This window comes from Thamnophis elegans, chromosome 1 (genome assembly GCF_009769535.1).
Source record: "Thamnophis elegans isolate rThaEle1 chromosome 1, rThaEle1.pri, whole genome shotgun sequence".
NCBI lineage: Eukaryota > Metazoa > Chordata > Lepidosauria > Squamata > Colubridae > Thamnophis > Thamnophis elegans.
In genome coordinates, this window is record NC_045541.1 from 151,642,632 (window position 1) to 151,786,810 (window position 144,179).

The window sequence follows — 144,179 nt, forward strand, 5'->3', positions numbered from 1 at the left end:
TCATGCATAAGAATAAAACTATATTGTTCAGACATGAACCAAGGATTTTACCACCTTAAGCCAATTAAATTGTACTTGTCTCTCCCCACACCTATTCCCTGAGGTGTGATTTAGTAAGTAGCATTCAGAAAACAGGACTAAGAATTGGTTTCCAATATGCTTAAAACCAGCTGCCTATGTGCTGCTGGGCCCTTTTCTAATAATGAATGTGATGATTTGGAATAAGGCCAAAATTAATGGAAGGCCAATGATAACATTCCTAGAGTAATGTAAACTTAATCAGTCTGCATAACAGGATACTATTTGTATTGGTTCCAGAGACGGGACATCAGCAACAATAGATGTATATAAAATCCTGTTTGCATGGACTTTTGCTGATTGGCACAAAATGCATTCTCTTATCCATTCTCTTGAGATTATGCATCTCTCAATATTTCAACTGTTCCCATTCAATTTTTATGATTTCCCAGCTCCTGACTGAAATTTCTATACCTGTGCCAAACTAGAATCATTGCAACTGTTATTGTGGGGGTTCTTTTAAATTATAGAAGCTATTTGGGAATATTTTTTAAACTTCCTTTGACTTCAAGTGGGAATAAATTTATGGGAAATTTATGACTAGGTATGCTTTATTGGGAAGAGGATTATGTTTCACTCCTGATATGAACCATATAAATAGGGTATAACTTTTTGCAAACTCTGCAAATGCATGGAACATTAGTGTCATTGAAAAACATAACAAACAAAGCACTATGGGCTTTCTATCAAGATTTTGTGGCTTGTTGGTGAAGTTCTGGAAAGCAACACCTCACTTTCTGGGGGGAATTAGAGCAACACCCCATGTGTTTTTAGCTTTTTGTTCGGCTCCAAGCTGAAACAGAAGGGGACGCATCAAAGCACTGTGAAGCAAAGAAACCATGCATCATGCAATCCAGGGCATTATAATATGACAATGGCATGTGTTCATATTAAAGCAAGTGGTAAATCACATTCACTTTTAAATTCAGAAATTACAATTCCTGCAAGTACCATACTGAATTGCAATACCTGATTCTATTATAAATTCAGTGGATGTTAATGCATGCCCAAGAAACATACAAATCGATGCCTCAGAAATACCCCCTCCTCCAACACACACACACACAATATAGATCATGTAGATGCTGCCTATATTTGGTGATAGGAATATGATCCTGCACATTACTGTGGGCTTTAATTCGGTACTGAGTAAAGCCAATCGTCTATCGCTATCAGCCACAGAATACCAGTGGAGCAGGGACAGCCTCAACTGACAGCATTACTGAAGAATGTCTGTCTCTTGTACAGCACATCTCTGGAGATAAGTTGCTTTGGAACATGCATTTTAAATCACCCTCCTGACACAGATAGCATTGCTATGGTAATTAATGCTAATGCAGTGAGTGAACAGCACATTTGAGATCAGGAGAAGCTTTCCTTTCCTTTCATTTGCAGATAATTTAGATTTCTTCTGCTTTGAAGGATGGCTGTTCTATTCAGGGCCTACAGTCGTGGCACATTTCACAGCATTACTGAAAGTTGCAGTTCTAAAGTTAAAGCATAATTTTAGCTGTCAGCTGAATGATCCCTGTGTCTTAATTTGGAAACGAGGGGGGGGGGGGACATTTTATTTATGAGAATAATGAACATGCCATACTATATATCCCTATTTTGAATGCTTATAATATCCAACGTTTCAATTTGATCAAGTTTTTAAAGAGGTTTAAAATTAAAATGATGGAATGACTAAAACATCAAATCAAGACATTGAATTTAAAAAAAAACATGATCAAGCTTAATTAAAATGGTAAACATTAATTCTAAAAATAAAATAAACTTTAGATAGTATCTAGAACATGAGGCAAATGTCAAAACAATAGAAGATGCTATCCATAATACCCACTGATATTACCCATTGGTGAATACCCATTGGTGAATCTTCTTTTCAAAATTCAGAGGACCAAGAGAAACTATTAGAAGATGTCACACATTCAGAAGAATGCTTGAACTATTAATGTACATCCGTTAAACAGGAAGTATATATCTATATAAAGTATATAATAAAGTATATAAAGTATATAATAAAACTAGCTGATACAGGAGAGGTATTGTTTTATTTTAATTTATTTCTACATTGCTAGACAGCCCATCTCCCTCACAGATTTATAGTACCTTGAGAAACCACTTCAATCACTTTCCTCTCTTGTAACAGTTACCCAAGCAGCCTATAGTCAACTTTAATATCAAAAATGATAAGCAATGTCAATCCTGGTTAATGAATGAGATTATTAAGAGGAGCCTTCCGTGAAATAACAGAGGAAGAAAATCCAGTGGAGTTTAGACTAGCCTATAGGGTCAGCAGTATAATTTAGAATAGAGCAGGTAGGGGGTCATACATCACTGACAAGGGTATCTATTATTTTTTCAACTAGTATCCTCAATGAATAAGCCATTAGAATAAGCTCATTGCTCTGAAAGCAATCACCCCAGCAGCCTAGACTCCTCCTCCTAAAATAGGCTCTAAGAACCCTAGACATTTACAATAATTACAATAACTGATTTTATCCCAGAAAAAAGCTTGAGCAAATCTCAGGTACAGGTACCAAGCCCATATCTCTTTTTCTTTGATATAAGGATCACCTCATGGTGCTGTGTGCCATTTGTGGGGCTTAGGAACATAACCCGGGACATTTGACAAACTACTTCTGCAGAGTTTTCTCTGGAGCAGGACAGCATTTGCCATCTGATGGGAAATTTCATCTTTCCCCATCTCTTGAGATTCCCCTGTTCCCCTACAGAGGGGAACCTTCTGTTGTAACCTTACCTCATCCTCAATATAGTCTGATGAAGGGAGTATATTATAACTATATTGGAATGAAAATTTATATTGCTAAGCAACATGATCATCAAGCAAAATGTCATGTGACTGTATTGCTTGGTGACTGTAATCCCAGCACTCCTGTTAACTGTTGTAACTCCAGGTGTGTGTGTTGTTAATTAGGCTATGGAAGTTGGCATGCCACAGAAGGGTGGGCAGACCCTGGGAGGCCTAGTGTAGACCACGTGTGAGTTAGGGGGATGCTATAGTTCAGCACAAGTACAGGAAGGTCAGGAAAAAAAAATATATGCTGCAGTTCTGGGGCTTCTTGGTATGCTGCAGCTCTGTTTCATGCAAAAAGTCCATAAAGAGTTTCCAGTCAGCAATAAACATAGACATTATCTTTCCTCTGATGAAAAAGTCAATTTAGCAATCTCAGCAAATTCCAGCAACTTTACCAATATTCTTCCATTGTGAATAATGCCAACACTTTCCATAAATTTTAGTTCACTCATATTTTTTTCACGTTTTTCTTTTTTCAAATTTCAGTAGAAGTTTATATTATCTTATATGTGCATGGGCAGAGTAAGCTACTATACATAAATAGAGCAAACCCCAGACTCACAAACATTATTGATGTTACCTACTTGGGTAATAAAATATCTGCAAGCAAACAACCAAAGTCAGAGAGCACCAAGAACTCCACAGGTCAACCCGGAGCTACAGAAATTCTATTATACATTTTAGTAATTTCATGTTCATCATTGTACACAATTCTATTTCAAACTCAGTCTTACAATGTTCAGGACCACACATTCTTTTGTCTACTTTAAATCTTTTTAATAATTGAAAATAAAGTAATCACTAACAAATGTAATCCTTTGCCAATTCTTCTCTTGATTTTACATTTTGTTTGCCAAAATTCTATTATCTCATGATAAATTATCCATTTGTGTTTGCCTATTGTAGTTCTTGTCAGAAAATTATGTTTCCGACTGGGCAACTTTCATGTATTGCAAATGTCTTTTCCTCAGATTCTTTCTATGGAAGATAAAATATGGGATGAAAAACACATTTAAACTTGAGTTAATGATCTTCCAGTGTTAGCATATGAATTTTATGAACCTTTACTATAGCAAACTTAAGAACTAGACAGTCCTGAAAGATTGCTTCCAATATGGTCCCATGTTTCTGCTTAATTTCTCCAGTGCATTATTTTTCTAGCAGTTGTGGTGCTATGTTGGACTGGAACCACATGAAACTGAAGATAACTCCCATAGTTTTAGGGAAAGTTTCATCAAATGCAAATTTCATGGAATCTTGCAGAGGTATTTCCACAACTTCAATCAGTTCGCCTTCCTCCGGCTGGCCACCTCCTTCACTAGATTTCATGTCATCAGTTACCTGCGCATAAAATAATGTCTGCTTTGATCCTGTCACACCAACTCCAGATCTTGTGGGATGAAAAAGAAATAACAAAGAATGTAAGAGTAAGTAAATCTTAAATTTACATATACTATTTGCTTTCCAGAAACCTTGATGAATAAGTTAGAACAAGAAATTAAAAGCAGAGGAAAACATTCTAACTATATCCACTTCATTATCAATTCAGTCGGTTCATACCTTTCTATTATTGCAAATCTTCCTTACTTGCATCACTAACACACATGTCATTCACACACAAACACATTTTATATCATGGATGTTTTAATATATTTATTGTAAACATTCTATCCAGAATTATGTTATGTACCACCAAGATTCTTTTGACTGTGGCAGAATAAAAATCCATGCCCTGCTTTGCCCTTTGTTCTTTAAACTTCTCAATTCTCACTTTGGAAGATCTGATAAACAGCATGCAATCACAAATCCTCTTGATGCAGTAACTCTACTTTCATATATATGTTTTGCAATTTGATCCTTGATCATTCTCTCTATATGAGAAAACCACTTTAACATATTGCTTTTGTAACATACTGCCGTTCACTTTTGTATTATATCTATATTCATTCATCAAGTATTCATGCTTGTTTTACTACTAACGCTCTTTAAGTACCCTGTTTTTCTTGCATTCAAATTACTTTGACATTGCAAGTTTAATGAATGCAATGCTTGTGAGGCCCCCATGCACTTCCGTTTAACAAAGTGGGTAGGCATATACTACATAGTCACTTTCACTTCTTTTAGCAAGTATTCATTCCTTGCAATAGACCATATACACTACTAGCTACTATTTTTCTACCATCATGTGCACGTTTTAATTTTTCCCATTCATTTTCTATGGTTAGTAAATATTCTTCCGGGGTACACAAATTCATCTTTGCAATCCTACATTTCATTTTCTCACATACAACTATACTGATTTGTAATACATTTATTTTCAGGTTCTTACCCCATTACACCATACCATCCAATTTCATTACAAACAATCTGGGGTCTCAGCCAACAACGTTGTTTTGATTCCATACAAAAGTATGTCTACATTAATGTTCTCAACCAACACCTCTGTTATCACTGCAAATATCCTTTATACATTTAGTAATAAACACCTTAAACAAACAAGTGGATATCACCAGTGACGTGCGGTGAGGTTTATGGCTGGTGAGGTATAAGATGCACCTTTTTTCCTCAAAAGAGGCTGAAAATCTGGGTGCGTCTTATACATCGAAAATAGCATTTTTTTGCCTCCCGAAGCCGAAGCCACGCCCCTTCACAAAAATGGCTATGCATACCCTTATGGAGGCTTTCAGAGAGTTCCTGGAGGCTGGGGAGGGCAGAAATGAGTAAAACTGGGCTGTTTTTTGCACCCCAGCAGCACTCTATAAGCCTCCATGAGGCTATGCATGCAATTTTTTTGACAAAAAATGGGCCTGTTTTCAGGAAAAACGGGGCGTTTTTGCTTGTTTTTACCCCCCCTGCTCCCCCAGAGCACTCTGCAACCCCCCCCCAAGGCTATTCATGCCTTTTATTTGGAAAAAAACCCACCCTGTTTTTGCGAAAAACAGGCCATTTTTGGGAGGTTTGCAGAGAACAAAAACTTTTTTCCCCCCTTTTGGAAAGGTCTTTAGTTAGAGTGATTGATGAGAATTACATTGATCAAGTGCTATGCCAGCAGAAACAAGTCTCAGGTGCTGCAGATTGTCAGTGATTTCCTTCTCCAGCACATGGATAAATATACCTGGAAACATCTACCTACCTACCTACTCTCTCTCCCCTACTTACCTACTGTATTTCTCTCTCTCTGTCTCTCTCTCTCCATCTACCTACCTACCTACTCTCTCTCACTACCTACCTACTGTATTTCTCTCTCTCTCTCCCTCTATCTACCTACCTACCTACCTACTTTCTCTCTCCCTTCCAACCTATTTCTCTCTCTCTTCTCTCTCTCTCTCTCACTCCCTTTATCTACCTAACTACTCTCTCTCCCTACCTATCTACTGTATTTCTCTCTCTTTCTCTCTCTCTCTATCCCTCTACCTACCTACTTTTTAAAAAAAATTGCCTCTTCAAAACCTTGATGTGTCTTATGCTCCGGTGTGTCTTATACTCCGAAAAATACGGTATACAGTCCATTATTAATAACAATAACTAATATGAGTGATAATACTAATAATACTAATACTATTAATAGTAAATTGTTTACTTATATATATAATCATGATCTTTCATTATTTACTTGTATCTAGTAGTAATCTTTCATGTTAAAATATTTTTCAAGGGCTTTTTGAAGAGCAAACATCTGTCTTTCACATCCTTTGTCTGCTATAAAACCAGACTATATTTTGAATTTTTAAATTACTTACATTTATCCTACACTTTTTCAATCAGAATTCAGCCAAATAATTGGCAGGACATTTAATTTAGATTCTGGATAGCTTATAAAATCCAGAAAACAATAAAAACAATTAAACACACATAAACAGGCATCCTGAACTAAAAAAAACACCAATAAATCATATAACAGGGGGTCCATAAATACATCAATAAACATTAATTTCTCATTAATTTTACAGATTAATCTCCCTATACTTTTTGCATTAATTTTTATAGTTCATTCAGGATGGTTACAAGCACAAGTGACAACTGATCCAAATTAGTTGGCCACTTGGGAGTTTGGGTTTTCAAGGAATGAGTCAATGTTATTTTTATCTCTTGTCCTCTAGCCCAGGGCTGTCAAACTTGCTACCTTGCTGCCCGCGGGCTGGATGCGTCACACACTGGCCACATCTATGGCCAGGGGAAAAAAGTCATGAAACCATAATGCGACAATGCCCTGACAATGTGAATTTGACATCCGTGTTCTAGCCCCTTTGTGGACTGTTAGGCTGGTTAAAAGCTTGCTTTAAGATGCCTAGATGATATAATGATGTAGGCATCTTAAATCAAACTTTTATAATCTTTTTCAGAGCCATCAGTATAGATAAATGGAGATATTTAAAAATGATAAACAAAGGGAAAGGCTGCACATCATTGCTTTCCAAGTTGTGCAAAACGTTTCATTTCACTTTTCATGAAAAGAAAAATGCTATTCTTCCAAACATCAGGCACAGATGCAATCTTAACACATGGAAACTCCAAAGCAAGCTCAATCCCATGTAATATTTCTTCAGTTATACTTGCTACATCTGCAACCTTATTGGGGGCTTTAAAATACATTTCAAAATGTATTATTCCCTATTATTTTTCCTTGCACACTAACATCATTTATTTTAATTCCATTTTTCAATCATCCCCATACAAATCCTCCTTCCAGGATTAACTACAAACCCAAATAACTTAATCACTTTCATTCTTAATTCTATTTACTATATTGAAAGTTTGTTATTTTACCCACTTTCAATTCAATTCAAAACTCCCCCAAACCACTCTGTATTCTGCCTTTTTAATCTTAATCATTCTTTGCTCTCTAATTATATTATTAACAATGACTTTTTTATTTCGCTAATGAAATGACATTTCTCATATACTTTTAATCAATGACATTAATGTTTCTCAGACCCAACCTCTTTCACTTAATCATTCTACAAAACATATTTTTTTATACTTTTCATTAGTAAACTCCACTCATTTATGTGTGACATTTTGTAACATAATTTAATTTACTCCATCTCAAGTAACTTCCTTACCCTTTTTCCTTATGCCTTTCTATTACTTCTAAAGTGAGAATCAATGTTCTAACACTTTTTCATATTAGACCTTTTCCTTTTTCCTTCAATCAACTGTAGGCAGCTCTAAGCATAACAACAGAACAAGGCAGATAATTTCCTACTGAATTCTACTGAATTTCCATATTCATACTTAAAAATGAATTTCATTAATTTTACTATAAAGTGCCATGCTTAAGTAAAAATTTAACTTTCATTCCTTGACAGAATGTAATTTAGGAGAATCTATAATCTAGATTATAAAAACCATTTCATACAACATTTATGTAGATGCCTAATGTTCTTTGTATTATATTCCAAATCCAGGAACAGACAATCAGTGAGTAATAAAGGTAATTTCCCTAGGTAATTTCTTAGACCTTCACACAATTCTAAGGCTATATAAGTAGCAGGTGCAGGAAAACAGTGCCCACAGAATAGCAGCAATTGACACAAAATGATATACTCTAATAATCTGTAGAGGCAGGTGTACTAGCAGGTGATTCCACTAAATTATACTACGGTCATTAACCACAGTATAGTGAGGTTAAAATTGCCTTCGCGTATAGATTACAATACGACATGTAGCACTGCACAAAAATAACTACATTATATGTGATTATACGCCATTTACTATATTTTATTTTTTGTAAAACATCAAAGAAAATTAATTTAGAAAGCTAAAAATGAAATGAGGTTCTGGTATTGTATCCAATATACTTTTGAAATGCAACCACAGTTTAAGGATGCAGGATGTCTACTTTTCCTTGCCATCTAACTGACAAAGAAAAAGTTGCCTAACTTCAAAAATGGGACTATATGAAGGGAAACAAATTAAATCCAGAAAATAAATAGTGCTGTTTGTCAGTAAGAAACCAGGCTCTTGGGGCTGCATTCCCCCTGAGAAAGATGGTCTATAGACTGGAAGGGAACTTTAAATACAGCTTCACCCGATTTCTAGGTGGCCTGGAATAATAAGGAATCTCTTTGCATAGTGTAACGTCTAATGTGTTAATTGCAACCACTTCTGAACTGCTGAGATCTAGCAACATCTAGCTTATGTCCTGATCTGATGATTGCAATTTATTTTTTATGCCATTTACTCTCCGGATTCTAGCCAATTTATAATCAAAAAATATATTCCCTAAGTCAATAGCAAATCATATTATGTAATTCTCCCCCTTCCCTCATCTCAGTCTTAGCAGTGTATCCTACTCATCTCATCTGCAGATGCCCTTTTTCTTACCAATTCTGTTCTTCTATGACAGAAGGTAGCTATTCATTCCCAGATAGGTTGACAATGTATATGTAGTCCTTACATGTTGGTTGACCAACAGTGCTTAATTAATCAGATATTAAAGATAAGGGTAAAGTTTCCCCTCGCACATACATGCTAGTCGTTCCCGACTCTAGGGGCGGTGCTCACTTCTGTTTTTAAGCCGAAGAGTCAGCATGGTCCAAATACATCTCCATAGTCATGTGGCCGGTATGACTAAATGCTGAAGGCGCACAGAACACTGTTACCTTCTCACCAAGGTGGTCCCTATTTTTCTACTTGCACTTTTACATGCTTTTGAATGGCTAGATGTTACAATACAGCAAAGGTCAAGCAGACTAGGTGACTCATTGGCATACAGGCAAAAAAGATGGTTTGTAGAGGAATGCTCACATAATTGAAAAAGTGAGAGACATGAATCAACCCTGACATTTCTCATTACGAAGTTCCAAAAGGCAGAAAGAACCTGGCATTCTAGACTAATCACTAGAGCAAACAAAACTGCTGTTAGATGGGCCAATGTTTAGCCCAGAATAATTTTACAATGAATATTGTTTGCTTTTTCTGGACTACTTTTGTGACCTAAAATAATTCACAGTTCAGAACAATACATACACCTTTCCAACTAACCCAGGTATGGATTCATTTGTAGGGAAACTGGAACGTAAGAACTATAAAAGAGAAAATGCTGAGATGCAAAATATCTTAGAAGAGGGATTAGAATGGTGGTAAAGAAGAATTTACTCCATCAAAGCTTTTCTGGAGGGTTGACTTCTAAATTACAGATAAAAAAAATGGTAATGATATATTGTGTACAACAGAATTCCAAGATGCAACTTTTAAGGTGTGATTATCCATTTTTCCTCAAAAGTATTGAACTGAGTATAATGAGGTTGATTCCCAACAAACCATGGCTAGGACTGCAGGCTTTACAGTATTCCATACTAAAGAAAGCACCTTTTCACCTATAAAATTAGTCCTCTAATGTGGCTCCAAGGAGTAGCAAAAGTCTTCTCTGTTCAGTGTCCTCTCTCTTTAAGCAAACAGCTTGTTAATCCAACAGGAAACAACATTTGCCAGGATTGGCAGCTGAGGATTTATACTTAATTCCCCCCTTTCCCCCTTCCTCTACCTTCATTTTTTAAAGGTTACTGTCCACTTTAACACAGTTGTCAAGAGGAAAAGCAAAGTTTTGCTTCCTTTTAAAGTCACCACTTTTCCATACATTTTGACGTGCATTTCCAAGTATAAGAACAGATGCTTTTTTTCAGAAGACTGCAATCTGGGGAGGCAGAAGGTTATGAGCACATTTTCATTTTGGAGTATTTAATTCCTGACATTTCTTTAATTCCAAATACTCTACACACACACACACACACAGAATTGGCTTCTCCTCTCATTTCTGACTGAATTTAAATGAAACAGAAACAATATTAAATCCCTTATAAAAATGGTGTTGTCCTTACAACAGTAACTTTGGAATTAAAAAAAAATAGATCCCACAATATAATTAATAACTGAAATAATCCTTCAATTATCCCAGGGCCAGAAAATGGTCCACCTCAACAGTCTTGAAACAGTGTGTTTGGATACAAGTGTTTGCTGTAGGCAACAAATGCATTTAAAAAGGCAGAACATCTGAGAGCTCTAAATACCTACATCTGCAGGAAGTCAAGGGCTAATACTGTTTACTGTTCTGGCATTGCCTTCTTTAATCAGTTTTGGCAGTAAATAGTTGATTTAGCCATGTGTCTAGACTGACTGTGACTGGAGTGGTCTTGAGCTTTTAATTTTAAGAATCAGCAAACAAAAGTAAATAGAAAGGGACTTTTTCAAGGTGATGCTGGTGATAACAGCAGACCCAACTCAAGTTTCACTAGTTGCTTGTTATACAATTACATCCAGTTATATGTTTCCCTACCTCTGGCTCAATTCAATGGCTCTTTACTGGCAAGAAAAATGTGCAATGTGATGAGATCCCAACTTGGGTAAAAAAGTAAGGATGCAAGACACATAGAGCTACCACTTTTGGTGATAAAATCATGTTAAACTACCTTGGTAGCAGAAGGTTTTGATGGGGGCAGGCCTGGAATGTAAGAGAATATTGATGGAGGTTCTATGAAAATTAAATGTAGCAAAAGGTATTATCAACTCTGTGCAAAGAAGAAAACAAAGCAAAGTGCTTATCAATTATATAACACAACAGGTAAAAGATTTTTCTTCTGGAGTTCCTGTGCAGGCTATGATAAAAATGATTAGATTTATGGTGATATTTACTGACCAGAGACCACCAGTAGGTTACTAATAAAACAAAACTTAACATGTAGAACATTTTGAGCTCAGTCCTTGAATTTTTCCTTCCTTCCTTCCTTCCTTCCTTCCTTCCTTCCTTCCTTCCTTCCTTCCTTCCTTCCTTCCTCTTTCTTTCCTTTCTTTTTTGTATGTTTTAATTAAATAGCACAACTGAGAAACTACTGGATCCTTTGAGAGTCACTAGATGATTATTATATGAAAATTAGCATAGATTCATATATACAGGATTCTGTTTTCCTCTCTCTATTATATGTGGCTTTGAAAAAATGAATTACTGTATATTTAAAAATACCTTCAAACTGTGTATGTATGTGGCTTTGAAAAAATGAATTATAGCTTAGTAAAAATGTGTCCTTAGATTATATAAATATTGTATGTTTTAAGGAGTTCTCTATATTGCATAAAACCAAGTGGAAGACAAGATATTGGCTTTTATTATGCCTTTATTACATTCTGTCTTCCTTTGCATTTTAGTCTGGAAGGGTTGACATTCCCCCTAAAGAAGCAAGTCCGTAACTTAAAGCTACTGCTCAACTATGGTCCGTCAGTCTTTACTTAGCTCTATTAATAGCAGGAGAACATTTATTTCTTTACTTATTCATTTGATTTATTCTAGTCACTCGCGTCATAAAACTCTCAGCAATGACAAATCATGTCCTTCTCTATGTTAGAGTTTAAATTATTATAACGTAATACACATGACCCGATGGTTAATGGATCAGAATTGTTACAGCAATACATCAGATCTGCAGGTTTTGTACTAGTTTACCAATAGGTTTTCACTTATAATTCGACATACTGATTTTATTCTTGAAAGCTTAAATGATTTAGTTCCCATTTATCTTCAGGACCACTTTCTGTAAATCGACTCTTCCTGTTCCTTATGTTCATTCAGTGAAAGGATGCTTAAGGGCTCCCTGCCCTGCTTTTGAGAAGCTGGTAGGGATCCTTAGAGGGAAGTGTTGCTCTTTCACCTTGATGTTCTTAGAAAGATTGTAAAAATGATGGTGTTGCAGAGAGCTTTTTATTTGGGATTGCCAGAATGGGATCAGACTAATATATTTCAGTATTATCACAGTTCAATTGATATTATTTGACCTTTTTCAGGTCACTGTGTCTTGTTTTTATATCACAAATCATTCTCGAATATGGCAATATAGTAATATTATAATTAATTTATAAGTGCTTTACAAGAGATTTATTACCCTGAAGCCTTAGATATGAAGTTCAAAGAGGAACAATTCTCTTTCTTCTTGCCTTCGTCTTTCCAGATCTTATAGCAGATGTCACTACCACCAATTCCCAGATGCTCAAAGATAAAGGCCAGTCATTCTAACTATTTGTGACTGCAGCCTAATTGCAATGATCTACTAAGGCCTGAAGAATCTGTTACTTTTACTGGGAACTTGGGACGGGGAAAAAACAAACCAAGGAAACACACAAACCCAATGGAAAAAAGAATCTGTCAAAATATCTAGCAGATTGCAACATATGTTTCAAAACCTTGATTAGTCTTTGAAAATCATTGCTCCACCAACCTGTATGAAGTGATTCTTTTTAGACTGGTTAGAGGAACTTCATAGCCACATTCTTCTAAAATTTCCTTGCAAGCAATTTCTTCCAAAGAGAGCTCTGGCTGGTCTATAATACCAGCACAGAGTTCATATGTTATTCCTTTTGAAGCAGGCAAAAAATCAGACAGAGGGCACCAGCTCTCTGCAGTTTTATTCTCAAAGCACTGAGGACGTTGTTCTTCCATTTCGCACATATAGACAGCTGGAAAAAATTGGAAAAAGTAAAATCAATCACTTGTCATTTTTTTGACCATGCATGATCAGGTTACATTTCTCTGAAAAACAGAAATAGGAGGATTCAGGTAGATGCCAACCCAACCTTCCAAGCATTAAAAAAATGGAAGAGCATCCCAATTCTCATCACGGGAGAGGTAGCTTTAGTACTACTTTGAAACAGCCATTTCCCTCAAAATGTTGCCAGTAATATAGATACTGTGAGCTCAATTTCATGGCTTTCTTTATTACTCTTAAGCAAATATAGGAAGAGCAATTCTTTTAATTACATAATTAGGCTTTATTCAGGTTATGTGGCTTTGGCTCATTTCTTTCAAATCAGGGAGAAGATAGAAAATGGAAAATATGACTATTAGGTTAATAATACCGTATTAACTAAAACATGTCTTGCCTCCCTTTTCTGGATTGCCACAGCAGACTTGAAGGGCAGAATTAAAGCAAATCTGCTTTAATAGCAATTAATCTTGTGTTTGTGTGTGTGTGTGTGCACTTGTATCATATCATATAATCATATGTGTGTGTGTATGTATGTGCAGTGTGTGTGTGTGTGTGTGTGTATGTCAAATCAGTTGCTGTATAACTGGAGTTATAACATGTATGATTGCTTGAAAAGCCTTTTCTGAATGCACATTAGTCCTTTGCAGAGATTGCCAAGTAGAATTTGTAACAGAGTTTTTGCATTGATCTAGAAACAACTGTTGTGATACAATGCATGTAAAGGAAACATTAAGAGAAATATAACTCTATCAAAGACAATTAAAAACAGCAAGGTTTTATCTACCTGATTCAATTTATGCTACTGTGTTGACTGCTGTTATAGGGTATAGGGAACCTTGGTTATGCAGGGTGCAGCCTTTATGAAATAGCAATAGCAGTAGACTTATATACCGCTTCATAGGCCTTTCAGGCCTCTCTAAGCGGTTTACAGAGAGTCAGCATATTGCCCCCAACAATCTGGGTCCTCATTTTACCCACCTCGGAAGGATGGAAGGCTGAGTCAACCCTGAGCCGGTGAGATTTGAACCGCTGAACTGCTGATCTAGCAGTAGCCTGCAGTGCTGCATTTAACCACTGCGCCACCTTGGCTCTTATAGGATTAAATAGGATTATTTGTCCTGCAGTTTGACACTAAAACTCAGTATAATGGCTTTAATTTTGATGTAGGTAAAAAGGTAAAGCCCAAATTACTTAATTCCTAGTGAGTACATAAGACAAACACATTCAATTTTTTGGTAACAATATAGAAGTAATTTACCACTGTCTTTTTTCCCCAGTCCTGTAGCCTTTCCCCCATTTTCCTAGCTTGTGAGCACAGTTAGGCTGGATCATATCAAGTGATAAAGAAAGGTTACCTTCCTAATTGTCTAAGACTGACTAGAACTGTTTAAGGCACAGGACTGGGCTTAATGAAAAAGGTGGCATCCAAACATGGGGGGGAGCACTGGGCAATAGAAATTCTTGGGGGATTTCTTATCATGGCCCCTATCTAATGGTGAGTTATATTCAGTTTAGCACATCATTGGGATGGACTATTTTGTCATAAAGACTAGACAACTGGTAAGTCAGTACACACAAGTCTGTTTCTCTCATACAACTCTGATTACTAATTGAAAGAAGCAAATGGGTGGGTGCTGGACAAATGAGATTCTTATTCTTTTCAATGGAAATTAGTTTGAAACTACTGTAAATCCTATTTTTCTGAAATTCCATGTTTTTAAATCAATTCATTTTGCATTAGCATTTTGTTTATTTTTATTTACCTCTTCTACAACTACATGTTATTTTTTTTTATTAAACTTATAGATATCTATAGATATTAGGAAGGATGGTAAGGTGACCACTCTTCTATTGTCAGAAAAAGAGTACAAGATAGGCCATGTGTACTTACTCATTTGTATATATAGCTATTGATTTATAAATAATTGCTCCGGTAGTAACAGAAATTATCTCATTATAATAAAGAAGGCTGTGATCAGGAGTCTCACAAATGGACAGGTGTTCACTCGATGTGAAATTTAGTCTGTGCTTCACCTGTTTTAGAAATCTTTAAACTAGGTTTGTATAGACAATCCTTCAGATATATATCTATAACAACAATTGGCTATCCATTAAATGATGCTGGGTTAGTGAGTTATAGCCAATTGTCATGACTCTGTCTCCCTTGCCTTGGAGAAACAGCAGGAGATAGAAGTGATAGATTTTCCCTTTAGCGGAAAACATCTTTCACCTTAATTGAGAGGTATAAACTTACAGTGAAATTGAAAGATCTCAGGACGGTAACATCCTATCAGGAAGCTCAGCGTACAGTAATTTACCAGAAGGTCGACTGCAGCTTCCTCTCGCTACAAAACAAATTATTATGCTGCAACTATAGAGGCCCACCTGCTTTTTACCATTAAATCCATGAGCTTTGCTTTGCTAGAAAATAAAAGCTAAAGTAAGGAAGAGAATTACCTGGACGGAACTGCTTCACCACAACAAAGCATTGCCGAGAAATATTGAAGATAAGAATGGACACACTAACAATAGGAAAGAAAAAAACCACAAGATCACAAGTTAATGAAATAATGTACCATACATTACCATGAAATTTCATTGGTTCAGAGCTAGATTTTAAAAGGTAAGTATATGAGTTAACAGGCATCACTTTTAAATGATAGTTGCAAAAGTGAAGAAGCTACAGTATTTTTCATTAAAAGAGATGTCTAAGAGCACCTGAGTTTGAAGACAATATCTCTGGGATAATATAATGAGTCGGCTCCATTGGATTCTTGTCCCTTGTGCAATGAAAAATGCTTTTCTGTATGATTACATATCCAGGGTCTTAAACAGGCACTGCTCAATTTAAGCTTGTGCTGGAATATATGTATATTGAATTTGCTATCCACATTTGCCAAAGTTTGGGATTTCCTCAAGAATATAGATACATTCATGGTTGGCTAACTGCTGCTAGAACTGTCAATATCATTTTAGACATACTTGTTAAGATCTGCAGCCCATTTTACTTACATTTTTGCTATGTATCTGTTAAACATATAAAATGCTAATTATTTTATACCATGTCATCATTTAAACAGTCTCTTCAGCCCACTATTAAACAGCTTTTGGGAAATGTTCTACTGATATTGATGAAATTTACTCCTAAATAAGGAGATTTTTCAGTTGTTATTAAGACCCATTTTGTGGCAATAAGGGCAGATAAATGCTGACCTTTACTGTATCTATGGCTATCCACCCCACCACCTTGTTTAAGGTGATACAAGCCCTCCTGGGGAAGGGGGAACTCTGAAGTTTACCTACAGGGTCATGTGGAGGCTCAAATCATATATTGGACAAAATCACTCAAATTCATTCACAGTTGAACATCAACTTTAATACAGATCCAATGGAGATGCCTGGGATACAGTCTTGCCTGGTTATCTGGGAATGGTTTTAACCTGTTGGGGCTGAGGAAGTGGACAGAGTCCTTAGAACTGTGAACTCAGACACCTGCTCCTTAGATCCATGCCCTCTTAACTAAGGCTGACTGGGGGCGGGTGTTGTGAGGTTGGGTTTTACCAGTGGTTATTGCTCTCTGAGAGAGGGGATCATTCTGCTGCCCCTTAAGGGGGAAATTAGTTGCCTCTTCCTCAAGAAGCCATTGTTAGATGCGACCATACTGGACAATTTTCATTCAGTGTCTAACTTTGCATTTTTAGGGAAGGTTGTGAAGTTGGTTGTGAAACAGCTTTAGCAAGCCCTAGATGAAGTGGATTATTTGGATCTTTTCCAATCATTCAGGAGGGCCTTTGCACAGCTTTGTGTTGTGCACCAATTGTACCTTTTCCTGGACCATGAGACTTTCTCAATTACTCAGTTCTTGGTCACTTCCATAGTAGATTACTGCAACATACTTTATATTGGGCTGCCCTTCAAGAGCATCTGGCAGCTTCAATTGAAAGAGAATGCAGCTGTGCAGACATTTATGTGTGCCCCTAGGATGTGCTTCATGAGTTGCACTGCTTCCAGTCTACTTCTGTGTGCAATTCAAGGTGCTGGTTTTGACTTTAAACCTCTACACGGCATGGAACCAGATTAAAGACTGCCTCATTATGATTACATCTGCCAATTCCAATGATGGAGTAAGGGTGCTGCAGGCCCTGTCTGCTAGGGCAGTGTTTCTCAACCTGAGCAATTGTAAGAAGGGTGGACTTCAATTCCCAGAATTCTCTAGATATCTTGCAGAACACAGAAGATGTACCTTTTCTGTTGTGGCTTCTGTTGTGGATCTGGAACATTATTCCCCTTTAAGTGAGATTGACTATATCCTGTTAGCTTTCTAGAAAACATTTAAAGTGTGTTTTTTCCCCAGCAACTTTGGGAATCCCAAGGTGGTTTTATGATATTAGGTGACTGTTATTCTCCTGTTACTTTGATTTCTTCATGTTTTCATTTTGATTAATGGTCAGTGTTTTAAGATTGATTATGTTGTTTTGTTGCTGTGGTTCCCTTCCACCCAGAGTACATCATGTGCGATTGGAGGCTAAATACTGGATAAATAAATAAATGAGTGTACTGAAATTGTAATTTTAAATAATCATAATAGTTAAATAACCAAATCTAATTGAACTATCATTTGAAATAGAAATTAGGTAAAGGTAAAGGTTCCCCGCGCACATATGTGCTAGTCGTTCCCGACTTTAGGGGGCGGTGCTCATCTTAGTTTCAAAGCCGAAGATCCAGCGCTGTCTGAAGACGTCTCCGTGGTCATGTGGCTAGCATGACTAAATGCCGAAGATGCATGGAACACTGTTGCCTTCCCACCAAAGGTGATTCCTATTTTTCTACTTGCATTTTTACATGCTTTCGAACAGCTAAGTTGGCAGAAGCTGGGACAAGTAACGGGAGCTCACTCTGTTACTCAGCACTAGCGATTTGAACCTCTGAACTGCCAACCTTTCTGATCAACAAGCTCAGCATCTCTGCCACCGAGCCACCATGTCCCAGAAATAGAAATTAAAGATAGCAATATTGATTTGGGCTCTGTTTTACTGGGGGGGGGGGTTGGTAGTTAAAGAATGGGAGTAGTTGCCTCTTCTAGGCAGGTTTTCCTCACCCCATCTTTAAATTTAGTTAAAGATCATGCCTAATGATTGTGATTTTGGGCTATTTTCAAGTATTGGGGATATTTTAATGGTGGACTGAAGTAGCTTGGCTTTCAGAGATCTCTCACTCCCAATTTTCACCATTAAAATATTATTTAAAAATAGACATCCAGGAACATTATTATATCATTGGATGGCTTTCAACAGCATAGTATAAGTTGGAAAGCTGAATTATACATTCTAATCTTTCCAATGCTGTCTATTCCTGCAATAGATAAAACAACCATATAATACAGAAGTGGAAAAGGGGGACAAATGCTATTTCTTTTTCTAAAAATACTATATTAGTGAGCAGTGGTCTGAACAACAGCAGCCAGAGCACAGATGGAACAAAATTATTGATTCTGGAAACTCTCCACTTATGCATATTGCCTTGGTACAATAAATTATTTTCTAAATTATTTGATAAGTTGGATATATGAAACACAAGAAAACAAAATATATTTCCCACATTTTTATAGAAAAACAATTTTTGTATTACTTTACAGACAGCTTTATTGCCAACTTCTTGACAAAAAACATTTTTAATTGATGTACATGCTAGGTTTCCATGATAGCTTGTTAACTATCTAATATTAATTTTGATTGATAACTTGCCCTATTCCAAATGTCCTGGAATCTGTACAGATGGCTGAAGAGGTATATTTGAAAATCAGTGTGGATAGAAAACATAAAAATGGAAAGTGACATTTAATCATTGATTTGCTGGGTATTCTAACACAAACTAGTTGCAAAATTTATAACTAGTAAACATACTTAATGGATTTACTGGAACTGTGTACCTGCTAAAACCCAAAATTTTGAGGTAGGAATGTTTGAAGGACTGTTGTACTCTTCATTGATCTTCGGTGTATTTTTCTCCAAGCAGTGGCTGAGATGTTATTAAATATTATATTGGATGTTTGCTTGGAAAAGGTTTATCTATTTGATTCTACTACACTGTAGTGTGTGTGTGTGTGTATATGTATGTGTGTGTATATATATATATATGTTTTTTTATTTGTGCTGATAAATAAATAAAGGGAGACTAGTATAGATCTATTTCAAGCTATTTAGCTCTCATCAGCTAGCCATACCCTTACTGGGATTTGAACCTGGGCTATATTGCACACTAGGCATACTAGGCAGAGATCTTAGCCATTAGGCCACAGGCTCTTATCCGTTTATCAGCGAAGCCAGGGTGAAAGGTATCTATTAGATTTTTTTAAAATTATTATTATTATTATTATTATTATTATTATTATTATTATTATTATTTTATATACACACACACACACACGCACACACAATATATATATATATATTGGATGTTTGCTTGGAAAAGGTTTATCTATTTGATTCTACTACACTGTAGTGTGTGTGTGTGTGTGTGTGTGTGTGTGTGTATGTATGTATGTATATATATATATATATATATATATATATATATATATATATATATATATATATATATATATATATATATATATATATATATATATATATAAAAGATTTTTACAACCCCTGGTAAGCCCCAATTATGGGAGGAAGCTAACTGCTTCCATCATCTGTCTATCGGCTCGTCACAAGAGTCCATCACGACAGAAACCCAATATTTTTACTGTTGCCACAGTAAAATTAAAAAAAAAACACACACATACATATACATACATATACATATATATACATATACATATACATATACATACATACATACATACATACATACATACATACATATATATATGGTTTTTTATTTCAAATCCCAGTAAGGGTATGGCTAGCTGATGAGAGCTAAATAGCTTGAAATAGATCTATACTAGTCTCCCTTTATTTATTTATCAGCACAAATAAAAAACCACAAATATAACAAAGGCAACAGTAAAAATATTGGGTTTCTGTCGTGATGGACTCTTGTGACGAGCCGATAGACAGATGATGGAAGCAGTTAGCTTCCTCCCATAATTGGGGCTTACCAGGGGTTGTAAAAAAATCTAATAGATACCTTTCACCCTGGCTTCGCTGATAACGGATAAAGAGCCTGTGGCCTAATGGCTAAGAAGTTTGCCTAGGATGTAATATAGCCCAGGTTCAAATCCCAGTAAAGGTATGGCTAGCTGATGAGAGCTAAATAGCTTGAAATAGATCTATACTAGTCTCCCTTTATTTATTTATCAGCACAAATAAAAAACCACAAATATATATATATCCTTATTTTTTATGAACAGTTGTCAGTTGCTGTCAGTTGAACAGAACACACAAACAAACAAAAAACTATTTTCATCCATTATGATGCTTTAACTCTTCAGCATCCATACCTGTCCTTACAAAACTGAAGACTTTTTTGCCTATTCATTTTTAATGATGTATCCATTTTCATAAAAAAATTGTAAATGGCAATTAACAGGAAAAAGGGAATTTTATTCATTTTCTCCTGCATTCTAAACTAGAAAACTCAAGATGCAGCTTTAGGATCTTCCATACATATTCCACCCCTTTCTTATGTCTACGTGGAGTTACAATGCACATACAAAAAAGGGCAGCTCTTGTGTTGCAAATGCTTTTGTTATTTGACCTTCTTGTCTCCTCCACGCCTCTGGAGGGCTCTGCTTCCTTAAATGCAATGTATTACTTATTCTGAAATTTTCCAGGTTAGGTAGTTAAATATATCTCTATGATGCATAATATAATCATAACAACTGTCCAAAAAAGCAATATTGGCTCATTCTGTTTTGAACTCTCAAACCTGTATTGTATAATCCTGCCCCACATTTTAATATAAAATGTGGCAGGACTGAGAAGAGATAAGTTAGTCTGAAAATTCCATCCAATCTACTCTCTGCAATGTTTTTTTTAAACATTTTTAATAATTTCTTTTATTCTGTTGCTACCCTTTACAATAGACAAGAGATAAGAAGAAATAAACTTAGATCTAAGATATGCAGACACCCAGAATCAGAGTGAAATTAATTCAGTCTATTTCATTATGGAGAAATGAAGATCTGCTCCAAATTTTTGCTGATGATCAGAGTTCAACTGAATCAGGTGTATTTATGTAAATGTTTTTTAAGATATTGGTTCAATGTTATTAATGATTCAATACTATTTCTGGTTTTTTCCATACTTTTGAAGATAAACAACTTAAGCAACAGGATTTGATACTGTAATTTCTTCTTCAAACTATTGCAAAATTAAGAATATTTTCATCTAGGAGTGGCTCTGTCAATATTATGGAAGGAAACATGTTTCCAGAAATTGAGGGGAAAGACATTCTCATCCAACTCTCATCCAATTATATCAGTCAAATTGACAAGAAAAGCTATTCTTAAAATGAAAAGAATATTCTATATCTTTCTACCATGTAATTGTTAAACATGAGTTAATTTTTAAAAATTTAATTAGTAAAAACGGTTTGAAGAAAAAGATAGCAACTCCAATTCAGCATATACAGATAGGTTTGAATTTCTAAAAACTCAAAGGCAGATTTTATAAACTTTCAAAGCTTGGTGTTCTTTTCTTTTAGTTAAGTTAATTCTGTTCAACTTTTATAGACATTTGAGAATTTTGTAAAATTATTCTTTACAAATGAAGAAAAAGAAATTTTCACCTAATTTTTAAAAGCCTCATGAAATTAGAGTTCATATTTCAACAAAGAAACAGAGGGAGACTGGATAATGATTTCTTGAAAATGAGGTAACATGTGCCAACTCACTGAAGAATGGGTTATTTTTCCCCTTGAGATTTAGTCACTTAAAGACATGTACATAACAGATGGAACAATCAGAACCAAGCTGTCAAAGTTAAAGAACAAGATCAAATTAAACTTGAATGAAATTGTGCTTTCATCACAACTGTCTTGTTTCTTTGCCATCTTGAGACAACAGGGAATATTCTAGCATTAAGGATTTATAAATTTATTTTTAACAAAAGAATTAATTGTTAATTTTACTAATTAAACCTTTGTGAAAGTGATTTTTCTTGATCTGGTTGAGAAATAGATATTTACTTACTTTATATTCAATATTATTTAATAACATTATTAAACAATATTTACTTATTAATGTTAACAGAAATAATGTTAAATTAATATTAAATAGAACAAAAGTAATTGTTCTTCAAATATTTTTACTTTTTAAGACAAATTGGATGACCTAAATAGCCCCTTTAGCTTTGATTTGATAAGAACAGTTTGCAGATAATTATTTTCCATTATATCCATTAAATTTCATTAGACTGGAAGTGTCTAGAAGCTAATATAAATGCAGATGTAAAGATCAGGGAAGACATCTTAAATGAAAAGTTGAATCGCAAAACAGGCACACATACATCTCCATCTGATTGTCCTGAAAGTTATTTTAGTTGTTGATTTTTCTTTTAACTTTTTGAACAATCATAAAGAATTGCACAAGTATTTCCAGTAACAAATACAATTCAAGGAAACCAGACACCAGGAAAATTCAAGTCCATTTTTTTTCCAGCGAAAAAGAAGTTGTATTTAGATAGAACATGTTGGGCAAGGATGAGTTTTTATCACATAAGATAGAACTTGTAATGCTTCCCCATCATTGGGGAGTACAAGTACAAGGTCTGGGGTTGTTCCTTTGATATGTAAGGAATTTTTTTCTGAGTTTGTTTGCGGTATCTGGTTTTATTTTGTTTTGTTATTATCGCTGGTTTGGTTTCTAGAATGGACAAGGAGAGGGATTGGGAGAATTCCTTTTCAGGGGAGGGAAATTACTAGGTATTAGAGGGACCTTCATTTTAATTGGCTATATCTCCTTTCTTGATATTATGTAGCATCAGCACAAAGCAAGTTGTACTACACCTCACTACCTTAAGGTAGTGTCAGACTTTTTAAACAGAAGATTCATTTGAAGCTGTCCATATGAAGCTATATGGCTCAAAATATGCCTGCCATGCTATTATTGTGTTGTGGTGGAAAATTTACCCAATAAATTCCAACAATTGAAGAGGAACCCTCAAAAACAAGAGCCACAAAGTTACACAGCTCTGTTGATGTTGAATTAAAGACAGTATGAACGTGATAATGTCTGCCAGAAATTTGTAAGCTGTATTATTTGTATCATGATTCATGTATTGTTATTCCCCCCCACCCCAATTGAATGAGACGTATTTTTGGAATGTCAAACAACCTTATATATCAACTTTTCCATAATCCTTATTTAAATCAGGCTAACTAATTTTGGGGTGTGAGAGAGAGTTCTTAAAAAAAAAAAGCTGAGGAAGGGATTCCATCATCAAATTTTTCTTGTTCTCTTTCTTATTTTGTACAGAAAGACTGAACTTGCTGCTTTCCCCGTATTGTACCGGGAATGAATCTGGCAACATAATACACAAAAGATTATATCTGATCAAGTATTATGTTATCAGAATGCCAAAACAGAACACAAGAACAGGAAAAGAGTAGGCTTTCCTTGAAAAGTCATGAGACCTATACAAGAATTTAATCTGAAATTGACATCAAAAGCTCCTGAACAATACGTCTCATGTGCAAACATGCCAGAAATGCATACAATTTGTTTTTATTCTTACTCCATCCCTGGAGAATACAGTCAACAAAACTTTGTTTCAGGTGCAGCGGGATGATGAGAAATGCATGAATCATTCTTTGGTGTCCAGGGTAGACAAGGGTATCAGAAAAATCTTGGAATGGCTGCTCTCATTTCCATATATTGCTCAAATCAAAGGGATATTTTTAAACTCATCATGTTAGCTTAGAGTTGCCCCACTGAATCCTGTAAACTCAGGAGATCTGTGTAAGCACTGAACCATCTCCAGAGGTGTTTAATACTTAAGTTACTATTCCTCTGTCACAATGTCAGGTTCTACTTTATTCAGCAAGAAAATTCATAGATAGAACTGTCACTATGTATCTTTCGTTCTACTGGTAGATGCTAACAATTTATACTTCTGAATCAGCATGCAGTTTGCATTTCTCTTAAGCAACAAAATGCAAAGCCTTCTAAAGCATGTTATTTTTTATTGGTGTACCTATTTCCCAGCAATGCTGCTCAAGATTAATTTCTTTGTTCAATTCTCACTTTTGCCAATTTAATAAAATTCCTTGATAGCTAATCTCAACAAATCTTTACTATTACTTCTTATATAGTTTTTTACGGAGCCAGAATTTATTTCACCCCCCCTCCCGCACAGTTGTTTAAGCAATGCTTATGTGATCTAAGACTCTAACAAAGCAGTAATTATCTCCTAGTTTGATTTGGATCTCAATTCAAATATATTCTTTTGATAGGTTTCCTTACATATTTATCTCATTTATAGGATGTCATTTAAGAAAAAAAAAAGGAAAAACCAAATTTTGCTTTGACCAATAATAATTGATAAAATAATTATTCAACTGCTGTTAAAGAATTACACAGATTCTTTTTCCAAGTGGCTGTAATTTCTTTTTAAAAACTTCAATCCTATAAATAATTTTTGAATATTAAAACTAATAGCACTTGAATAACAGGCACTTTTAATGAGGTCAGGAAAGGCAGCAGGAGAAGCACATTCCCCTTCTCAAATCAATGTTGAATTTTTGAGGTCAGTTACTAGGAGTGCTATCTCTTGATATATTGGCGAAGATATACATCTTATCCAGAAGCCTCAGAATGCCCTTGTGACACCCCTGCTTTGTGAGTTGCATTGGTTATGCTTCCAGGTATAATTTAAGATGTTGGTTATCATTATAAACTTCTACATGATATAGGGACCACTCATTTGAGAGAGCACCTATCTTCTGAGGTTTTTGCCTGGGCAGCAGCAGATGACAGAGAAAACACAATGTCATCTTTTGGGAGCCAAGAATGATGCCCTTTCTGTTACGATGCATGCCCTCTGGAACGAGGTTGGTCTCAAACTATGAATGGTTCCCACGCTGATGGTATTCAGGAAGGCCTTAAACTGGGCCTAAACATGGCTGTTCACCTAAGCGTTTTGGTAGGATGGATGGATCTTCCCTTTTTAGAGATGATTGAGGATTGATTTTTTTGTTTTTGTTTTGGGTTGATATTTTCTCCAGACTGACATTCTTTCATTTATCTTTTTGTATTTTCTTAATTTATGTTATTATATTTAAAGTTTGTTTTATACTGTATTGCTCTGGAATCATATGATGCCAAATTCAAATCAAATAAAATTATGCAATTAGATAAAGACAGTAGTATTACCCTCTTTTACCAGACAGGTCCACAGAATAATTTCTGCTGGAGAGACCACACCTGCTCAATTCCGGGACAATATTTTAACACTATGTCTTTTAATTATCACACTTTTTTTACTTTCTCCTAATTGTGACCATACAGTAATAAAGGAACACTGAAGGTTAAATGTGTGCACACTTGCATAATATTTACTAGCTGATCCTCAGTCCCTCAAAGCATCATGCATTTCCCATCAACAGGCAGCATCTTTCTAAGGGGCTATTTAAGCTGCTGTGTATTACAAAAGAAAACCCACACAAAAACATTAAGCCTTTCACACTAATAAATCCACTTTATTTTGGGAAAAAAGGGGGGGCACAAAAAACAGGGAAATAATTACACTGATCTTATGACTGCTTCTTTGCACTGCTCCCAGTAAAAAGAAAATTCAAAGTGTGATTTCGTATTTAAAACCTGGCATTGAAAATACAAAGATGAATATATTTTAACTCATGTGCACGTTTTTGTGTGTGTGTGTGTGTGTGTGCGCGTGATTAAAAACATGTTATTGTTGGAGGTTACAGTGTTGTTACACACCAATTCCCTATGATTCTTATTTAATATACATTCAAGAACTCTTGATGGTTATCTTTTGCTCACAATTTCATTATCACTATTTTTAATTTAAACTACCTATATCTTGAACATACCATATTTTCTTGCCTCTAAATACACTTCAACACTCTGTGTGTGTGTGCATATATGTCTGTTTGCGTGTGACACTGTATGCCTTTGCTAAAGCGTGATAAAGCAATGTTCTTTTCCATAGAAAGATACATATGAACATTGGTTAGACTTAGAGGAAATATGTTGAATATTTATACTCCTTTAGGGTCAGTTAAAACTCCAACTATGCAAGATTTTTTTTATCAATCCTCTTTTTAATACAAGAGCCTGCAGCATTTTTTTTAAATGTTACCAGCAGTAAGACCTGCTGTTTTTGTAATCCAGCTCATAAAAGAATAAGAAATATTACTATTAACCATTGCATGCACATCCATTATATGTGGATATAAATTACAACCATATATTATCACAATAGCTTATACTGTTAGTAGAGTTATTTAGTCAACATATAAAAATGAGATACTGGAAAAAAATTAAAAAAGCAGTTTTCCAAAAGTTATATTAAAGAATAAAATATAGATTGTAAACAATCATCACTAACAAGAATAGGAAATTGGCTGTATTACCAACTTTCCTCATAGAGAGTGCATTAGTTTGAACATTCTAAATTACAGTGTACTTTGTGTACAATGAAAATTAAAGGAGTTCTAAACTTTCTTGTATTAGATCAAATTGTTTATTTATGTGGCCCTATATTTTATACTCTGACTGGAATTACAGAAGGCATTCAACATGTCAGACAAAAAAGGATCATTCCAATCAGCAGACCTTTGATCTTTTACACTGTAAATTGAATACATAATGAAAAGGAACCATGGTTTAATCGCACAAAGCATCTTTTGCATGCAGAAGATCTCATATTCGTTAACTGGCTTACCCAGTTAAACAAGTAAAGAAGAATTCTGCTTTCTTCCATTCAGTTGCTACAGGGCTTGCATGCAGTAGATTAGGACTGCTGGATCATTCAATGATAAGCTATGGAAGAATTTTATATGCCTATTCAAACTAAGCAATCTTAGAATGGAGAAATATGCTTCATGATTTAAAACACATAGAGAGACACACAATTTATAATATAATATGATGCATTTAATCATGAAAGCAAATATAATAGAGAAGGTTGCATATTAAGGTGTATTTTTTCTAAATAAGTATATTCTACAATATGATTTCAAATCTAATTTCTGTTGAACACAGTGAAATATAACTCATATTAAAATGTAAGATCATAATAATGACACTCCTGGAAAGAAAGAGGGCATCAGAAGGAAGCCCAAATAACCAAATAAGGAAGCTTAATTCTCTTTGGGCAGCGAGACATTCTAGCAACCTTTCAAGATTCTGTTATTATACCCTGCAGAAATAAAGAGCCACAATTCATGCTACCTTGAACGGGTGGCAAAATTCTAATAATGAAAGCCAAGGAGCATAGTAAAAAAAAATGGGAATGCAACTAAATATCAAGAAGACTAAATGCCAACAGCAATCAGTGTTGGAATTCACAATGAAGATACTGAAGATATGGATTGCTTCTGCCTTTCAGGATTGCAAACTAGGACATGGTATAGCAGCAATGAAGGCTTTGGGAAAGATACTCAGATCTTATGACATGTCTATTCCCACAAATTTTATGATACTCTATGAAAGTGAAAGCAGGAAAAGAAAGAGTATTGGCACTTTTGCCTTTGGCATTAAAGAAGGGCCTTGAGAATATCATGTAGAGCCAAAAAAAAAAAAAACCCCTTCCCAAACAAACTAATAAAATAAATAAATCCAGATTTGTTTTTGATTATGGGGATATGTTTGGTTTTCCAGAAGAGTAAGTTAAATGTCTCTGGACACATGAGAAGACCTTGCTCTTTTGAGAAGTCTATAATACTGGGAAAAGTGAAGGAATGGAAACAGGATGACCAGTACACGTGGCTAATCAAACACTACAATTTTCATTCATGCCTTGAACAGAATACTTAAAAAAACTGTAATAAGCTTATTTAGTCCTCTTTAAGACAAGTGTATTTATGCAAAATTAGCTGCATAATGTTGCCTTGTGCCTTATTCTAAATAATGTTTAGTAATTTGTACTGCTATATGGATCTGCAATTGACAGTACAATTTCAATGTTCTTATTGGTTATTGAAATTTAGAATGGCATGGTTTTATTCAAAATAATGTAATCTTAATGTATCATTGCTAAAACAGGAAGCTTTCTTTTAACATATACCCAGAATTTATCATACACTATGTTACAATTGAGACCACAAAAACAGAAACAGCCACTAAATAAATCCTTTTCAACAACCTATCTATAATGTTGATAGAGTGATGGTGCAGTAAATAACACACACTGCAAACATATAGTGCAAGTGCTACAAGTACTAAAATCTAATATATTACTGATAAGAACTGATGTAACTGAGCTGACACAACCCAATCCATCATTAGTATCTTTTGAATGAACCAGAATTGCCAATCGTGTGTAGCTTTCATTTGCTAAGAGATCTGATTCATGGTTCCACAGAATATAGGGAAGCTGTCCTATATGCCAGAATAATATACTCCTTTCCCTAGCAAGCTGATTCAATGCTTTCTTTTAATGGAGTATTATTTTAATAGAGGTTATATCCCACAACCCACTGTAGCATTTAAAAATGCTTCTTCCCCAATTTCATGCATGTGGTACAATACCTTGCTGAACATAGGTAATATTCTGGGAACAAAGGATATAGTGAATCTTTAATCTTGAATTTGGGAAACTGTCTCACAAAATTAATGTTCTGCTGTAGCAAGAGCAGAGAAATTGACTCCATGTCACATTATCACAATAGTAGAGAGAAGGGAAACGTTTTCAAGAAATGACTTCCATAGATGAAGTAAGCCTTACAGCCATTATCTTATAATAAAACATTAACTGAATGCTAGCAGGCCAAAGAAGAGAGATTCCTAAAATGAGAGTTGCACTTTCACTATATTCAGTTTGTTTATGTATAATTGGGTGATTCTGGGCTTAAATCTAATTTCTTAGCTTTGTATTTTAAGGCTAAGATAAATGAGCCCAATTAGCTGAATCTCAGAGGGAAAGAAAAAGTCCACTATAATGAAAGAAAATAATACAAGAGGCTTTCAAAGCAGGAAATATTATACTGGGTTTTGTCCTGAAATAATATTATAATCTAATAGGAACAATTGCTGATTACATATTTTGGAGTAGGCAGTGGGGATAAAGAAGCACATCCTATTTCTAGAAAAAAAGGAATTCTGCAGTGTGGAGTAAAATGGTTCATTGAAATACTGTGCCCTGTAGTCACTAAAAAAGTTAACAGCATGACAGCTGCTGTACATGGGAAGGAAACAAATGCTGTGTGACCAGAGATGACTGGCATGACATGTGCATCTTATGCAATCATGTTCACAACTAACTTAAAAAAATTCTGTGGAAAAGTTTTTTTTAAATTAAAAGGATACCAAAACCATCAAACTAGCCCATAAAACATTATACTAGCACAGAAATAATATTACTTACTGAAGAAACAATCTACAAAATGGTTATATCCCAAAATAGTAAAACATTGTGAGGTACTTTCAGCAACCCAATGATTTATTATAATCCTCCAGAGATAACCCCTAGAAAATGTCTTTTTCTTTCTTAGGTGATGTTTTTGAACTGGCTTTCCTTGCTTCAGAGCTCTCTTCCCGTGGAGGCAATGAGGGTAGCATAATTAAGAGCCAATTACATTTATCTTGACATAATGCCTTTGACAAGCTGGTTTAGTAGGGAGTTAACTAGGCTGCTATTCAGATCCTTTATTTTTCTGAATGGCTGGACAGAAGAATTAAGCAAATGAATTAAGTGCCAAAGTCTAAGCTACTCTTCACATTTGCATCTAGCTTTTGCGCTATATACCCTAAGGAATATTTTTCTGTTTTTAGCTCTACTTGAGCTCTACATTCTGCTAGAACATTCTAAATTTGTGTTCCAATAAAATATGAATGCCAGGCATAAACTTTTTGGGAGCTTGGGACAAATATGCTCACTCCCCCCCAACATCTTGGCTAAATAAATAGTTTTTTAAAAAACCCATTGCTTCAATTGTTTCCAATAGGGATTTTAACTTTTTAATTTTTTAAAAAATACACCCTTTTGTTTACATAGACTACTTCCCAGATAGCAGTTAATATAAACCAAAAGTGTCAAACTCAAGGCTCGGGGGCCAGATTGCAGGGTGCTTAGATCTGGCCCTTGGGACTGCCCTGAAAACAGCAAAGGGTTAGGCTGCAGTGCCTCTGCCAGCAAAAACGGAGCTTGGAAGGGCCACAGGCAGCCCTCCTCGTGACCCGTCAAAACCGCGGTCCACAAAAGCGCGCTCGACGAAACCGCGCATTTGACGTCATCACAGCGCGACGAAAAAAATTAAAAATTGAAATAAAAATAAAATTAAAGCAAGCCGATTCACATAAAGGTAAGGGTTAGGTTTAGGGTTAGGGTTAGGGTTAGGTTAAGGGTTAGGGTTAGATTTAGAGCGTTAGGGTTATGTTTAGCGTTAGGTTAAGGGTTAGCGTTAGGTTTAGCGTTAGGTTAAGGGTTAGGTTTAGCGTTAGGTTAAGGGTTAGGTTTAGGGTTAGGTTTGGGGGGGTTAGGGTAAGGTTTTCGCTTTATTTTTACATTTATCGATCACAGCGCGATGTTTTCGTCGTGCTGTGATGACGTCACGTACGCGCTTTCATCGAGCGTGATTTTGTCGTCCGCGGTTTTGTGGTGGAACCGCCCTCCTGAGCTCCGTGTTTGCTGGCAGAGGGTTGCAGGAAGCTGTTGCAGCTGAAAATGGAGCTCAGGAGCCAGTTTTCACTGGCAGGGCACTCGGGCTGACATAATGACATCAAGCTGGCAATGCCCACCCTGGCCACGCCCATCCTCATCCCCCAAAGTCAAACACAACTCTGATGCGGCCCTCAAATTGAGTTTGACTATTACCCTATCACATTCAAGCAACCTGTGTTTTCCAATCCATCTGCTTTATACAAATAAGCTGAACAAAAAGTTCTTTGCTAGATGTGTATGCCTATTTATGTTTTTGGAGAAAAAAACCTCCTTCTTAATTCTTGTATCAATAACAACATTAACATTATAAAACCTAAGTAAAATAAATGTATATATTTGCAGCTGTAGTAGTAAATGCATTTATCATATGTATATAACTGGGCAAAATATAGGCATATCATAAAAATAGAAATTAAAACACTTTATGATGGATTCAAAGTCCAGACATCACAGAGGGTTCATTCCAAAATGTCTCCCCTCCCTTTGGAGGGCTTATTCTTTTTATACAGTTTTTGCAAGCAAAGCAATGAGCATATAGCAACAGAATTATAATTGGCTTATTCTCCTTGTCGATCTCTAAGAACATCCCAGCCAGGGCAGAATCTCACATAACTCAATAGTTCCTCGTAGTGCCTGTTGTTGTTAATTAGGTGAGCTCATAGGTTAAGAGGTAACCAGCCACTGAGATCATGGCAGTGTGCTGCGCATGTCTTTATGTAACCTTTCCTCTATTCCTACAACTTTACTATAAAAAAATAGTAAAACGACAGAGCCTATAGACTAAAAGGCCCATACTATATAAACAAATCAACATAAATCAGTAAAAATGTACCACTGTTCCACCAATGAACAAAACCATTTGCAACCTATCAGCAGCATGTAATTAAGGGCTATCCCCATTCTAGCCAAAGGCCTGGGACAAAAGGCAGGTCTTCAAGGCCCTCTGAAATGGCAGCAGCGTGAGAGCTTATATCTTTGTATAGTTTTTATTTTTGTATGATTGTAAGCTGACCAGAGTTACTCGGTGATAAGATGTGTGGCCAATAAATAATTTATTTTATAAATAAATACATCAATCAATCAATCTCAGGGGGAACCTCATTCCAGAGGACAGGTGCTGCTCCAGAGAATGTTTCTGGAGTCTCAATAGATAATATTATATAATTATTCAATCGGATCTAAAGCAATAGCAGCGTGGACATTCCTGCTGTTATATTAGTTAGCATATACTTAAAACAAACATCATAACAATTTTTGCACAAGATGTAGCTTCAGGACCAAACATAAAGATAGTCCTTCATAAGGAGTCTCTCACAGGTAGTATTACCGTTATTTAAATTTGAAATTATATGAACCCCTCTAGTTTGTTCCCAACCATAATAGCCCACCTGAAGCTAGTAATACTGTAGGGACTATTCATGGAAGTCATTGAGAAGGTATAATCCCATTTAGTGTATGTAATTCCATCTATCAGCTTTGCTTCTCAAGATTCAGTTGCTGTTTATGGGCCCTTATCCACTATATATTACAGTATTACAGTATTCAGACACTGATCCAAGATATATATATATTTTGATTAAATGATATGGAAAAGTACACTTAACTTTAAAGATCCTGAAGACCTTCCACAATGATTGTATACATATGTAAGTAATAGTGGGGCTAAAGCAGTGGCTTATAGTATTCCACAATTCATTGCCAGGGTGTACAAACATGGCCACCAAATCACACTCTCAAGTGATTACACCCACAGGTAAAAAACAAATTCATAATCTGCTCCTAACTTTGTTGAATTATTTTATATGCATACAATAATAAAGGTTCACTTTATAAGAGTTGGCAACACAAATATGTATGTATGAAGTCGCAAAATGATAAATATAATTTTGTAAAACAGAGAGAATGAGAGAATGAATTATTTAAAAAAATATACAGTAGCATGTTGCCTGACAGTTGCATTCTTTGAAATTTACCTGTCATGTGTCCTCATGAAATCCCAAAGTTTTGAAATACCATTCTGAAAAAAAGGTATAATAAGTAATATGTTATATTAATGTTCAATCTGTTCCCATGCAAATCAGTCAACTTTCAAGTACATGTTTAGTTATAAATGCCAGCTATTTTGGAAGCCTCTCTAAATTTCCTAGTTCTGATGGAAAAGTTGCATATATGCTAACTAGCTGATGTGAAAAAGCCAGGCTTTATGGGTGTTTCTATATATTTTTCTTGGCAATAAGGTGGAAGTGGTTTTCCTATTTTCTTCTTGGAATATTTTTTTTCAACAGTTCAATCTGGAATGCAGTTCTGAGATTTCCTGACGGCTTCCCATCATTATACTATATCTAACCTTTCTCTAGTTTAGCCATGAGCAACTATGCACTGCTACTGAGTTAAGTCTAAATATGGTAGCAATTGCTGTTATATTAGATGCCTATTTAAAGTCTTTCCTAAAAAGTCGGCACAGGACGTATGCTTTGACATACAACTGACTCTGGCCTTCTAATAATCAAAGAATTCATATTGGCCAAGATAATTTAGTTCTTTCCATGCCAGTGGACAGATAGGAACTTTGGTAGTTCATCTTAACATTGTTATTAGGCTTGAAACAAGAAAACAATTATACAGATGGACCTCAAGACAGTAACATATTGATAAGGAAGAGCTTAAATATCAAAACCAACTCTTTCCAACCACTTGTGCTAATGTTGAGTTCAAATCTGTTCCTCCTCATCCAGCCCCCTACAGTTTCCAGACACCAAGAAAAAATATCAACTTGATTTGGACAGAGATTTATAAGTAACACCAGCATACGGTATTGAGAATGCTTCACCCCTTACTGACCCATTGGTTTCATGCGGATGTGAAACAGGAGTGGGGAGAGCACTGAGTGCTGAGAAACTCTACACTGGCCCCTATTAACAGCAAGTGGAACTGACCCTGGGAGAAGGAAGAAAACCATTGAATTACTTTGGCTCCCCCACATAATTTTTTGAACTGATCCAGAAAAATATCACAATCAATCATACTGAAAGCCACCAACAGATCAAAAAGAACAAGGATGGATGCAATAGCGCCCACCCTATTCACGCCATAAATTATCCACAAAAATGATCAATTGCTATCTCAGTCTGATACCTAAACATGAAACTTGACTGAAAGGGGTACAGATAATCTCCAATTTGGAAAGAGACCGAAAACTGCCCATTTTTCAGGGATTCTTTATAGTTAGTAAACAGTTGTGGGTTACTTCCTTTTGAAAAACAATTAATCGGTATAATGTTGTCCAGTTTAATAGCTTTCTCTATTTTACTTTATGTTGTTGTGGATTGAAATAAAAAATAATCTTTTTCTTTGCTACTAGTGTAATGCAATTCAGATCAGCTTTGTGCAGTTAAGTTTCTATTGTGCCAAATACCGACTTCACGCTGACAGTCCAGTATGAAGGCTGCTAATAATTAATAGCAAGCAAACAGTTACCAATGGTTATATGGCTCTGTGTACTTTACAGCACATTAAATCTAACGTACTTATAGTGATTTTATCAGGTAATACACAAAATGACAATGATTTATCTTCTATTCAACACACTCATATGTTTATAAAATAATGAAGATCTAACAAATGGGGAATCAACTTGGTCTTTCAAGGTTTCTCTTCATTGCCCCAGAGCAGTAACCATTAAAATGTTTACCATGCAGACATTTGCAATAGTAAAGTGGGGGCTCCGCTACCACCTCTATTGCTATTCTTGTCAAAAGACTGAGGAATATTTTTCTACTGTCTCATGTATATAGATAAAGTTAGTAGTAAAAACAAACAATATTAACTCTGCAGTGCTAGCTCTACACAAAAATGTTTCCCTATTAGAAATTACTTGAATGCTGACATTTGTCAAGTAAAAGAAAGAAATTCACAGAGAAAATGTATGTATGTTTTAAATATTCAGTCACTAAACAGATGTAGGCATTCCTGACAAGGACATGGAAGTTTGTGTTCTCAATACAGGTAATCCTTGACTTACAAACATTCATTTAGTGACCATTTGAAGTTACAACGACATTGAAAAAAGTGACTTATAACGTTTTTGCTTGACCCTTGCAGCATTCCCATGGTTACGTGATCAAAACTTGGATGCTTGGCAACTGGTATGTATTTACAGTAATAGTATTCCGGGGTCATGTGAATACTCTTTGCAAACCTCTGACAAGCAAAGTCAAGGGGGAGGCCAAATTCACTTAACATCTGGGTTACTGACTCAACAAATACAGTGATTCACTTAACAACTATGGCAAAAAGGTCATAAAAGAGGGGGGGAAACTCACTTAATAGCACTCTTGCCCAGCAACAAAATTTTTGTGTTTTATAAGTTGAGGTCTATCTGTAGTCACTCCCATACTTTGGAATTCCCAGTTGAAATTTAACCTCTTTCCTCTAGTCTTTAGGATTATTTTGAAGACACATCTGCTCTGCCTTGCATGGGGTGGTGGTGTTGTCCTATCATTTAAAAGTGGAGCTGCCTATGTATGACATTTATATTGATGAAAAATATATATTTTAAATTACCTCTACAGATATTAGGGTTTTCTGGATATATTTTTACGCATTTATATTGCTAGCTACCTATACTCTGTGGAAATAGACAGCATCCAAGAAAAATAAATAACCAAGGTTATTGCATATTAACCACTTGCAAACTAACCAAAACAACAAAATAAATATCTTTTCAATCCTAAACTGTCTCCATGGCTCTATATGAATAAATATAAGAGTACCTCAGAGGTGGGTCCCTACAGGTTCGGATCGTTTCGGACGAGTAGGTAGTAACTTGGCCAGCCATGCCCCCGAACCAGTTCAATTGGCGGCACCATAGGCGCCACCATCTTGTTTTTTGCTTCTGCACATGCACAGAAGCAATTTTTTTACTATTGTGCATGTGTGCATGGTGCGCATCAAGCGTGTGTGTGCGCATCAAGCTTGCATGCACAAAGTGTGTCCCTGAGAAAACCGGCAGTAACAGAAGCTGGAACCCAACTCTGGGTTACTTGCATTTAAAAGCTGAACATATCTAGACTGGTGGTGTTGGATCTTATGGAGGTGTTCTGCAAGTGAATAAGGGAGCCCTTGCTCCCATTGTAGGAAGAAAGGACTAGCTGTTGATTGGATTCTTAAAAACAAGATGCTTATATGAGACAAACTACCCCCTTTATGCCATTCAGGCTTTATACTTGAAACTAAAATTGCTGAGTTTGTGCAAGGTACTAAATCTTGAATATGGATTAATAAAACAATTAATAGCATATCATAACATAGCATACCATGGTCAAGCAAATACATCTTATTATAGATTGCAGCTTGTTTTAAATTGGTTCCTACCACACCAGAAACTGCCTAATCTCTTTTTAGCCATAGTGTGTGAATCTAGTATCAAGCCTCTCTGTAACTTATCCTGCTTCAGAAATATTGCCTTATTTTCCAGGCAGCTGCTCTATAATGCAGGTACAGTATGTTATATATGATATGATATATAAGAAAGCAAGGATGTAAAATACACATACCACCTACTGTATCTGGATATCATTTTCCTTAGTTATGAGTATTAAGCAAGAAAATGATCCTTAACATCCCCTGAACGTACTCCAAGCCTGCCAACTCACCCCTAGGAACAGCTTTATGGCAAGAAAAAACATTTTGAGGGTATACAGAAAAAAGAAAAGAAAAAAAAAAAGGATGGCAATGGGACAACAGGTATAAACATAAACCTGGGAAGAAAAGAGAAAGAAAGAACAATATTTAATGGAGATGAGGCAATCAGAGGAGAATTGAATAAAGAAAGAGGGGGAAAAACCTTAGGAAAGTTTTCATAAAAGGATTAAATACCACAGATAAATGTTTTTAAGCAAGACCTAATTTTTAAGCTAATCTTAAAAGATAAGTATGTTTTTCATCAGGGAGGTCATGTTAACTTCTTTTTTTATGGATCCTATTTTTACCAGCAATATAAAAGAATTCCCTATTCCTAATATAGAGCAATTATTTGGGGCGGGATGGAGAAATAACTTTCCTACTAGTTATGGACATTTGCATCTCAGGCAATATAGTTAGGAAGGAACTGATATGCTGAAGAGCTGCCTTTAGTTAGCCAAATAAACTAAGGATATGACTCCATGCAAGGCAGTTTCAAATGTTATCATGAAAATGATAGAGATCCTCCCTCTCTATACTGTCCTGCATAATAATTGAATTGTTGAGCACAAACAACAAAAACACATTGAGGAATAGATTATGTGCCTAAGGGTAGAATGAAATACTTAATACTTTCTTAAATCTTGCACTATCCTGGTTTTATTAGCTAAACCATTATTTTGTTTGTTTTCTATTTTAGCTAATGAAAACTAATTTTAGATTCAATGTAGTTTGCAAAGCAGGACTAACTTGAATGTTCTAATTTGATTGAGGCTTTTTCTTTTTTTGCCAGCTGCACTATTGATGCCAGTTTCTGTCATGTACCATCAATAGCTAACACAACGAGTGACTATGGCAATGCCCCTGAATGCTTTGTACTTCTAGGTCAATGTGAACTTGATGGAGTTCATTTGTGCACATTTCCCCTTGCATGCTTTCCCCTCTGCATTGTTTAATTACATAAGCTTGGGAGGAATTTTCAGATCTTTCAGCTGTTTTCTTGTAAATAAAATAATGAGAAAGAGAAAAAACCTCCAAAGTTTCACCTTCACTGCTACCACTTAAAACATCGTTATTTAAAGAGTAATATAAAGCCAAATCTCCATATGGTATTGTGATATCAGAATTATCAATATAAATTATGCATCACAAGACAGGAAGAACATTTGGACTTCTATAAATTTATTTGTAAAAACAGCTCTTTTCTATCCAACATACAAAAAGCATAATCTTCCAATGCTTCCTGATGTGGAAGACAAAATCGTTGTCAATTCAAAAGTTATTTCTCATACCCTTAATAGTCAAGGTACTACAGTGAGTATAGTACTGGAGATAGATCAGTGGTGGGTTTCAAAAAAATTTGGAACCTCTTCTGTAGGTGTGGCCTGCTTTCCGGGTCCACTGGTGGAACCTCTTCTAACTGGTTCGGTAGATTTGATGAACCGGTTCTACCGAATAGGTGCGAACTGGTAGGAACCCACCTCTGAGATGGATCCAAATTTATATTTGTATTGCAGATAACATACCTGCCACAAGAAACAATCAAATTGTTGATTTTCTCAGCCATCTACTGCAAACTTCTCATGCAAATAACAAAATTAATCCACATGTAAAATAGGATAGTGCGCATTCAAACTCTTTTAATTTCTTGGAGGAAGGTTGGTAGATTCCAGTGGCAAAGCAGATACTTTTCATGCAGAAGGTTCCAGATTCAATTACAGCAATTTTCAGATGAAAGATAACATTATATGGAGCAGGGGCCCCCAACCTTTTGAACACCAGGGCCTGGTTCCATAGAGATAGATTTTTCCAAGGACAAGAGGGAGCGTGGTTTCATGTGCTGGCTGCATCACACAGATGGGGCTTCACTTGTTTGAGTGGTTTTGTTGCTGGCATGTCTGGACTGGTGCTGGTCCATGGAGGTTGGAGACCCCTGATCTGGAGGATCTTGATTATTTAGCATAGACAGTACACACTGAACTGAATGGATTAAGAGTAGGGTATATAATGGTAATAGTTATAAAGAGGTTTTGGGGATTACTGTGTTATATGAGCCCAATGGCTTTTGTTTATTCAGCAAACTGTAATTAAAGCAAACTTAATTTAGTGCACCATATAAACCCAGTCAGCATGACATCTTTCCATGTTTCCAAATATAACAAACAAATAATTACACTAAGTAAAAATTTTCAAGTGAGTTTGACTCCTTGACCCCATTCCCATGATAGGTTTACTCTCTTTTTGAAACAGAGCCAGTTTGATGGACTAGAAATCAGGAAGCATGAGTTCTAATTCTCCTTTAGGCATGAGAGTTAGCTAGTGACTTTGGGCCACTCATTCTCTCTCACCCCAACCCACATTACAGAATTGTTCTCGTGAGGAGTATAGAAGATAGGAACATGAGTTGTAAAAATAAAGGTGGAATATTAATCTAAAGATTAGTAAACAATATAGCAAGGTTAAACACCTACAGTAGCCACATAACAAAAAATAAATGAGCAAGGTATGCATATTTGCATAACAGATTGAACATATATTGATATTTGTATCTATATGACACATGCAATGAATAATCTGAATAAGAAAAATTGAAAATAATTATTACACTAGTAATAAATCTCATCATAGTGACTAAATTATTTATGATCCCACTGTTCAGGCAAATTCAAAGTGTCTCTGTGGTTTTGATCTCTGAATTACACACTAACTGCATCTAATCTTTAGTTTTTTAAAAGAGTTTCTATTAATGATTTAGTATCATTTTTACTACTCTAATGTGGTTTACTTAAATTTCTGATTCAGGGCCCAAGTCAGAAATGGAAATAAAACTTTATTTTTATAATGGTAAAAATTGTGAAACAAAACCAAAACACTATCATTGAACCCTTTTCTAGAAAGTTCCAGAAAAATAATCTCAGTGTCTCAGCAGTTACCTAGTTTCCATATTCAAAGCCTGCTATAAATAAGTGTAACAATGGACTCAGACTTCAATCTGCATCCAAACCAATCTAAACAAAATATAATAAACCATAAATTTGGGAATAACAATTTCTTCCCATGCAATCATCTGAAAGGTGTACACTTCCAAGTCATTTATAATTTTAACTGACAATATCCATTCACTCTTTATATTAATTTTAGTAAGTTTTATATTTTGACAAGCAACGATAAAGAAAATACATCCGTAAGGTTATAGTTATATAGCTTATTCTGCGAAGGTATTTTTTTCCACCATTAGGAGGTAAAACAAACATTTCTGAACATGTTTTCTTTGCTCATTCATCTGTTAATGTGATACCACAAATACCATAGCTAAGGCCACTGTGTTCATTCAGCTATGAAACTTACTAAATGGCTTTAGACCAGTCAGTATCTCTTAGTCTAACTCTCTCTTATAGTATTCAGCATGCAAAAAGAATAGCTCCATCAAGAATGCACTGAGCAAGGAAATGAGGGACATAAAAAGGAAGTACTGTATTTTAGTAAACATATTACTGTAAACAAGCATTGTGATGGAAAGCAAGGCCCCTGAGACTCCAGTTTCTGCATCTGCTGCAACATCCAGCTGGTTATTCTCAGTGTTGTCCTTATACTGTTTGTAGATCCTCTCAGCAGCGGGTACCCCGTAGCTTCAAAAGTGGGTCTTTTGTATATCATGTAGTGTCTGCAGGAGAGTGCTCCAAATGCACCCAATCCTTAGCACACAGATCCCATGCGCCATCCCAAAACCCAAAAATGAAACCGACAAATACCATAAACAGACAGCTCTACAGACAACAAGAAAAAAAGACAAAACTCTCTCTCTCTCTCACGCACACACACACACACACACCACTGTAACATTACAAGCTTCTCCAACCCCAAATGTAGTTCAGGGTGCTATGCAATCAGTTCTGAGGCAACTGAAAATTGACTTCCTAAGGCATATTTTATCTTCAGCACATACTGTTATTTGAAAGAAAGAGGATCAGTAGACATGTTGCTGACATAAGAAAACATAAGTGAATTCTTTTGAATTGCCATTATTTCTGTATAAAAATTAACTAAAAGGTGATTTTTATATTTGTTAGGGAAAATGATCTAAAGCTACATATTTGTGTGGCAAAAGTAAACTTTCGCTTTCAGTAACGGCTGTGCCCCCCTTGGTTATCAGTAATTGCAACTAAACGTTTCCAATAACTGTTGACCAGTTCTGCACATCAGCTTGGAGGAATTTGAGCACATTCTTCCTTATAGAACAGCTTCAGCTCCGTGACCCGTCAAAACCACACTCGACTAAGCCGCGCCCAATTAAACCGCGTTGCTGATGTCATCAACAAGGCGACAACAGCCAGCGTGGAGAAAGAACGGCGCTTTAAATAGCGCTTTGAAAGCAAGCCGATTCAACTTAAGGTAAGGGTTAGGTTTAGGGTTAGCTTTAGGGTTAGGGTTAGGTTAAGGGTTAGGGTTAGGTTTAGGGTTAGGTTAAGGGCTAGGATTAGGTTTAGGGTTAGGTTAAGGGTTAGGTTTAGGGTTAGGTTAAGGGTTAGGTTTAGGGTTAGGGTTAGGTTTAGGGTTAGGTTTAGGGGGGTTAGGTTTAGGGGTTAATTTTAGGTTTAGGGTTTACAGCGTGCTTCTGTCTCCGCGCTGTTGTCGCCCTGTTGATGACGTCAGCTACGCGGTTTAGTCGGACGCGGTTTAGTCGGACGCGGTTTTGTGGTGGAACCCTTCAACTCAGGGCTCACATCAACTGCTCACTTTGGGTCCTTCCACACCATTTATATAGGCTTAAGGTCAGAACTTGGTCATTCCAAAACATTAACATTCATATGCTTTAACCATTTAGTCATACAATTGTTTCTTTTGTCCTTCACCAAATATAACACTTTTCATTCAAGCTAAAAAGTTGTACCTTGGTCTCCTCCATCTACTGAACATTCTTCCGATAGCCTTCTGACTTGTCCATGCAGCCTTTGCAAATGTAGAGGGGCATCAATGTTCTTTTTGGACAGTAGCAGCTTTCTCCTTTCAACCTTGCCATGTACACCACTGTTGTTCAGTGTTTCCTGAATGGTGGCCACATGAATGCTGACATTTGGCAATTCAAGAGAGGCCTTAGGTTCCTTAGATTTATCTTGGGATTCTCTGTGAACATTACACACCTTATTCTTAATATGATCTTAATTGGTCAATCATTCTCAAGAAAGGTAACAATGGTGCCAGACAATGGTGAATTGTTCCAATATCTACATATATTGCATGATAATGGACCAGTGAAATCCAATCTCTTTGGAAATAGTTTTGTAACATTTTCCAGCCTGATGAGTATAAACAACTGTTTTCAGAGGTCCTCAGAATTTTTTTGTTCTTGTTTCACATACCTATGTTGTGAAGATCAGAGTTTGATAGTGAATACTGTTATTTAAATAGGGCAATAACTTCCACACTCATATACATACATACATACATACATACATACATACATACATACATACGAAAAAATATTGAAAATTCAAAGCTTCAGAAACATTTAAGTACCACTATACAAATAGGAGATTAACATTACTACAATATTTCCCTTGCTAACTAGATTATGAGGTAATTATTAAGTAAATTATTATTATAACTGGGATGCAACAATTGACATAAGTGCAAAGTGATTCCAGAAAAAGAAAGTGAAATTTTAATATTTGGATTTAAATATGAAAATACTAAAGGTAGACTTTATATTACTTAGCATGATGAGCAACTTCTAAATAATGTTTAAAATTACTTATACTTAGTTTGACACCAGTCGAGTGTCTGATGTAGACCAGATTAAGATAAATTAATGTACATTCATACAACAATGACAGATATTGCATCTACTGAATAAACATTATAGAAATATAATCATGAAAAAATATTGCAATGCTTTCTGCCAAAGCATTCCGTATTGTTTACATGGAGATAATAGCTAAGATAATGGCCATTTAGAAAAACCAAATAAGGTTTAAGTGCACTAATGAAGGCACATAATAGAATATAAGCCACATTGCTAAAGAGGCAAAAAGCCAAACAGGACCAGTTGACTGAGAGATTTTTGCCATCTTTGTTTTCTCCAAGAAATTAGCAGGTAAACAAGCAAATGTTTTTAGCGAGCTAGGTTGTGATGCCTAATTAACTCCGACTCTTTTAGGTTGCTAAGTAAGCTTAGTCCTGATTACTACATGGTTGGCACTATTTGGCAAGTTCAGGACTTCAGGCTAGCTTGGGGAAAAAAACATTATGCAAGAAGACAGTGGCAATCCATGCCTATATTGTGAGAAGAAAATGGATATGTTTGTAAAAGTCACCAGATGTTGAACTCTATATGAAAGCAACTTAGTATTACTTTTAAGTCACTTTTGAAAGACCCTAGAACAGACATGTCCAAAGTCCGGCCCGGGGGCCAATTGTGGCCCGTTTTCAAATTTCGAGCGGCCTGCAGCTTTTTCTCCCTGCCGGAGATCTTTGCTTAGTCTTTCATAAAATAGTTCATTTGCATTTAATGTTAATGGTTCAAAGAATGTCAGGCTGAATGGCTGGCCCCACACATTTTCACTTCACCAAATCTGGCCCTTCTTGCAAAAAGTTTGGACACCCCTGCCCTAGAAGAATGACACTTTTATTAGAGTTTTTTATCCCTTATCCCTTTATTATTTTTTTATAAATAATTCAAGGTGGTGAACATACCTAATACTCTTTCCTTCCATTATTTTCCTAGTCCTCCGTTGTCACTCTAAAACACTTGAAAAGTGTTGAAAAACAAATAGTGCCCAAGGGAAGAGAAATCAGATATATGACATTGGACAGCAGTAAGTACATAAAGTGTTTCATAACATGAGAAGAGAATATTATTCAGGCTAACAACATCTTTTACCTCTCTTTTTTTTAAAGAGGGCATATGGAAAAAAATATTGGAGAAGAACTGAAAGAATTATTTTAACTTTGGTAGTTTTATCTAATGTGCTTTCCATCTTTAAAATTAGAATCACAAAAGCTTTTTAACAAGCCATCCTCCCACTGATAAAAAGCAAAGGCAGTTTGCATCTCAGCCTCCAAAGTTCCACAGAAGCCATTTTCCGCTCACTTACTTCAAAAGCCATTAAAAAAACTTGTTGAAGGACAGCTGTAGGGGGTTAATGGAAAGCAAGGCTTAGAAACAATCATTAGATTTTTTTTCTAAAGAGTTTCTCACAGATCCTTCCAACAAAAATGACAAAGATCTTCACAATTCTTACCAATCTACCAAAATCAATGGAAAACAGAATAAATACTAGCACCTTCAGATTTTTAAAAATATGCTTTTTGAAAAAACATAGAACATACAAAAAAGAAAATATCTATATCATATGCATCTCTGTTTCCTCCATTATTTCAGTTTAATTTTAAAAATATATCCAGCAGAATGTGTCTAGTTTTTTGACAAAGCAACAAATTACATAAAAGAGAAGAAAAATACATTCTTTAAAATTTCTATAAAATATCTTTGACCAGCGAGGACTTTATCACATTTATAATGATCTTGGACAAAGAAGTGAAACTGCACATTTTATTTTAATTAATAAAAAAGGGACTGAAATTCATACTTGGTCATAACTTGTTTTGAAATTTTGAACTGTTTAATATTAAGGATTTTGGTCCAGCAAAGCCATCAGTACCGATTTCAATTTTTATGATTGGGTATCTAAAATAACAATTAATGATCTGTATTATTTGAGGCTTGTCATGTTTTTGTAAAATAAGACTATGTAAGGTAGGTAAGTTGAAACTTTCAGATTTTAAGCTTTCTTTCTTCCAACTTTGAGTACTTCTACTTACTTCTTGAAGTAAGTTTTATTTTCCTGGGCTCCAAGAACACCGCAGATGGGAACTGCAGCCAAGAAATTAAGACACTTGCTCCTGGGGAGGAAAGCTATGGCAAACCTAGAGAGCATACTAAAAAGCAGAGACATCACCCTGCCAACAAAAGTGCACATAGTCAAGACTATGGTTTTCCTAGTTGCAATGTATGGCTATGAAAGTTAGACCATAAGGAAGGCTGAGTGCCGAAGAATTGAGGCCTTTGAACTATGGTGCTGGAGAAGACTCCTGCAAATCCCTTGAATTGCAAGGCAATCAAACCTGTCAGTTCGACTGCTCTTTAGAAGGCCAGATCCTGAAGATGAAACTTAAATACTTTGGCCACCTAATGAGAAGGAAGGACTCACTGGAGAAGAGCCTAATACTGGGAAAGATTGAGGGCAAAATAAGAATGGGATGATAGAGAATGAGGTGGCTGGATGGAGTCACTGAAGCAGTCGATGTGAGATTAAATGGACTCCGGGGGATGGTAGAGGACAGGAAGGCCTGGGGGAACATTGTCAATGGGGTCGCGATGGGTCGGACACAACTTAGTGACTAATAACAACTTCTGTGGAAAAAGTAAGTACATTGCCTTGGCTCTAATATTTCTAATAATAGAATTGCCCATTATCAGAAACAACCTCAAATAGGGATTTCTTCTACCAGTCTCAACATTGACTGGGAGGAATCTTTTACCACTCCTCCCTGCAGAAGTTTTTCAGCTTTGTGATGTTTGAGGGTTTTTTTTTTGCATATATAGCCTATTTCAAATTACTTCATAGCATTTTGATGTGATTTAGACCTAAGCTTTGACTTTGCTATTTCAGAACTCTTTATCTTTTTTCAGCTAAACCTTGGTGGATTTACTGGAATGTTTAGAGTCACTGTCAAGTTGCAAGGTCCATTTTTGGTTGGGGTTCAGTCTTCAAGAGATGCTCTCACATTATCCTATAGCATCCTCTGGTACAATGAAGAATTTATAATGGATTCTATGTCATGAGCTTCCAAAGCCTTGATGCAGCAAAGCAGTTCCAAACCATATCATTTCCACCACCATGCTTTATAGTTGGTTCTTCTGGTTCAATGCAGTCTTTGGTTTACACCAAACCTATATTTGGATACTGTGCCAAATAACCGAGGTGGCGCAGTGGTTAAATGCAGCACTGCAGGCTACTTCAGCTACTTCAGCTGACTGCAGTTCGGCTGTTCAAATCTCACCGGCTCAGGGTTGACTCAGCCTTCCATTCTTCCGAGGTGGGTAAAATGAGGACCCGGATTGTTGTTGGGGGCAATATGCTGACTCTGTAAACCACTTAGAGAGGGCTGAAAGCCCTATGAAGCGGTATATAAGTCTAACTGCTATTGCTATTGCTAACTATTCTTTTGCCTTGCCTGTACAGAACTAAAATGGTATGTGGGAATGACCTTGAGAGGCAAGGGAAAGGGATTCCAGACTCATAGTCATCTATAACCTTTTTAATGAAGGCCTCTGAGAGCTCTTTTGACTAGGCATGGTGATAGCACACACTAGAATAAACCAAACTAAATGTCTGAGATTTAAATAAAATAAGTTCTTCCCTTCTAAAATGTTTTAATCATTTTTATCTGATCTGGTACACCTGATTTTAATTGTAGATATTTGAAGTATTGCTAAATGTAGAGGTAAAATTTTCAAAATATGAAAGTGACATTTGTGGTTATTTAAATGTTATTTATTTGTAAAGTTTATTAGGTATACATCTTATCACATGGTAACTCTGAGAGGCTTACAATATTAAAATTGCACAATGTACGTGTAACTTGTATATGATATTTGTTATATTATATCCCGTTTATCTATCAATATTGTTGAAAAGAAGCTCAGATATTGTATGTTGGAATATGATGAAGAAATTAAATAATTCAATGGGGTGTATTTACTTTTTCACACGACTGTATATATAGTAAACAAATGCTGGTACTTGGATTCTGGGAGAGATAAACTACTTTAAAATGTTTAATTACAGAGATAATTACAAGGGAGAATTGCAAATATAATTTTGTGTTGCAGATGTCATAGGATAAGCACATTCCTAAAACTGCCTTTTAAAACAAATAAACAGAGCAAAACACAAAATGATAGAAACATTATTTAGTAATATTATTCAACAACTTCCTCTAAAGCTGAGCTTTGCAAATCTTCCTGAATGCAGGCCAAGAGCGTGCTGTGGCAGACTTTCCTGGTAGACTATTCCATAACCATAGGGCAATGACAGAGAACTGAGAGTGTCATTACCTCCCACAATGATGGCAAATAAAGCAATGGATAACCTAATTGGAGAGCAAAAACCCCTTATGGGATGGAATGTAATGTAAATGTAATGTCAAATGTAATGTCCTTATAAATTCTGCAGAGTACTTAAAACAGCAACCTAAATTGAAAAGTTATTTAGATGCTATGCTTGTTCATTTTATCAAACGCAATCCAGCATATAGAAATTCAGTCTTTCCTTCTTGCACTATTCTGCCTGGCTTCAGCGTCATAAACTTTTTAACCTCAGAGACCATCTAAGGATCTGATCTATGAATAATCATATATTTTTTAAAATACCTAGATGATACTTAATGAAGGATTTAAAAATATTTGAGTGAGAAGTGAACTCTAATAAATAAACCTGGTGTTCACACTCTTTTTAAAAAAAAGTAATTTAAATAATTGAGGTGAGTACTATGGAAATCTATAATTAATTTTTTAAAGCATTTATAGGTACTGATATTAGGTTTGTGAACTCCCAAGAGCTCACAAACCTAATGTGTATTTTTAAGATAAAATCAGGGGAATTTTAATTGCCAAACCCATTAGGCCCCAGAATCCTCTCTGAATGTATCACTACATTTCAGTGACCACAATTTCTGAAATCGCCTTATGCTTTATGTTATCCTGAAGTCCGATATTATGAATGGCAGTACCATACATTTAAAATACCCATGTCAGAAAATGCCCATTTCAGAAAATGGGCAAAGAAACAGTGCCAATTTCACTAACATTCAAGAGACTGGTATTTATTTAATTTATTGCATGACCATACTTTCAAAAATGTTTATAATATGAAATATATTAATAAAATAGCAACAAAGCATTTTAACTCAGAATTGTTTTAAGAATAAAAAATCCTCCTAGCATATTTTTAAAATTGCTTCCAATATGAATATGATAAAATTTGTTTGTTTGAATTTAAGTTAAAGCTGCAGAATCCAAAGGATTTATTTGTTTGTTTGTATCCCGCCTTTATAATTTTATTATAACTCAAGATAGTGGACATATGCAATGCATCTTATTCCTTCTTTTTTCCCATAACAACCATCTTGTGAGGTGGGTTAAATTGAGAAAGAGTCCCAAAGTCAGCAAGCTGGCTTTCATGGTTAAGGCGGTACTTGAACTCATGGTTTGCTGTTTTCTAGCCTGGTGCCTCAACCACTAAATCAAATTGGCTGTCTCTTACTACCACCCATAAGAATTTTGCCTGCAAAACATAGCTATAGCAATAGCAGTAGACTTAGCTATGTTTTGAAATTCTGTATCTTAATGAATTAAATAGGTTGCATAATACATGCAGTAGCTAAAAGCAGAGGATTGACAAGACAGCTTATTATACCGAGGTGAGGTAAGATGCTTTCACTCACTTTTCCTTTTGACATAACTTTTGTATACTTGCAAAGCCCATTCCATGTTTATTTTGTAAATAAAATAAAAAATCCATATACCCAATCTGACAAAAAAGAGAACTCTGTAAGGGCAGCACTTTTGCAATTTTGGTTTCAGAGCTAACTCTCAGAAAAATGAGCAATGAACATAGAACTGAAAGCATGATATTTGGTAAGAAATCTTTATGTAAGCACTGCTTACAATAAAAAATAAATTGCCCCTATTTTTTATTCTCTTATCTGATAAAATACTCTTTAACATGTTTTTAAAATATAATTTCTTAACTCAGTGAGTATTTCTTACTTTATATGTGTATCACAAACAGTGCCTTCTGTAAGGCAAAGACATTCCCATAATTATATTGAGCAGTTTAATGAAAGAACACTCACCTTGAAAAGTTTTGCCTTTAATGTATTCATCATCCCTCATCACATCTGTCCCTGCAAATCCCATTTCCTATTCTATTCATGAGGTGCAGCAACCTGGAGCTTTAGTGATTACTGCCACACTTTTCCCATGGCCTTCTCACCTCTCATCTAACCCTTAAGTACCCCATTCCCATTGTTTATCATCTGTTCTCTTCTCCTGGAAACTGCTGTTAGAAGTTCACTTATCCCTAATCTTGCCTGCTGCCTTTGATATTCTTTCTAATCCAACAATCTGTCAACTGGGGCATCAACCCATGTCCAGGCCAGCTGCTCTCTCCCAGGCTTCATACAAAATGTTCAGAGGATTCTGATCCAGCAAGAAAAACTTGAAGCAAATAATTAATGTTGATTTGATCAGAGCTCATGACTTTAGTGTGCTATTAAGTAGACGACTGAAGAAAACTAAACTTTTAAAGTTTGTTTAAACTTGGCTGTTAATACATTAATGAAATTCTGGTCAATGTGTAAAGGGACACGATTAAAGAAAGTAAATGCATTAGAAAAGAAAGAGGAAGCCTTTTTAACTAAAAAAAGGCAAAGAAAACTATGTTCACATGCATATCTCCTTATACGTAGCATGTTCTTTCTCATATGCAGTTTTAAAATGAAGTTTATTAGCAAGCTTCTTCAAGAAAGCATAAGGTGAGAATAATAAACATAAATAAGCAGCTAAGTTTACTATAACTATATATCAGAAAGACAGGAGAGTATACAGTGGATATTTGCTCTATAATTTAGAGGTAACATTTATTGATCTTCTGTATCTTAGCAACACTATGACAAACAGATGGTCCCCAGATAATGGCCAATGCATGTGTTCAAGGTAACCTGGTATTTAGTGAGAAGGAAGGATTCACATATTCAGGCCTGCTGTGAGGACTATCATGACATTTATTGGATAAAATTCTTCAGATCCACTCAAAATTAGATTCAGACAGGATACATTTATATGGATTTTGTCCTGTATCTGCCAAATGGTTGATCCTGTAGTTCCCAAGGAAGTGGATAGGATCCTTGGGACTCCTGACTCAGCTACCTGCTTCTTAGATCCATACCCCTCTTGATTAGTTAGGACTTCCTGGAAGGTGAAGTGTGGTTTGGCCTGTGAGGTGGCAAAAAAGGGAACATTTTTGCCTATCTCGAAGAAGACAGTTGTACACCTCCTTCCCAAACAGCCATTTCTGGACCCAGCGTTGGCAACATCATTAATAATGGTTTTCAATTATCTTTGATGGTGCTGGAATGGTATTGGTACAATCAGATGGTTCAATTTCTCATTCTTTATTTTTCAGGAACTTTATCATCAATCATGGTAACCTCCTGGCCAGACTACAGGGATTAGAACTGGAGATACAATGTTTCAGTGGTTTTCCTCTTTTCTCTGTGACTGGTTCCAGTTGGTTTGTGTATGACTTACATGATGCCTCAAGGCTCAACTGTCCCAGTCTTCCTGATCAACATTTACATGAAGCTGCTTGGTGAGTAATCTGTTGATCAAGTATTATCAATATGCTGATGATATCCTACTATATGAGAACCAATTTGATGTCATGATTAGGCAATAGGCTAGAAACTAAGAGACTGTGAGTTCCAGGCATGCTTAGGCATGGAGCCAACTAGGTGACTTCAGACCAGTCATCTTCTCTCAGACATAAGAAGAGGACAGTGGGAAATCACCTCCAAAAATCTTGCCAAAATTACAGGAACTAGTCCAGACAGTCATAGGGAATTAAAACTGACTTGAAGGCACATTCATACACACATACATTCTTGCTTTCTACCTCAACTCCAAGTCAAGAAAGTGATGCTATCAAGGTCCTTTCCCAGGTATATCTGGTCAGGAAAGAGTAAACTTAAAAAGAAAACTGAGTAGCTGTGTATTCCTGATTCTTCTGGCACCTTGTTTTTCCATCTTTATTGCTGAATAAGAGTCTTCTCTCTTATACAAAACTAAAGTATGATTTGGAGAGCCTCGTCCTTGATTACTGATGTGCAATTAAACAGAATTCCAACTATTATGAATTTTATCATTCTCTGTATAAGAACTCAAACTTTCTGCTCTTTTTATATTCTTAACAGCATATATTTATTTTGATTTTTTTTTTTTGATTTTATTAACATTTGTAGGCCGCCCTTTTCCCTGAGGGGACTCAGGGCGGCTCACATAAAATCAGGGAGGGGAAGTACAAACAGTGACATAGACACATATAATAAAAGTAATAAGCAACATACATTCATCATTCGGGAGGGGCAACTATCCTTGTCCCCAGGCCTGACGGGCTAGCCAGTTCTTGAGGGCTGTGCGGAAGGCCTGGACGGTGGTGAGGGTACGAATCTCCACGGGGAGTTCGTTCCAAAGGGTCGGGGCTACTACTGAGAAGGCCCTCCTCCTTGTAGTTGCCAGCCGGCACTGGCTGGCCGATGGAATACGGAGGAGGCCCAATCTGTGTGATCTAATTGGTCGCAGGGAGGTGATTGGCAGGAGGCGGTCTCTCAAGTATCCAGATCCACTACCATGCAGGGCTTTATGAGTGACTAATAGCACCTTGAAGCGCACCCGGAGATCGACAGGTAGCCAGCGCAGCTCGCGGAGGATAGGTGTTATGTGGGTGAACCGCGGTGCACCCACAATCACTCGCGCGGCCGCGTTCTGTACCAGCTGAAGTCGCCGGATGCTCTTCAAGGGCAGCCCCATGTAGAGCACATTGCAGTATTCCAGCCTAGAGGTCACAAGGGCCCGAGTGACTGTTGTGAGTGCCTCCCGATTCAGGTAGGGTCGCAACTGGCGCACCAGGCGAACCTGGGCGAATGCCCCCCTAGTCACAGCCGTCAGGTGGTGATCAAACGATAGCTGTGGATTTATGCAAGAAACTACTGAAGTCTGCATTTAGAATTATTCATCTAAGATATTTAGCAATACTCCTAGCTGTAATCATAATAAAAGTACACAAATACCATTTCATTCTCAATATTTGATTTCACTAATAAGCAAAGATGTTATGAAAATCTATCAAGAAATATTAAATGTACCCAGAATATTTTCCAGAATTACAGATATTTCAATATATAATAGTATATATGTTATATATAGTAATATATAATTAGTATGATAAGGCAGAATTTATCCAGGTGAAACTATTCATGTAAAAAAAAGTTACTATATGCTTCTAAAAGAAATTATTCCATTTAGAGTCCTGGTAGAATTGTTTATTTCCTTTCTCAAGGAATCTTTCAATGGGGATATACATATGCATTGTATTTATAACAGAATCAATACGTTCATAAAGGTAATAAATATTTGATATTTTCAAAAAGCACAATATTGAATTTTATATATTTAAAAGATTCAAATATTAATTCAGAGTATCATTATCTATAAAGGAGCTTTAAACTATTTATCTATTCAAATTGTTTTCTTGTAATAATAATTTGACAGATCGAACAGAATCTTTCCTAGCCTTGCTATTTAAAGGGAGGCTAAGAATTAATCTTACAACTTAAAAGTTGAGCATGTGGAGAGGGTTTGTACATTGCACTAATTCATGCTTGGTTCAATAGTAACATATTAAGTTAACTACAATCAGATAATTTGACAAACATAATTAACCAAAACCAAATAATTTTTAATATAAGGCTTGAGCCATCTCGTTGTTCATAAAGCAATGTTGGTTATATTTAAATTGACTTAGCGTGATCTATTAATTGAGTCAAAAACTGTCTGTGTTATAAATGGTTTGCTGAGTTAACTAAAATTGGTTGGGTTCAGAAAACACACTAAGCCATAACTCAATGTTCTATGAAATCAACTTTTTTATAAAATATTATTCACAACTTAATGTACTACGTGATTCTAGTCAATTGCATATTTTACTATCCTATTATTCACTGAGAACCTTGTCCCCTATTTGATAAAGCATTGCTAATTTTTCATTCTTTCAATATGTTTATATAACTGTCAACTCGGGTCTTAAAATGGTAGCCATTTTGCAACTCTGCTGTCATTATAACCATACCAAGCTGTTTTATATGTACCATTATTATTAACCTAGCAGGATTATTCAGGACAGTATGAAAATGGGGAATAGGTGAGTTTTAACCATTTTAATATGATCTTGAAATTAATCTTCACTAATGCAGAGAATTCCAGTCAGAATTCTATTGTCCCAATCAGCATTGTATTTTTTGAAACAATTGTTGGAAAAGTATATCAGAAGATAGGGAGATAAATTCTGGTTCATACTCCCCATACATACATACACTATATTGCCAAAAGTATTCGTTCACAACTGAATCTGATTATGTGGATGGGTGAGCGACTACTTTTGGCAATGTGTATATGCTAGTTGTATTGCCCAATGCAGAGACTAGGAGCATGTGGGTATAAATTCTGCAGTAGATAAAATAGAATTCTATATTGGCCAAGTGTGATTGGACACACAAGGAATTTGTCTTTGGTGGATATGCTCTCAGTGTACATAAAGAAAAATAAAATAGAACACATCCATCAAGAATCATAAGATACAACACTTAGTGATAGCCATAGGTTACTAATACGCAATCGAATTATACTAAGAAATAAATAAAACAAAATTTAAAGATTCAAGCAACATGGTTATAGAGTCATAAGTGGGAAGAGATAAGTACTAGGAAGAGAATAATAATAGTAACACAGTCTTGGTAATATGACAGTGTGGTGGGAGATAAATACATTATATTTATTATATAATAAATATTATATTTATATATAAAGTGCAGAAACAGCTAAATTTGTAGAGTGGAGCAGTAGAAAAGTCCCTACTCTCTTTCTGATCTCAAGCCATCCCTCAAACATCTAGAGGACCAGAAGTTATTTCCTTATTCCTGAATTTGCACATTTTAAACATTAAAAAAACCTGAAGCATGCTCAAGCGAAAGGACACGCAGCAAACCGACTAAGGCCAGAAAAAAAAAGCGGTGGTGGTGTTCCCGTGCCTGTGTTCAAGGGCAGTCATTGCAAAAAAAAAAAAAAGTAATAATACACTTTTCTTCTTGTGGGAGGGACTAAAAATTCTGCCTACATTTGGAAACGCTCGATCCTAGATATCAGGAGTTTTCCTACCTGGGGAATAAAGGGCAACCCTATGAAGAAACAGCTGCTTCTGGCTCGGTATCTACAAGCTACTCTACCGGCCTGGCGGGTCCCTTCCTGGGCCCTAAATCCCCGCCGATCCTCCCCCGCCCGCCCACCCCCAATCCAGTAACAGCGACTCTTCCGAGGATAGGAAATCCTCCTTTAACCCTCCCACCGCCTCCCTAAGTGCCCTGCGGGAGAGCCGGGAGTAGGCCTTTCCCAGCAGCGGCTTTGCGTAGAGAGCGTAGCCTAAGCGCTTCGGCGAAAGTGGCTTAAGATGGGCGTTCCTGAAGAGAAGGCAGCGGCTCCTCCCGCGGCCTTCTCACCTATCCTGCTTACCTGGCGGTATCGGAGGCGGAAAGGCCGCAAATATTGGGAGGCCACGCAAGGTCCGACAGCCAGTTCGTCGATCGATTCCATGCCGGGTGCCGCTACTTCAGGCTCGGATGGAGGCGCAGGGTTAACCTTGCAGGGAAACCGAGAAGGAAGGAGCGGAAAAGAAAGAAGGGAAGCGCGGGCAAGAGAGTCAAATCGGTGGGAAATGCATGCGGAAACTAGAGAAGAGCGCGCACTGCGCGAGGGCTTTTCCAGCAGTTTCCCTTTTTCCTCATCTTTTCCCCGTGTGGATGAGTGGAGTTGAAGGGCAATGGATGCAGGACAATGCTCTCCTATGGGAAAATACTTTGAATTCAAGGTGGAGGACAAGAGTATCATTAAAATCCTTTGAGAGAGAAAAGCTTGAGGGAGACCTTATGAAGTAGTTTGCATTACACTCTTTACCCCCACTTTTCATTGCAAGAGAGATAGGGCTGTAAATGGCATATATAGAAAACGTGTGTGTGTGTGTGTGTGTGTGTGTGTGTGTGTGTGTGTGTGTGTGTATTTGTTATATTTATGCTGATAAATAAATAAAGGGAGACTAGTATAGATCTATTTCAAGCTATTTAGCTCTCATCAGCTAGCCACACCCTTGTTGGGAATCGAACCTGTGCTCTATTGCCTGTTATATTTATGCTGATAAATAAATAAAGGGAGACTAGTATAGATCTATTTCAAGCTATTTAGCTCTCATCAGCTAGCCACACCCTTGTTGGGAATCGAACCTGTGCTCTATTGCCTGTTATATTTATGCTGATAAATAAATAAAGGGAGACTAGTATAGATCTATTTCAAGCTATATATAAATAAATATATATTTATTTAAAGTCACAACCCCTGGTATGCCCAAATATGGGAGGAAGGTCACACTTCCATTCTCTGTCCTTCGGCTCGTCACAAGAGACCATCCAGACAGAAACCCAATATTTTTTAGTGTTGCCTTTTTGTTACATTTGTTATATTTATGCTGATAAATAAATAAAGGGTTAAAGGTTAACACATCTGCCTAAGAGGCAATAGAGCACAGGTTCGATTCCCAGCAAGGGTATGGCTAGCTGATGAGAGCTAAATAGCTTGAAATAGATCTATACTAGTCTCCCTTTATTTATTTATCAGCATAAATATAACAAATGTAACAAAAAGGCAACAGTAAAAAATATTGGGTTTCTGTCTGGATGGTCTCTTGTGACGAGCCGAAGGACAGAGAATGGAAGTGTGACCTTCCTCCCATATTTGGGCATACCAGGGGTTGTGACTTTAAATATATACCTTTCACCCTGGCCTGGCTGATAAGGAGTCGAGCCCTGTACTCAATGGTTAACACATCTGCCTAAGAGGCAATAGAGCACAGGTTCGATTCCCAGCAAGGGTATGGCTAGCTGATGAGAGCTAAATAGCTTGAAATACATCTATACTAGTCTCCCTTTATTTATTTATCAGCATAAATATAACATATATATGTGTGTGTGTGTGTGTGTGTGTGTGTGTGTGTGTGTATGTATGTGTGTATGTGTATGTGTATGTATATATATATATATATCAGCTCTCTGAGCTGTTTTCTTGCAAACGGTTCATTACCCAAACTAGGTAACATCTTCAGTGCTAGATTTAGAACAGGAGTCACCAACCTTTTGGACCTCAGGGACCACTAAATTTATAATTTTAAATCCTGCGGACCACTAACATGATTTTTAAAAAAAGATAAATAGTATTTAGTGCAATATAAAAAATGCAAACAAATTTTCTGCGGACCACCAAAATTTTCTCATGGACCACCAGTTGGTGACTGCTGTTTTACAGGACAGAGAAACTGATTGCTAATTGAATGATTGGGTGATTATAACCAAAGAAAAGTTCTGAGTGCCTTTTCTGGACTAGATAACAACAGAATAACAAGAGTTGGAAAGGACCTCTTCTAGTCTAAACCCCTGCTCAAGCAGGAGAACCTATACTATTTCAGACAAATGGTTGTCCAATCTCTTCTTTAAAATTTCTAGTATTGGAGCACCCACAATTTCTGAAGGCAAGCTGTCCCAAGTCCACCCCAATTACATTAAGCTAAAAAAAAATATTTTTGGCACAGAAAGCATGGCCATTATGATTTACACGCTATGTTTTATGATTTGATATGTGCCATCCAGCCAGTTGTGGTTTGTTCAGTATGTTACACTTAAGAAACTATGTCTTACCAGGCCATGATAATTCTACATCATCATTACTTCATCCTTGCAAAATTGACAAGTATTATTTCCAAATTATGAAGTAAGGGGAAAGAGACAGGCAGAGAAATTACTAAAAAAGTTATTAAAAAGCAACTGAACAATTATCCTTATCAATATCCAGTAAAGAATTCACCAGGCAGTTTTATGGTAATAAAGTTGCTTTTTATTCTATTTTGAGGCTTCAGAGGAAATAATTTTGCGTATATAATCAACTTCTAAAAATTAATGCACCCAAAATGACTTGGTTTTGAAGTTGTTACAAATTACTGTATATACTCGAGTATAAGCCTAGTTTTTCAGCCCACTTTTTGGGCTGAAAAAAGCCGCCTCGGCTTATACTCGAGTCAGTGAAAAATTTGCCCGGAATGGAGGAGAAAAAGGGGCGGGGCCATGCCGCTGGGTGACACTCGTGAATGGCCCAGTGCCCCTGTGAGTTTCCCCTCCCTCTGTGTCAGTTTGCCGCGCGCACCGCACCATCCCCCCTCCTCACGTTCTAATGTAATGCAGGGCTGTCTTACGATTCCCCTTCCTCCCCCTCCTGCCGCTCTGCAACGATGTCCCACCTCCTCCTTGTTATGGCAAGCAGCCACATAGCGATGTCCCACCTCCTCTGGTACAGTGATCCAATGATAGGAATCACTGTGCCATGTGTCATAGGAGGCGGGACATCGCTCCCGCGGCTGCACGGGACATCATCATCACAGCGGGACATCAGCATCATGAGGTGAGTGAAGTATTTCATTGAATACACCGCTAGTTTACTGTTTTTCTTTGAAATAAATATTCAAAAACATTATTGGTATCTATTTTTATTTTTGAAATTTACCGGTAGCTGCTGCATTTCCCACCCTAGGCTTATACTCGAGTCAATAACTTTTCCAGTTTTTTGTGGTAAAATTAGGTGCCTCGGCTTATATTCGGGTCGGCCTATACTCGAGTATATACGGTAACCAAATTGAACAACCCTGCATAAATCCTTTTATTTGGGGGAATGTTTTAACATTTGGTGTATTCTGCATTTCCGCTTGTTTTAGTTAAGCTAGTAATTGCAAGGAGCTCTCCTAGGCATTAGCATCCTTTACTAGCCAAATCTTTAGATGTGTTTATTCTCCATCTTATGGAATATATTTAGCCCTATTTATGTCAGTGCAGAATTCTTTTAAACACTATTATTGAATAAGACATGTAAACCTTTCTGAATATTGGCCACTCATTTTGGACCAAATCAGATAATTGAGTGATCTACATGTCTGGTTCATTTTGATATTATGGTTGAGGAGAAACTATTTTAAAGCTATGTAACTTTGAGAGAAAAGGAGAAACAAATATTGCTCTCCTGTGTGCTATAAAGCTCTGTGCTCTGTTTTTATAAAGAATAGACCACTTATGAAAATGTAACAATATATGTTTACTATGCTTAAGGTAAGTCCTCAGCATATGACTACCATTGAGCCCCAAATTCTGTTGGTGAATGAGACAGCTGTTAAATGAATTTTGCCCCATTTTACAACCTTTCCTGTCATAGATATTATGTGAATCATTGCAGTTGTTAAGTCAGTAACATGGTTGTTAAGTAAATCTGCCTTCCTCATTGACTTTGCTTGTCAGAAGGTTGCAAAAGTGATCACGTGATCCTGGGACCCAGCAACTGTCATAAATATAAATCAGTTGCCAAGCGTCTAAATTTGAATCATATAGCCCTGGGGATGCTACAGTGGTCATAAGTTTGAAAAACAGTCATAAGTCATTCTTTTCAATTTCATTGTAACTTTCGTCACTAAATAAATTGTTGTAAGTCAAGGATTACCCGTATACTTTTCAGAGATGTATGGAGAGTTTTACGTTCAGTGATGGGATGAGCTTTTCTCAATACTGATGGTGATTTTGGGATTCTTCCAATCCTGTGAGTTGTAGCATGAATAAGCTGGAGAATCTCAGAGCATCCTTCACCAAGAATAAATCAAAGGATAGTAGAAAAATGTAACAATATAAATATTGCTTCTTCTCTATAGACGGTAACTACTATATGAAAAAAATGTTAATGTATTTCCTTGTAATCACAATGTTGATTCTTATAACTAAGATTTGAAATACCTATTAGAGAGAATTACCATCAGATTAACTGACTCCGCAAATAGCATTTCAGAAGAAAAATATTTTTGTATAACGATTTGAAAGTTGTTTTCAAGATTGTGCCCCAAGTAACAGAATGGATGCAGTTTGGACCGTCTGTGGATCTGTAGTGCTAGTGTTAAAAAGAACCCTTTATTTTTTCATAATTAGCCTCTGGAAAATCTAGCACTGTGCTGAGTGTGCACAGTTAGTATGCACAAGGATAAGATGACCCTCATACCAATATACAACATTTATTGGAGAATCCAGTAGAGTGGAGTCAGAAATAGTCCCCTACAGTTTATAATAAAGCAAACATACACTTTATTTATTCAAACCTCTCTTATTTAGCTCACTTATCAGGATCCTGAATCTTTTCTTAGATTTATAGAGTAATGCTCTGGGATTCCCCAGCAAGGTATATAACCTTTTGAGTCCATGCTAAGCACATAATCTTGAAATTGCTGCTCTTCTAAAAAATCCAATAATTTACCTTACAGCCAACTTCTAAGTTTCAGCATCCAATCTTTTTGTTGTTGTTTATTTAAGAAGGATACTTTTTCAGGGGCTGGAAGCATTGAAAATAAAGGTTAGGTTAAGGCTGGTTAGGTGCAGCAGGTGAGCGTTTTATTTTAGTTTTAAATTAAAAGGAAGTTAAATGATGAGGTGTCAAGGGATGTGTTAATGGATGCTGGCACCTGGTGGCACATTACTAGGACATAGTTTTATGCTTCAAGATATAGCTCTGAAGGTGAATTGCTTCTTATAGATAAAAATAATAGAAAAAATTAGTTAACAAGTTTTGGTTCAAGAAAAACAAGCCAAAGTTTTCAAATTCCTCTCTGTTGTGCTAGTAGAAAAAGAAGACAAATTGGGATACTGGAATCAAAGTTCATTAGCACTTAGCAATAGATTTATATATCATTCCATAGTGCGTTGTAGCAGTCTCTGGGCAGTATACAAAGTATATTGCTTCCTCATTGGGTCCTCATTTTACTGATCTTGGAAGGCTGAGTCAACCTCAAGTCTATCAGGATCAAACTCCAGACCATGGGCAGAGTTTGTGTGCAATACTGCATTCTAACCACAGAATCACCATGGCTCCTAGTTCATTGAGGCTCATTGTAGCATTTACATTATTTTGCCAAAGGGTCTGATTGACCCTTCACAATGATTACATTTTACAAATTTAAAATAACAATTCTTGAAGTAGCTTTGAAAGGCACATGTTCAAAATACAAAAATCAGCAATAGTCCAGTTGTAGAATAGCACATTTAAGCCTTGAAATAGAATTTCATTTTTATTCATTATGTGCTATTCTCTTCATGAATAGGCCAAGCAAGTCACAATGACAAAGGAATTAGATTACTTATTTAATTATTTGTTTGAAGTGCTTGCATCTTGGAATTGAGAGCCTCTTGTCAGACAACAATCAGGAATAATGTAAGGAACCAATAACCCAAACAAGCACCTGATGTTTTGTCAATCGGACATAACATTCAAATGTTCCAAAATACCTTCTTGAAAAGTTAGATTTCCTTAGCTCACTAATCAAGAGGTAGCTGGCCAGTTATCTGGAAGTAGTTTATTCCAAAAATCATAAATGAGAAAAATTGAGGATGGGCTCCTCCAAAATCTAGTATCCTTAGCAAGTCTCCCCAATTAGAAGACATCAATTAGAGGGGACAGAGAAGGAAATTCCAGAGATAGCCATGCCCTGAACCATATAGGGTTTTATAACCAGCACCTAAAAGCTACTGGTAGACAGTGCAGCTCCTGCAGTAGTAATGTTTCTAATAGGTTAACCTAGATGTACCCAACATTACATAGACTGTTGGATCAGCCAAAGGCTCTGCATAGTCTTCAAGAGTAGCTTCAGGGGTGGGCTGCTGGGTGTTCGCAGGGGTTTGGGAGAACCTTTAGCTAAGAGTCTGTGCAGTTTGGAGAACCCCCAAATCCCACTCCTGGCTGGCTCCGCCCACCATGCTCCTCCCCTCCCAGGAGTCATTTTGGATGCAGGTAAGTTCAGGGCATGTACGGAGGCTCAGGGAGGACTACCGAAAGTTTAACAAGGCCAGAAATGGGCCTGTTTCCAGTCTCCAGCGGTCCTCTGTAGCCTGGGGAAGCTGTTTTCGCCCTCCTGGAGGCTCAAGAAAAACCTCCGGAGCCCTGGGAGGGCAAAAACGCCCCCACCCACCATGGTACAGGAGATCAACTAGGCTACACCCATGGCCATGCCTATTCAGCAACTGGGCAGAGAACCCCTTGCTAAAATTTTTGAAGCCTACCCTGGATAGCTGGTATGGATTCCTTTCCCTTATGCAGTGACTTTCACGTCTAATGATGTTCTAGAAATGGCACAGGTCAGCCAAGAATTTAGCACAACTGCTTGTCAAGAGTTTCAGAAAACTCTTAATCTGCTTTTTTGAAACCAGTAAGACCCATTCAATGCCTATGGTATCAAATAGGTTCCTCCTTTCATCAGAGATTGGTGATGTCAGTTATTAGTAAACAGAAAGTGATCCCCAGAATTCCAACACTAGACTAATCCAGTAACATGCTCAAGAAGCTTGTATAGGGATGAACCCTAGCTTATCCCTAAAACCAACATCATAAACCATGTTTTAAATACAATTTATAAGAAACAATGCTTCTAATCAACTGCAAAGTAAATCTTTTCAAATTGCTTTGCACAGTGAGATAGATGGCATATACATTTAATAAATAAATAAACCCAATGAGAACTTATTTAAAGGAAGGCTGGATTCACTCATGGTTTGTTTTTATCAGACTTAGAATAAGCATAGTGGTTTGATTCATGGCTTCAAGGCCAGAAATTATTGAAACCTAGTTTGTATGTTTTATTTCATGTCGATGGAAGTGTTAACTATAAACATAGTTTATAAATTGTAATGGCTGGCTTCACACATCAAGTGTCCTTTTGCTTGGTCATACAATGTTAGGATGGAAATCCTAACGTAAATCCATGTTAGAATGGATTTTAAAACTAATGCAAATGGCAAACCTTTCTCCCAACGAAGTTAAATGAAGGGTTAATATTTTGCTTGCTGCTGGCTAAGGATACAGTATATGCCCATTTCTCAAGTTCTACTGGTGTATAAAATAGGCCTCTGTATCTCATAGTTATCTGGTCTCTTACAGTAAAAAGCAATCACACCAAAAAGGATCAGCAACTTTCATAGAGGTTCATACAACATCAGTAACTCAATCCCTGTAGGAAGAGCCAACTGTTTAATAAGCTCCCCAAGGTCAGCATGTTCAGAGCTATATAGATTTCGGAGGAGACGCTATTCCAATTATCAGCTGCAGATACAAAGAAGGCACACCTCCTGGTCCCATAGAATGACATTGCTTTATTGATGGGATCTTGGCATGGCAACCCTGTTCAATTTTATAGGTCAGCCAGAAACAATTAGAGAAGGGCAATCTCACAAATACAGAAACCCCCTTAAGGTTTGTATATCTTCACTAAACTAACTAATCAGCTCTTTCAGACTGAAAATTCTACTTTTGTAGTTGTAAGAAACGGAAACATTAGCCCGCATGATGGACCAGTGGGTGAGGCCGCATTTGGAATGCTGGGCTCCAGATCTGCCTTTATACACTATTTTTTTTTTCTATCTGAATCTGGAGGATATTATTGTCACTATATGGGACACGAGTTCCCCTTGTGGGGTCATTTCCTCGTTTCTACTGATGCTAGATTGTGCACCATTTTTCCTTGAAATTGACCTCTTGAATCTTTTAAGAGCTACATGAAAAACACTGGGGACCTCCTTTTCTAACTTATGTTCCTTTTGTTTCTTTGGCTGTGTGCTGCTGTTTCCTGTTCAAGCAAAACCGGCTTGCACTATTGTTATTATTGCTGTTGTTCTGTTACCATATTAGTTTTAGTTTCTGTTGATTTTGTGGATTGCTGTTTGACAGGGCTTTCCTGCGCATGCCTGATGCTGCATTCCTGTGCCCTGTTCTTGCCTCTGGCAGCTGCTGAAAGCTGAGCACACCCACCCAACCTGCACCTGTGTGAGCATGCGGAGCAAGTGAGTCAGATCATCCTTTGCTGCCTGTTCTGGCCCAGCCCCGCCTAACTGCTCAGGCAGCAGACTAGTGTTTACCTTGGACATAGAGGAATGTCCCTTGCAGCGCGGCTCCCTTCTTGTTGCAGCTTTTAACTGGAGCATCTGAGTTGGCTGATTCATTCCTAGTTAATAGTTAAGTTGCTTTTTTTAAAAAAAGTTCTCTTATTACTTATTGTTTAACTAGAAGTCACAGAGGGTCAGCATAAACTGTAGCTGTGCTTTGCAGAGCAAGACCCCGTCTATACCTCTGCGGCGTTTGTTCAGATCAGCAGTCAGGATATAGGAGTCTTGCTCGTAGCCAAATTCATGCAGAGATTTGTCTTTTCAGTCAATTTCAGTAATAATAATAGTAGTAGCCCTAGGGTTTGAGACACGAACTCTGCGAAAAAATTGGCACCCTTGTTAGATGTCTGTATAATGTTGAAATCCAATATAATTGAGAGTAAGATGACTGAGCAAACAAATAGGAAACATGTTGCAAATGTACAGTTTATAGGGAAGTAGTTTTAGGAAAAAGTACTGAATAAGTTAAACTGCCTTTACTTGCTTAGATTACAGTTTTAAAATTCTTACATATAAACTCATTGGTTATAAATAATCCCACTTGCATGATTATTTTTTTAAAAAACCCCAAACCTATAGTAACAATTTCTTTGTGTATTCTATTCCGTTTTATCAAAAGACTACAAGCTAATTATTTAGGAAATAATGACTTGCATATTATTTCCAAACTATCATTCTGGTTACTTCCCAATTTTGTATTTATCAGGTTGAAAGTGACAGCTATTGTCCAAAAGAGAGATTGGCAATTGTTCACTGGTGTCAACTCAGCCACCTCACTATAGATAACATCGGTAGGACACTCAAAATATTTCTTTCAAAAATGTAAAACATTCTGGAAAACTGAAATGATTGTATTGCTTTTTCTGTCCAATAAATGAGATGCCATGATATTGGCAGGGCAGTTGTTCCAGCTGTCAAAGATTATTAATCAAGCACATACAGGTAGCTCTAGTAATATCTACTTATCATTTAGGCTCTTTTTAACTTATTACCTATAACAGTGTTTCCCACTTTGACATTATCCAGATGGCCAGGACTATAACATTACTGAATACCAAAACAGTTATAATCCCATATATCTGGAAAATATTGGGATGGGGAAGACTGGAGTTTAAAAGAATTAAATGCCTATTTCTTCAACTAATACTTCAGAATGAGATAGAGATAGATAGACAGATAGTCAGTCAGAGAGTTGAAATCTGCACAGGATCTTAGCTGTTCCTAGCCCTGCACTCTTTTGTACAGAGAGCTCTGATGTTGTTGCTGGGATCAGTTAGATTCATTCTCCCAGTTTAGGGGTCACAGCCCCAAGTGCTCCTACCACCACTGGTAGCACCTTGGTATTTATTTCTACATTCTCTCCATTTCCTTTTTCAGGTCCTCTTACTCAAGCTTGTCATATTCCTTCTTCCTGATGTTACTGTCACTTGGCACTGGTACACCTGTCATCACTGCTGTCTTTTGGTCCTTGACTGCTACCACAGCATCTGATTGATTGGCTAGTATCTGCCTGTCTTTCTGGATCTGGAAGTCCCACAGAATGTTAGCTTTCTTATTCTTCTTATCTTTGGTGGGATCTCCCATCTGGACTTAGTATGGTCTCACACATATTCTCTGCAGATGTTCCTAAATACAATGCCATGTAAACATGGACATGAACGAAAGAAATGAATACAAATAAATGGGGACGGTAGGACAGGGAGGGTGCGCTTATGCATGCCCCCTTTACGGACCTCTTAGGAATAGGGTGAGGTCCACGGTAGACAGTTTAAGGTTGAAGCTCTGAGGGTACACAGGTAGAGCATTCCAGGCAATGACCACTCTGTTGCTGAAGTCATATTCTCTGCAATCGAGTTTGAAACAGTTTACTTAGAGTTTGTATCAATTGTTTGCCCATGTATTATTGAGGTTGAAGCTGAAGAAGTCATTGACAGGTAAGATGTTGTAACTGACAATTTTGTGTACTGTGCTTAGATAATACCACACGTGGCGCAGTTCCAGATTGTCCAACCCCAAAATTTCAAGCCTGGTGGTATAGAAAATTATATTGTGAGTAGAGGAGTGGAGTACTCTTCTTGTGAAGTACCTCTGGACCTGCTCAATTGTAATAATGTCTGATATACAGTGTGGATTCCAGGCAGACGAGCTGTATTCAAGAATTGGTCCAGCAAAGATTTTGTATGCCCTAGTTAGCAATACAGTGTTACAGGAGTTTCACAAAATTAGGTTAACATCTCTAAATGCCTTTTTGGCAATGCTGTTACAGTGGGCTTTGGGGCTTAGATTGTTTGAGATGAGTACTCCTAGGTCCTTGAAAGAGTGAGGGTTGTCTATGAGGTAGTTTCCACCCAGCTTGTATTTGGTGTTCTGATTTTTATTGCCAATGTGTAGGAAAGAGCATTTTATTAGTCTCACTGCTTGATCTTCCTTTTATGTTTGCTGTTGCCTCAGGCATTCTCTCAGCAGCTCATCTTTAGGTGCCTGATATATTCTTAGATACTCTGATTTTCATCAAGGATAGCTACTTTGACACTCACCAGTCCTTGACCGCCTTCCAGTTACTGTACAGTCTTTGAGTGTTGGACTTGAGGTGGAAACTTCTATACATTGTGAGCAGTGGTGGGTTCCGGATCCTGTTCCAACTGGTACGGTTGGAACGGGCCCGGCGTCATCCACATGGACGCGTGCAGCGTGTGCGCATACATGCACAGTGCACGCATGCGTCTTACAGCTTCCATGAGCCTCTGCGACGCTCCAGCTATTCAGCATAGCGTAGCACAGGCACTGTATGCACCGTGCATGGAAGCGCCGAAGACCTAAAAGACCGGTGAGCTCGGGCGGGTGGTTGGGCCCTCTGGTGCACTGTACCAGAACGGTATCCAGTGCTAAGTGGCAGGCTCTGGTACGCCCGTATCGAGACGTACCGCCTGCAACCCACCACTGATTGTGAGCTTCCAGGTCTTCACATCAGCAGCTTCCATGTCTTTCTTTGGCCAGCTCACTATGCCTCTACATATGTATGACTGGCAGGGTGTATGTTGATGGCATGGATCTTGTTCTTCCAATTGAGCTGGCTCTTTAGAACTTGCCTGATCCTTTGGTGATACATGGATGTTGTTATCTTACTTGTCTCTTCATTGTAGTTCCCATGTGACTGTGATACCAAGATACTTTTAACTGGTAAGCATGTCTGCTATGTGACCCTCTGGTGATTCCATCCCATAAGCCTTAATTACTTTGGCGTATGCTACACTTGATAGCCACTTGTGTGAGCTGTTTTGAGTTGACTCCCAGTATTGTCTTCTACTGTCACACTGAGTTTTTGAGGAAGATTCTTAGTATCCTGTTGACTTTGTATAGCCCCAGACATTTATAGAGCCATCTGTATGGCACTGAGTCATAGACTTTCCTGTAGTCTATCCAGGCTGTGTTTAGACCTTGGCTCTTGGCCAACTGCTGTATCTATGCAAGTAGCGTTTTGAGCCTCTGATGCTGTTCGCAATGCTCTTCTGAGCTGTGATAATATACTGGCCCATATAGTCCTGTAATGCCTGATAGGACTTCCATGTTCTGGAGGCAAATTATTTGCTCTTATTGCTCTTGTCTTTCATAAGCAACATTGTCCTTCCTTGTGTTAGCCAGTCTAGGCGGAAACCTGCTGCTAGCAGCTGATTAATCTGCACTGGTGGTTTTACGCACTTCTGTTAGTTTCTTTAGCCAGTAGGTGTTAGTCACATCCAGACCAGTTGTCCAGCTCTTCCTGTTCTTGACTTGCTGCTGGATGTCTGCTGCTGTGATAGTGACTGATTCCTGTCCTGGGAGATTACTCTCAAATCCTGCCGCCACTTTGCACTGGTATTCCGCGTCTTCTCTTTTTCCCATATGTTCTTCCAACACTATTCACTTTCTACTATGGGGGCTTTGTTGTTACTGTTGGGAATGTACCTTAGGTGGTTCTTGGAGGACAGGGAATTTATCTTCTTGGCCTCTGCTTCTCTAGCGTATCTCCTTATCCTGGTAACCAGTGCCGTGAGCCTTTGTTCATAGCTACAATGGACTTGTATTTCTTTTTCAGTAGCCAAGTCTTATCTCTAATCATCACACCTTTTTGTAATTCACCATTTGATTAACCTCCTTTTGAGTTGCCTTGATCTTAGCCTCTAATCTTATTTTCCAGGGAGTGGGGGTTATGTACTGCTGTTCTTCTTGATCATATAGCCAAGCATATCCCAGATTATAGTGGCTGTAATGTGTACCAGTTCATTGGTTTGAGTTATCATGGTAGTAGGGACTGTTATGAGGACTCTACTGGCATCTTCTAGCATACCAACTGAAGGTTCATCTCTACTGAGCCTACTTATCAGATTGTCCTGATTCTTCGACAACAGATATGGACCTTGTTAATTGAGGCAATGTCTGAACTGGCACGACTCTCCTAGTTCATGTCATTCTCATATTTTTGACGTAGGCAGGTGAAGCATTAGGCATTCTTTGTTCTAAGGACCCCTACTGGTAAGGTGGGTACCAGCAAGATTTGAACTGGTCTCCCACATCAAAGGTAGTGTCCTACCATTAAGTTACATAGCCAGATTATATGGAGATATGAGTAACATATTAATATTTACAGGTTTTCCTGGCTTATCTTCTATAAACTTTATAAATAATATTTTCTCCAGCAGTTGATGTTTCCAGACCTTATGGGAAATTCAGCATAGCACATACTGCAAGAATTTAATCATGATATGACTAAACTCATGTTTCACTGGGGCAAGTTCATTTTAAGGTTCATTTGTCAGACCAAAGGGAATATGGCAAAAATCACACTTTATCTGGCTATTAGTAACACCTGCATCTCCATAGATAAAAGTCAGTCAAGGAATAATTCCCCAACTCATGCCTGGACCTGTAGGAGAGGTCCAGCCGAATCACACACCAATTCCACATAGAAATACAAACTGCATTGCTTGGAAAATTTTTATTTATTCAGGTTATAATTACCTCCAGGTAGGTTGTTACATTTTTCAACACTTTTTCAAGATTAGAAGATGGAAAAGAAAGGTAAAACTCTGTGTCAACCATGTGAGTAAGTTCAGCTTTTCATGTGGCTATTGAGCAGCATAGCAAGTGTAATAATAATAAAAAAGTGAACACAAGCATCTCAATGCCTTCCCAATGCAGTGCCAGGCTCCTACTACTATGCATTCAAGAAAGATGATCCAGGGCATAATAAAATTTACTCTGATTGTATTACTCCCTCCTTCTATTTATTTGTTTTTAATGTAACGTATACATCAAGACTATATTTGTTCAGCCGAGACGTCAGAGTGGATTGGATGTAAGGTCCATCCTGCCTGAAAAACCTCGTCCCAAGAATGGCCAAACAGAGGCTAGATATACATTTTCAAAGACATGTATGGATTCCTTCAAAAGTGATTTTGTCAATGCTTCCTCCAAAATTATCAGGCTTTGAACGAATATCAGGCTTTGAAAGAATTGATGTTGGATTAGCTTTGTTATTGTATCCATTATAAAAATCATTACAAACAACATCAATCTGCTGTAACTAGATGCAACATTATATCTTTTAACTTACATTTCCAAAAACGACTTCAATGCTTAGAGCAATGATGTTAAACAGTTTATCAAAAAATGATGTTAAATAGTTTACTTATACATTGGAATATCAGTAATAAAATTTGCTTTGATCTTGGTACTTACAAAATAATTAAAGTATTGAATTACATGTTAGACTTCAGTCACTGGCACATGTACAGATTTTCAAAAGGGTGCCGAAGAATCACTCAAAGGCAATCTGGAAGACAATTTAAATGTAAATGCCCAGAAACTGAATTCTTTTCAAATAATTCCTAAGTAAACAGTGCTCAAAACGAATTGTTGCATTTAATACAAGAAAATATCCTCTAGATAGGCCTTGCAAATCCCTCACAGTTTAATAAAAATAAATGGAATAAATCCCAGTGGAAGATAGAGAAAAGGACATGTAAGCAGGAAAAAAATAATTTCCGAATAAGCCCATTTTGCTACTTTGCTGTGCTTGGTTTCGACCCAGATCATGCTTGACCAACAGGCACAGAATATTGTCTGGAGTTACAAGGGCAATAATTTTCTGTTAAAGCCCAAAAAAGTGTTTTGTCATTTAAAAGTAATGCAAAAGCACTTTTTTCTCCATTTCCTTACAATTATATCCTAGACTTCACCTTTGGGCTTTCTGGTGAGTCCCAAAGTACTACAAACATGAAATAATGATTGGGTTCATGTATATACTAAACCAGGGGTGTCAAATTCATGTCATCATGGTGGCATCATGTGACTTTTCGTGACTTTCCCTCCATCGCTGCGTGTGGCCAGCGTGTGATGCATCCAGGCCACAGGCTGCGGGTTTGACAGCCCTGTATTAAACCATAAACCATGCTTGGCAAACTACAAGGCAGTCAAAAACCCAGAGCCAGAAACTGATGTGTGAATCAGATTGATCTGTATTCTATATTCCTAAAAACATCTTAGCAGGAAACATGCCCTGCTGAAATTAGCAGGGCTGGGAATTAATTATCTTATTCATTTTGCTGTTCCCTTAACGATAACAGTAGTTTTGCTGGATCTGTCCAGCAGCATCTTGCTTCAATCCAGTTTAATAGCAAATATAGTTTAATGAAATGTATAAGTCCTGAAACAGTTTAGCCATCAGATTAAGGGATAAAAATCTATAAAGGGAATTCTATATGCACCACCTTGAGAATCATCAGGATATAAAACTTGAATAAATGAATGAGTGAATACTTTTGATGAACTTCAACAAATCCATTTGACTTTTTGAACCATCTTGACGAAAAGTGCATCACTCCCCAAAGAAACTTTATGATAAAAAAGTATGGATCTGCATAGAATTTATAAAGGCTGATGGAAATGTACAGATACGGATATGGAAATATCACAATTTAAATGAGCAGATTGAGACTCAGCAGATGGAAACACTTAGCACCCTAGCACTTCCTGGATCTTGGAAGCAAAGCAGTCAAAATGGTTAGTACTTGCGTGGGTAATCAATTGATTATTCATTTCCCAGCAAGCTATTTGCTTGATTGGGAAATTGAACATATCTGAAAGGAAGGCAATGGCAAACTGGGAACCCTGCCAAAAGACCAGCCTGGTCATCAAGAGTCCCCATAGTCACTGTGACCTTGTGACATATATGCCTGTCACAAGTGATTAACGTCAAGGCTCTGTTCTTTCTGATATTTTTTGATTTTTGAATTTAATTTGGTTTGGATTGCCCTTCAAACAGCGAGCACTTCAAACAGGATTATTCTCTGCAAGATAGGATGCATTGCCAACCCAAACAAAAGAGATCACATAAGGTTTTGTGATGAAGTTCAGGGCTGATAATTTTATTCTGAAAGGTTAAAAAAAGGCTATTTTTCTTGTATCATGTTATTTTATTCTCATTTTTAAAGATGTTAGATTTGGGATTCACCATTTCCCTACAATGCCCCAATATAGGAAAGCATAGCAGGGAAAAAATGAATGGTACCCTCACCCATGAATTCTGCTCCTACTGATGAGTATTTATTGCTAGAAGACTTAAATGACTCACAATAGGATGCCAGCTGATGCCAGTCTGGCTCATCAAAAGAGAGTTATCACCTCAGAGAGTGTTTAGGCCAGTGGTGAAATTCATTTTTTTTACTAGCAGTTCTGTGGTGTGGTTTGGTGGGTGTGGTAGGGGAAGGATACTGCAAAATCCCCATTCCCTCCCCATTCCTGGGGAAAGGATCTTGCAAAATCTCCATTCCCACCCCACTCTGGGGCCAGCCAGAGGTGGTATCTGCTGCTTCTCCAAACTACTCAAAATTCCCACTAACGGTTCTCCAGAACCTGTCAGAACCTGCTGAATTTCCCTCTTGGTTTAGGCCACTTCTGGTGCTGAGACCTGGAAGCAAAGTTGAGGTTTTGCACAAGTAAAACCTTTTGTCAGGAAATTATTAGTATTGCCAGTTCTTTATAGACTTTGAAGGCATTTACTGTTTATAAAGTATTTTAAGGGTTTTATTACATTTCCATTCTTAAATTATTAACTTATTAAAATTTGTGGTTGTTAGCTGCGAAGTCATGTCCGACCCATTGTAACCCCAAGGACAACATTCCTCCAGGCCTTCCTGTCCTCTACCATCCTCTGGAGTCCATTTAAGCTCATGCCTCCTGCTTCGGTGACTCTATCCAGCCACCTCATTCTCTGACGCCCTCTTCTTCTTTTGCCCTCAATCTTTGCCAGCATTAGGTTCTTCTCCAGTGAATCCTTCCTTCTCATTAGGTGGCCAAAGTATTTGAGTTTCATCTTCAGGATCTGGCCTTCTAAAGAACAGTCAGGGTTGATCTCCTCTAGGACTGATCAGTTTAGTCACCTTGCAGTCCAAGGGACTTGCAGGAGTCTTCTCCAGCACCATAGTACAAAGGCCTCAATTCTTTGACGCTCAGCCTTTCTTATGGTCCAAATTTCACAGCCCTACATTGCAACTGGGAAAACTTAAAAAATTAGTTAAACCTTTTTCATTATATGCTTGTTTGATCCTACCTTAATTATTTCTCTGATGTCGGCTATATGCAGTATATGAAAAAAATCACTTACATTTATGTTTCCTGGAAACAGCAAGAAAGAACTATATACCATGGTTGAATGTCTCTCATGGGGCCAAAACAAGCAGTGACTGAGTCTTAAAAAGAGAAACTTCCATGTGAAGCTTTAAATGTTGCTTCAGTTAATACTGACATTTAAAATGGATTCTGAATATCAGTTTTTCTCCACCTTAATCCCTTATTTAGTAAAGAGGGTTTTTTTTTGCCTCTTCCTGTTTTTGTGAGGTAAGGTTTTAAAGACATCTTCCTTTAGGGCTTACATTAAATTTTTCCAAACCTCTGAATAGCAAAAACAAAAACATGACTTACCTTCTGCAATCTTTTCCAAAGGGATTCAGAGGTCATTAGTAGCCTTGGGACTTTCAGCTGCCCATCCTTGCCCTCATTAGGTCTTGTCCCCAAATCTTGAATAAGAACAGGGGTAGATTGCTGACGTCATTACTGCCGGTTCGCAACCCATGCGCAACGTGCATGTATGTCACCAAAATCCAAAATGGCAGTGGCCAAGCGGTAGTGTGGGAACCGGTTTGGGGGCATGACAGGCATGGGTCGCTGCTAGTTCTGCGACGACCCAGGCCTGAATTCCACTACCTGTTCGGCCGAACCGGGCCAAACTGGCAGCAACCCACCTCTAATTAAGATCCTTCTGATAGCTTTAGAAAGTTACATCTTGAATTCTGTACTGCATCCTTGATATTTTTTCTGACTGCTATGCACTGAACCATAGCTTTTGTTTATGTATTTATTAAACATATTTCCATACTGCTGAGAGTTTTTTGATTGCAGATTCACACAAAATAAACACATAAATATTGTGTCCTAGTTACTGTAACTTTTATGTGAATTCATCGTTTTAGTTTTTATGTATCTTCGACAGCTTATCTTCTCTCTTTAAAAAAAAGATTAAAAAAAAAACACAAGAAAGATCTTACTACTTTCAGAATGACAGATGTTTCTTTTTGTCCTTGAGGGAAATAGAGGAAATGTGAGATTGCTTTGTAGTTATTCATTTGCTCCTGAATGACAAGGTTGACTACTAGTCATGTCCTTTTTTTATTATTCTTTTGTTTGAACAGGAGTTGCACCTGAGTGCAACTGAAAGCACTGGATAATGAAACATTTTTTCCTTTTTAATTTTAGCAGTAGCATAATTAAAAACGGAAAGCTGTCTCCTCTTCCTCCAATAGATAGATGAATAGATATATTTGGCAACTTTTAAAAATTAGATCATCAAAAATTAGATTATAGATCATAATGGATGATTATACCATATGCAACATAACAGGGAAGGATCTAGATTTTCTGGTAGGGAATGGAGGAGGTGTTATTTCCTCCACCAGTGACACAATTCCCCATTAAATTCTGTGAATGAAACTTGCAACTATTTATATAATTTGTGTGAGGTTTTCTGCAAATAGAAATTTTATTAGGGAAGTCTAACATATGGGGGGAAAAAGTTGTACTTAAAGGTTGGGGCATGTTTGGTGGAGAAATTGTCACCTTTGGTAAGTGGGCAACTATATACATTTGATAAATAAGTAAGCCAGAAAGTGGACATGAAAGAGGAGGAAAGAATAAAGCAAGACATAGGTAAGGAATACTGATAAACTGCTACCTGGAGGAAAATTCAGCAGGATGTAAAAATACAGAATAATATGCATCTCAGACATCCAATTCTCATGTGACAGAGCTAATTGAGAGGCAGCTGACATAATTCTGGCGATATTTGATCAATATACCCCTTGCAAGATTTAGTACTTATTGCCGATTGAACTGGCGTATTGGACTGGAAACAGGCAGTGAAGTCCAAACTGAACATTTAGTAGAAACATCCTTGCCTGAATACAATAGAATAACAGAGTTGGAAGGGACCTTGGAGGTCTTCTAGTCCAATCCCCTGCTTAGGTGGGTAACCCTACATAACTTCAGACAAATGGTTATCCAACATCATAAAGACTTCCAGTGTTGGAGCATTCACAACTTCTGGAGGCAAGTTGTCCCATTGATTAATTGAATATTCATAGCTGATTTGATCCTTCAGATTGGAGTCAAAAATATAAACTGGGTTTGGCATAATTTGATAGGCTGGTGGGAGTCAAAATTGGTGCGATGTGGTTTGGGAATCATAATCCAAGCCCTGTTCTTATTATATCCACGTCATATGCAGAGGTGAGGCTTGGATTGTGATGCTACAACCTTCTTGTCTGTTTGGACTTCCATCTTATGGATGGTAGTGTCTTGATCAGGGGGAAACTAATACTGCAGGGCAAAATTACACAGCAATGAATTGAAGCAATAGCAATAGCTACATTTAGTTTTCTAGGGATGATAGGTTTGGGCAGATTCAAAGAGGGATGAGCACATAGTGGGTCTGCTGCTCTAATGGCCCTGCTGAGAAGGAAGATCCAGTTATTAGTTTTGATCTAGCAATCTGTGACCTCCATTTTACACTAGCTTACTGCTAGCAACAGATGTCTACTTCCAAGCTCTCACCCTCCTGTCTTTTTAGATACTAGCTCTGCTTTAGCACTTTTGCTTAGCACTTATTCAACTGCCAACTGCTAACTTATTTTGACCAGCAAACTCAGCATGTGGAGTGCTGTAGAGTGTTTTGCATGCTGTGTGTGCCATTTGTCTTCAAGGGGCATTCGACAAGGGATCAAAAAAGTGATGATGGCAGTCACGATTTCAAGGTTGTGACAGCCATCTTGACTTTTTAAAAACTCCCCTCTGTAGACACCCTTGGCCTTTCCCATTCTGTCAATGGCTTCACCCCTTGTTTACCCATTTTAACATAAAGATAAATATTTGATTGACAAGAAAGAAGTAACATCTTCACATTCCTTATTTGTATACAAAATCCATTATCATAGATTATTATGACTGATATGTTGTTTTTAAAGAGAAGATGCTTGAATCCATAGAGGACAGATCCTTTCATTTAACTGGCCAGTTCTTACATAAATATACATAATTTTGTTTTCCTGTAATTTAAAGATTGGCAGTTGAATGTATGAATTGACAGATGCTGCATTTGTTGGCAGCAATATGCTGACTCTGTAAAGTGCTTAAGGAGGGCTGTAAAGCACTGTTAAGTGATATATAAACCCACCAATATGTACATTCTCTTGAGGTCTGATGGTGCCTTCCCAAGTGCAAGAGGTAAGAGGATGGGAGTTCAAAGGCACTTATTTCTCTGTTGAATCTCCCAGACTGTGGATGGCCTCCCTGTGAAGCATGCTCACTGCTGAACTGGTACAAAATTCCTTAAAGACTGGGATGGGCCCAAGCTTTTCAAGAGGTAACTGGACTTTCTTTGTTTTTTTTCCTTGAAGAAGTGACTGCAAGGAATATAAACCCTTTCATACCCCACCATTCAGTCAGAACTGAAGATGTTACTTGAATGAGAAATGAAACATCTTCAAGGAAGAAAATAAAGGAAGTCCAGTTTCACTTTGAAAAGCTCCATAGACACTTAAGACTGAGAAATCTTGGGAAGGCGTTTGGGGAATGATGTGGTCAGTGTTATGAAGGATTTTCCACCTGGAATCTGCCTTCATGTTATTTAAATCCTTCTATCCATGTCTTCTGGAAAAAGAAATGAGAGGTCTTGACATCCTTGGAGACATTTGAAAAGTGTGATCATATTCCCCTCTCAGCATCCTTTCTGAAATCAAAACATAGTCTGTTCCTTCAACATCTCTTCGTGGAACACAGTTCCTAGTCCATTGTTCATCCTTGTTGGCTCTCTTTGAATTTGTTCCAGTTTTTCTGAATCCTGGTGTGTGCTACCATGGGTTGGATGCAACACATAAGGTGCAATCACACCAATGCAGACAAATGTAGAAGAATTTGTTCCTGTGACTTGGAACTATATTTCTGTCAATATAGACTAACAGGTGGCTCAGTGGCTAAGACGCTGAACTTGTCGATCAGAAGGGTTGGCAGTTTGGTGGTTTGAATCCCTAGTGCCACGTAATGGAGTGAACTCCTGTTACTTATCCCAGCTTCTGCCAACCTAGCAGTTCGAAAGCATGTAAAAATGCAAGTAGAAAAAATAGGAACCACCTTTGGTGGGAAGGTAACAGCGTTCCGTGCGCCTTTGGCATTTAGTCATGGTCACAGAGATCTCTTTGGACAGTGCTGGCTCTTTGGCATTAAAATGGAGATGAGCACCATCCCCTAGACTTGGGAACTACTAGCACAAATATGTGAGGGGAACCTTTATCTTTTTAACTGCTCACTTTAGACTTGTCTAATATCTTAACATGCATTGTGCTTTGCTTTCCATAAGAAAGCCCCAATAGTCTTTGGTTATATTAACTGGCTAGGGATTCTGTAACTTGAAATGCAACACAACTTGCACCAAGTTGTGCAAAAGGCAGACTGTGAAACTGTTGGTTTGACTCAGCAAGTAAGAGGAGTGATAAGAAAGAATACTTTCCAAATTTTATGAAAAACCTTGATATTGTTTAGTCAAATAGCACATTTTAAATAGCTACATATTTGTTTTTAAAGATCTTAAAGTAGCTCTAAAGCACATTCCTTGAATGTTTTATTCTTCTTTTAACTGTCAGGAGTTTCCTGAAAAAATATATATATATATATATCTGAAAAACAGCCATAGCCAGGCTGTCTTTTATTTAAACCACTCAGGAAATATGAAAAGGAAACAGTTCTAAAAGCTGGCATGGAAAAAGCAGGTATTCATGTTGCACATTTCCTTGGATTTTATATCATGATTGCTGAGGAGAATAAAGACAACTAAAAACATACATACTGTGATTATTTCTTTGTTTTATCATATTGGTCAGGTTATCAGTAGAGGAGCCATTAAGGCATCATAACATCCACATAAAAATGATACAGATTTGCATAAATGTGCATGTGCCAATTGATATATGTATATATGTATATGTGTGTGTGTGTGTGTGTGTATATATATATATATATATATATATATATATATATATATATATATATATATATATATATATATATATATATATTTAAAGTCACAACCCCTGGTATGCCCAAATATGGGAGGAAGGTCACACTTCCACTCTCTGTCTTCGGCTCGTCACAAGAGACCATCCAGACAGAAACCCAATATATCTGGATGGTCTCTTGTGACGAGCCGAAGACAGAGAGTGGAAGTGTGACCTTCCTCCCATATTTGGGCATACCAGGGGTTGTGACTTTAAATATATACCTCTCACCCTGGCTGGCTGATAAGGAGTCGAGCCTTGTAGCTCAATGGTTAACACATCTGCCTGAGAGGCAATAGAGCACAGGTTCGATTCCCAACATAGTGTATGGCTAGCTGATGAGAGCTAAATAGCTTGAAATAGATCTATACTAGTCTCCCTTTATTTATTTATCAGCATAAATATAACATATATACATATTTTTTTTATTTATATATATATATATATATATATATATATATATATATATATATATATATATATATATATATATATATATATATATTAAAAAAATTAAAATTGCATTAATTTCCAAAGAAATGCAGGATCTTTTATGCCAGATAAGAGGATTTATCTGATTCTGACCATGTAACACCTCCTTTTCCATGTAAAGTGTGCTCTCTTAATGGGAACTTTGAACCTGCTTCTGCTCCTCCTGTTATGTTCCTTTTCTTGAAACCAGATGAAAAATCTATCTTGTTCTCTCCTAACTACTACATGTGGCCCTCTTAGTTTCCAGCAGAAAGCAATTCAGTTTATAGAATGTGCTTTAACCAGTGTGATGTAATAGTTGGATCAAGACTGAAAGACTCGGGTTCAGGTCTGTATTTAATGATGGAAAGTCTCTGAGGTTTTAGCTCTTGCATTACCTCTTCGTCCATCTCTCATATTGTTATTATGGAGATGGGGGAAGGAAATACTATGTTTGCACCTTGAGCTTCTGGGGAAACAGGCAGGATGGCAGTGTAATGCATAAATAAATAGCATGAAATAGATCATCATGAAATAGTTTATGAATTTAGTCAGTCCATGTCCTGCTTTTCTATTCAACTGAATACTCAAGATGCTTAGTTGAATGTTCAGAAGGTTATTTGTGTGTTTGGCTATATTTATTTTTGGAAGTTATGAGCAGATGTTTTGGAAAAAGCAGTGCAGGACTTCAGAACAAAGTTCATAACAAGATTAGTCTTTTTAATTTAAGTGTGCAAAATTCTGCTTTCTTAATTCCCCTTATCTTCTTATATTTTGGCGTTTTGGAGCTCACAAAATAATCTTCAAAAACTGCATGCACATAAGATGCCAAAGTCTGACCTGCCAGCTATTGATGCCACAATGGCTCATAACTCTATGCAAAGAGCTCTCCCCCGTCCTACCTGTTAAGGCCATATTATCTTCTAGGTCCCAGGTTTAACAAAGACAATCTGTTGCCTTCCTGTCTTTGTCCACCTTCTCCACAGCAGTAACTCTGCCACACCAGCAGCATGGCTCAAATTTTAATCAACATTTTAATCTGCAGCATATCCAGGAAGACGGACAGAAAGGATATGAAGGAGCCTATTACTGCTTGCATCTTGAATAAAAATCAGTTTGCTATTGGTAAGAAGACTATATGCAACCAAAAAAACAGTGAATGTGACACATTTCTAATTTCATACTAAGCTGAGAATCAAACAATCATTACAATAAAGGCTACCTTTATAAGTCAATTTTAGGTTGGAGAAAATGTGGCTGTCCTACTCAGGCTGAAGTCAAACTTTGGAGTGAATTTTGAGAATGGCGTATCTTGGCATTTCAGCCTGTTCTAAATGGCTTCCTGTCACCAAACACTATTAGGTATCAGCAGGAAATTACACATTTATGAGTGATTTACTTCTAAACAAACACGGCTACCCAAACAATACGTTATTGAATTGGCCTGTGAGCTTTTTAAAGTATTCCAATGAAAGATTGTAACAGCTGCCTCGGCTGATAACTACCGTTTAGGATAAGAATATTGTTGACTGAATTGTTTGCCAATTGTTTCAATAAAATCTAGTTGCATCTTGTAGATGTGGGAGGGGGAAATAAAAGAAAGCCCTATAGAGTTTTATATATTGACCTCTTTAAAACAATATATTTTCCTAGTTGCACAGTTAGTTCATTGGGTGGGAACTTTATTGGCCACAGTTGTTGTGGAGGTTATATCAAGATTTCCTTTTGAAATGCAGTTTCACCAAGGGCTGGGTGGGAGCAGCAGGCACCAGGGAGCCTGGTGTGTAGACCTTCCCTTCCCCACCAAGTCTAAACTAGTTTGCACAAAGAACAATGCTGTTTAAGAGCAGCAGAGAAAGATACAAGATAAAGAATAATCAGAGGTAATTCTGCCCTCAAATTGTAGACTTGGTATTTGAGGGTTTTGAACTTTAAAAATAAGGGCCAGCTGTGGCAGCTAAATGGCTATTGAAGTCTGTTATCAGATGGCACAAGATGGCACCTTGTGAATTGCAATGGGTGTTAGCATGAAGGGATTGTTTGCATCCAAACAGCCTCAGTAGAGAAAGCTGACTTGAAGAAATATATTGTGTGTTTATCCACACTCATAAAAGTTCAACAGCATAATAACCCTCCCCCCAAACAGTAAAATAATCCATCAGATTGAAATATTATTATTAAAATGCTCTCCTCTTAATAATGTTCATTTGAGGGCAGTTGTAAACTTTGAAATTATAAAACTAAGTTTATTTTTAAAAAATCTTGAATTTTCTTCCATTTTACTGAAGTTCTGATCCGCTTCTCCTTATAACAACCATAAAGTAGAGATATACAATGTTTATATCTGTAAATTAAATCCAGGTTATCTTCTGATAATTCTATCATTGTTTACAATTACAAACAATTTAATGAGAACAGTAAAATGTAGTTTTATCTGGTCTGGACTGCAAAAATCCAGGCGAGTACAGATAAAAGAAAATACAATAAAACTAATGCTTTGTTGCAATCTCATGAGCATCTGGATCCTCTGGGAGTTGAAGTCCACAAATCTTAAAGTTGCCAAGATTGAGAAACATTGCTGAACTTCTTTGATGGGCAGAAAGGTATATCAACATAAGTTACCAAAATCAAAAAGGCATGCAGATGGGGCTATACTTAACTGCTTTAATGTAGGACAGGGCAATGTTTGGTGGATTCTCTATCCCATTGACCTTTCAACTGGGATATTTTTAGACACTTAAAATTTAATTTAGTATTGATCTTTAGGGTGCTTGCGGGCACATTGACAGTGTCCCCTACCAATTCATCCTGTGTCCTGCTTACGCTCCACTGTCTTGTCAGATTAGGTAAATATATTTTCTTGACATGGGAATTTATTTATTTGTTGTATTTGAGAGAATGATGTTCTCTCAAATACAATGCCAGTGGATGCCAGTGCCATGAAAGAAAAGGGTCTCCCCCCTCTGGGTCCTGCCAGATGACACTTCCTGACAAACTAGATCTGGAATATGCCTTTCCTGTTGGATACAACCAGATGAATAAATACCACTAGGAGAGATGGTCCTGTAAGTAACCTGGCCCCAAGTCACGAAGGGCATTGAAAGTAGCCACCAGCATCTTGATTTGAATCCAGAAGCATACTGGTAACCAGTGCAGTGCAATGGTGTTACATGTGCTGAACAACAAGCATCCATATCTGCTGCATTTTGTACCAGCTCAACCTTGAATACTTTTACATGGAATGCTGGTCTTGCAGAAAAAAATATAACCCTATGTTCAGGAAAAACCTAAGGGCAAAGAGATAGGAGACGAAAGTCTTATCAAAATCATGCCACTATATGATTGAATAATCAGATAGAGCAAAACCTGAATTTGGCAAGGGGTTGGGAAAACAAGTACAGAAAGAGAACCATGAGAGAATAAGACCCAATAAGGAAGAGAGACAGCAATAGCACTTAGATGTATGTACTACCCCATAGTGATTTACAGCACACTCTGGGCGGTTTACAGCATATTGCCTCCAACAATCTGGGTCCTCATTTTACCAATCTCCAAATGAAGAAGGTTGAGTCAACCTTGAGCCCCATCAGGATTGAACTCCAGGTTGTGGTAGAGTTTGCCTACAATACTGTACTCTAACCACTGTGCCACCAGGGTTCCCTTTTTGCCGATTAGATTGGTTGACTGATTGATAACTGTTGTCAATATACAAGAGCAAACAATTTGGCAAGGGAGGTCTGTAAGACAGGAGTGTTTTCCCCTTCTTTTTCATTTTTTTCCACCTCCTTTTAGTCCAGGCTAGTCCTCATCCTGAGAGCAACCTTCTGTGAGTTTTAAGCAGAACAATCATTCAGGGAGCAAACAGAATAAATTAGGTAGAAGAGTTGCCAGGCAAGAATCCAGTAACATGGACAGCAAAGGAAGCATCATTAGGATCTGCAAATTATGTGCAATATTTTGTCTTCCTTCCTGATCGGGGCCAAAACGTCACCTGCTGCAAGAGCAAGCCTGTTTCCTTGTTGGAGGAGATGTGAGAAGACTGAGAGCAGTTACAAAAACTGGGAAGGAAACATTTAATATGCACCTCACTAGTCTTCTTTAGAGGATATTAAATTAGAATAAAAGGTAGAGGATAGTAAAAGCACAGATCCGAATATGAAGTCAAAGACAGGGACCATAAACATGTGAGAGTTTAAGGGGTCTTTTTGGGCAGGAAGAGAATACAGATGAGGTTTTCTTGTATCAAGCTATTGCCTATCTTTTCCCCCCGCCTTCTGTTCTGTTGTATCTGGTTCTTTGCGACTGTCTTGACAAGTCACTGCAGTTTTCTTGGCAAGTTTTTTTCAGAAGTAGTTGGCCATTCTCTACTTCTTAGAGATGAGAGACAGTGACTAGCCCAAGGGCACCAAGATGTGCCAAAGACAGGACTAGAACTCAAAAGTCCTGGTAATTGCTACAACACTATAACAATAACAGAGTTGGAAGAGACCTTGAAGATCTTCTAGTCCATCCCCCTGTGCAAGCAGGAGAATCTTTGCCAGTTGAGACAAATGGCTGTCCAATCTCTTCTTCAAAACCTCCATTGATGGAGCACCCGCAACTTCTAAACTGATTCTCATTGCCCATTTTACTTTCCTTGTCTTAAATATTACCTTGGATCTATTGAAGCAGTGGACTATATATATTTCCGAACTTTAGTCTGGTCCAGAAAGAGCTGATAAACCTTTTGTTCAAGCATAGCCTCCTCATCTTGTTCAGTTCAGCTTTTTCTTTCATTTGTAATAGTGTAACATGTACACTCTGATCTTCCTCCATGCCTACTATTTCAACCTCTTTCCCCTCCATCCATTTCCCCTTTTTGTAATGCTGGATTTAGTTTGAGTATGGGCAGTCTAGGAATACTTGCCCTTGAGATAGGAAGAGGATCTGCCAACTCCCTTCTGCCCTTCCTGCTACTGCTGTCCCTTGCTACTTATTCTCTCCTCTTGCATGGTCTTTCCTGGACTCACATGCCTTAGTAGAAACAGCACCAGAGCTCACCTGAGCACTGATTCTGAGAGGTCTTACATAGTGGTCACAGAGGCAGTGACTCATCTAGGAAAGCAAGGTGGAATAGACACTTTAGTAATTGTTCCTGGCAATTACTCCACTATTTGAAATATCTGCTTTATTGTACCCAAATATTAAGGATGGTTCTGAATGGAATGTCACAATCAAATCTAACCCTTTAAGTAATTTTAATAAGATTTTAACTGAAAGAATATCAATTAAACAATTAAACAGACTTAAGCATGTTAAAAATACCAGGTGGGTAAATGTTTATTACGTGGAGTCTGAATCATCTCAGAATTCACATTAAATCTCAAAATAAAGGCCACCGGATGTCAGAGGCTTTGTTTTCTGAGTTACACCATTTCCCCTTTTCATCCATCATAGTTTTTTGTAACAGGAAACCTTGATTTTTATGAAGCTCTTTTATTACATGGAGTGCTGTCATCAGTTTTCCTTCTCCTAAATAAGGTCGTTTTTTTCAAAACATTCAGAATTGATCACAATACAAATATAATCACAACAACCTGTGGTATGATCAAGATTTTAAAAAATGCAACCTTGGCAAGCAGTTTTGGAACAACAGTTTATTTACAACTTGGTTCACATTTCAATGTTCTTATTCTAATTTTGTTCCTGGGAAGGGAAAAAACCCTCAGATTTGTTTGTCCTAAATATGTTTTGTTTTGAATTACATTAGAGATCTTTTTTCATTAATTAATAAATTTTAAAAACTTTAATCTAGAATTTTGATCATGAAATCGTGAGGCCACTGCTTCACTTTATATGTAATAGAATGTTGGCAATACATCTCATGGATTTTGGATTTTCATTCCCAGCAAGACAAACACTTGCAAGAATTAAGTCTAGTTAATGTTCATCCATTTCCATAAAAAATACATATACATACATACATACATACATACATACATACACACACACACAAAACTCAAGAGCCCCCCCCCCCTTTTATTCTTATCAAAGCAAATTCCTCTGTGTAACAGCAGTGTGGAACTCTTTACAGAAAGATGCTCCTTGATCACAATTATTGGAATGACCATGGGGCCATGTTTGGTTACACAAGCAGTTCAGCAGGTTCTGCAAAGGAAAGTTTGCATCTGAGATGATCCTGGCACGTTTGGAAGTATTTGAGACATTTGACTGAGGAAAGAAAGAAACCCAACCATTTCAGCCTTGCATACTTTCAGAATATCTCCGCCACCAAGCAGTGTAGTAAATTTACACCTACATCTTTACCACATGTAGTCCCCTATCAAGCCAGCCATAAAACCATGTTTTTTAAAAGTTAATGAACCAGACTTGGCTTCCTAAATAACTTGCTTGCAGTCAGCAGACAAGCCTCTGATGCTGTTGGAATATTCTGGTAGTGGAAATAAGATGTTGTTAGCAACCTCTTTGTGTGGGGTAGAAGTTGAATCAAAAGCTCTAAGTGGTTAGCAACATACACATGCATTTGGAAAAGGCAGTTACTTGTTCTCATGGACTACATGTTTCCACAGTTGTTAATTTAATCAATAATTAACCTGCCTCTTAGCAGAGCTTGTTATCATAGCAATTCAAGTAGAAAAAGTACCATTTATCTGAATGTCTTTAAGATACAGCAAATCAACTTGCAACTTGGATGTCATCTGCATTATAAACCAGGAAAGCTTGTATACATGTTCAACACACATACACATTCAGAAGCCAAATATTGTGATTGGTGTGCTGGAAATATAGTTACACATTAGTAGTTGAACTTAAGTATCCCGCTGCATGCCTGCAATCACAGAGATCTCCCTGATCATGTGATTCATTCCCACCCCTCTGCCAATATCACTGGTATAAATGGCATGAAAACCTGATTATGGGGATTATGGAAAACTGCTTCAATATATTCCTAGCTTGTGAGTTATTGCTTAGTAAATAAAGAATTACCTGCTGGAATATGTGAACCTACTACTTCTCCCTTGACAAAGCTGAAGACATTGACTACATTGCATTCCCAACTCAGTGTTGAATCTGATGAGTCTTAAGGGAGTAATTCTCAATATAGGAAAAATTGCAGGTGGGGTGGAAGAAAAGAAACTTGGCCATTTAGAAAAGCCTGTCCATCATGAAATTAACATATGTCCTATTGACTTACATAATTATTTATTGGTAGCACACAAGGTATCATTGAAGTGAAATGCCAGCCTGGAAATTCCAATAGCTTCATTGTGGCTTGAGAACTGAATTCTAAAGTGCATGAATTTGAAGCTCTACTAAGGTCATAACAACTCTGTCCTTGTCAGTAGGAAACAGGCCTTTGAGAATATTGTATTACTTCATGGAAACTCCCTACTCCCCAAGACATTTCATGAACTTCTTCCCTTTCTGGCTTTTAGGAAGGCCATTAAGATCTGGTTATTTAAATAGGCCCCAGGGACTGAATGATTTGGTTTCCCTTGAGCATTTGCAAGGTGTGAATTTTATCTGTTGAGAAACTGGAATGTGCTGTTTATATTTCATCCTTGGTTCTTATATAGATGATTTTATTAATTATGTTGTAGCTATGTTGTCTTTTGTATTGTTTTTACCGGACTTATTCAGGAAAAATGGCATGGCACTTAGAGTTGGTTCTGATTGACATGGTCTATAAATTCTGTAAAATCAACCAGTCAATTGTCTTACAAAGATATAGTGATCATAAAAGTTGATTTGGAACTTCCTTCAGAAATATCTAGTCAAACTTAATATAAATGGCATCTAGCAGATGTCTCCTTGACAAATTAGTTTAAATCAAAAAGAGATATCTTGAACTAAGAGGATTGCTATTCAGTTACAAGTAAAGAATTGTGGATAGATTTTTTTTTTATTCTGAAAGGGTAAAATTGCAGGAATATAGACAGATATTTAGATATAACAGATAGAAATAGAAAGCGTACTTGGTGTTGTGATTAAAGATGTTGGGGTAGAAGTAGAGAGAACATGTTTTTGGGAACTGTCTTAGGCATGAAGCTAGCTGGGTAACTTTGAGCTGATCTTTGTTTTTTTCTTCCTTAGGAAGATTCAATGACAGATTGATTATGTGCTGTCAAATCACTGCCAACTCTTAGTGACCACAGAGACAGATTTTTCTCCATAATGATCTGTCCCTAACTTCATTCCCTAGGATAAAAAATAAATGGTCAACCACTTCTGATAAAGGTGTCAAGAAAACAACATGAATATTTGTCCATGAAGTTGTCAGGAGTCAAGACTGATTTGAAAGCTCAATAGATATAGGTGAGGGGAGAATGTGAGAGAAATAGTGTAGTTGGCTGCCGTTTGTTTTCCCATAAGGGTCCACATGGCATGGCATCATTCCAGTGGCACTGTTTAGAAAAAAAGGTTGATTATCTTCACTGATCCCTTTTTACCCACCAATGTGCATGGGATTTTGCTGTATTGGGAGGAGCACAAAGCAGATGATGGGGCATATTTGCAGTTGACAAGCAATTTAAAAAAAGCATAATGCCCTATTTAGATTCCTGAACTTTTCTCTTTTTTTCTCCCACTGACTACTGTCAGCAAAATGGCATTCTAATTTTGTGGTTTATTAATGTGGCTAATAGTGATAGTATGCTTTTTTTGTTTTGCTTTATCTCTCTCTGTTAATGTTATTTAACATTTCTTCTACATTTTCAAAGCATATATCCCAAGAAATTTTTATTTCAGTACCAATTAGCATTTTTAACATCAAGTACCTCAAAAAAGAGGAAGGAAGGAAGGAAGGAAGGAAGGAAGGAAGGAAGGAAGGAATGGAAAGTGCTTGGAATCAGTCTGCACAGACACAGAATTAGTTCATTGTTTTGTCACCAAGGCAATATTCATTTTAACTGAGTGGCTTGAGAGCACCGAGGAGGCTGCCTTGTATTTTTGCTGCAATTAGGATTAGAAACCTAGTTGCAGCAAAACCAAGAATACCACTTTGTAGAAATCTCTAGCAAGCATATTGAGAAAGGTTGATCATCATTTGTTGTTTCAAAAAGGAAGATAAACTGAATAAGGCACATACTTGTTTTGTGACAGATTTGGTAAGGGTTTCTCTGCGGTGGATAATTTTGAACTATCAAGTGTTATAGCTCAGTCTGTACTCAAGGTTGAAGTCTTGATCATGCAGGTCAACTGGCTTGAAATCTCTATTGGGAATGGCAGGGAATACCAACAGCAGTAAGCAGGACCAAAGTCAGCCTTAGGCCACTATGGGTATTGTTGGAGATTTAATTAATCGTAGTCCTTCTTTGAGGAGATGCTCTTGACCTAAGCAAAGTGCTAAAAGAATAGTGAATAATTAAATGACAGGACTTTTATTTAAGAATAAAATTCTGGGAACCAAAATAGTAGTCTTAAATATAGAATATGGTCTTAGTTCATCTACCAGTAAATGGTAATGGACATTCCTTGCATTTTGAAATAACTCAATTTATTTAAAAATACAGCTAGAAAAGGGTCGCTTCTAAGTAACTTCTTGAAGAGAGGAAAAGACTTAGATGAAGCTTAAAACATAAGAAGAATTTTTTTTTATTTGTCTCTTAAATACAGAGATTATTTAACCAATGTCAAGCCAAGTGCTAAACATGGACAGGAACATCATAGGAAGATCCTTTCCCTCTTCTATATCTCACTATTTGTTACAAAGGTCAAGCAATGATCCACTCCCACAGTCTCAAATTAGTCTAATGGCTTTTAAAAGTTTGCTTTTAAAGTTGTTTGATAAAATATTTTGTAACCACAGACAGGATATGTATAAAGTGAGAGAAGCTCGTGTTAATACCCTTAGTTGCATTGTTTGTTTCTACTATAATATAATAAATATTCCCTCTGAGAAGTGTTCTGCATTCATCATTTCTATACAGCTAAGAGAGATTAAAGCATAGAACAGATTCTGAAAAGAGGTGATGGGAAAACTAGATATTTGTATCTGTTTTGTTGTAGTATTGGAATAAAACTTCTAGAATGCGAAATCTCAAGAAAAACTAGATCCCTCTAGATAAGCATAGTGATGTGAAATAAGGAACATTGTCTGTAACATAATCTGATCTCACGTTATTTACAGTGGTATATATTAAAGGCAAATCTTGAACCTGGCTCGAACAACCTTTGTCTGGAATGATATAAGGTCTCCTACACAAGCAAGGGGTTGGACTAGCTTGGACTTCCAAGGTTTCTTCTAACCCTGTTATTCCATGTTAAATCTAAGTTAAAGTATGCGATAGACCAAACAGATACAATAATCTGTCCACTTCTTGGATCCCAAAACCTGTAAAAGAGCCCAAACATTTAGACATTTAATACTTTATATGTACTATATCATATACATTAATATGTACTATTTCGAAAATAGAATTTAAGTTGACATGATGAGCAGATGTTTCTATTGCAACCTATCAGCACTTCTTCCTCACCTTCTGTAGTATGAAAATCTTTTGGACCTTGCAGGTAACCTGGCAATTTTGAAAACATGATGAAGGCACACTTGAAAATGGTTGTGGGGGGAAGGGGGGAGATTTCTTTACAACATGGCTGTCACAGGGGAACATGACAATTCAAAAGCAGCTGCCAATTTATTTCATTTACTTCCCTGCAGGATGTTTCCTTTTTCCTTTATCTGGCCTGGTAAGCATGCTTCCAAACAAAAGTAATATTAAAAACTATCCTTTTGCTTCGTAGCTTGTAAGCTTTTTTTGTTGTTGTTAAATCAAAGAGCAAGCATAGAATCAAGATAATTCTTCCCAAGTATGCAGTGGACTCCAAAAGCATAGGAACTCTTCCTCAAAAAGGCAATAGCGAGAATATTGTCTGAACATGGTTGTTTGTGTCAAGAAATAGTAATTGTTGGTACTTAAATACCAGCGCTTGCATGTAAAACCGAGTGTGGCCTTGAGATTAAGTCCCTTGGATTCAATTAAACAGTAATCAAAACATTAAGAAAGCATCACAGCCTAATTTTAAGAATTAAAATAAAAATTGAGTTCTAAGTTGACTCAGTTGAAGTCACCTTAAGACTGTCTACTGTTGACCTCACCCCATTCCTAAGAGGTCTGCAAAGGGGGTGTGCATAAGCGCACCAGTATGCCTACTGTCCCCGTCCTACTGTGTTCATATTTATGTTTATACTTATACCTGTTATCTTTTACATGTTTGACAAACTAACTAACTAATTAAATAAAAATCAAAATTAAAGTAGAGGCAACTAGGTATTACTAGGTATAACTAATTATAGGCCATGGCTGATACAGTTTCTGGCATGCTTGGACATCTTCGGTGCTTTTGTTGCTCTTGAGGCACATGGTTGCAAGCCCTCCATCAGCTTTTAATTTCCTACAATGCCTATGAGCAGCACTATGTTGGAACTTCATGGAGGATGTTAAGTGAAAGACATACACTGTGCTGATGCTGTGGAGAAAAGACATTGGGTGACCCATCAGATGACACTTTGCTGGGTAGTTCCTGCTGAAAGTAGATATAACCTTGTTTCATTTGCCAGGTACTCTATCGTTCCACGCACACACCTTCCTGTCTCTAAACTAATCTTGGCTCTGATTGTGTTGAACTTGGCTCATATCTATTATTTGAAGCAGAAGAGACACTGGAGTTAGTTTTATATTGTTATAATACATATGTTAATGCATTACATTATGTTATATGTAGCATACTTTGTGTCTTTGAGTCAGCTTTGACTTCTGGCAACCACATGGACAAGTTGATGCAGCTCCTTGGCAACATCTTTCAGAAGTGGTTTGCCCTTGCCTTCTTTTTCTTAGAGCTGAAAGAGAGATCCTGTCCAAAATTACCTAGTTGGCTTTATGCCTAAGGCAGGGCTAAATCTCACAGTGTCTTGGTTTCTACCCTGATATTCAGTATATACATATAATATATACACTGAATAATTTTTTTATAACAGTTAATCCCTAGTACGCATTCCACAAATATATATACCTTCTGGGAAAAAGTGTAAAGTGGTTAATGTAAATTTATTTTATTTTTAAAGTCTACTTTATTTTTAATCACACAAGATCAAACAATTCATTACTTGTAATAGACACTGTGTTACCAGCATCATTGGAACTGATGTTTAATTAATGAGCTTCTGAAGAGGCTACAACCAAACTACAAGTAAGAGCTGTTCTGTTGCATTCTAAATGTTTCATTCAAGGAATTTCACTTTCATTGCTCATTCTGTAGTGACCTCTACTGGGTGACAGATGAAGATAGCATTACAGGCATTATAGCATTAAAGAAACCTAGAATTTCTTATCAGTTCTTCTGCCAACACCAGGAATGTACTTGGAATGTTTAGATGTTTAGAAAAATGTGGGAGTTGCACCTACTTGTAGGCTGTTTCTATGTGTAAGTATGTGCATATGAAAACATTGGTTTGAAGTATTCCTGCATTTGCTGCTAAAGAAATGTGGATTAAGGCTGTAGTTCAGGAGTTGGCAAAGTTTTTATGGCCAAGAGCTCTCTCCCTCCCCTTTTCCTCCCTCCCTCCCTCCCTCCCTTCCTCCCTTCCTTCCAGAAGTAAACCTGATGATGCTATGATTCCACCAGAAGGGCAGATCCAAAAACTTGCCTTATTTTGATGCTATTTCAGAGAACTTTAAGTCAGAAAAGAGTGAGTCTTAATATATCCCTTTCTACTTTAACTTTTATTAAAAATAAAATTTGCCATCAATTTTCAGCAAAGCAATCCAATAATACTTTCAATAGATCTGTATTAAAATATATCTATTCTTGTAATTAAATTGCGTTAGTTCCATTAAATGCAGTAAAATGTACTTTTGAGCAAATATACATGAAATCGTCAGGTATTAAGCTGTAGTAACGAAACAAAAGATAATACTTTACAGCTAACATGTAAACCTAGTGTCGAGTGAAATAGGTGGTATATGTGATCCCAGATGCTCAGACTGGGGATCTTTCCTATGTTGTGGAGTTTGCAAACACAACATAATATGCAAGGTTATTCAAATGTTATAAGCCAAGGTTTTATTTTCTTGCCCTCAGATGTCCGGGGACTTTAGGATGAGAAAAAAGAATGATCATTCCAATGGAACATACATGAAAGAATGAACTGGAATTTTATCTTCTTATATGCATACTTATCAGAATCATTGTGCAAACAACTGTGAAGTAATTGAAAAAATAACTTCAATAAAATTTATACTCTTCATATCAGGAGCCTCAGAATTTTTTTTTAGAAATATTGCCCAAGCAGGAGCCCCTCAGTATAATTCAAGGTCAGGAGTTGGGAACAGCAAAATGCTTCCTTCCATATTAATAATTTCTCTTCTCTCACAGCTATAGGCTTACTGGTCACTACTGAAAGCTGTTTAGCAACAACAATTTTGAATTTCTTTAATGCTGTCAAATGACACTTTTCAGTAGGAGGAAGAGGAATATGGACAATTGGAAATGGCAGGCTATATTCATCTACTGCCCAACACAGGGAGAGCTAGATAAATAGCTGTAGACGTAGGCCTGAATTTCTGATTTTCTAATTCTTAATACAACCCCACTTTCCTCATACTGAAATTCTCTGTTCTCCAGAAGGATCTACCATGTGATATTCCTGAATGTAAAAAAAAAACAAGAACTATAATTGCTTAAGAGGACACCTTCATTTAAAAGAAAGTTATGATGCCAATTTATATCAGTTGAAAATCTGGCCAAGAATTTACAATCCAGACTAGTTTATTACCATTAAGAGAGTAGTGGTGCCTATTCAAATTCCCAGCAGAAAACTTAGCTGTTGGAACTTGCCTTTATACTGACTTTTTTCTTTTCTTTTTTGATGCCCATAAATCACTTCCATTTTTCTTTATGGCTGCCCTGGTCTATGTATTACAAAGGCTTGTTTACTTGTGCCTTGCCTCTAGATGGGCTGTGCTTTTAAAGCACAAAAGGCTTCCTCTTGGTTCAGAGAGATGCGTGCTAACAATTCTATCCATACTTGCAGTCATTTACTCTGTATTAAGCAACATTGATTAAGGCATATGACTGTAGTGAACTGGTTACTTGCAGCAACCAGGAATTGTTATCCAGCTTTGATGGGAAAAGGAGGAATTAAAGGATCAGTGAAGCCAAATAGTACAGCATATTCTTGCAAGGAACTATAAGGGCTGGGTAGTAGGAAGATAAAGAAGCTGGTGGAGGGGGACACAAACTGTTTTTCCCCCTCACTGCTTCCAGTCAAGGGTGCAACCCAGGAAAAGAGAAAAAACCAAAGTGAGCAACTGAATATGCTGATAGTGCCAATCTCTGATGAAGGTCTTCTAGATAGACTGTACCTCAAAGAGTTGGGAAGAATATTTATTTATTTTATTTTGTCAAATATGTACAAGGCAACAGGTGTAAGTATAAACATGGACATGAACACAGGAAATGGGTACGAATAAATGGGGACAGTAGGACAGGGACGGTAGGGTTACGCACACCCCCTTACAGACCTCTTTGGAATGGGGTGAGGTCCACGGTAGACAGTTTAAGATTAAAGTTATGAGGATTTGAGGATGTAATAACAGAGTCAGGTAGTACATTCCAGGCATTGACCACTCTGTTGGTGAAGTCATATTTTCTGCAATCGAATTTGGAGCGGTTTACCTTGAGCTTGTATCTATTGTTTTCCCATGTATTATTGCAGTTGAAGCTGAAGTAGTCATTGACAGGTAGGACGTTGTAGCGGACAATTTTGTGTACTACACTTAGGTCAGACCATAGGTGGCGTAGTTCTAGGTTGTCCAAGCCCAACATTTCAAGCCTGGTGGCATAAGGGATTCTGTTGCGAGCAGAAGAGTGGAGTACTCTTCTCGTGAAATACCTCTGGACTCGCTCAATTTGTATTAATGTCCAATATGCAGTGTGGATTCCAGGCAGATGAGTTGTATTCGAGAATTGGTCTGCCAAAGGTTTTGTATGCCCTAGTTCTTGTGTTTGCAAGATACCCTGAAAAGCCAATTCAAATGGCTTTACATTGAATCTTATGGAGGAGGAGACCCCCCCCCCCTAGTTGGAGAGTGAGGCATTGGATACAGGACCACGGGCGATACCCAGCATGTGGGGGCATTGAATAATGAGTATATAGATGCAGGAAGTAATAGATCATGTTCATGACTCTAGTGACTACAAATGCACAGAATATGGAGTATAGCTCTAGATTCAATATGCATTATTGACACTGAAGGGATGAAACTCAAAGCTAGAAAACATGGGCATAAAGGGAACCGGAGTAGCATTGTATGTGATGAAACACACACATGTGCAGTGATCCAAGAACCTGAGCATAAGAGACTAGTCAAGGATCCTTGGCAAAATCCTTTTGAAACCTGACCCTGCTGATTTTATAGAAGTATCATTGTGAATCAAATTTTACTTCTCCATACATCTTAATTCATTTCCTTTATTCTACAATTTCACCAAATCATATTGTCAGGTAACTTTGAAGTTACAGCTTAATAAATCGGTAGGGCACCATTTGGACAAGATTGTCCTAAAATATCTGTCCTGCCATGCAAGTAGTTGCCCTGGCAACCAACTCTGTGATCTCCAAAACAAGCTTGCTTTATAGAACGTTTTAAATGAACAATAAAAAAAAAACAAATCTAATTTTACTGCAGCCTGCTTCAATGGATACCTTGCAGGTTTCCTATAGCTTTATAGCTTTCCAAAATGCAGCTTTATGTGGAGCAGAAAACAAAAACATAATAACAATTAGATCAATAACACAGAAGAAAGAAGGCAATAACATTTTTAGAAATAATATACTTCTAAGCAATGAAGCCATGCTTATTTGACTACAAGAGCAGGTATGAAACCCTTGGAAGAGTCTGGATAAATGCTACTTTTAAAGTTTACCTTTTAATAAAAGAGGTTACAAAATGTAAGTAAGTGGAAAGTAAAGGTATATATTTCCTAGCTACAGTTGCTGAACCTGTTTGACTCTTTTCATTTATTTAATGAATGGCAAATAGCAAAGCTGTTTTGTTGTGTGGGAAACAGTTTGTTTTGTGCTTCCAGTGGCAGCACACATTTTTTTTTCTGCTTGATGATCTTGCAGGTACCTGGTTGGACATCAATTATGCACTAGAGAACACTTGTCACTTCAAATAAATAAAGACATACAATACTTTTCAAGTGCCCAAGTTCTTGAATGCTTTATGGCGTGGGCAATGTCCCCCTCTGTTTAAAAAGTCTTTGAGGAAAATGGAAAGAATTAAGTATTCAGCAGCAAATACGTATCATTTTCAACCAACCAACCAACCAGAATAAAGCTGGAGGTTTTCTAGTCCAGCCCCTGCTCAAGCAGGATATTATATTATTATAATATATATTATTTCAGACAAGACAGTGGCTGTCCAGTCTTTTCTTAAAAACCTCCAGAACATTTACTTTTAATTAGGTGAAAGCCACGGGAAACCCCAGAGTTAGCTTTCACCAGTCTGTGTAAAAATTATGTATCCAATAAACTGTTCTTTAAGGAACTCAAATGCCTTGGAGTTTGTTTTCTATTGGGTGCATTACTTGAAATGCTGACACCTTCTTTTCTTTAGATTAGCCATACCCAAATCCTGCAACTGTTTTTTCCCCCAATAGAACAATAAGTTTGCAAGTGATTAGGGAAAGTGGAATGATGGAGGAGGGTGGGTGTAATCAGCTGGTTTAATTCTTTTGTCCCAATACTTCTTCACTGCAAACATCCTACAGCAGAAGATGGGCTGTAAAAGAAAAGTGGGAAGGGTGAGCAATATTTCTTAGCAAAGAAATATTTATCTTAAATGCCCAAACTTTTAGTAGGAATGAAAATGGTCAATATGGTTAGTTTAAATAAGTGCACCCATTGCCTCAGCATATACCAGAAAAGAAATATACCATAAGGTATATATCAGCATGTAGCAGGAAACAGAGCCAGTTTGGTCTAGTGGTTCAGGCACCAGACTAGAAACTAGGAGACTCTGAGTTCTAGTTCTTTAGCATGAAAGCCAGCTGGATAACCTTGGCTAATCACACTTTCTCTCAGCCCATCTGCCTCACAGGATTGTTGTAGTTGTGGGGAAAGTAGAAGGAAGAAGAAGTATTAAGTATGTTCCCTGCATTGTGTTCTTTATAAAAAAATAATAAAGGCGAGATATAAATTAAACAAACAAAGAGCAGTAGGCTTTCATTGTCATTGTCCAGTAAGAACATATTGCATATACACCAGACTAAGGCAATGAGAGGTGCTTGAGACTGTCTTAACAGACAACTCAGAAAACAACTTCTGCTATAAAATCAAGACTGTGCAAAAGATCCAGAGAAGCATCTCATCAAGTGCACTGGCACTAATAATATCCTCCTTGAAGCACTGAAGCAGTTGCATCTTCCCAAAGGCTTAGAGGAGACGGTTTGAAAGCTCTGCCGGTTGTCTGTATCTGAATGCACAATCAAATCATCTGCTGGAACTGTTGGTGGTTATTGTATGATTCCAGGTAGTCCTCAACTTAGAGCAGTTCAACTTTAGTGACAAAGTTACAACAGCACTGAAAAAGTGACATGGCCGTTTTTCATACTTATGTGGTCATTGTAGCATCCCCATGGTCATGTGATCAAAATTCAGATGCTTGGCAAATGATGGTTGCAGTGCCTTGGGGTCATGTGATCAGCTTTTGCGACCTTCTGACAAGCAACGTCAATGGGGAAATCAGATTCACTTAACAACCATGTTACTAAGTTAACAAATGCAGTGATTCACTTAATTGTGGCAAGAAAGGTTGTAAAACGGAGCAAAACTCAATTAACAAATGTTTCACTTAGCAATTTTGGGCTCAATTGTGGTCTTAAGTCGAGGACTACTTGTATCAAGTAGTATGATTGGGTGAATACTACTCTAGACTTACCTTCCTCCTTCAAAATCCAACAGATAAGGCAATCAGCAATCCCTGCTTAGCATGACAATTCTTGCCATCTTTTGGTAAAATAATAATATTACAATAAAAAAGAGAAAGATATTGACTACATTTACAATTTAATGTGAGCATTCCTAATCAATATTGTTAAAACTATGAGCATAGCAAGCCAGAACATAGTTAAAAATCATGTTCTGCGATGTAACATTACAATGCAGTAACTCAATAACTTAACTGCACTTCGATGTATAAGGGGAAAACGTATATAAAATTGTAATAAACATATATATTAGGAAATGTGCATTCAAATGCATTCAAAAATATGCAAGAGAATTTATACAAATTTTCACACAGTCTTAAAAACAGTTGCAAACAGATGCAAAAACAGGATGAAGCAAACTTAATTTTAAGAACTGAATGAAACTGGATAGATTTGTCTATATCTTGTTACAAGAAAAACCTTTTCTGAATTTTTCCAAGTTATAAATAGCCTCCATCCAAGGCTGTCTTGATCATTCTGCTACAGTTAGCTGTGGCTGCAGCTCTACAAAAATTCAGCTGTTCTGATCAGTTCAGTTGTTAACCCTCTTCTGAGTCAAACCTCTCTTAAAAATACTTTCTGTAACTTTCAACTGTCAAATGCTATTTCTCAAACCATTTTGTTTTTTCTTTTATCTTCTTAGGCTGTAAACTTGGAAGAGCATCTAGAAAACTTCCATATTGAAGTGCACCTTTCTCCTGCCCTTCTAGTGAATAAAAAATAATGTGGGGTCCGATTTCTCTGATGAATAAAACATAGCTGTTGACAAGACATGTCCCAAATCAAAGATGGTAGCATATACAGACTTTCTTGTGATTAATTCAGCCTCACTAAGAGGGCTGTGGACAGAGAAGTGCTACCAACCATCTGTCATTGGGGAACGTTCTTTTTTTGTGATGAAGTCCGCTGCAAAGTAATTGTGAGGGTTTTTTCCCCCCTTCTTCAACAATTATCTCCTTTCACCGTGAATTTTATTAAAATCCAGTAGGAGCATGCAAACAAGCTTTGTAAATTTGTAGTCTGATAAAAGGGAAAGGGAAAATGATCTGCCTGACAAGAGAAAAAAAATACTTGCAGAATGGATAAGAATAGAAGGGAACTCATGGCAAGCCAAATAAAAGTATTTACCTGGATGCCGTCTTGTTGTTTGATTGCATCAGACAGGCCTTGAATCTAGGACATGAATTTTCTGTCTTTCAGAAATTATCTCCATATCAACTCTTCCCCTTCCCAGATCTGCAGTTGTTATGGAATTTAAGCATACTGAGAATGTTGGTTATGTTCTGACTTGATGACAAGGCTGTCATTAAACTGAGCAAGACTAAATGCACAAGGTATCTAAAGATGGTTGCCTTATTAGAAAACTAAATATTTTTCTGACAATATTTATGGAGGCCTTTCACTGAGTGACCCTGACTTCAGGATCATAATGAATGGAGACCAGAAGAGAAAGAAAAAGGTATAAAATAATGATTGTAAAAAAATAATTTTGGAATTTATCTGTGTGTGAACAAAGGCTCAAAAATTGCCCATGACCAGAGGTGGTATTCAGCAGGTTCTGACCAGTTCTGGAGAACCGGTAGTGGAAAGTTTGAGTAGTTCGGAGAACCGGTAAATGCCACCTCTGACTGGCCCCATCTATTCTCTGCCTCCCGAGTCCCAGCTGATTCGAGGGATTGGGGATTTTGCAGTATCCTTCCCCTGCCATGCCCACCAAGCCATGCTCACCAAGCTATACCATGCCCACTAGAACTAGTAGTAAAAAAATTGAATTCCACCACTGCTGGTGACCAATTAAGAGTCAAATATCAGGTGAAAACAAGAAGATCTGTGTTGGGTTAAAGATAAAGATGCTCTTGTCATCACTGAATCCACGAAGTCTTCTTATTAGCATTAGAGAAACTATTTGTTATTTGCCTTGTGGGATATTTTTTTTTATTATATTCAAATGTCCTTGTTTAATCATTCTATCACTTCAGACTCCCCATATCCTGGAACGTCTGTTGCTAACAGAGTTCTTGTAAGCTCTCACCTCATCATCAATAAACTATCTTGCCGCGTTGTTTTCCAGTTGCCTATTTTCCATTTGCTTTCATTTTTCCAAGAATCAGATGATTCTTGCTTTTGCATTGTGTGTTCACAATATTTAATGTTTAGATTCATTTTTAGTACTTCTGTCTGGTTTTATTTCCTTGAGTTAGTGGTCAGTTATTTTAGTGCCTCATGAGAGCCATTTTTTTACACTTTTGTTTCTTCTTTAATAATGTCACACATTTTAAAGTTCTTCTGTCAATTCAAATCTAATCAATTAAATCTATTCTTTACATACATTGCATGCAAGTTTTTCCATTTTCCATTCACATAAGATTGCCACATCTCTAGGGTTACATCATTCTAAAAAGCTTCATTCTAGATAAATTCAAGACAAAACAAATCAAATGGTTGCAGAATGAGACATTTGAGAACTTCTGTAACATTATGCAAAAAATCATATCAGTCAAATTAGTGTGTAAAAGATAAAGTGATTCAGTTTAGTTTAATAAGTTAATGGCAAAAGTTCAAGGAAACAATGATAGAAGAGCAAGATCATGGTAGCCCCCATTGTGAGATTGTACTGAGTTAAATGTTGAACTGTTTCTTCTACATTTTTGCATCTTTGGATGTACTTATGTTGTACAGAAAACACTAATGTCCTGATTCATTCATTTTCTAATCAAATACACACAATCCCACAGCGCACAATGGAAACAGATATGCCTAGGTTTTAAAAAGTTTCACAGCAAATATAAATTCTGCATTTAAAAAAATAGGTGTGGAAGTTTATATCCTTTTGACTTATCTATTCATTGGTAACTTTTACAAGCTAAAGAACTTTTACATGTCAAGGACTTTTTATTGCTACCTTTTAAAATTCCCAACTCATTCTGAGCTCCCATTGATTTTCCTGGACTTTGATTTTGTTGAGCAAAGACTAGCGATGGCTGTTACTTTTATTACTAAATAATACATAAATATGACTTCCATTATTAGAGGCTCTATACATGCTCTATATGTTTGAGTTCTATTTGCTCAGAACTGGAAGTGTGGAAGGCTGTTCTCTACCTATCTATATTGACTTCCGGAATTTTCCAGCCAGCATGTGGCCAGGGAATTCTGGGAATTGAAGTCCATACCTCTTTGAGTTGCCAAGTTTGAAAAACTCCATAATGCTTAAAAGCATACAATTAAAATGAGACAAAAGATCATCTGGACAATAATGATAGAATATACTTTTTAAAAAAATTGGTGGAAGATTTTGTTTTGAAAATTGCATTACTTGCTGGGGGAAAAGCTTGTTCTGAAATCCAGGACAGCTGTGAAGGCTGGTCAGCCACCATATCTAATTGTGGAAACACAACAGTGCCTTGTCTAATGATCAAACTGAGAGTTATGACCAGTTGCTGCATTAGAATATGATAACATGGTTTGAAGTGAGTTTGTAAATCATGAGTTGTATTAACAATGGTTTGATGATGCAATTGAAAAGGAAAAAAGGAAGAGTTGGAACCTATTTGGTTTTAGATGCTGCTGTACCTAAATAATAAGTTCTGTTAAACTACAAGTCTAAACTACATTAAGTACATGGTTGGATGAACATACAAGGGAATGTTTCCTTCCTTCCTTCCTTCCTCCCTTTCTTCCTCCCTCCCTCCCTCCCTCCCTTCCTTCCTTCCTTCCTTCCCTCCCTCCCTCCCTCCCTCCCTTTTTACTCAGTATAACTGTCCTTTTTTGTGCACTATGTATATCCTCCACTCAATAATAGTAGATATTATTTGCTATGGACATTATTCCCAAAACTTATTTTGTGTTAAGTACCATTTAAAACCCACAAAAATTTGATGCCAGTAAATTCCTTCAATGCTGCAACTGAAGTTTAGTTGTCAACTAATTTGAACAAAAACAGTATGCTTGCTCCCATAAAAAGTGCAACAAGTAACAAAACAATGCATTTATTGACACAAAGCATAATTAACTTATATAACTCAGTGCCACTGCCACAAGTTTAGTTCAGATGGTTTGTGGGAGGGCTAAACAAATTCTTGAAGGCGGGACCATCAATGAATTCATTGCATTGCTATATAAAACTCAATCTTCAGATCAGTATAGAGGTGAATGCCAGCTGCTGGCAAAAAAAAAAAGGAGACAGGGCTTCCAGAAGCAACTTTTTAGATCAGCAGCACCTTTGAAAGTTCTTAGGTTCAAACTTTGTTTTATAATATGGAAACTAGGGTTGAGGTTATCTGGCATTGTCCACCCAGTTGGAATTTTATAGCCTGCAAACACCACTAAGGCACAGCTGCTGAATGGGGCATGAGAGGTGTTTTGTATATTTGATTAGTTAGGAAGTTTCAGTTACACTAAGGGAGTTACATGCTGCTTTAGTTACATAAAATGAGAGCTGGACATCTGGTTGATCTTTTTATGCTTTCTTCCTTTCTTCTCAATTGATATATGGAAGAAATTTATTACTCATGAGTTGGGACAAGATGACTCACACTGACTGAATGAAGTAGTGAAATCCTTTGTAAACATCCTTTTGTCAGAATCACACAGAGGTTTTTCAAGGCCTAGGCCTAGGGCAAAACTAAAAAGTTGATTTATTGTGCTTGTATTCCACCCTTCCGCCATATAATCAATGTCAATGTGTATCCCCACATGCTTATGGATTCTCACAAAGGAACTTGGGATTGATAGTTCACTGAAACTGCTGAGCATTCTTTATTGGGTATTTTGTAGCACAGTCTCTCCTCTCAGTGCTGTAATTCTGAAGTTCCTTGGAAAGAAGATATGATTATTAAAGTAGCTTATTTGTGGTAGCCTAGGCATTGGGAGAGCTTGTACATTGAAACTGGGGTTCAGATAGAACAATTCAGAGTTAGGAGAGTCCATAGCTTGACTCCCAGGCTTCAGACTCTGTGCTAAACCAAGAGAAGGGCAGGATTAAAAGGGAGTAGATCTTAGTCTGTGATGCCTGATTAGAGCAGATTCTTATCAGAGGTGGATCAAACTTCAGTCTTGCCTGAAGCTCCTTATACAATACTGGCACAGACCTCACAAGCTATTCCCTATCTTGGATTTATTTTGCATGAGTAAAGCAGTTTACCATGAATTTATCCACAAGATATATTCTTTGTTCTACCCTGCAGCGATACAGTCTCTAATGACATGTCTTCGAAACAGGAAGATGAATCTCAAGGCAGCATGGAAAGAAACCTGCCCTTAGCTATCTCCAAAGCTTGTCTTCGCTTGTCTTTCCTTTTGTAGAATCATTATTACAGAAATGAGAGGTTTGAAACTGTTCTCCATGGTGGGCCAGGTAAAATGTTATTTGAGGTCAACAGTCAATGCCTTTCAAAACCCCTACTAGTATTCTGTCTGTCTGTCTGTCTGTCTGTCTGTCTGTAAAAGAGCTTTGGGAACTCTTCTTATCATGGAAGAGTTATTAGAGTAACAGAAGCTGATCTTCATGGGTTTTCCTGATATTGATTTTATTGGCCCAGATTCCCCCAGGTTTAGTCCTTCTGAAAGTTCTGACCCGGTTTTTGGCTAAAAGGAATCCTGTGAAAACGCACTTAAAACATTTTAATTTGAGCAAAAAGTCACGTCGTACTATAAATGTGTACACGGGTTTTTGTTTTTGTTTTGTTTACAAAAATTGCAATGGCAGTGGCAAAAGCAGGAACTGATTCAGCCTCTCCTAAATTGTAGGGTCAGCCTATAGACCAGTCTTTCCCAACTTGGTTTCCTCCAAATGTGTGTTATTCCAATGTCTGTGGACAGAACTAGATCGAGGAAAATTAAGTAATTAATCCGAAAAAAGTGTGGCAGTAAATGAATAATGAATTAGTGATTCTCTGAAGGGCAAAACAACAACATCAACAGCATCTTGCCATCTTGCCTATCTAGTGTCTGTCTGCAGTTTAGTCCAATTAGCATCAGAAATATGCAAATTTCTGAGTTCAGAAGCTTTTGCATGTTAAGAAAGAAAGAAAAAAGATAGAAAGAGAAAGAGAAAGAAAGAAAGAAAGAAAGAAAGAAAGATAGATAGATAGATAGATAGATAGATAGATGATAGATAGATAGATAGATAGAAATATAGATAGATAATATTCCCTGAACTCTTATGTGCTCTGGTAATGTAGGTTTTTGGAACATAGGGAGTCTCTATCAGCATTCAGCATGCCAGCTAGTTGGAGAGATGCTAGCCACACCCCATTAAGGGAAAGATGGGATCAGCCAAAAGGCATCACAGTGCAAGTGGAATGATTGCGCATTCTTCCCTTGTAATAGCATGCCTTGTAATGTGGGAATACTATTTTAGAAGGCTGTGCAAGACAAATAGGAAAACCTTCAGAGACTAAAGGTCTCAGTCACCACAGTTTACGATTGGTAGATGGCTCCATTGTTTCCAGGAACAGAGACAACCAACCCTCCTGGGTGCCTGGGGTACTTCAAGGGGGACAATGAAAAAAGAATACTGGATTAGGGAGTTCCTCGTTTTGATCCAGCATGGCTCTTTTTATGATCCTTCTTTCTTTTTTAGGCCATCACCTAAATCAAAACCAAGTCTGAGAGATTAAAAATAAATCTTCCTGTCTTCTTGTGTTCATTATACCAACCTAGTTTTAACGTTTTGGAGAAGATGATGGTTTCTCTACCCTTTAAATAACTCTCCCCCTCCCCATTCAGCTGTCTCTTTCATTCCAGCAGGTCAGACCTGTGGCTCTTTTTGATGAGACACATGCAACCTGACCCCGTGTTCCCCTCTACTTATCCAGCTGTCCCTCCTTCAATTCTCTTCACTGGATCCAGGCAAAATCACTCTGATGAATTCTTTATGCCTGTCACCATACAAGAGGAAGGGCAGAGGGGCTAAAGGGCAGGGTATTTTAAACAAGTTTCAAAAAAGGAATGTTCAAGCTCTAATGAAATATGAAATCTACTTGGGCTGGGTGCAAAATCAAAATAATAATTTGAGGTTTTGTGATAACGGCAAGCAAATATTTCAAGTTGAAAATAGTAGTTTTTAAATGTGCTCAGTGAATGTTTCCTTCTCGGGGGCTTTGTTCTCAGCACCAAATAAAATTTGGCTATTCACGTTTCCAAGTATTCAACTATTCTGTTTAAATATTCTTTAATAGAGGAATATTTAGGAATATTTAGAGAATAGAGAATATCAATAGATATTCTCGCTCCTATAATCTCCCAATAGAAAATCCCCAATTTTGATTTATGAGGATGATGCAGTAAAACTCTCCCAAATGCATGCTGGCATGAGACAGGCACTGAAAAGTCTGGCAAACAGAAATGAGCCTGTCTATTGTGGTAAAACCCAAATCTTACTTTTTCAAAGACTAAACAGAAATACAAATCATTGATTAAAAATAACACAGCTGAACAAATTGACCAATATAAATGCCTAAGAGTTGTCTTTTGAAATAAAATAAAAGTCTAAGAAAAGCCCCTTCTTTTCCATTGCCCCTGCCTTTGGAACATCTGGCCCCAGAGGTCAGGCTGGCGCTCAGTCTACTGGCCTTCCAGAAGCATTTGAAGCATGGGGATCTGTTGTGGCCTGGCAGGAGCTGTTGGAGCTGCTGCCAGATTCCGACAGCGAGGGGTCTTATGAGTCGGCCCTGGAGGAGGTGGAGGACCCTGGACAGGGTTCCGACTCCAAGCAGGGCGAGGAGAGACTGGTTGGCCACCAGGTGGCATCTGAGCCTTGGATCACTGGGGAGGAGACAAGAATGAGTGATCCAGAAAACACCTGTAAGTTGTTCCGGGATGCACGCCGTCGAAGAGCTACTCGGTGTCAAGAACAATGGCGTAATCACAAGAGGTGATTACGCTCAGCTGATGCTCATTAAGATCCTCTCCTGATTATAAATGAGACTGCTTGTGCCACGCCCTTTTGCAGAAGTCAACATTCACATTTATGATTAAGAGAAATCAACTTGGCAAGTTGGATTCCTGCCAGAGTTTGTTTGCATTTGCTACCTAAGTTCGTAGGACTTGCTGCCAGAGTGCTTATCTCTTTGTTTATTTTGGGCTTGCAGCCAACGAGAGTCTGGACTGAGTAAAAGTATTCTTCTTTACGTTTTTTTTTTTTTGGCTTTCGTTCCTGGATTGCGACAGAGGGGTCAGAACAGGGATCTATGAGTGGCATGAAACCCCGGGGGTGGTTGTAGCTTGAAGGTGTTCCCTCTGTTTTTCTAACTTCGTTTTTACCTTGGCTTGCAAATCAACCTAAACAGACAATCTATTTTTTAAATATAGTTTTGTCATTTTGAGCTGGAAACTGCCCAGAGTTACTTAAATAGTGAGATGGGAGATGTATAAAATTGATAGATAAATAAATAAATGAAAAACTACAGCTATATAAACTATGTTGTCTCAAAAGTACACACACACACACACACACACACACACACACAAAAGCACCAAGGCCTTCTTAAGATTCTACATGATGCAATGAGATCAATTTAGCCTGGCTGCAATTAAGCAATTTTGGACCAAATCAATTGCACAACTGATGTATGGGATTCAAATATGCCCCCCCCCCAAAAAAACCCTCTCATTTTACAATCTATCAATGTGCCCAATTGAATTTCCACAGGGCCATTATAGGGTCCCTAATGTGCATGGCCAATACAACTAGGCCAGAAACAAGAATGTCTAGCTTTGAGTCTCAAGATCTAGAATATTGGTTAACTTCTGCTTTGTGGCTTGTGATGGAGATGCTTGTGTCCTTCTGCCCACCCCGCTCCCGAGTTTTTACAGCCTAACCAATACAGTAGCTAAGACCATCATGTGGCTGCTACTTGAACTGGATCGGATGAAGTGGGAGTGATGTGCTGAAAAGAAAGCAGTCGTTAAGCATATGGCCAGCCAGACAAGACTACTTGCAGAAACAAGTCTATTTTAGAAGTTCCTTCTGGTTTTTTTAAAAACATACTTTGCTATGCAGAAGTTGGAGTTCAATTAGGTAGAGTAGGTGATGATTCTATGTTACTTTATGTTGCCACTTTTGAGCTTTGGTGTGTTACAAATATTAGTATTAATTTGAATGAGCAAGAAATCTATTATTTCAATAGAGGAAAAGATGATAGGGGTGTGTGTGTGTGAGAGAGAGAGGGGGGGGCGGGAGGGTGGGAGGGAGGGAGCCAAGCGTTGAACTGTGGAGTCCTTGCTGCTCCTCAGGTATTTATTTAATGCCACCTTAGCCATGCCTATGTAATGTATCATCAAAAACATCAGTACAGAATAACACAATAATTGTAGACAAATAAGTTGCTTGATTTTGCTAGGTGAAAAGAGTTCCAGTGGCATTATTATTAGTCCGTTGCATTATTATTATACACTCCTCTGCTTCAAGCAATATGTTATAGGATTTCTTTTTAGCGTTTTCCCCCCCAATGAGTAAGGAAGAACATTAAAGTTAGGATTTGTCTTTGTCAAACACTGGAGTTGTAGGACAGATGTCAAGTAGAGGCATCTCCTTAGAAAATAGATGGTGGCAGGAGCAAATTCCAAACTAGCAGCGTTGTGTATATAACCACTGAATGATTTTGAAATCTCCAGTCTTTCACCTTTGGGTTCAGCCTTGACACTACCAATATATTTCAGTTACATTTTTAAAATCTGCTACACGGTTTAGTAGAAAAATCTACTGACGTAGGGTAGGTTTTATTTTTTTTAATTTAAATTAAATTATCATAGAGAATAAAATAAAACCGTAAAACGAAAATGAAACAAAGCAAAAATGTAGGTCGTAGGGTAGATTTTATTGACGACAAATCCAGTCTAAACATCTGACTGACTATGTGATGAACTATAACAATAATAGAAATAATAACCACCTTGCTTGGAAATACCTATGTCCTCAGGCCCTTGGCTAGGACTTGAATTAAGTTTTCAACAGTTGTAGACTGTAGAATTTACTGGTGATTACTAATATTAATTTATCAAATTATTTATTTGTTAAACTTGTAGGTCACCCACCCCTCTGGGCAGCTCACAACTACCAAAGAAGTCACAATAACATCAATAAAACATAAAAGGTAAAGAATGATGAAGTGACTTTTGCAAGCCAGATACTTCCTGGAAATTTAACAATATATAGTACATTAGAATCAAAATTAAGGGGGTAAATTGGCTGCATGCAAAAGAGGTGCCAGGATTTTCTTGTTTATAAAAATTAAAAAGGCCCTCTGCTCTCTTAAAAGGATTAGTGGACACCTTTATTAAAGCAAGCACACAAAATAAAGCAGTTTTTCATTACAGAAAATGAGTCAAGGAAATAAAGTATAGCTAATTCAGATGAACAGGTCCCTAAGGCAGACATTAAAACATGTTAATGCAAATCCTTGGAAGTTATCAGAGGTGATTTTATCACTTCTTGAATGTGTTTCTGAGCTTTAAAGGAGGCTTAAATAATTGTTACTGAAATAAAGAAAATGAGTGCAATCATTATGTGGTTTAAGAAGTTTACACATAATTTTCTCTTTTATGATAGCTTTTCAGGCTTTCTACTATTTTACCCTATTTTTTTCCCCACATAAATTCCCCCAACTGGCTAATTTTGTTTTCTAAACTGCTACCTTGATTTTGTATCTTACTTTTTTTAAAAACCTAGTTCTCTAGACAAGGCATTAATTCTGGGAAAGGTGGAACAAAAGTGAAGAAGAGGATTAGCAGCAGCAATGGAAAAAGACTCAATTAACATGGTAGTTTGGGTGTTGGAAGACCTAAAGGACCAGGTTAGGGACAGATTGTCATGGAGAAAAATCTGTCTGTGTGGTCAGAGTTGACAATGATTTGATGTCACATAATCAGTCAACCAACCAACCAACCAACCAACCAAACAACCAACCAACCAACCAACAATGTTCCCTCTAATTTTTTTTCAGTGTGAGCGGAAAAGTATAGTGTTTGAGCGGCACATTTTCATGCCTGAGCACCTGAATTTTTTTCACAGATGTCACCTAAGACAACAACGAAATCAGTGTTATTTGAAACTCAAAGTTATGTTTATTCAAGGTACCCGCTTAATTAAAAGTGCTATATAATATCAGTATCACTTAACAACGGTCCTGCTTAGCAACCAAAATGTTGGCTCAGAAACTCTGGCATTGAAGCACGCAAGTCTTAAAGCTGTCAAGTTACAAGACCTTTGCACCCCTAACCCTTTAGGAAAAAAAACCCCAGGGGTCTTCAAACCTGACAGCTTTAAGCCTTGCTGACTTCAACTCCCAGAATTCCTCCTCCAGTCATGTTGCAGCAACGTCATCTGCGTGGATCTGCTCCATCTTCGGTTTTTTTCACAGGAGGCAGGGCTGCTGCTGAAGATGCCAACGAGCCCCCACCGCCACTAGAACATGCATTTGTTTAGCATGACATAGAATAGTCTTTCAACCAGAAGTATGGAATAAAAGAGAGACTGATAAATATTAAAAAAAATAAAACCAAAAAGCATCTATTTATTTGAGTTCTAGATAAACATTTAGTTCAGATTTAATAGTGTTTCAGAGATGTGGCTGTCAGCTATTTGTGTATGTATGTTATTATTATGGAAGGTTAGATGAGATTTCACCAACATTATTCACCCCTGATTAATGCATTCATTCTAATAATCGAGTCTGACTCTGAATTACAAATCTATGTCTGAAGAATCTGGGTTAAGTTTTGGATTGGAAATTTGGGGAACATGAAAGTTTATGCATAATTTTTGTAATTTTTTCATTGGGTCTTAATAATGATTTTATTCATTTGGGATTTTTTTCATAGGCTTAACACAGCTCTAATTTTGTCATTAGGAGCAATGTAACATTGGCCACTAATGTATTGTATACTGGTTGCCTTAGAAGGTAACACCTTTTGTATAGTAGGAACTTAAGATAGGCAAACTTCATACAGATAAACAATTGAGAAATATTGTTCTTTTTAAAAAGCAGTGTTAATTGCTGCACCTTTCTCATATTAAGTATATTAGCTCAAGTTCATGTTAGGAAAAACTTTCAGTCTTAAAGGTTTGGTGAGGAGAAATTCAAAAATTATTTTAAAGAATTTAAATTAAATTTGAGGCTACCTCTGCTTTCGCTCTCCCTCCCTCAGTTGTGCAGCAGCGGCAGCGGCAGCTCTCAGCCTATGGCGGAAGCGTCATGCAGGCTGTGGAAGGAGGAGGAGGAGGAGGAGGAGAAGGGAACCAAAGAGAGGCTTTTACTGGGTCTGCGCCCCACAGCCAGGACCGTCCTTGCGCCTCAAGCCGCGTTTCTTCCTGCAAAGCCCTTCGGGCAACCCGAGAGTTCCGCTTGACGCCAGAAGGGCTTTGCAGGAAGAAACGCGGCTTGAGGCGCAAGGACGGTCCTGGCTGTGGGGCGCAGACTCGGCAAAAGCCTCTCTTTGGTTCCCTCCTCCTCCCCCTCCTTCCACAGCCTGCGTGACGCTGCCGCCGTAGGCTGAGAGCTGCCGCTGAAACAAGTTTGGGAAGGTCCTTTGCGGGCGGCCAGTTCTAGCCGCCTGCAAAGGACTTCCCCACGTTTGCTTTGAAAGAAACCTCTGCGCGGCAGTTAGAAACCTCTGCGCGGGGGTTTCTTGCCATGTGCGCGGCCGCGCAGCCGCGCACCTTAGATGGAACAGTGCCAACCAACCAAAGAAAGATTCCAGTTTTCTTTTAGGAGCTAAGGCAACATACTGAATACTGTACATAGATTATACACACTCCTTCCATTTTGTAATGCAACATTCATGTGATGTAGGTTGGACCAGAAACAATCACTGGCAGGAAATGGCAACCCACTCCAGTATCTTTGCCATGAAAACCCCATGGACAGTACCAAAAGGCACAGGCCTGAAGGAACGTTGTCCATGAGGTCGTGATGGGTCAGACACGACTTCGCAACTAACAACAACAAAGTCTTCTTGTTGAGTTTTCATAGCTGATGGAAGACTTGAACCAGGAAATCAACATAGTAATGAATATCCAATGTTTGTAAAGAAATGCTGGGCTTTCTTTCAACTTTCTTGCAGACTTTGGTAAAGATAGCAACCAGTTGAAAGTGTTCAGACTATAAAGTTTCTATATTCAACTTATCTTTCAAAGGGGGATTTATTACTCTTCCAATATTATACCTATCTTTATTTGAAGATCTAACATTTTTCACTGTGCTTAAAATTAATGTGAAAGGGCCAAATTGATCATATCAGTAACTTGGTTGGCTAGCGCCATATTTCTTGCTCCATTTAAGGTTCACTACGTGATTATCTTGAAGCAATTCCCAATTGCCTTGTGCCTCAGTTCCTCCATTTGTTGCCTGCATTTACACGAGTCTGGCATTATTAGATTAAAGGTCAAAGGAAAATGACTAACAGCCTAAACAGAAAACAATGTGAGGTCCAAAAATGTTTTTGGGGGTGTAATATATGTGTTCGTTCTGTTTCTTAGAGCTATTACTGGGCCAAATACAATGTAAAAGGAAATGTTCTTTCATCTAATATTAACAATTAGAGTTGGGGGGTGGAGGGAAGCTCATTGACCTTAACACGAACAGAACTCAAATGAGTAATAATTTCCTCCTATTTTAGGAAAGCCTTCAATAAATCTATTGTTTTTCAGTTTCATGAGGTTAGGCTGGGTTTCTGGGAAAGCTGATATTGCTTATCAGGTTAATGCCCACCTATTATGATTTCATGAATAGCATCCTCAGTCTTGCTCCTATTTGTGATTGAATTGATATGGCTCTGGGAGAGGGTGTAGAATGTGGAGCTTTCTCAAGCTAGCAAAGAGAGAAAGAGGGCTGGTTCACACAACTGGGAATTCAGTGGAACCCAAGGCCTGCAGTTCAGACAATGGAAGTTGGAATTCAAAGCAACCAGAGTGGCTCTGTTTGCTCATGCCAGGAAAAGAAAGGTGTCCTTGCAGATTTTTCTCCACTAGTCATGACTAACTGTAGAGGTCATCTCCATTTCAACACCATTGGCCCAGTGCTGTCAGAAGATGTTCCTGCGATCATGTGGCCAGTGAAAGTGCTACCTATTTATCTGCTCACATTTGCATGCTTTTGAACTGCTAGGTGGGCAGGAGGTAAGCGAAGATAAGTGCTCACCCCATCGCACGATGTCAATGTCAGACCTGGAAACCATCTTTTGCTTTTGGGACTTCAGGCCTGCCATATTTTCTACTGTGAGAAAATGGGAGGGGGAGAATTATACAATGTGGGTGATATATAGTCAAAATAACATTCTTTCTCAGAAAGTCAAGGCCACCTTGCCCTGCAGCTGTGAAGAAGTGACTGGGAGGCATCTCCTGTTTTGGATGGTGCCTGATTGGACCATGGGATGGACATGTGGGTGCTGGGCAGACACTTGAACTTCCTTTTGGATGCGGAAAACCTGGAAACGTTCATATTCAGGTTTTCCCAGATGTGCCAATATGACCATCTCTAATAAAATGGATCTTTGAAGAATGCCTAGCCTCAGATTCTTCTTTCGCTGGGAGTGTTACTTGGAACCCTGACAGTCAGGTCTCAAACCTGGGCTGTCAGCTTTCCAGCTGACAAACCCAGCATCTTAACCACTGAGCCATCACATCACCCCCTTTTTGCTCATGCCACGGCCACATTTTATTCAGAGTGAGGGATGGGAGAGATATTAGAGATTATCAGATGGGGTCCTAAGAAGACTCAAGTAGAGTTCTGATATCCCTGAAAAGAATAGCTTCCCATCCTAGCTTATCTTACACAGTGGCAAAACATTCCTGCAGGAAGAATAAAATTCCAAACAATTTTTCTTTTTACATGCCAGGATGTACTGCCTTATTGTCCATTCAGCCTTCCTTCAGGACTATGCCAGCAACCATAGTCTCACAGTAACATGTGAACAACTTCCTAGTAGTTCAGACCTGCACATTACATTATTTCTATCATTTTGTTGCCTGACTTGATCAGGAGAATTCAGTTCAGAATGAGATGTTCTTTCTGCCTGTTCTTTGGGGTTAAATTGTTCCCCTGATTGTGCAGAAGAAATTATTTTTTATGTCCATATCAGTCTGATAGACTCTTCCCAGTAAACACATGCTTCTTATTAATATTGCTCAGCGTCAAGGTTTTCAGGGAGTTCAAAACATGCATAATGTCAGGCATACATGCATATTCCTTTCTTTGGCCTGCCACACTCCCTATTATTTTTCTATGCTGTTTTATTAATGGGGAATTGGGAGGGGGAATAGTAAGGAGTAGAATGTGATGTCCAAATAAAATTCCTTTCTAGAATCCAAGGTCATCCTTTGTCTCTATACCTCTGTACCTGACCGGAACTGGATGGGTGGAAGATTGGACCATGTGATGGACTTGTGGGTGTGGGGGCAAGATCATGAACTTTCAACTGGGTGGGGAAAACCAGGAAGCTTTCAGATTCAAGTTTTCACAGATGTGCCAACATGACTCTCTTAATAAATTGGAACTTTGAGCAATACTTTGCTTTGGACTCTGATTTAATTTTGGATGTTATTTGGACATTAACCTGACACATAAATACATCTTCAAACTGTTCTGAAGCTAGTTACACAAATTGTATTATATACAGAGAAGGAAAGTCACAACACTAGTGCCATGTGGACCAGACAGACCGCAACAAGATTCAGCAAATCACACTCAAATGTCACCTATTACAACGTGATAACTGGAAAGAAAACTCCAGTTCTCCTTGTCTTGTGCTACTTTAAATGACCAGAATAAGAATTTTGCAACTTTAAGCAGTGATGCTTGTTTTCCTCTCTGTTCTTCTTTAGTTTTATTTTCTTAAAGGTACCTTAAGATGAGTTAATCCACCAAACCAAGTGTACAGTAATGTGATTTGTTTCATTCTGGCTTCTTATGAATGAAGGATCCAGAATCTGATTTATTCATCAAGCAATGACTAGAGCAGTGTTAGTGAACCTTTTTGGCACCAAATGCCCAAACCGGAAGCACATGCATGCATGTGTATGTGCGTGCCGGAGCGCCAGAAACCTGAAGACCAACTAGCCGGTGTACATGTCTGGTTTTGGGCCATTTTTGGGGCTGTTTTGGGGCCATTTTCTGGCACCCACGAAGACCAGCTGCCTGGAAACTGGAAGACTGGCTGAAAAACAGGCTGTTTTGGAGGCTGTTTTCGGATCCAGCCTGAAAATACCCTGGAAAATGCCCAGAAAACAGTGCAGAAAATAGCCTGAAAATGGCCCAAAAACCAGCCTGAAAACTGCCCCCAAACAGCCTGAAAAACGGCTTGAAAAACAGCCTGTTTTTTTGGGCAGTTTTGGCCATTTTCAGGCTGTTTTTGGCACTCCAGCACCCACTAAAACCAGTTGGCTGGTGCATATATGGAAACCAGAAGAGCAGCTGGTGATGGTGCACGTACCGACAGAGAAGGTGTTGCATGCCACTTCTGGCATGTGTGCCATACGTTTGCCATCAGGGGACTAGAGGAAGCCATGGCTTATCCTTTTCCTTTGTTTGAAAAACAATTCTATTTAGTTTGAGCATGATTTTATATATTTTTATATATTTATTTAAGAAAATTTATATAACTGCCCATCTCATTCTCACTCTCAGTGATTTTGGGTGGTTTACAAAGATAAAAAACCCCAATAAAAAGCAGTAACCTCCCACACTTGTGTTGACAACAATCAGTGAAACATCAATCAAACCCATCCCGCTCCAGCTCCCCAGGCCCATTGGCAAAAAACCATATATTCAGGGTCTTGTAAAGGAGTGTCAAAATGGAGGTCAATCTTATTTTTGTGGGGATGATATTCTGCAGGGAGGGAGCTATCACAGAGAAGGCCCTTATTCTTGGTACTACTAGATGTACTGCCTTAGGAGAGAAGATTTCAATATTCTTTGCGTCCCTGCACTAGTAGGTCAGGTAGATGTGAGTCCTTAAATACGTCCTTGGTCACAAGCCATGTAGGGCTTTAAAGATGACAGACAGCCCCTTGAATTAAGACCCCAAAACAAATCAGCAGTGAATAAAGCTCCTGCAGGATAGATGACGCATGCACACACCTAGGCCTGCACAAAACCACGTGGTCAGCTATGTTTTGAACCAATAGAAGCTTCCAGATGATTTTCAAGGGCAGCTCCATGTAGAGCATGTCGCAGTAGCCAAGAGAGGAAGCGTCTAGGGCATGAGTGACTTTGGGCAAGGATTGGTGGTCCAGCAAAGGACATAACTGGCACACAAGCTGCAGTTATACAAAGGCCTCTTGGCTATGACCACCATCTGCTCCTTGAACAGAAGTCATGAGTACAGGAGAACCCACACATTACACACTGTGCCTGGCTAGGGCAATGTCACCCCATCTAAGAGCAAAGGTGGCAATTCTCCATAGACCAAAGAACCCCAAACTCAGAGCCATTCTGTCTTGCCAGAGTTCAGTTTCAGCCCGTGGCTATCCATTCCTATGATAAGAAGCAATCACAATGTATTTCCTTCACTTGTCTTAACCAGGCCAAAAGCGTGGCTTGAAACATCTTTTATCCACTGCAGCCCTATAGCATTACCTTCATGTTGTCCCCAATCCATGAATCAAACACCCACAAGACATTTTCAACTATACCTATACTGAAGTACCATTCAGTAGCCCTTGAAGAGTATTCGGAGACTTCAACTCGTCCAGAACGCAGCCGCGCGAGCGATTGTGGGTGCACCTCGGTACACCCACATTACACCTATCCTCCGCGAGCTGCACTGGTTACCGATCAGTCTCCGGATACGCTTCAAGGTGCTAGTCGTAACTTATAAAGCCCTTCATGGTATTGGATCTGGGTACTTGAGAGACCGCCTGCTGCCAATTACCTCCCACAGACCCATTAGATCTCACAGGGTTGGCCTCCTCCGGGTGCCATCTACCAGCCAATGCCACCTGGCTATTATCCGGGGGAGGGCCTTCTCTGTGGCAGCTCCAGCCCTCTGGAATGAACTTCCCGCAGGGATTCGGACCCTCACCTCTCTCCAGGCCTTCCGAAAAGCCGTCAAAACCTGGCTTTGTCGGTAGGCCTGGGGGTGATGAGTTCCCTCCCCTCTCGACATGTATGGTTGTGCGACTGTTGTCTACTTTTATTATTTGTATTTTGTCTTTTATGTTCCCCCTTTTTTTCCCCTTTGAATTGTTCGCCGCCTTGAGTCCTCCCAGAGAAGGGCGGCATACAAATAATAAAATACCAATACCAATACCAATACCAATACCAAACACCCACAAGACATTTTCAACTATACCTATACTGAAGTACCATTTCCTCCTTTATTTAGAGACTATCCAAGAACGGCCTCAAAAATATGTAAAACTGGTCACTGAATATTTTGGAGAGAAGTCAGGCATTAGGCTGAGAGAACTAAGATAAACTTTATGCAGATATAATTTCTGGGGACTCAAGGGTGGGTAGCATAGTAGTATAATTTTGTTCTAGGGAAAGGCCTAGAGATTATACATCTGGGAGCAGAGGAACATCTTGTCTTCAATCCAATCTAGGAGCAAATTTATTTAACTGTGGAACAAGCCATAATTGCTGCAACGTTTGTTGTTTAAGATGTTACACTGGATATTAAAATTAGCCTTAATTTCTTATTTGTTCATTTATTAGTTGGTTAGTTGGTTGTTCAAAATAGTCCCGTTCAGTGCTTTATCATAATTACAAAATAGTTCACAATACAAACATGCAAAATCAGTAATAATAGAATACATGTCACACAACAAAAAAACATTGAGAAGTGTACTTCTAGCTCCCAGCCACAGGATGTTCTGGCATTTCCTGGAAATGTTCCATTTTTCTCCCAGAATGCACTAATTTAGTTATTTCAGTTTGAATCAGTATAAAAGCCTATGAACCACTTCCTATTCTGGAAGAATTACCTCTGTCTAATGGCTAGATCAATATGTTTAAGGAGAAAAAAACCCAGAATATTTGGAACACAAATTTGTTTTGTGGTTAGCCAGAAAATAAAACTCTGAAACCTAAAAAGAAGCAGGGAAATCACAAAATGTAGCAAAAATTAACAAAAAAAATCCCAACAAACTCTCAAGAAGTTTCTTACTAGAATAGAAGTAGAAGAAAAACATTGCCCAGTGCTTAAAGTTTACAAAGGAAGTGGAGACAGCTTTCCAGCAGGGACGTGCCATATGTCCCTCAGCTCTGATGGCAGAAGCATCAGGAGAAGAGGTCAGAAGGGGATCAAAGCAGCTCAAGCCAATCTTGATTTCCAAGAGAATTGCACATGCTCAGAAAATATGGATGCAGTCAGTCTCCTAATGACTACGAAGCCAACAATATAGAACTTACTTGGGGCTTTTTCTCAAGAGTACAGCAGCCCAATTGTCAGAGTTCTGAAAAAGCTCTTTTAGTTGTCACATAGCGTGATTCCACTTTAAGAAGCAGGAGCGACCATCCCCAAAGTGCTAGGAAATGTTCTTGTTTCAGAACCATTGTTTGAGTTTCCTGTTGTTATAATTCCTACACAAAGAATTTTAGGTCTTGGCTGCTGGCATTCCAAACCATACTTGGGTTCTAAACAATGTTTCACTCCAAGAATGTTTCCCATGTTGGAAACCCATTATCTGCATTTTTATCTGCATGACATATTTCTGAGTATATACAGTATTTTGTTGCAATGTAGACACCATCAGGAGTCTTAGTTTAGCTTAGCTTAGCTTTTCCTTTGGCATTATCTCAGTGATATACATTAAAAAATAATAATCAGTAGGACTTTTGCTGTTCTTAGTACTGTAATCCTTTGCTTTTCATAAAACATTACTTGGTTTAAGACATGTTTTAGTTGCATTATTTGTTAGAAATATCACCTTAGCAGCAATAACAATTTTCCTCTTGTAAATTTTATTAATGATTCATCATTTATATCCTTTTCAACCACATATAGGCTGCGTTCTTAAACTTGAGCACTTTTAGCCTTTGAGTGACATGGGGAGCACTACAACAATACATTTAATTACATTTTAAAGAATTGATTAAATTAAATTAAAATGCAGTTAATGCTTACCACATATTTATTCATCTTTTCACCTTATGTTATATTCAATTTTCTAATATGTCAACTTCTGAAGGATCCCTAGGCAGAATTATATCAGGTTCTGGAGTTACAAGCTTTTATTTCCCCATTTCAAACAGAAAAGTGACATACAATGTATTAGCTTTTAAAAAATATCTCTTTAGATTATTTCTTAGTCAAGCAGGTTTTGTTAAAAAGAAATTAAAAGTCAGATTCCCTCCTATTCGAAGCCATGTTTTTTTTCCTGATTAAATATGAATAGGACGGGTGCTATTATGTTTTTATAAGATGGGGTATGGTTAATCTGTAGAGCTAATTGAGGAAACAAGTTAGGACAGGAAAAACAGATTTCTACAATTTGACTTCCCACATATTTGGTGGATTATATTCCCCACAATTCAGTCACACTAACAAGGAACTGTGGGACCTGGATAAAATTTACCTGAGATTAAATCCCATCCCTAAAATATTTTTCTCCTCTTGACACACAACACTATTTTAGGGCTGTGTAGCCCAAAGAATAAACTACTTAAGGTTAAAAAAATCCACCTATTTTTAACCCTTGTGCTATGCATTTTTACTGGATGTTATTCCAAAACTGGAAGAAAAAATATTAAACAGACATAATGACAATAAGTAATATGTACAAAATGGTTTGGTAGACAGACCCATTCTGTCTCATCATCTGAAATGGATACCAGCAACCCAGTCTCAAGGTCATTATATTACAGTTGCATTAAAAAAACCTCCAACACATCACAGTGAAATAGAAAAATTCCAATACTGAATGGCACACACATGAATGTACAGAATGTGTCCATTCCTGTATCTTAAGCATCTGTTTCTTCAGTAGTCTTCTACACTCTTTGGCACCTACCCAGATTAAGCTGACAGTATTCTGGTTGGAGATTTTATGAAAGCTGATAGGGTGATCCACAAGACAAAGCCTCTGTAGTAATAAACATTACATGTATTTTGTGAACACACAGGAAAGAAAAATGGGTCTTGTAGCTGGCTTGGAATCTGCGGGCTGATAGATCTGGCTGAGCTATAGGCATGCAAACAATGTGAAGAGTTGGAAGTTTTTCACAGCAGTCCATGTCATTCATTTTAGCCGGCTGATCAAATGTGGGAAAGAGCAGAGGATTTTTGCAGCTGTACATGAGCAAGTGCATATCCATATTCAAACATGGTCATGAGTATAGGGCACAGCACACCCTCCATTTATTACTACTGTTGTTCATTGGATTACTTTTTGCCTAGCAACTCAGCATGGGAAAAGTTGTGCGGTTTTTGTCTTATGAAACAAATGGCAGGAAATACCTATTGAAGTGGATCTGCAAGACCTGGCATCTGATTGAATCTTCCCATCAGAGTTTCTAGGCTGTTTCTAGACCAATTGCTTCTTCCTACTAGCTCCATTGCGGTTCCATGCTTAGAAGCTGCATGGGCCAGCCAAAACAGCAGAACAGAATGTCCATATGTAAAAGCATTTTACATCTCCAAACCAGAGGTAATATTCAGCAGGTTCTCAATAGTTCGGAACCAGTAGTGGAAATATTGAGTAGTTTGGAAAACCGGTAAATATCACCTCTGACTGGCCCCACCTCCATCTATTCTCTGCCTCCCAAGTCCCAGCTGATCAGGAGAGAATGGGGATTTTACAGTAACCTTTCCCTGCCATGCCATAGAACCTGTAGTAAAAATATTTCAATCCCACCACTGCTCCAAACACAAATTGGATGTTGCTCTTCCTTCCCTTTTCTGAGACCCTCTGGAATTATGGTACTGTTTCTCTGGAATTTGACTCTCTCTTGGGAAGATAGGAACTCAAGCAGATATGAAACTTTATTCCAGATAGAAATAAAGTCAGTAATGAGGAACAGTGAGTTCTTCAAAGATATCATGCTAAAGCCTGATATCTACCTACCTCTGTTTTGTAACAGATTGTTTGCAATCCGTTTTTTAGGCTGGTCCATTGGTTGTATTGCTTATGATTACAAAATGGTCTCAAGCCAATAGTGGGATTCAATTTTTTAAAAAAATCTCCAATCCCTCCCCACTCCAGAGGAAGGTTACTGCAAAATCTTCATTTCCTCGTGATCATCTGGGACTCGGGAGGCAGAGAATAGATGGGGCCGGGTCAGTCAGAGATGGTGTTTACCAGTTCTCCGAACTACTCAAATTTTCTGCTATCAGTTCTCCAGAACTGGTCAGAACCTGCTGAATACCACATCTGCCTCAAGCCCCTAATTTTCTTCCTTTACCCTCTCCATCCCTTACACCTTTACAGAAGGAAAGGATCTAGCAAGGAGTTTTGAAAATCGGAATACCTGACCATGTGGAATAGATGCAATTTCTAATTTGGTTTGTGTTGGAAATTTATCATCCTATCATTAATTTATTAATATTATTACAGTATTGTGACTCTTGCGTGTTTAGGAAATATATCTCAAGATAAGCAATCAATAAACTGGTGACTTCCTGAAAGTTACAATTATGCACATGATTTCTCAATTAAGTTACCATCAGAATACTTAACTAGCCTAAGCATCTGAAACAGAAACAAAAGAAAAATTGCTTGATTACTTCCTGTTCTCTTCTCTTCAGTGAGTTTGAGTGCAGTCTATGTTTTTCATGTTTCTCTTCTTTTCTTCAGCTAAAATGGGAGAACTCTGTAAGAAGACACAAATAGTAGGTGTCATTCAATGAACAGGCGGCAACCAGATTCTTTACAGCAAGTTTGATAATGTTACAATTCTTCCTCCCCTGTGCATTGTTGCAGTGCTGAGCACTCCTTACCTCCTGTCATTTTGAAGAGGGGGGGAACCAGGGGTGGGTTCCTACCGGTTCGCACCGGTTCTTGCGATCCGGTTCGTCAGTGAACCTGGAAGTAATTAACTTCCGGGTTCCTAGCTCCTAGCCCCTGTCGCTGGGTGCCTGCAGGGTTTTTCTTTTTAAAAAACGCCTCTCCGGAGAGGAAGCCCTGTCAAAGCGCACCTTTCCCGCCTCGGCGGCTGCAGGGACCACCCCACCGCTTTACCTTCCTCCTCCTCCTCCTCCCCTTCCGCCCGCAGCAGCAGCAATGGTAGCCGAGCCAGGAAAGGAGCGCTTTGGCAGGGCTGTCAAAGCGCACCTTTCCCGCGTCGGCGGCTGCAGGGACCATCCCGCCGCTTTATTTTCTTCCTCCTCCTCCTCTCCTTCCGCCCGCAGCAGCAGCAATGGCAGCCGAGCCGGGAAAGGAGCGCTTTGGCAGGGCTGTCAAAGCGCACCTTTCCCGCGTCGGCGGCTGCAGGGACCATCCCGCCGCTTTATTTTCTTCCTCCTCCTCCTCTCCTTCCGCCCGCAGCAGCAGCAATGGCAGCTGAGCCGGGAAAGGAGCGCTTTGGCAGGGCTGTCAAAGCGCACCTTTCCCGCGTCGGCGGCTGCAGGGACCATCCCGCCGCTTTATTTTCTTCCTCCTCCTCCTCTCCTTCCGCCCGCAGCAGCAGCAATGGCAGCCGAGCCGGGAAAGGAGCGCTTTGGCAGGGCTGTCAAAGCGCACCTTTCCCGCGTCGGCGGCTGCAGGGACCATCCCGCCGCTTTATTTTCTTCCTCCTCCTCCTCCCCTTCCGCCCGCAGCAGCAGCAATGGCAGCCGAGCCGGGAAAGGAGCGCTTTGGCAGGGCTGTCAAAGCGCACCTTTCCCGCGTCGGCGGCTGCAGGGACCATCCCGCCGCTTTATTTTCTTCCTCCTCCTCCTCTCCTTCCGCCCGCAGCAGCAGCAATGGCAGCCGAGCCGGGAAAGGAGCGCTTTGGCAGGGCTGTCAAAGCGCACCTTTCCCGCGTCGGCGGCTGCAGGGACCATCCCGCCGCTTTATTTTCTTCCTCCTCTTCCTCTCCTTCCGCCCGCAGCAGCAGCAATGGCAGCCGAGCCGGGAAAGGAGCGCTTTGGCAGGGCTGTCAAAGCGCACCTTTCCCGCGTCGGCGGCTGCAGGGACCATCCCGCCGCTTTATTTTCTTCCTCCTCCTCCTCTCCTTCCGCCCGCAGCAGCAGCAATGGTAGCCGAGCCGGGAAAGGAGCACTTTTGCAGGGCTTCCGCCGCGCCCCCAAGGACCGCTGACCTCGCGCTGCCGTTTCTTCTTCTTCCCCGGCCTTCCCAGTTAGCTTGCTTGAAGCTCCGAGGAGGCGGGAGGAGGGTCGCAGGAGTGGAAGTGGGGGGAGGTCTTCCCGGCCGGGAAGAGCTGAGAGGCTGCCGGCCCCTTTCGCAGGAAAGTTAACTTTTCTTGGCGAAATCCTGCCCCCCCCCCCGCGTGGGTGAGCTGTCCTCTTCCCGTAAGCCGCCCGGAGTTACCTGTGTGTGAGGTGGGCTGCCCTATGCATTTGCGTGTATGCGCTGGAAAGAGAGTGAAAAAGAGAGGGAGAAATAATTATATTAATTAGATAGATCAGTCTTTCTCCACCTTGGAGACTTGAAAGTGTGTGGACTTCAACTCCCAGAAAGGGAGTTGGGAGAAAGGGAGAAAGGAGGAGAGAATGAAAGGAAGATGGGGGAAAGAAGAAAGAGGTAAGGAGAGGAGGATGGAAAGGAGAGAAAGAGGGGGAGAGAGGGTAGAAAGGGGAAGAGGAAGAGCAGGAGTAGGAGAAAGGTAAGGGAAGAAGGAAGGGGAAGGAGAGGAAGAAGGAGGAAAGTAGAGAAGGGAGGGAGAAAAGAAAGGGAAAATAAGGTGGTGTTATAACAGGAGGAAGGGATGGTAAACAAAGCAACCCAAACTGTATATTATAACCTATTAAATGAAATAATAAATGTATAAGAATGATAAATGTTAAAACACTTGTAACCAAACGACATGCTATATGTGATGATGGGTTTTTTTCTTTTTGTTTTGTTTTGTTTTTATTGTTGTGGGTATGTGTTGTCTATGTAACAAAAAAAATTAAAAAAAATATTTTTATAAAAAGGTGGAGAAACACTGAGATAGATGATAATGAGGGAGGGAGAGGGAGAGAGAGAGAGAGACCATAACTAGATAGACAGATAGGCAGGCAGATAGACGGATGGATAGAGAGAAAGAGAGAGAGATAGGTAGGCAAGCAGATAGATGGATGGAGAAAGAGAGGGGGAAAGAGGGAGAGGGATACCATAACTAGATAGGCAGGCAGATAGACAGACAGATGGATGGATAGAGAGAGAGAGGATGTATATAATTAAGGTGACCAGACGTCCCTAGCGAGGTCGCGGGCTGGCAGTAACTGCCGCGGCCTAGCTCCCCCCCCCTCCGGTCAATGGTGTCCCTCTTTATCAATCTGAAAATCTGGTCACCTTACTTGTTTAGGTAATTCTGAGGTGGTTGATGGTTCTGTGAGTGCCTGTCCTTTATAATTTTCCACATTGCCTTGATGGTTTTTATTCCAGTGACTTTGTCTTTCCTGTTCTTAGGCTTAGGAAAAAAAAAACTGGTTTCATTGGCAGTCTTTTTTTGGGGGGGGGGGAATTTTTATTTTTTTGGTGTTTTCCTAGCACTGTCATAGTTTGTGGGTGTGGGTGGGTGTGTAATGTCCCACAGTTATCTATGCATTAATAATGATCTAGTAATATTAATAATATCTAGTAATTAGTAATATCTAGTAATAACATCGTCTTGGACACTCCCATCCGGTCACATGGGCGGCAAGCCACTCCCATCCGGTCACATGGGCGGCAAGCCACTCCCATCCGGTCACATGGGCGGCAAGCCACTCCCATCCGGTCACATGGGCGGCAAGCCACTCCCACAAAGGAGGCCACGCCCACAGAGGTGGTTCGAACAATTTTTGAAACCCACCCCTGGGGGGAACATTCAAATAAAAAGATGTAAGTGGGTAGGGACATCTAACCCTGAGCATTAGAGAGGTAATAACTGCATTGTAGGAATTGTGCTGAATTGGAGAGAAATGTTAGTATCAGGATTAAGCAGTCAACTGCTTCATGGGGGGGACTCTCTGAATTATAGGTGTTCTGGAAGAATACATGTCCATCAATTAGCTACTTTTTCTGGATAAGAAGGAATAGGAGGTGCTCTCTGTTGTTGCAGTGCTTTGTACACTAACTATAGAGATTTTTTTCTGCCCAGGCAGTGGGGAAAAACATCTTGAGATCCAATCACAATTGAGATTATTTTCAGCTAAATAATCTGTAAATAAGTCAATAAGTGTATTGTCCTATAATACAATTGGAGAGAAATCCATATTAATTTTCCTTCTGCTTCTCCACAGTGCACAATGAGGCCATTACAAATTTGAAAGGACTGTTTGGTGGGCATCATGGAATTAGTGGAAATCCTTCAAAATATGTGTTTCAGAGGGAGTAGGAGCCCTTTATAGCACCTCTGTTTGAGTATCTAGAACAGCCACATGTTTTGCAAGGCAACTTCAGAAGTTGCTTCTGTGCGTGCAAAGCCACTTTGTTTTTTCTTTTCCCAGAATCATGGTATGTACTCATATGCAGAGACAATTGGGAGAGCTTCTGAAGCAGCTGCGTTAATGTGGATAAAGGTGTGCCTGTGTTAGAAATTTGAGAGGAGGTGTCCTTTATGGACTCATCTCTATTTCCAAGCAGTTCTTTTAAAGGATTTGCCTAGCTTCTGTATAGAACAAGTTCCTTAATAGAATGACCTATTTAGTAATTCTCCCCCCCCCCCCCCCAGTTCTGTTATCTCTAGTGCCCTCTTCTGTTTGCAATATTATTGGCAGGAAGATTCACTGTAAACTGTACTTGCTTCTCATTGCTTAACATTTATTTAGATTTCCTCTTATATTGTGGGACTACGTATCCTTCTGGTAGTATAAAATGCTTTATATTGCATTAGTGAGGCCATATTTGGAAGACTGAATCCAGTTCTGGGTACTATGTTACCAGGGATGGGTTCCGGCAGTCGCTACTGCGGGTTTGCTCATGGCCCCACCCTGTGCATGCGTGGTGCAATAAAAATTGCTCTGTGCATGTGCAGAAGCAAAAAACAAGATGGTGGCACCTATGGCATCACCTGGAAAACTGGTTCAGGGGTGTGGCAGGCCTGGGTCGCTACCAATTACAACGACCCAAGCTACCAAACCACTACCAGTTCGGCCAAACTGGTCCGAACCAGTAGGAACCCACTGGTAGGTACAAAAAAGATGCTGAGACCCTAGAAAGTGTGCAGAGAAGAGCAACAAAGGTGATAAGGGATCTGGAGACTAAACCATACGTGACGTGACAAATGCGCGCATGACAACAGCGCGCGACAACAGCGCGATTTAAGTTAAGGTAAGGTTAGGGTCAGGATCAGGATCAGGATCAGGATCAGGTTTAGGGTTAAGTTTAGGTTTGGGTTTAGGGTTAGGGTTAGAGTTAGGGTTAGGGTTAGGGTTAGGGTTAGGTTTAGGTTTAGAGCGCACTTCTGTCGGCGCGCTGTTGTCGGTGCACTTCAGCGCTCATTCGTCGGCGTGGTTTAGAACTCGCGGTTTTTTCACCGCTGTTTCATCGGGCGTGCTTTTGTCGGGCGCCCTTTTGTCGGTGAACCTAAACCATATACATAACAAATGGTTAGGGGAACTAGGTATCTCTGTCTAATGAAGAGAAGGACTAGGGGTGACATCATAACTTTCTTCCAGTACTTGAGGGACTGTCACAGGAAAGAGGGATTGATTTATTCTCCAAAGCACCTGAGGGCAGGAGAAGAAGTAATAGGTAAAAGCTCATTAAAGAAAGATTCAACCTGGAACTAAGGAAATATTTCCTGACAGCGAGAGCAATTAATAAGTGGAATGGCTTGTCCCCTGAAGTTCTAATTTTGTCTCATTCATTCATTCAATATGTCACCAATCTTACTGTCCCAAGTGACTCTGATTGGAAACATAGATATAAAAATATTAAACACATTAAAATTAAGATTAAGATTAACAATAATTGAATAAATAAATAATAAGTAAATAAATAAAGAGCAGAAGAGCAGAAGGGTGGAGGCTGATTTCATTTCTGGAGGCAAGATATTCCAGAGGCCATGGCAGACAAGGCACTTATAGCAATAGCACTTAGACTTATATACCGCTTCACAGTGCTTTACAGCCCTCTCTAAGCGGTTTACAGAGTCAGCATATTGCCCCCAATAATCTGGCTCCTAATTTTACCCACCTCAGAAGGATGAAAGGCTGAGTCAACCTTGAGCCTGGTGAGATTCGTTCCTTGACACCAGTGGTGGGTTGTAGGAGGTACACCCTGGTACATGTGTACCGGTGCCAGCTGGAAACAGTAGCCACCGTACCGGAACGGTGCTTTGGAGGGCCCGTCCTCCCTCGTTCCTTACCTATATTTGAAGGAAATGGGCCATCTGTGCACTGATGTGCAGCATACGGTGCCTGCGCAATGCTCCACTGAGCAGCTGGAGCATCGCAGGTGGTAGGTGCGCATGTGTGCGCAGCGCACGTGCCCATGGTACACGCCCAGCTCCTCTTGCAGCATACCGGTTGCAACAGGAACCGAAACCCATTACTGCTTGACACCCTCTAGGTAGAATTCCCTGAGCAATGGGATCTGAAGAAGGCCTCTTCAGCCGGTGTGAGAGAGTCATGCTGGTTCCATTGGAATGACATGGTGCCTCGGATAACTTGGTTCCATGCCACTAAAGTCCTCAAATGTGTGTTGACTATATCTTGAATTGGAACTGGAAGCAAGCTGGCAACCAGTACAGCTTACATTGCAATGATATCACTTTTCACTTTAGGTACCTCTGCTATATTATTCTGTTGTACTTTCTATAACATTCTGTTGTCTCTAACTTCAGTCCAGGGGTGGTTCCTGCCAGTTCCAACCTCTTCTATAGAAGAGGTTCTACAAATCTACAGTGCCGTTTAGAACCAGTTCTAGCTCCCTCCCCACCCGTCCGCACATCATCAAGATGAAGAGTGAGAGGAGGAATTTTGGGAGTTGAAGTCCACAAGTCTTAAAGCTGTCAAGTTTGAAGACCCCTGGTTTTTTTTTCTAAAGCATTAGGGGTGCAAGGGTCTTGTAACTTGACAGCTTTAAGACTTGCACACTTCAATGCCAGAGTTCCTGAGCCAACATGACTGGAGGAGGAATTCTGGGAGTTGAAGTCCACAAGTCTTAAAGCTGTCAAGTTTGAACATCTCTGGGTTTTTTTTTTTTTCTAATGCATTAGGAGTGCAAGGGTCTTGTAACTTGACAGCTTTAAGACTTGCATGCTTCAAATGCCAGTTTCTGAGCCAATTTTGGTTGCTAAGAAAGAGTGTTGTTAAGTGAGTTTCACCACATTTTACAAGTTGGCCACACCTACCCAGTCACATGACTGCCAAGCCACTCCCACCAGGTCACATGGCCAGCAAGCCACTCCCACAAAGCAGGCCACATCTACAGAATAGCAATAGCAATAGCAGTTAGACTTATATACCGCTTCATAGGGCTTTCAGCCCTCTCTAAGTGGTTTACAGAGTCAGCATATTTGCATATTGCCCCCAACAACAATCCGGGTCCTCATTTTACCCACCTCGGAAGGATGGAAGGCTGAGTCAACCCTGAGCCGGTGAGATTTGAACAGCCGAACTGCAGAACTAGTCAGCTGAAGTAGCCTGCAGTGCTGCATTTAACCACTGCGCCACCTCGGCTCAGAAGAGGTTCTAAAATTTTTTGAAACCCACCATTGCTTCAGTCCTATATGTTGGTCCACTTCACGCTTAAAATAAAACTTTTCAAATACATTTCCATGGACATTCTGTTCACTCAGCCGTTTTCTTTTCTTCAACAACATCAATTTTCTTTTTTTTTTTTGGTTTGCTCCCCAGTTGATTTTAAAGAGTATTTGCTTTGACATGTGGTGTTGACAATTTGTGTTTTTAACAGTTTATAATCATTTTAATCATTTTAAATAACAGCTTCAACTGCCACAACTGTCAGTGTTTAAGAGAATGTGAGGCCATGCTTAAAGCCTGCTTATTATCCGATAAAGCCCAAAAAAGGAAAAAGAAAATACTGTAGATGCCTACCAAGTATCCTAGAGGCTCATCAAAATTCTCTTAAATGAGTACTTCCAAAAATTATTCTTGGATATGAAAAATGCAACAGTATTTTTCAGCTAGGCATGGAAGATGTAATCTGGTTCTATCTCTAAGTATCTCAGTTTAGCTTGGCTAGCCGGTATATCGATATAAAGTAGTATGACAAGTAAAATTACAAGCAAGTGAAATCCCCTTTTAATATATACTCATACATTACCGTACCTGTTGTAAACCTGCTACATATTCCTATTTTTCACTCTTGTAGCAATAGCACTTAAATGTATATAGTGCTTCACAGTGCTTTACAGCCCTCTCTAAGCAATGTATAGAGTCAGCCTATTGTCCCCAACAATCTGGGTCCTCATTTTACCCAGCTGGGAAGAATGGAAGGCTGAGTCAACCTTGAGCCTGCTGAGATTTGAACTGCCAAACTGCTGGAACCCAGCAGTCAGCAGAAGTAGCCTGCATTCTAACCATTGTCCCACCAGGGCTCTTGTTTGATAGTAGATCCCCTTTGCTGGTTGAGTTCAAACAGGCACTTGCTAGTCATTTTTTTTACAGATGTTTTAATTAAGCTTCAGTTTTGATAGCTACTCCAGCCCTTTCCAACCCAATTATCCTATTCTCTGTTGCTCGCTCTCTGTAGTTTTGAGGAAGATGTTTGGAAGTGGTCTGCCATTGCCTGCTTCCTAGGGCTGAAAGATAGTGACTGGCCAAAGGTCACCCAACTGGTTTATGCCTAAAGTGGGACTGGAACGCATAGTCTCCCAATTTCTAATCTGATGCCTTACCACTACACCAAACTGCTTCTGTCTCATACAGACATAAAATTCTCCACCAATTTTCTAGGTAGATGTGGTGAGGGGGACAGGGATCAAATGGAGATTTAGTCTAAAATCCTTAGGTGGGCGCAAAAGGGTTAAGTTCTCCCTCCTCCCCCCAATTACCTGGGTACTTGAGAGACCGCCTGCTGCCAATTACCTCCCAAAGACCCATTAGATCACACAGATTAGGCCTCCTCCGGGTTCTGTCTACTAGCCAATGTCATCTGGCTACTACCCGGGGGAGGGCCTTCTCTGTGGCGGCTCCGGCCCTTTGAAACGAGCTCCCCGCAGAGATTCGGACCCTCACCTCTCTCCAGGCCTTCCGAAAAGCTGTTAAAATCTGGCTGTGTCGGCAGGCCTGGGGTCGATGAGTTCCCTTCCCCTCTCAAATTGTGTGGCTGTTGGTTGTTTTAAATTCCCTGTATTTTTTGTTTTAGTTCTTGTGTTTCCCTTTCCCTTCTTGGGTTTGTGCACCACCCTGAGTCCCCCCGGGAATAGGGTGGCATATAAATAAAATGAATCTTGAACCTTGAACCAATGTCTCAAAGTCCTTCAGAAAAAAAGTGAAATTCTCCAATAATTTATGTAAGATGCCTGACCAAAAAAAAAATACATGTTTTTGTATAGTCTTCCCCACACATTCCCTGACTATTTTTGAATTAAAGAGGTACAGGTAGTCCCCGACTTACAACAGTTCCTTTAGTGATGTTCAAAGTTACAACAGCACTGAAAAAAATGACTTATGACTGTTTTTCGCATATACAACCATTGTAGCATCCCCATCCCCAAGTGTCCCCATCAGGCCCTTTGCAACTGACTGATATTTATGATGGTTGCAGTGTCCTGGGGCTACACCTTTTGTGACCTTCTGACAAGCAAAGTCAATGGGGAAGCCAGAGTCACTTAACAACTGGGTTACTAACTTAAGACCTGCAGTGAGTCACTGAACAACTGTGGCCAGAAAGGTCATCAAATGGGGCAAAATTCATTTAACAACTGTCTTGCTTAGCAACAGAGATTTTGGGTTCAACTGTGGTCATACATCGAGGACTATCTATATATGAATTCCATGTGCCATCCTTATGGTCGTCTCTAACCTTTTTTTTCTTTAAAAATTTTTTGAAAACAAATTCTCTTTTATTTAATGAAATTGCATGAGAATCAGTGGAGGGAAATACTGATGAATTTATCAATATTAATTCCGCCTCATTTGAATGTAATCCCCCTTTCTTCAGAAGTAATTGCACATCCATCCCTTGAAGGTGGTTGGAATAAATATCCACAACTTGTTTTGGGCTACAACAATTGAAACTCATCAAAATAGAACTTGAGTTGATAGACTCTTAACTGCTTTACTATCATCTGTAAAAAAAAGGTGGAGATTAGGTCAAAGTAATCATGACCAATTTTAGCTTTGAAATGCCTGATGATATAATTTCCAAAAGAAATCATGTATGAAACATTGTGAACCATTTAATAAAATCTCTGATGATCAATCTTTAAGAGTGCAATGGACCTAGAAAAGAATAATTTTTTAAATTGCCTTAATCACAATTTACGAACATATCTAGTGAATCCTCTTTTGTGCAGTAGATAGGATAACTCACAATGGGGATAACAGCTATTACGAATGGGGCATCATTATTTTTTTTAAAAAAATCCAGCTATATAACTTGTAAGGACTCTCACCTCCTGCTCTTGAATGCACAGGTCACAATAATGGTTTGGGTGCCTCTGCCCAATTTGAGATGGTTTGTCAGCTGCATTCCATTCTGCAAAAGGTGTATCCAGGCAACAATGAAAATTAATCCAGATTTAATCACCTGTATGTATGAGTAACACAATACAATACAATACAATAGCAGAGTTGGAAGGGACCTTGGAGGTCTCTAGTCCAATTCCCTGCTTAGGCAGGAAACCCTATACCATTTCAGACAAATGGCTATCCAACATCTTCTTAAAGACTTCCAGTGCTGGGGCATTCACAACTTCTGCAGGCAAGCTGTTCCACTGATTAATTGTTCTAACTGTAAGGAAATTTCTCCTCAGGTTTAAGTTGCTTCTCTCCTTGATTAGTTTCCACCTCCACTCAGGTGCCTTGGAGAATAGTTTGACTCCCTCTTCTTTGTGGCAACCCCTGAGATATTGGAACACTGCTATCATGTCTCCCCTAGTCCTTCTTTTCATTAAACTAGACATACCCAGTTCCTGCAACCGTTCTTCATATGTTTTAGTCTCCAGTCCCCTAATCATATTTGTTGCTCTTCTCTGCACTCTTTATAGAGTCTCCACATCTTTTTTACATTGTGGTGACCAAAACTGAATGCAGTATTCCAAGTGTGCCTTACCAAGGCATTATAAAGTGGTATTAATTCTTCACATGATATTGATTCTATCCCTCTGTTTATGTAGCCTAGAACTGTTTTGGCTTTTTTTTGGCAGCTGCTGCACACTGCTGGCTCATATTTAAATGGTTTTCCATTAGGACTCCAAGATCCCTCTCTCAGTTACTACTATTCAATGGTGAAAAGAGTAAGGTTCTACAAGGTACCACCTATTTGTGATCTTGGTCTGAGGGGTAACGAGATCATACCCCTGTCGTGGTCAGACCACTGCCTACTGAGGCTAGACTTCCGGAGGCCAAACCCCCACCGTGGGGAGGAGGAACCGACCAGGTGGTTCCGCCCCAGGCGACTTATGGACCCTTTAAGGTTCCAGACGGAGCTTGGGGTTATTCCCGATACTCTCGCCCACAGTTCGGCGGAGACCCTTGTTGCTGCCTGGCACTCGGCAGCATCAGAGTCTCTTGACCGGATTGCGCCACTACGGCCCCTCCGGGCCGGCGGATCCCGGAGACCTCCTTGGTTTACCGAGGAGCTCCGGGAGATGAAGCGCCGGAGGAGATGCCTAGAGCACTTGTGGAGGTCCGATAGGTCCGAATCGAACCGAGCACTTCTGACAGCATGCACCAAGGAATACATCAGGGCATTAAGGACAACTAAAAAAACACACATTGCCACCTTGGTTGCGTCCGCTGAGTCCCGCCCAGCCGCCCTGTTTAGGATAACCCGCTCCCTCCTAAATAGGAGGGAGGCAGGGGACCCCTTACAGGGTAAGGCTGAGGAGTATGTCCAGTTCTTGGCGGACAAAGTTGCTCGGTTTCGGTCGGACCTGGACTCCACTCCCGCAGATCCAGCTGAGACACAGGGGAATAGCTTGGCAGACCATCTCTGGGTTGAGTTTCAGGATGTTGCCTCCGGGGATGTGGACAAGGCTATGCGAGCTGTGAGCGCCTCCACCTGTATACTGGACCCGTGTCCCTCCTGGCTGGTTGCCAACAGCAGTGAGGTGACACGAGGCTGGATCTACGCGGTTGTTACCGCTTCTCTTCGGGAGGGGCACTTCCCCGCCGCACTTAAAGCGGCGGTGGTGAGACCCCTCCTGAAGAAACCATCCTTGGATCCAGCCGTTCTTAATAACTATCGTCCAGTCTCCAACCTTCCCTTTGTTGGGAAGGTTGTCGAGAAGGTGGTGGCCTTCCAGCTTCAGCGTACCTTGGAGGAAGCTAACTATCTTGACCCCTTCCAGTCCGGCTTCAGGCCCGGTTACAGCACAGAAACCGCTTTGGTCGCATTGACCGATGATCTCTGGAGAGCCAGAGATGGAGGCCATGCGTCCATCCTGGTTCTCCTTGACCTCTCAGCGGCTTTCGATACCATCGACCATGGTATCCTTCTGCGACGACTGCGGGAGGTGGGAGTGGGAGGCACTGTTCTGCGGTGGTTCTCCTCCTACCTCTCGGACAGGTCGCAGTCGGTGTTTGTGGGGGGGCAGAGATCGTCCCCGAGGCCCCTAACTTATGGGGTGCCGCAGGGTTCGGTCTTATCCCCCCTACTATTTAACATATACATGAAACCGCTGGGCGAGATCATTCGGAGGCACGGGATAAAATACCATCAATACGCGGACGATACACAATTGTATCTGTCCGCCCCGTGCCAACTCAATGAAGCGGTGGACGTGATGAGCCAGGGTCTTGAGGCCGTTAAGGACTGGATGAGAGCTAACAAACTGGTACTCAACCCAGACAAGACCGAGTGACTGTTGTGTTTCCCTCCCAACAATTTGGCCAACGTCCCATCAATCAGGCTGGGGGGTCAAAATTTATCCCCCTCAGACAGAGTTCGCAATTTGGGAGTCCTCCTGGACCCACAGCTGACTTTTGACCACCATTTGTCAGCTGTGACCAGGGGGGCATTCGCCTGGTCCGCCAGTTGCGGCCCTACCTGAACCGGGAGGCTCTCACAACAGTCACTCGAGCCCTTGTGATCTCTAGGCTGGAATACTGCAATGTGCTCTACATGGGGCTGCCCTTGAAGAGCATCCGGCGACTTCAGCTAGTCCAGAATGCAGCCGCGCGAGTGATTATGGGCGCACCACGGTTCGCCCACATAACACCGATCCTCCGTGAGCTGCGCTGGCTACCTGTTGATCTCCGGGTGTGCTTCAAGGTGCTACTCACCATTCATAAAGCCCTTCATGGTAGTGGATCTGACTATTTGAGAGACCGCCTTCTGCCAATTACCTCCCTCCGTCCCATCAGATCGCATAGAGTAGGCCTCCTTCGAATTCCATCCGCCAGTCAGTGCCGACTGGCGACTACGTGGAGGAGAGCCTTCTCGGTTGCAGCTCCGACGCTTTGGAACGATCTCCCCGTGGAGATTCGCACCCTCACCACCATCCAGACCTTCCGCAAAGCCCTCAAGATCTGGCTATCCCGTCAGGCCTGGGGATAAGATCCAAATTTCGCCCCGCCCAAATGTTGAATGAATGTTGTGTTTCTTTATTCACATTTCTTTTGTGTCCTGTCTCACACTCCCCTTCCTATGAAATGTAAGCCGCCCTGAGTCCCCTTAGGGAAAAGGGCGGCCTATAAATGTTAATAAAACCAAAACCAAACCAAACTGTACCTGTGCATTTTGTTTTTCTTGCCTAAATGTAGAACCTTATTCTTTTCACCATTGAATTTCATTTTATTAGATAGTGCCCAATGTTCAAGTTTGTCAAGATCCTTCTGTATCTTAAGCCTATCTTCTGGAGTGTTGGCTATTCCTGCCAGCTTGGTGTCATCTACAAATTTGATGAGTTCCCCATTTATCCCCTCATCCAAATTGTTGATGAAGTTGTTGAAGAGTACTGGGCCTAAAACAGAGCCTTGAGGTACTCCACTGCTTACTTCCCTCCATGTAGATGCAGTTCCATTGAGGACTACACGTTGAGTGTGGTTGGTCAGCCAGTTATGAATCCATAACTGGTGGTGTTGCTATCTAACCCACATTCTTCTACTTTATCTAGTAGTAGGTTATGATCTACCTTATCAAATGCCTTACTGAAGTCCAAGTAAACTATATCGACGGCATTCCTCTGGTCCACTAATTTTGTCACCTTGTCAAAGAATGCAATAAGATTAGTCTGGCATGATCTGTTTTTGACCAACCCATGTTGGCTTTTGGCTATTACTTAGTTTACTTCTTGGTGTTCATTAATTCATTGCTTGATTATCTTTTCCAGAATTTTTCTTGGTATTGAGGTCAGGCTGATAGGCCTGTAGTAATACTGTACACATATATTAATTCATTTTTTGAAAAACAATGTAAAACTATTTTTCAGGGGGGAAATAGTCTCATTCACTTTAAAAAAACAGTAATGTTTACATTTATTTTTGAATCCAGTTCAAGAGACAACTAGTTTCTTAACCTATAAATTCTTAAACAGATTGGGAACAGTATAGCCGAAAGACAGTCTCCTCCCATTATACTGTTTGAGCAAGTCAATCATTTCTAGAAGTTACTAGTATGTAAACATTGGATTAACCTTGTTGGTAGAAGATACTAAGAATGAATTGAATCTTAGGGGCAAAGTTTGAAAGACCAGACAATGTTTTTGATTTTTTTTCAGAAAAACAGAACAAGACAAAAGATCTCAATAACTATTTCCTAATAATACATAGGTTGTACTTTCCATCATTTTTGCTTGATTTTGTTAATGGTTTCTTTAAAAAGATCCTCAGGAAAATATGGGTGCATTTTGATACACTATTATTATTGTGGTTTTAATGTATGTTTGCCTTGTTTCTTGCAGATCTCAAATATGTGAATCCTTTCCCTGACACATTTTTCTGCATATTTTCCCTTATACCCATTATTATGCAATTTTCTCTAATGAATTTTAATTAATAATCAATCAAATAAATTTTCCATTTGAGCAGAGAAATGTATTGAAAAAGTCAAAGACCTAGAAACACAAGAGAATATTCTGCTTTGTGTAATGGTTTGGCAATGTGAACTATATTAATTCATGTTAAAGTATGAAATTGGTAAACTTGTGAGGAAAATTTGTGAGTTCTACATTAAAAATTATTATTTTTAAAAAGCATGAAATGGAAAAGATCAGAAACACACAGAGACTCCCAGGCTGCACACCTAAAGAGTTGCAAGGATGCATACTTTTCTTTTTATCAGGAAAAGTAACTCCCAACACTTTAATTAATTACTTACTTTAATTACTTTAATTATTCTAAGAGCCTTATCAAGTATATATAATATATTCCTCTATATGAGCAAGGATGACATAAAAACCATTCAAAAACTTTGTAAAATGCAGTTTTATTGGAAATGCAGTGCATGGAAACTAATAAGAATAAATTATGTGTGTGTTCACTTGTATCATTTGGCTCTTTATTCACAGAAACTCAAATATTGTATGCAATTTTACAAACAAGCACAAGGTGGCAATCTTTCCTCAGCTTTCCTGCATGTTAGTGAAATTGACTATAGTGTAACAGATCTACACCAATGGCAGTATTTACCCAAGGGCAACAGCAACAAATAGAATTGGTTGCTAAGGGGAGGAATTTCAAGACGCTGTTTCTCCATGTGCTGTTCTTGCATTTTCACTTTTCCCTCTGAGACTCGCCATGGTTTTATGGCCTATTCAATAATATCAGAAATGAGGTTGTGAGGGAGTGAGGTTGGGGTTGCTGCCTGCTCTTATGTAAAGTAACTGCAGTTATGCACACAGGCTCCCCTCCCCTTCCTTAGGCATTCATCTATCCCCTCAGAAGTGCACTCATAGGCATTCAAGCTGGTGTTCCAGCTGCTTAGCTAAGTAAGCCACACCCTGGTGTTTTCAAGAATGTTCCAATGTCTGGAGGCAGCTTCACCCCATCCAGTCTTTTGAGCTTACAAAAACAAATGCTAAGCAGAGTGGGAAGAGGGGGGGAGGGATATGTAGCAGGAAAGGTGAACACAAACAGTCTACAGCAGTGGTGGGTTTCAATTTTTTTTACAACTTCTGTAGGTGTGGCCTGCTTTGTGGGAGTGGCTTGCCGGCCATGTGACTGGGTGGGGAGTGGCTTGCCAGCAATGTGATTGGGTGGGAGTGGCTTGGCAGTCATGTGACTGGGTGGGCGAGGCCAAGTTGTAAATGTGGTGGAACTCATTTAACAACGCTCTTGCTTAGCAACCAAAATGTTGGCTCAGAAAGTCTGGCATTTGAAGCACGCAAGTCTTAAAGCTGTCAAGTTACAAGACCCTCGCACCCCTAAACCTTTAGGGAAAAAACCCCAGGGGTGTTCAAACTTGACAGCTTTAAGACTTGTGGACTTCAACTCCCAGAATTCCTCCTCCAGTCATGTTGGCTCAGGAACTCTGGCATTGAAGTGTGCAAGTCTTAAAGCTGTCAACTTATAAGACCCTTGCACCCCTAACCCTTTAGAACCCACCCACCCCGGGGTGTTCAAACTTGACAGTTTTAAGACTTTAAGGTTTAGATAGGACTCTTAGAGGCTGGCGGGGAGATTGGGGAGCCAGCCAATCAGTGAGCAGTGGGTGGGGCAAGTGTGGTGCGGATGGGCAGGGGGAGGGAGCTGGAACTGGTTCTAAATGGCACGGTAGATTTGTGGAACCTCTTCTATAGAAGAGGTTAGAACTGGCAGGAACCCACCCCTGGTCTACAGATGGGGAAGCAGAGGTTATTTCTAGAAACTGGCAGCTATTACCAACAAGCAAGAGGACTATCATTCAACTTCCAGGACCATGAACTCAGGTAAGCTAGATGACCTCCAAGTCCCTTCCAACTCTGTTATTCTATGAGCAGTACACCCTGGTGAGAGTTCTGCTGGAGCTTTGCTGGAAGCTCAACAGCAATTAAAAGAGGAACAACCATACGAAATAGCACTTCTTCCCAACTACTCCAAGAACTTTTGGAAAAAGAAAAAATATTGTTTGTTACAGATTTTGTTTCCACTGAGTATTAAAAGACTGAGTATTAAAGATGTATTTATGTGGCAGAATCACCTTGAAAGTCCTAGATGGGTGGAGTTGATCCAAAGCAATAGGAAAGATGTATGTTGCAATAAAACAGTGTGTACAGTTTTGTTGTGTTGTGTCCAGTCCTTAGAGAGCAAAGAACCCTCACTCTGGAGTGTACCATAGGTCAAATATCACCCACCAGCAGCCTCTTTGCAAGTTCCGGAGCTCTCAGTAGTGGACAGGTCCAAAAACTGACCCTTTTCTTCCCATCTTTCTTTTTTTAACTTGGAGAGTTTATGACATTTTGTGGAGAAAATTGAGAACTTTGACCACGCTTTATAATAGTCAACCCCCTTTCCAGTTGCATAGTTTCTGAGAACTAGCCTGACACACTTTTGAAATACTGTCGTCAACAAGCAATGGAAGGTATGTCATGGGTCTCAGGCTGACAAACATTGTACATCCTACTTTAACAACATATAAAACAATACAATTACAATACAATACAATAGCAGAGTTGGAAGGGACCTTGGAGGTCTTCTAGTCCAACCCCCTGTCTAGGCAGGACACCCTATACCGTTCCAGACAAATAGCTATCCAACATCTCCTTAAATACTTCCAGTGTTGGGGCATTACAACTTCTGGAGGCAAGCTGTTCCACTGATTAATTGTTGTAACTGTCAGGAAATTTCTCCTTAACTCTAAGTTGCTTCTCTCCTTGATTAGTTTCCACCCATTACTTCTTGTTCTACCCTCAGGTGCCTTGGAGAATAGTTTGACTCCTTCTTCTTTGTGGCAACTCCTGAGATATTGGAACACTGCTATCATGTCTCCCCTAGTCCTTCTTTTCATTAAACTAGACATACCGAGTTCCTACAACCGTTCTTCATATGTTTAGTCTCAAGTCCCCTAATCACCTTTGCTGCTCTTCTCTGCACTCTTTCTAGAGTCCTCACATCTTTTCTACATCGTGGCGACCAAAACTGAATGCAGCATTCCAAGTGTGGCCTTACTAAGGCATTATAAAGTGGTATTAACATTTCATATGATCTTGATTCTATCCCTCTGTTTATGTAGCCTAGAACTGAGTTAGCTTTTTTGGCAGCTGCTGCCCACTGCTGGCTCATATTTAAATGGTTGTCCACTCAGACTCCAAGATCCCTCTCACAGTTACTACTATTGAGAAGGTACCACCTATACTGTACCTGTGCATTTTGTTTTTCTTGCCTAAATGTAGAACCTTACGCTTTTCACCATTGAATTTCATTTTATTAGATAGTGCCCAATGTTCAAGTTTGTCAAGATCCTTCTGTATCTTAAGCCTGTCTTCTGGAGTGTTGGCTATTCCTGCCAGCTTGGTGTCATCTGCAAATTTGATGAGTTCCCCATTTATTCCCTCATCTGAGGCGGGTCTGTGTTGTCTCAATTAGTGTTTACACAAAAATTAAGTCTGCTTGATTATAACAGAAATAAAAATAGAATACATTTCACTATATGGTGTGAATGATCTGTATGTTTGTACGTTTTTCATTATCAATGGTCAGTTTCAAGACAGTAGCCTGCCAGTATTCTTAATTTTACACCAGGCTTGAATTCCATGTTCTTCAACCAGAGCATATCTAAAAAGAGGTGATTTGTTTTCTTTTTCAGAACAAGGACCGTCCTGTCCTTCATAAAGGAAAATACATTGCAACTCACATCAATAAAAATACTTATACTTGTGTAGCGTTCTCATAGAGTATAGCTATTTTTTTCCAGAAAGCAATCACTTGCATTTAAAAAAAAATGAAATTAAAAATTACTTACATGGCATACACAATGAGATGACTTTTTAAGCCTTCCTTTTTTAAAATTAAAGAATGAAATCCTCTAGGCTCATGATGGTGAACCTATGGGATGCATGCCACAAGTGGCATGCGGAGCCTTTTGACAGGGCAGGTGAGGCGTTGCCCTGTCAGCTGGCCAGCACACATTCGTGCACTGGCCAGATGACTTCGGCCTTCTTTTGAGGCCATTTTTTGCCCTCCGGAGATTTCCTTGAAGGACCCAGAGCACGAAAAATCGGCCTTATGGGCAAACCGGAAGTTCAGGAACGTATTTCCACTTTGCTCGTAGGGCTGGTTTTAGCCCTCCGGAGTCTTCAGGAGGCTTCCTGAAAGCTCTGGAGGCAAAAAAAATGACCCTATGTCACTTCCGGTTTGCTCGTAGTCCTGAAGGTCCCTGAAGGCTCCGGAGGACTAAAAACAGCCCAACGGACAAACTGGAAGTCACTCATAGGATCAGCTTTTTTTCTTTGCTGAAGAACTAAATGCAACCTGCTAGTGACCATCATCACATCTTGCAAGAATGAATTCCACAAGCTTATTATGAACTATCTAACATATTTTCTTTTTGTCTGTCTCAATCTTTTTCTGATGAACTTTATTGCTTAATCTCAGAGGGATGAAAGTGACTCCTTGACCATTTTCTTCAAACTGTTTGTATGCATCTCAGTGATATCTGCACCTCGTCCCCCTGATTTGACTTCTTCATAAGGATTGTATTTAAGCCCCTGATCATTTTGATTGATATCTGCATTTTTCCAATTCTACTATGTCTCTTTTTCAAATGGGGAAATCAAAACATAGATGTTGACATTTGTATCAAGACATTATGATGGCATTTTTATTTTCAGTCAGGTTTCTAATGCTGCCAGGCATGGATTTGGTCTTCTCCAGAGTTACAGCACAAAGTCAACATCTTCACTGACCTTTCCACTAGGAACCCCAATGATTTTTTTAAATTGGTTAATCAGACCATCCATGTACATGTCAAAGGAGGGGTTTCTGCTCCAATGTCTATCACTTTACATTTGACTTTTGGTTGATTTTTCACCCAATTTAAAGAAATCTTGCTAGAGTTTCTAATAATGATTGTAGGGTTTTAGCAGCCAGTATCATACATAATGTATGGGACGCGGTAGACACAGTGACTCAGTGGCTAAGGCACTGAGCTTGTCGATCAGAAAGGTCGGCAGTTCAGTGGTTCAAATCCCTAGTGTCGCGTAACATGTCCAGTTACATGTCCCAGCTTCTGCCAACCTAGCAGTTTGAAAGCACGTAAAAAATGCAAGTAGAAAAATAGGAACTTCCTTTGGTGGGAAGGTAACAGTCTTCCATGCACCTTCGGCATTTAGTCATGCTGGCCACATGACCACAGAGATGTCTTCGGACAGTGCTGGCTCTTCGGCTTTGAAACAAAGATGAACACCGCCCCCCACCCCGAGTCAGGAACGACTAGCACATATGTGCAATGGGAATCTTTACCTTTATCATACATAATTCTTAACTCTTTGCTTACTTTTAAATAAAGAATATTTGTGAACTAGTTAAAAAACCCACAGATCCCAGCACAGATTTCTGTGGGATGCCATCTCTTACTTTCCTCCACTGAGAAAATTCCCCATTCATTCTTACTCTTCTCTTTTTTTAACTAATTAACACTTTATAAAATACAGATTTTTCCTACCCATTAAGTGTCTTTGATGAGAAAGTTTATCAAAACCTTTTTGAAAGTCCATGTATTCTATCCCTGCTATAGGATTTGGATATACCTTATTAATACCTTCTCCCGTTTGCTTTGGCATAAACATTTTCTTGTCATAACACACATATGATGCATTCACAAATGCCAGTTGTAAATAATATGGATTTTTAAATACTTTGTAAATCTTGTACTGTACAATCATGTCTATTCTAATTGGCATAACTTTCATGGCATCAGTATAAGTTCTCCCTTCCTTGTTTTCTGTTGGGTATATTCTATATTTCACAATTCCCTCGGAGAAATCAGTATACTTGAAAGGGTGATAAGGTTTGCAGGAATACAAATTCATTTTTTTAATAATATAATTATCCTTGTTTAAAGACAAAATATGATAAAATGAGCATCTGCTGTTGAGGAGAGTGAAGCAAACTAAATAAAGTATCCTGGAGAAAGCTATTGTTGACTGCCTGAACTCAAGGAGGAAAGTTGATAAGCAACAGTTTGCTGTGGATTCTTCCTCTTTCTTTACAAACAGCCAGCAATATTTTAAAGCTTGTAATCTGAGCTACCTGTGTTTGTGGATTCCCTGCACTTTCCCTTCTATTCTGTTATATGGCTTGGCTGTTGCAAAGATGATGTATTGGAAAGAAACACAGGATACAGAAAGAGTGGAAATCTACCCAAGCTAGCAAATAATGAGAAAAAAAATAGCAATATTGATTGTGTTTCCTTCCTTTTGATATTCCCTCTTAACAGAAAATTGAGTGTTCATCTCAAATCTTCATAATCACCCAATGAGCTTTTTGTTTATTTCTTTCTCTAAGCTGGCTCCTATCAGTTTAAACAAAAAGGTATTCTGCAGAACAGCTGTAACATTTGATTCTAGTAAAGAAATTAGTCCTTCAATTATTATCAATGAATGATAGGCAAGCTCACTTCCTTTGGCTCCAACATTTTTCATGTTCATCATAATGTGATTTCCATTCTGATCAGGTTAGAAGCAGTCTTGCTGAAATATTGATCAAAATGGTAGGGGAGAAGGGGATTTAACTCTCTAAAGTGTTGCTTGGCTGTAGTGGAGTACGTAGCCAGAAATAATTATTCAGAATTATAGGTCATATGGGATTAATAATCATTTCTTAAATAAATACATGCAAATTGAGGATTTCTTTTTTAGTGGGATCTGAGCCATCAAATGGAATGAATTAAGTTAGATGAATATAATACTCAGCTGTGTTGCCTGCATCTATAAACTGGAAACTTCAGCTGGTCCTAATGCAGTGGCCAGACTATTAATAAGCTATAAAATCGTATCATTGGAAGACACTATTTGAGCCTGTTGGAAGAAATATCCATCTGGGTTGAGTTCCAAGTGGGGAGAAAGACATTGGAAACATGGAAGCTGAGTGGAAAGATGGTTTAATGGAGCAGAACAGAGGTGGGTTGCTCCTGATTCAGACCGGTTCAGGAGAACCAGTAGTGGTAATTGGGCGTGGGTCACCAAACCGGTAGTGATGGCTGGCTGGCCATGCTCCTGAACCGGCTCACTCGGATGCTTGCCCTGCCTTGCCTTTGCCACGTGCATCCACACAACTGCCTCCTCCTGCCTATACACAGGTAAGCAGCATTCGCGCCACTCTAGCTCCCCCCCCACCAGTCAGCATCTCCTGAAGCCACCGCCATTGCAGCCTGGGAAGCTTCACGTGCTGGAGAGGGTGGTGGCGGGAGGAGAGGGCGGTGGCAGGAAAGGGCAATGGGCTCAGCTGCAGCTTGGACGAGCCAAGGAACTGTGGGGAACTTCCTGCATGTTGCACCCCACTCTCTACTGGCTGAAGCTGAGGCCCCACCTGGTCTGCTGGGCATCCAGCCGGGAAAGCGGACGGGACTGGCCTGGCCTGGCCTCTAATGCTCCATTTGGCAGGGGTGGTGACAGCAAGCAATAAGTGAAGTGAGTCCTCCTTCTCCATAGCCAGAGCAACGGGGCTGCCCCAGAGGGTCTCCTGGCCAGGAAGGGGTGCCAGGACAAAGCAGGACCATTGAATGGCCAACTGCAGCTGGCAATGGAGTGTGAAGGAGCTGAGAGCCCCATAGGTTGGTGGGGTGGCGGGGAGGTTTTACAGGCCTGCAGGCGGGGGTTGAGGCCGCCCTGGATGCCTGCAATGGGATGCAGCAGCTCCCCGGGGCGGGGAGGTGGTCAGAGGTCCTCTGCTTGCCCCATGGCCAGTTCAGGCCCCACTTGAAGGGACCCCTGCTTGAAGTAATGTATTCCTGCTGCCAAGTCCATACAAAGCACCCGAGCCTGGGCTTTTGCAGTGTCCCGGGGGTGAAGTGCTGCTTCCTAACTTCAGAAGGGAGCCAGGCGAGGTGAGGCTGAGCCACAATGCTCCCAAAAAGGCTGCCTAGTGGGTGAGCCTGGCAAAACAAATATTTTTGCGTTTCTGTGCGCATGGCTCGGGGGTGGGGACTTGTGATGGAGTGGGCATGGGTGTGGGTGATATAATATTGCCCACTCAGTCACATACCCCCACCTAGCCACTCCCACAGAACTGGTAGTAAAATATTTTACTACCCTGGAGCAGAACCATGAAGCACATGATCCTGGTGCAGCTGGACACATGGAGGAGAGGCAAACTATGTCTCTCCTGTTCTCTACTGCTTCTGTCTTTCACCTAGCTGTGTGAAAGTTATTTTAGGCCCTAGGGATAGGGCTTCCTAATTACAATAGTGCACCGCTACAGATACATCCCTCTATTGCCCAATAGTAGAATCTATACCAGAGGCAGGGCTTTTTGACTTTTTTTGTTAGAATTCATCCAAAACATATTTCAAGGCTTGCCTTCCTTTGAAGTGTTGGCCATTCATTTTTCATCTTTTAATTTTTATATCTAGTTTTCCAGATCAATGAAAACCACCTAATGAAGTTGTAGACTCAGTGTTCTTTGGCCCCTATTAATGGGTCATAGCTTTAATAAGAACTGTTTGTAATGTTAGATTAATTAATTTCTCCAACATGTTACATTGGAAGTATAAGATTTCATAGAACAAAGCCTCCCTGATTAGTGGGAAGGATCACATAACATTCAGGTTTTACCTTGGGACTTAATCATTGTAGGAAGCAAATTTTTGGACTTCATATTCTATTCAGCCTGGCTTGCTATAGTCTGTACTTTCTCAATGAATTTATTTCCTCAAAGAGACATTGAGTAATGATGGCTAGAGGTTGTAGGCTAGATACTTCCAGATAGAAAATCAATTAAAACTGTTTCTCATTGACTTTATACTAAATCTCCATATGAGTTCCCTCCTCTATCATCAGGCTTTTGAATTTTGATGGAGACCCCTCTGATAGACTGTCCTTTTTACATGACTGGACTGAAAATTACTTTAGATCAGATGAAAGAAAAAGAAAAGTTAGCTCTATCTCATTTTCTTTTCCCAAACCAATACTGTTTCTTTCATGTTGATAAGAAATGAATATATCTGGCAGCTAAGTGGAGGGGGAATGATTATTCAGAAGATGGATATAATTTTATATGTGGCATAGTTCTAAAGAGGTTAAAGGGAAGATTAGAAGCAGTTCTGAGGGGGAAAAAAGAAAAATGGGCACATTCTTTTTTCATTTCTGTGCTCCAATAAATTGTCTTAATAATAAATTCTATCTTCACTCATATAATCTTTAGTTTCAGTTTGGTCACCATATTATAAAAAAGTTTTATTAAAAAGTTATAAAAATATTAGTTTCAGTTTTGATCACTTTATTATAAAAAAGATGTAGAGACTTTGGAAGGAGTGCAGAAAAGAGCAACAAAGTTGATTACAGTCCTGTAGGCTACAACATGAAGAACGGTTGCAAGAATTGGATATTTCTAGTGAAAAGAAGGACTAGGGGGGGACATGATAGTAGTGTTCAGATATTTGAGGAGCTGCCACAAAGAAGAAGGGGTCAACCTATTTTCAAACAATAATGTTGCTGGGAGGACAATTTAGAACAAGAAATCAAATCTCTTATCAGTGCAGGAATCCAGTTTAGTAAATTACTATTGCATGGATTTCCAGCTTCTGCTTTTAACACATCCAATGAATCATTCTGGATAATTGTCTCAACAGTTCCTCTTCTAATGGAGTAAAAGTAAAAGGTTTGGTATTCTTCAGGCATCCTTTAAGCATTATATCCCACATTGATCACTGTTTCCAAAGGTACATGTGTCCAGCTTCCTCAGTCTTTCCTTGTAAGATCTAGTCTCTGGTTCCATTTCCATCTTGTTAGCCTTCTTTGCACTTATTTCAGCTTCTCCAAGGGTGAGTTCCACAGCCAGATTGCCCCAGTGCCCCTATGGGACATGAACTGTTTGTCCAGAGTAGGAACAAGCAATCTCATGCTCTAGTCATCATCAGCCCACAGGGAAGGCAAACTCCACCTAAATTTTCCTCCCAAATACACAATGCCAGCACATTGTGTATTTCAACATGTGCTTGCATAAGCAGTAGTATCTGAGATGTGGTCAATTTCCAAATGCCTCTATTCCACTTTATTTTTCCATGTGATAAAAATGTCTTTCCCTCCCAGTCAAAAGTCACTGCCCTTCAGAGTCATTTGATCCTAGGTAATTGGATTACACTTTTGTAAAAAAAAAAAAAAAAAAAAAAAAAAAGTTCATCAGTGGAATCTTTTGTTTGTTTGCTTGTTTGAGCAAGTTCACAAGTGGAATGGTGAAAGGGTTCTTAAAAAAAACGATGGAAAGGCAAAGTAGTGGACATTTTTTAATCAGGAGAAATTGATATGAGTTTCCCCTTCCAGCCCAAGTGAAAGGGGGAGGGGAGGTTGTGTCTTACCTTGCCTTGTATTTACCAAACAGGAAAATGTGAAGTACAAGGGCTACTACAAAGAAGAGGCCTCGTGTGAAAGGTCTATTAATGCAGTGGTCCCCAACCTTTTTATCGCCGCGGACCAGTCAGACGAGCCTCCCTCGGCCTTCCGGACCGGCGGGTGGGAAGGCGGCCATCCTGGGCGCGCGTTCCGCAGGGCGGGGGGAGGGGGCTTCCTTCACGCCAAGGCCGACAGCCCGTGAGGCCGCCCCGCCTCCTCCTCCTCGGCCGCCGGGGGAAGGGAGGGGGAACCGACCCCGCGATCCGCTCGCTCGGGCAGCCCTTTTTCCTCGCTGCAGTTCGGCGGGGGAAAAAGATGGCCCTGTGTCCTACTTCGGGCGGGCGGGCGGCTGGCGCGGCGGAGGCCGGCTGCTTCCGAGGGGGTGGGCCTCCGCGCCGCGCTCCATGAAGGGAAGAGGGGGAGAAGGCGGGCTGTGGCCGAAGGGCCCCCGAGAGCCCCGCCGGCCTGACACAAAAAGCGCTTCGGCGGAGCGGCGGGGGGGAGGGGCGGGAGGCAGGTGACACTCCAGGAGGGGGGGCAGAGCTGCGCCGCGAGTCTTACGTAAAGCCCCCCCTCCCCGCCTCGGCGGAGGAAAACATCTCCCACCTGGGTGGGGCTGCGCGCGAAGCGCCTCTCGGAACGGCGAAGCTCCCCAAGTTCCCCCGAAACGGCCGCGCTGCGCCCCTCCCCCCCGCAACCTTAGTTTCTCCTTGGGAGGAAAATGCAGCGCCGCCGCCCCCTCCTGCCCCCCCCTCGTCATTCCACGGGGCAGGCGGGCCGGGTGAGTCCGCGGACAAAGTTTCGTCTCCCAGGCAGCCTCCGCCAGCAGCATCCCAAGTTCGGGCCGAGGCCGCCGCCGCCGCCCCCTCCCTCCCGGGGCGAGCAGAGCAAGAGGGCGGGGGGGGAGATCGGGCCTCCCCTCGCCCCCCCAGCCCCGCACATCTGGGGCGGCGGGGGGGGCAGAGAAAGGGCGCGTTCATGAGGACTACAAAGTTGCAAATATGGCCCCCGGCCGCTGCAGCGATCATGGCCCCCGGCCGCTGCGCGGCCCGGTGCCAGGTACTCCACGGCCCGGCACCGGTCCGCGGACCGGGGGTTGGGGACCACTGTATTAATGGATAGCAAAAGTTCCTGCTTTCAGAAAGGAAAACAATTTAGGCTTGCTTTCCCAATGTGGGTAGTTAGGAGCAAAGAAGCAAAACACACCAGTTAAGGATCATAATCATGTTCCAGACCACATACCAAGTCATCACCATGACAGTGTGGCAAGGGCTGAAATCGAAAGGAATTTCTTAAGCTGAATTATTTCTAAAAACTACATTTCCCCATTATTCCAGTTACCTCACAGGAATCAAGCAGCTTAAGGATACATCACAGAAAAGTCCTTTATCTTTCCTAAGGTGTCATTCCCAAAGTTAAATGTGGTATTCAAAATGGCATATGTTCAATGTGGAATATAACAGTGGTCCCCAACCCCCGGTCCGCGGACCGGTGCCGGGCCGTGGAGTACCTGGCACCGGGCCGCGCAGCGGCCGGGGGCCATGATCGCTGCAGCGGCCGGGGGCCATATTTGCAACTTTGTAGTCCTCATGAACGCGCCCTTTCTCTGCCCCCCCCGCCGCCCCAGATGTGCGGGGCTGGGGGGGCGAGGGGAGGCCCGATCTCCCCCC

At 38.9% G+C, this 144,179-nt stretch overlaps 1 protein-coding gene across 2 annotated transcripts; it reads right to left on the minus strand.

Annotated features, from left to right (window-relative positions):
- Nucleotides 1-3,770: 3,770 nt before the first annotated feature.
- NUDT14 (nudix hydrolase 14) lies at nucleotides 3,771-54,638 on the minus strand. Of its 2 annotated transcripts, none has more exons than XM_032235200.1 (5): nucleotides 54,256-54,638; nucleotides 33,140-33,183; nucleotides 15,832-15,896; nucleotides 13,108-13,345; nucleotides 3,771-4,289 (listed from the first exon to the last, which is right to left on the minus strand). In XM_032235200.1, exons 1-5 carry the CDS (start codon nucleotides 54,628-54,630, stop codon nucleotides 4,049-4,051), a joined length of 963 nt encoding a protein of 320 aa, XP_032091091.1. In that variant the 5' UTR covers nucleotides 54,631-54,638; the 3' UTR covers nucleotides 3,771-4,048. The 2 variants fall into 2 exon arrangements, with proteins under 2 accessions (XP_032091091.1, XP_032091099.1); XM_032235208.1 differs by lacking the exon at nucleotides 54,256-54,638 and adding an exon at nucleotides 48,768-49,123.
- Between the last annotated feature and the right edge of the window lie 89,541 nt (nucleotides 54,639-144,179).

Coding starts and splice junctions, on each gene's coding strand:
- NUDT14 (XM_032235200.1), bottom strand. CDS start 54,630: ATGATACTCTTGTCCTCCACCTTGAATTCAAAGTATTTTCCCATAGGA. Junction 33,184..54,255: donor TCCGCCTCCGATACCGCCAG/GTAAGCAGGATA, acceptor CCTTTTTTTCAG/AATGGTATTTCAAAACTTTG. Junction 15,897..33,139: donor TTCATGAGGACACATGACAG/GTAAATTTCAAA, acceptor TCCTATTGTTAG/TGTGTCCATTCTTATCTTCA.